The sequence below is a fragment of the Dermacentor variabilis genome, chromosome 4, assembly GCF_050947875.1.
Source record: "Dermacentor variabilis isolate Ectoservices chromosome 4, ASM5094787v1, whole genome shotgun sequence".
Taxonomy (NCBI): domain Eukaryota; kingdom Metazoa; phylum Arthropoda; class Arachnida; order Ixodida; family Ixodidae; genus Dermacentor; species Dermacentor variabilis.
This window is the reverse complement of record NC_134571.1, coordinates 80,348,133-80,492,311: the sequence shown is the minus strand read 5'-3', so window position 1 is coordinate 80,492,311 and position 144,179 is coordinate 80,348,133. Positions and strand designations below refer to the sequence as shown.

The 144,179-nt window shown below is 45.9% G+C and overlaps 1 protein-coding gene and 1 pseudogene across 1 annotated transcript; one reads left to right on the top strand and one right to left on the bottom strand.

The window, feature by feature from the left end:
• Nucleotides 1–55,959: 55,959 nt before the first annotated feature.
• On the bottom strand, nucleotides 55,960–115,234 carry LOC142577840 (guanylate cyclase soluble subunit beta-1-like). The gene is made up of 12 exons (XM_075687282.1): nucleotides 115,117–115,234; nucleotides 113,626–113,729; nucleotides 112,684–112,923; nucleotides 109,881–110,046; nucleotides 105,950–106,214; nucleotides 99,626–100,015; nucleotides 71,101–71,289; nucleotides 69,810–69,956; nucleotides 67,375–67,529; nucleotides 60,158–60,377; nucleotides 57,163–58,206; nucleotides 55,960–56,312 (listed from the first exon to the last, which is right to left on the bottom strand). The coding sequence occupies exons 1-11, from the start codon at nucleotides 115,122–115,124 to the stop codon at nucleotides 57,475–57,477; spliced, it is 2,616 nt and encodes an 871-aa protein (XP_075543397.1). The 5' UTR covers nucleotides 115,125–115,234; the 3' UTR covers nucleotides 55,960–56,312; nucleotides 57,163–57,474.
• On the top strand, nucleotides 75,840–77,840 carry LOC142577839 (uncharacterized; annotated as a pseudogene).
• Nucleotides 115,235–144,179: the final 28,945 nt, after the last annotated feature.

Here is a 144,179-nt window from a genome sequence, read left to right as displayed (position 1 = left end):
CATTAAACCAGGCGTATAGGCATCGCCATTTAATGTGACACGTATTGCTTTGCCGTGCGTGATCTATTTTTCTGGGCAACAGTTTGGGTGTGACTGCGTTGCGAAGAGCACTGTATTTAGCTTTTCTCCATGTATATAAATGTTAAGAGCAAGAATGTTGAGTATTGAACTTATCACCTTGAATGCAACAACGAAATTTTATACTACTGTAAGGACGCTCATAAGATACGAACCTCAATGTTTCAATGAGCCACATTAATCCACAAAATGCAAAAAATAAAAGGAAAGAAAGAAAGAAACTAGTCGTAGGTGTGTCGTGCTAAACCAGGAAATGCTCATTTAGTCTAGCGCACCACCTGCTACGGACGCGTCCTGCCTCAGTCGCACTAAAAGTTGTGTACCTGGGCTATGGAGCCGTTCGGTTAGATTACTGGATAATTCTAATAAGGACTGCTGTTCACCGGAAAGCCGTCTACGACACGTTGCCGTCATGCGTGCTAAGGAGTAAAGCAATACACTTTATCTGGGCAATCCACCGAAGCACCACAGGAATGACATTTATTTATTTTTTATCAACACTTGCTTTCCTTTCTCTCTTCTGTTTGAAAACAAAGACAATAGGCTCCAACGAATACAAACGTATCACTCGAGTGTATTAGCAGAGGAGAACTCGGCGCGCAAAATTCTGAAAAAGAAAAAGAATGTATATAATGTTTTCTAATGTGCGCTTCAAATAAGTGTTTTCCTTTAACCCTATACTGCTCCGCACGAAGTTGTCTGCGAGTAGAGCATCCTCATCACCAACGGCCCGATGCGTGCGTGCGGTGCATTACAGGTAAGCACGCGTCGCCCCGGCGCACACCGACAAGACCTCGTGGCGAACAAACAGGCGAGAAACAAAAGGACCGCCGCGTTCGTGCCTTCACAACGGGCGGGAAGCTTATTTAATTAAACCTGGCGAGAGTGAAGTATGTTGTGCTCTGGAGAGGTTAGGTGCTTGCACGTTTCCACCGCCGTCTCCTCAACTTCTCTCGGAGCGAGTTTCTTTCTTCGCTTTGATTTTGTTTTCTTTAAGCAAGCGCAGTTCACGACGGGGGCAACAAGCTCTGAAAATTTCCGCGCTTCAACGCCGTCGGGGTGAAGAAGGCTTCCCTGCGCAGCGCCGGCGCTCGTGACGATATTAGTTGCGCACGGGGAACGCCGACAGATTCGAGCTGAGTAAACTTTTCTGAAGACCGGGGTTCTTTGTGCACAGTACGCGTTTCGTGTTTCTTTTTTTTAACCCTCGCTGCAGAGTTCCTGATTTTGTTTCCTATTTCTACGTTTATTCACTGTGTGAATCAAAAAGCTTTTAATTACAACGAGGAATGCAAATTACCCTATCAAGCAATCTCTGGCACTGATAAAAGTTCTAATGAGCAAGGGATTTAATTCTTGCACAATTTCAATGGGTCCCATCCTGCATACAAACTGAGGGAAATGAAAAAGCTGACACTCTTGCACGCCTGGCATCGACATGTGTTCCAGAAGTAAGAGCGCCAAAGATTTTTCAGAAGCCTAAGAATAGAATCCGCATTCACTTTAGGGCGATCGACCAGACTCCACGTCCAGCCTGTGTGACCCATGGATATACTCGCGCAGAAGCAACGCTGATCTGCCGTATCCGAACCGACTCCGCGTACTTGGATAACCAATGGCTTGATTATTAAAGACTGGACGATGCGCTTCCCCGTTCTGTGCCTTCTGTGCTCATATTGCCGACATCGAACGTTCCATTTGGATATTCCCGCAGTTCGACACAGAAAGTAAAGCGATGGTCGACGGCATGCAAAGAATGGTCTTTCACACAGGACCTTTGAAGACGTCGTTTTCCCCGGAGGGTCTGCGGCAATCAGAAAGAGGGCAAAACGACTGCTGCTTGCCTTCATGTGAGGCACAGGGCTCTTCGACATCTGATGAGGCACACAGTAACACTCATAAAAGGGTCAGGCGGAAGAATTGCCGTCTATGTATGCCAGGCTAACCCCACCTGCTGCAACACCATAACCACCACCATCACCAAAACAGAAGTTCACCGCTTTATTCGGACGGTTGGTTGGTGATTACCGAAACATGGTTGCAAGATCATTGTGTTTTCATATAATGCTGGTGATATGAATTTTTTTTCTTTTTTTTCAGTGATCTCGACCCTTTTATATAGTACAATCTGTTCTTGCAAAAAATGCATTTGCTAACATTAAGTACGTAATAATATGGAATCCCTCGCAGATATGTGCAACAAAAGATAAGAGTTTTAAAGACCTGTATTAACTCAGACGTTTTCAAACCGTAGTCCAATGAAACTTTCATGCAAACGTTACTGCGTTTTATTCGAGTAAACTAACGGAGAGGAAGTGTGTATGAACGTTGTCTTTTTTTTTATTGCTCCTTTGTCAAACTGGGCCACTGTCTCATCCTTATATTTAATCAATCAATCAATGAATCAATCGATCAATCATTATCAAACACAGGCATCAGTTGCCTTTACATAAATTTTATTTCCGTTTCAGATGCCGTGAAGTGTGTTGTCGATGTTGATGACGAGCAGTCGAGCTAGGACTACAGAGGTACCCGCTGAACTCCAAAAGACCGAACCTTCCGTCTAAATGGGGATTCGGCTAGCGTGTACCCGCGGGAACCCAGCTTATATCTGTTCGCGCCACTTTGGAATATATTGGAGAATAACCAACTTGCAAATGAATGATGTTGTGCGATTCTAGGGCAGCCCTTCAAAGCGTGCGAGGTTCATGCCATGAAAATTACCATCAATTTGCATTCGAAACTAATTATGTTTAGGATTATCCTGCTGACAGAGGACACAACATAATCTTTCAGTGGTTGCAGGGACACTGTGGCAACGTTGGTAACCACCTCGCCAGTGACGCTGCCCTATGTACCCATGCTGGTGCCCCGGCCCTCCTTATACCATTATCAAGAGTGGACGCTGAAAAAGAGCTTTGCAGTATAGCGCATAATGTCGCATTGACTCATCGGAATACTCTGCAAAACTCCAACCATTGCTTATACAGCTGACGTTTGCGATTACAACCACAGTTACCACCAAATATTTATGACGCAACACTACTGTGGCGACTGCGGGCCGGAGTATTCTCCACTATTACATATAGCTATCACATTGGGATTTCTGGCGCTCCCATGCGTGCTCATTGGCGTTGTGTGAAGAAGCTCTCAATCGTCTCCTCTACCACTGTTTGTGCCTCGAGAAATGATGTCGCGCTCGCCAGTGGGCTTTGAGTAGACTGGGCGATCGGCCTTTTAACCAGAGCAAAGGTCCTGGGAGCCTGACCTCACCGCTCGTTAGCCCAGAAAGCCACACGAGCTCTTCTTACACTACCTGAACGCTACGCATTCAGTGAGTGCCGGAGTGTAGACACGCTGTGCCCCGTCTAGTAGGTGTGATTGATCTAAACTCACTTCTTCTCTAGATTTTTCAACTCCCTCATCCCTTCGCCGCATGTAAAGTAGTGAACTGGCCAAAGTGTAGTTAACTCTTCAACATCTCCTTCCTTTCCTCTCTTTATCTTCTTTCTCTGTTTATTGCAGTGATAGAAAGAGTAGCACGTGCACCTGTTAGGAATAGTGGGAACGCTCCTCGCGGGCAGTAGAGAACATTGGTGGTTGCCGTTAGCATCTGCTTCAATGAAGCCACACCCGAAAGCTTAGTTGTTGTTGTTGTTTTCGTACATCGTTCGCATCATACTACTCTTCCTTACTCGCAGCGCCATGCATCCTTCTGAAACTTTTTAATAACATGAGTGTTTCTTTTTTTGGCCCTCTCACTGCAAATTTTCTGATCATAAATTTCAGCTGCAAACTTAGTACTAAAGGTAATAAGACTTTCACAGCCACGTGCCCGCAAGACGGAAACGGCCGGAATCGCAGATAAACGGTGTCACAATTTCACACGAAGGTAAAGACGAGAGTATTTCTAGTCGCAACAAACTACTTAGCCACTCACCTGCTTTTCTATTAAGGACGTCGGGACATAAAAGAATTGGGGTTAAACGCTCGCTTCAACATCGTCTTGGATGCCTATAATCCAAAGTAAAGCATAAAAGAGCTCGTGTAAACACGTGTATATTGATAAGTGCTCCATCTTCAACCTATTTGAGCGTGCTAATAATCACGAATCCCAACACTATGGTACCCACAAACATAATTATGCATGCACGCTCGTGTAAGCACCGTCAACTCCTCTTCAAACGAATTTGCGTGAATTTAACAGTTGGTGAGTTCATTTCTAAGCTGCTCGCTTTGATAAAGTAAAGCTTCGACAAATATTGTAGTAACAGTTCATGGAAACGGTGGGGCCTCGTGAATGCGGCCAAGTATTTCTAGCTTAGTTTTTTTTTTTTTTTTAGTTGAGAGATAACCGTTGCTTACTTTTCACGAGCCTGCTCTCTACTCACGAGGAAATACTCCAGGTGACTGCAGAAATTCTCGTGCTGTGACCTTGCATGCTCGATCTCTTTTGCTCTGTCAAGTTATTGCGAATGTACCTTTCTACTGAGCTATAGAGCTTCGGACTGCTCCTGGCACAGCACATTTGGCAGATCTAGAGGATTTCCAAACTTCGTAGTACCACGTGACAACACGGGGCCAGCCATGACGGCTCGGACGAAGAGCCCTTTCTAAAATAATTTTGACATGCTATCCCTTTTCCTGCAGCGCTAAAGCCTCACTTATGCAAAGAACACATACGTGCTTTAATGGAGCACGATATGCTACACTTGTATCCCAGCAAGCAGGCGCCATTGCAGCATATCGTGCTCCTGAGTTTATCTGTTATTGTACTGTTTAACCTTGTGTTACGACATGTTCTAAAATATGTACTCTCCCACAAAGCGCTAACTGCAAGTATTGTCTCTATTCATGATTGCTGCGAGATGTAACTTTTCCTGTTATGATTCTAAGCACCCTTGTATGCAAGCATTTACCTATAGTACAATGTATAGACGCCTCTTGTATAGACACCTCCTGTGCGTTTTATTTTTCTTTTTGAATCTACAAAAGAGCAGCTCTTATTGCAGTACCATCTATATTTCTTTTGCCAAAATGAGACGCATTGCAACAAAAACTTGTTGTGCTTACTATTTCGGGCTCGACGTCACAAACCACAAGTAAATATATGACTATATCCTCACCTAATAAATCCTTTCATGTCAGCTACGTTCCGCATTTTCTTTGCTTGGAACATGACTCCGAAACAATGGTCCCGACGATTCTAAACGGTGCGTAGCACATTAAACTGTTCCTGTCCATGCCCCTTGCACCTCTTTTTCTTTTTCAAGGCAAGGTCTTGTTTGGCGACGTTACACCGGCTTGGCGCTCACAAGCTCTGAGTATCTATCCAGCCGCTTGGCCAAAAAACGGCCCTATCCCGCTTCTAGAGCACCCTAGGGAGTCCCTAAAGATCTGAAAATGTAAGACTCTACATTTCAAGAGGCGAGAATTAGTGGCAAAGTAGGTAAAATAATGGTACGGGCATAATTACCGCGAATATGTTTGAAAATTAACCACAATATGCCACAGACTGCACAAACTCCGAGATGGGCCCACCTGGTGTCTTGGTAAAAGAAAGGCGTGCTAACCAATGTCGACGCGAAAGCATACACCGTTTACATGCACGCGCGTACAAAATAAGATAAATGGAATGAAAAACAAAGTCGGCGTTAATAAAAAAAAAGGGCCTGAAATAAACTTTGAGGTACGTTCGCAACAGAACTAAGCAAATAGAGCCGATGTTGCAAATAGTTAAAGAATATTATGGAGTTATGCAACATTGCGTCATCTTTATTGCCCCCCAATTTTACTTCATATATAAGTACACATACTATGTTATTTAGTGTCGACTTTTTCTTTAGACGCCTTCCTTATCTCTTTCTTTACGCAATTGTAGCGGTATGTCGTCGCCTTTATGTGATGCCGGCTACTTTTTTTCAAGAAAATTAGTAAGCGCGAAAAGAAAGTACATGCAGGAATACAATGTACTCGCTGTAGTCGAAATGGTACATGTATGAACAAAGTTTGTGTATGGTTATCCTTCCTTCAGACACGGTGTAACCGGGAGCGTACTGAACTTGTTTTTGGCCTTTCCGCCCAGTGGTGGCAAGACTAAAAACACTGACATTGTCCTGAAGATAAATTTACCTCGCTGCGTACAAAAAGCGGTTCTGCTTCACTTGAGTGTTTTGAGTATTGCTACACACTAGAGCTTTCCTGGCACCAAAAAAAAAAGATATCTGGTTTTACTTGCCAAAACCAGGATTTGATTATGAGGTACGCTGTATTGGGAACTCCGGAATAATTTGTACCACTTGGGGTTCTTTAGCGTGCACCGAAATCTTGGTATACGGGTGTTTTGGCATTTCTACCCCACCGAAATGCAGTCGCTGTGGCGGGAATTCAATCCCGCGACTTCGTGCTTAGCAGTCCAACATCATAGCCACTAAGCAACCACGGCGGGTGCTTTTCTTACACCAACCAATCATTCGACTGGATGGTTGACGAGACGCGCTCCGTCAGCAATGGTGAAAGAACGATGCTTGCAGCCAATTTTAAAAGCGAAGCTCTTCTTTGCGGGCCTCGCCGTGTGTTGGGACCGTGGCTGCGGCCTGGCTGTTTTCTGGCCGAATAGGTCAACCAATATATGTGGAGTACGCGCGCCGCAAGCGCCACTGGGTCCGTTGCACCACCACCAGATCGCACAACCCACCGTTCCGTTCTAAAGAGGACGCTCATAACGTCGATCCATTCATCCATCCATCGTCAAGATTCGCCACAAGCTGAGGCATGTGCATGCTGCAGCAAAAATCGGGAGACCATTCAGCATCATGCTAATAGAACGCGAAGGAATTCACCCAGTGAGACCCGTAGGTAACGTACACCTTACAGAAACACTTGGATTTAAAGTGAGCAGAAACGTCAACGGCTCAATAGCCGAGATAAGCAAGAGACGCTCAAAGTATTGGTGGAAAAAGGAAGAGATTGATACAACCGGATCTGTTACAGGCGTAGATAGCGGTACAAAGTAGATAGAGAAGTTTGGAAGAGGAAAACGAATAATAAGACGTATATAAAAAAGTTAGAATGAGAGAGATGTCATAAGGGAAAGGCAGGGCAGTTAATCAGGCTGAGCCCAGTAGGCTACCCTGCAATGGGGAATGGGAAAGGGGATTGAAAAAAGCGAAAGAAGAAAGAAGTTCCAAGGTTACACTGTTACGCACACAAGCGTTCATCACGGAGTCAGTCACAGGTGATCATACAGGCTGGCGCATTTCAAGAAACGCACCAGCGCCTTTATGGCCTTGCGCTGGAAAGAAAAATTTGTATAGCTTACCTGATAAAATCAAGTCGGCTAGGTGACTATGTGTCACCGCCACGTTCAAAGGGGATGCTAATAAATCATCATCGTCACCACCAGCGGCGGTGCCGGCCGGGTGGTAGAGAGCAAAAAAAAACGAACAAGCCACAGTTTCGCCCGAAAGGCGAAGCGTCTATTGCAATAGCGAATTAGTAGACTGTTAGTAGTCTTATCAGCCGTATAAGCTAATAATATTTCTCGGATTTAGACCCGGTCTATCAACTCAAGACACCATGATTTTAATCAAGCACCAAATCATTGATGACCCCATTAGAAACGCCAAGGCCATTCTCGGGTTGGATCTCGAGAAAGCATTCGATAACCTCTCTCACCAATACATTGTGGACACCATTTCCGACCTCAACCTCGGAGCTAGATTCCACGCGTACGTCAAGTCATTCTTGGATAACAGGACGGCTACGCTCCGATTTGCCGACCTCTTTACGGAGACACTCTCGCTGGGGAGCAGGGGCACCCCCCAAGGCTCGGTCATCTTCCCTATGCTTCTCAACCTTACCATGGCGGGACTTGCTCAGAAACTCGGACAGATACACGGGCTCGAGTACACCATATACGCATGTGATATCACCATGTGGGTCTCCAAAGGAACCCCGAGCATGGTGCAGGACATCTTGCAAGAAGCAGTGAATACCATAGAAGAATTTCTAATTCCTACAGGACTCAGATACCCGCCTACCAAGTCGGAGCTGCTCGTACGCAGACCCACGCAGAAGGGCCGCAGGCCACACTCATCAGACTTCGATTATAATCAAGAAATTACCGAACGAACCAATTCGGGACACGCCATACCGTGCGTCGACAAAATAAGAATCCTGGGTATGATCGTAGAGACTAAAGACGTCAATACCTCTACTGTTCAGAAGCTCATCACCAAGACCAACAACGCTATCGGGCTCATCAGAAGAATTGCAAGTAGACACAGGGACCTCAAGGAACATAATCCCATCAAACTCATACACGCGTTCGTCACCTGTCACTTCGCATACGTTGCGGCTATGCTCAGTTGGTCACGATCCGAAAGAGACAGACTTAATGCCCAAATCGGAAAGGTCACCAAGCAAGCCCTCGGCATTCCGACCAGCACCAGCAACGAGAAGCTGGAGCAGCTGGGCATGCACAACACCCTGGAAGAAATTGCCGAAGCCCAGCAGCGTGCCCAGCTTGCTACGTATTCGACGACGCCTCCGGGGCGCACGATCCTAGGAAAGCTAGGCTTTGCTCAAGGAAACATGGAAAAAGACTTTGCGGACCTCCCACGGGACATCCGTGCCAAGGTCACGGTACGACTTGTGCCCAGAAACGTACACCCCGAAAACAACAAGGGCCGACGACAAGCAAGAGCACAATTCCTCCTTAATCAAGCCTCGGCGAACCGCGAACGCTCAGCTTTTGTGGACGCGGCTGCATACGCGGGAAACAAAGCTTTCGCAGTGGCGGTTGTGGACGGCCGCGGATCCACAAGGCATGCAGCCACGGTAATCGCAAGGAAGCCTGAACAGGCCGAACAGGTTGCAATCGCTGTTGCGCTCACCGACGACAATCTTTGCCATATCTACAGCGACTCCATAGCCGCTATCAGAGCTTTCCAAAAGGGCACGGCCTTCGCACAGGCTCTCAATATTGTTACAAAGAAAGAGATTAAGAAACACGTCATATACTGGTTCCCGGCACACTTAGGTCCAAAGATCGGCGACGTCCCCAACCTTAACGAGGCGGCACACGAGGCAGCGCGCGCGCTTACAGACCGCGCTCCTTCACCCGACCACTCGGAGAACAAGGACGCCCCCACTACATACAATGAAATCACTAAACACTACTACCTACAACGTAGAGAGTATAGCACGCCACACCGCACGCTCACTCGAGCTCAAGCGGTTACACTCAGAATGCTACAAACAGACACATACCCCACGCAAAACAGACTACACCATTACATGCCTGAGCTGTACGACAAGTCTTATTGCACCAATTGCAATAGATCCCTTAACGTATATCATTTACTCTGGCCGTGCTCGAAAGCTCACATAAACTACGAACAGGACAAGCGCAAGTTTGAAGAAGCATTCCGGAGCGAAGAACTCGCTCCCCAACTCTGGGCCGTCCAGCAGGTCCACGACGCCGCCAGGAAACTCAACCTCCCGGTTCCGTCGTGGGAGACGCCCACTCCATGAGAGCCCAAAGCTCTCGTGGCCCGCAGAACCTCGAATGAAGTTGATTTCCTTCCTTCCTTCCTTCGCTCACTAACCAAATTAATAAGCATGACGTCATGCGCGCTTAAGCCATCGTGAACACATCTAATTCAATGACTGCGGACACTCGCCGTCAAAACGCTGGCATGAGGATGCGCGGCCGCGGCAGCGAGTGAATTGACCTTCATGCTGCTTCTCAGCTTCAACGTGAACTAAAAGGAAAAAACACAGCGCAAACGAAGCTATCAGCACTCGGCGAACACATTGCCCATCGCAGATTGCATTCAATATAGGGCTCGCACAGCCGTGTGTGACCGCCCCATACTCAGCACCCACCGAAGTAGAACGCCCTCCCCCCTTCCCTCCGCTCTCCTTGTTGCCTTTAGCGTGACGGAAGACTGCGCGCTTCCTCTCGCTTTCCTCCCTTACGCGCGCGAGATTTAGCCGCTGTTATCGGCTCACCCTCGCGCACTTTCACTTGCACATACTGCATACGGCGCGCGGCGACGCGGTTATCGCCCTTGTACTTCATGCGGAACATCACCGCGACGGCGATGGCGACGCTGACGTCAGTAATTCGTCTGGAGTGTCCATATAATTGCAATAAAACAGAACCAGGAAGCTCACCTTCGCGCATTCGCGGCTGCAGGATAAAGAGGAAGTAAAAGTTTCTTGCGAATAGAATGGATTCGAATTCGATACGTATGTATGCACATGTTGCCTGTGAAACCATGGTTCCTTCAAGGCGTCCGTCGTGCTCTCCAGTAGTCAACTGCGCTTAACTAAAGGGTCTGTAGAATTTGCGTGCGTGCGTGCGTGCGTGCGTGCGTGCGTGCGTGCGTGCGTGCGTGCGTGCGTGCGTGCGTGCGTGCGTGCGTGCGTGCGTGCGTGCGTGCGTGCGTGCGTGCGTGCGTGCGTGCGTGCGTATGCCGCGCGCGCTTGCGTTTGTTTCAACTCGTAACTCGCTATGCACTCTCACAAAGCTTCGCTGTATGGTATAAATTCCGCTCTGTTGGATCTGCTGCATGTTTTTTTTAACTTATGTGGCTTAAACGAGTAATTATGAAAAAAAAGAAAGAGGAGACGCGACTGGGCTAACTGCACAATAAATCCAATTCTAAGTGCTCTGTATTTATGAAGACTCACTAGATGATGCACAAAGCAGCATTCGTACACATTGATACTCTGTCCATGCAGCCTGCGGCACTGCATGCTCGAAAGAAGCTACAGATGGATAACGGCGAACATATCACGAGAACTTTCAAACTGTCCAAGGTTTGGAGAGGCGGGGCAACTACGAGCGCTGTCAAGGACCCCTGGCTTCATCGTCACAGACGCGGCCAGCTGCTGTCCGGAGCCTTACAGGAAGGACCGCCGTCTCTCCGTTGCGCTCCCTCCAACGCAGGCCAGCCTCAACTCCGGCCAGCTGGTGTCAGTGGCAGCGAATCGTGCCTGACCGCTGAAACTGCCTCCCGTAGTGTTCGAATCCAAATTCAACTGGCTAAAAAATGGTTTTGTGTCAAACGCCGTTACGTTGGAAAGTATGTGAAGTGCGTGGACGGATGTTCTTCTAGTCGAGAAGCTCTGTTTTGAGAGATGTGTTACCGGGCAACTAACACTCGATGCATGTCTCGTGCACCTGTGCTCATGCGGCTAGCGAAGTGTGCTTGATGACCGCGACCGTTTGCGACTGTCACCCACATTCCTCCCACTAGCATTTTCTACGAGATATTATGGAAAAGGCACGTATTGATAAGTCTCTTATGAATATGACTACGTTATTCAGAGTAGCTTTTCCTTTGCCCTTTCACTTAGATATACTTGTTTAAAGATTTTATTGAAGCTCAAAAAAGTGAGTGTGAGACCCACTTGTTGTCTAGGATGTGTAGATTTGTGTTCACCGTCGAGCACTGATTAGTCATGTCCGGTCAGGCCAGAATGCTCATCGTGTAACTATGAATAAAAATGTCTGTTATTTCTGTGAGACGTATAGCGTAGACACGAGGACGATGGAAGATACATTTGTTGAAGTTTTAAGCTAACAGTTCCTGCTCTCTTGTTGCGTAAGAACAGGACTTAATTTAAAAAACACTAGATAAAGTTTCCGCTCTGTACACTAACAAGAAAGGCTGGTGAATATGGCTGTGTCAATTGACTCGGTCATTGCTGCTCAATATTCTTTCATTCTTCACACAGCTATCCTGGCGAATATTAAACAAAGAAAAAGCCTTTTGTTACTCAACGTATATCAAACAACAATGATTTCAAACACGGAGGATGTCAGGTATAACGAAGATGAAAATACCGATAGAGGCACTGTAAGGACCTGCATGCATCACGTAGCTTTCAACCAAGTCTTTTTGGGTTACTTTCAAAAGAGTTGCTTCACCAACAAGAGAGATAGAAAAAGACGAGGGTGTTGCACAATGAAATTCAAATGGTACACAGGAGGCGCACACAGTAGCTGAATGCAAGTTCAGAGAGAGAAATGAAATGGCGAAGGCACGGAGGTTCTGGTTCGATACCCTGCACGAGAGAAGGAGTAAGAGGGAAAGGAAGATGGAAAGAAGAGCTTGATAGGAAATAAAATGCGGGAAAAAATTATCAGACGGAGATCTTGAAGCGTAGGTGAATGTCAGTCTTTCTAATCGGTTATCTGAAAGTAGGAACTTCAATAATGATTTGACCGGCTTATGCTGTGACAAGCGTAACGGACCGACCAATTAGCATAATATTCAAGTGCGCTTCTCTGCATTGCAACCATTTGCCCAACTAATGGTGCGATGGTTTATCGTTCAAAGGAAGATGAAGTACTAGCCGGAAATACTAGGGTTTCTCTTTTGCGAGTATAGTTTCAACATGAGATCTATGTTCACGCAATTTCTACGCCATGAGGCAAGCAAACTGCACTCCCTAATGGCAAAAAATGGCTGCACCACTATTAGTTTGGCAGATTCTCTCGCAGCGAAGCTGGATACACAGTCATAAAACGTGTCTTGCGCATAAAGTGGCTGGTCGTCGATAAAGGCCAGCACAGTTCTATATGTGCAAGCTGTAATGAGGGCAACTGCAAATAGCACGTTAGGTATGTACTTTCCTCGCTGCCACAGTCGTGAATTTAGATTTTCTTACTAGAGATACTATGATAGGGGTTTTATTTTAAATTATTTTTCGTCCTGGATCATTTTCACAGCTATGCTACCAACTCAACCATCGAGAAAACGCTCAGGTGAATACGGTCATCTCTCAGGCAACATGCGCGATGTTGACGCTATCTCATCTGGACAACAGGGAACTCAGAAAGATGACGTAGGTAAAGGCAAATCTTCTTGATTCCATTAAAGTGGAATATTTATTCTTAGCCGCCTTCTGTAATTTAAGCAGAGTATTTTCCCTCTGCTAGCACTTCAGTTATTGATACTCTTTATTTCTGCATCTTTCTTACTCTGCCGCATGCCAAAGTGTCTACGCTCCGTTAATCAGCTAGTTCCTCTTACAAGTAGCAGAATAAATCAAGTGCAGCATGTAATTCATCGATTGAGTGTATATTAAGAGGAAGCTTTAGCTCGGGGCCAACTCCGATGCGGCCTGCTCAAATACATGTAAAAAACAAAAATGTTTTTTCTGAGATACCCCTAGACCGATTTTGATGAAATTTGTTGCATTTGAGAGAGGAAGTTCAATTCTAGTCACTGTTGGAAGCGGAATTTCTTTTTACTGCCTGAACATTGTTAAACAAATTTTCAAAAATTCGAGAGTTTGAATAAAATGGAAGTATGAAGTTTACAGATTAATAACTCTGCATCAAGAACAGATATCGCGGTTCTTTAAACGGAACTCATTAGATCATTCAAAGCGGACAAATTCTATACGTCAATTTATGTCTTACGTGAATTTATTACGTTGTATACAGGGGTTCTAAAAAAGCTGTATTTCCATACTACCATTTTTTTTAGATTCATGTGTAACATATCAATTTTGGTCCGCTTTATATGTACTATTAGATGCAATTAACATAATTGTGATATAATTTTTCTTGCTGATTTACGGAGTTGCAAACGGGATGGTTTCGTTTTTTGAAAATTTGAGAATGTTTGCCAATTTTTGATGAAAAGTTGACAACGTAAATCGAAAATTCGAAACAAACAGTCACTGTATTTTAAGTTTTTCTTTTAAATGCAACAAATCTCGTCAAATTTGGCGCAGTGGTTGCTGAGCAAAACGAATTCTCCTTTTACTTGTATTTAGATAGGAGCACAGGAGCTAAAGCTTCCTCTTAACGCCCTTTCACCGGGGAACACATTCTTCTAAAATTGCCAGCTGTTCAGTGAAGTACCAAAACAGATGTGAGGTGCAACACATGAAGTTACACGAATATTCATGTTTAGCGCGAACAGCAAGGCATCTTCGGCGCGTAGTATTTGATCGCACAGACATATACTTCAGGGTGAACGTCAAGCATTAGGGAGAGATAGAAAGCAAGAAGGAGAAAGGTATGGAGGTTAACCAGACGAGCATATGGTTTGCTACGCTACACGTGAGGCAAGAAAACCGGTGAGTAGAAAGAGGAGCAGAGAGAGAGAGAGAGAGAGTGTGTCCTCCGCGGGAGAAATTAGTTGGCACTTGCAGTCAGATCAATGCGAAATCGGCATAAAAGGTAATAACCTAATTTATATGGCTACGCTGTGGTCCCGAATGCTTTAGTAGAGAACACTTACCGCACTTGTGTGATCCAGGAGTCCATTCATTCTCACCTTTTTCATGTGCGCAACTAGGGGCACTATAAGAATTGCTGGCAAGCCAGACCTTTCTCTTGCCCTGTTTGTTTCCTGATGCATTAGACTTAACTACAGAGCTAACAGAAAGTTAAAAGAAGAACGAAAATATGAGCCGGGATAACTGCACTGCAGCGTTAACAACAGCATGTAGAAAGTGATGGCAGCGTCATCTGTAGCAGGTGGCACCTAATAACCACGGCGCAAGAAATTACCTCAAAGCTCGTGTGCAAAATTATTTCTAGGAAAATGCTGCCTTTGAAGCTAGAATAGGCGAGGATCTCCCAAGTTTAATGGCAGTGCGCAGCTTGTGCAGCGGAGCCCAACCCCCGGCAGCCTTCGTTGCCTCACGGCTGCACTCTTGCAGCGACCTGTCTGGCGGCTGCTGGCAGTGACACCAGCTTCAGGCGCACAACCGCTGTTATGAGGCCTCTAGTGCCCCTTTCGCAGCCGCTGCTCCGAACAAATCTTCTTGAGCTAGGTTTAGCTAGATGCGTGCTAAACACGCCACAATGCAAGGTTCCACCGTCCGGAAACTTTTGTTGAACCCATCGACACATGTGATGCGTTCAGCAATGACTTCTTTTCGTTCAGCCCTCAGATGCAATCTGTTCAACCTTCATCAACAATTACCTCGGGCAGAGAAAATTTGGACATCTTAGAAAACAAGTTACGCAGATTCAACGAACATTTTGGTATCTAGTACGTGAAGCGAAGCTTTCGTGAAGCTGGTAATGAAATGCTATAAATTGGTCCATTTCATTGCCGCGTCTCGAGCGTAAAAAAAACTAGCGCACGAGCATGTGCTCGTGCCCAATGGTGTCACGCAATGAGACAAAGTTAGCTTGCATTTGTTAATTTCTTCCTACTTATTTTAAATGTACCACCCGCTTCTTACGTAAATCCCTATTCTGAGTATGCGTCACGGTAGGTAAGTTATCATCATCATCATCACCGCCCGATGGTCACCTCAAAGAGGTAATTGACGTCAGCACGGTACAAGTATACGTGCGATCGTGGCCTAATGGTCAGGAAAGTGTGCACATGAACGTCAGAAAGTGTTGCCTTATAAAAGTTATAAGTTAATTGTGCTCTTGAAGACGTATACTTGCTGCATCGAGAATACTTACAAATAATTTGTTTTATCACTGATTAATTATATAGAAAACTATGCCAGTAGCCTCGGTACCTCTGGTAAATGTGGTATTACTCTCCTACGTGCGAGCTATTTGGCAAGACAGCACCAGCCCCAACCGGCAGCCACGGCCAAGAAAGTCCGAGAGGATTCACAAGGAAAGCGTCGCTTTAAAAAATTCGAGGACGCCTAAGCACTTCTTATGAGTTGTGAACGTGAAAGCATTAATCTCCATTAATGTCCGTTGAGTTATGAACTCTTCGCGGGCGACCGAGCGCGTTGAGACGCCTGGCCAGGTCAAGAGGAAGCTTTAGCTCGGGCCCAACTCCGATGCCGCCTATTCAAATACATGTAAAATGCAGAAACGCTTTTGCAATTTAAGCGTTGGCCCGATTTTATTGTAATGTGTTAAATTCTAGCGTGTCTTGGGAGGGGAATTTCGTTTTAGGGCCTGGACATTTTAAAAAGAGTTTTCGAAAATTGGTAAGTCTGGAAAAATGGCAGCACGAAGTTTACAAATTCGTGGCTCTGCCCCTAAAACAGATATCGCAATTCTGTAAACTGTACCATTAGAGCATCCAAAGCGGACAAATTTGGTATGTCACTTTATGTTTAAGGTAAATTTGTTACATTGTCTACAAGGGTTCTGCGAAAGTCCTACTCGTATGTTAGTGATAAACTTAACATAGCCATGCGTAACATATCACTTTTGTCCCCTTTAGGTGTACTATTAGATGAAATTAACAGAATTTTTATATCGCTTTTCATTTCTCAGCTAAGGAGTGGTAAACTTCATAGTTTAGTTTTCTAAAAGTATGCGATTTCTAACAATTTTTAATAAAACATTGACCGCCTAAATTGAAAATTTGCTAAAAACAAAGTCACTAGACTAACTTTTCCTATTAAATGCAACAAATCTCATCAAATTTGGTGCAGTGGTAACCGAGAAAGATCATTTCTCCTTTATCATTTATTTAGAAGCCTCCCAGCTAAAGCTCCCTCTCAACCACTGCATCAAATTTTATGATAATGAAATATAGTACAAGCATGTCATCACAGTTCCATTTGTGTGTATTTGCGCAAAGACAGATCCAGAACGCTAAATAAAATGCCCTCAATGGACAGGTAAAACACAAAAACCTATTGTGGGCCTCGCAGGACCTGTAAGCGAGATTGCCTTTCATTCCTTTGGTCATTCGTGAGCAACATGTGACGGCGGCTTTTGCGCAAGATTGCCCATGAGGCACTCAGGGATTGGCAGCAGTGATCGCATGTTGGCAAGGATCTAATAAGTATACTTAAACCCTGAGACTAATCAGAACACATTCTGGAGGATCCCTCTACTGAGAAGTGAATTCATTTGTGATCGAAGCTGTGGTGAATATTGAAGATACAGGTAGAAGGATGTTGCAGCTTAGGAGAGGGGCTGGAACAGAGTCCACAAGTCAAGCATCGTAGAGAGAGAGACAGACAGAAGAAAGGGGAAAGGCAAGGAGGTTAACCAGAGGGGAAGATCCGGTTTGCTACCCTACACTGGGGAGAGAGAGGATGGGGAGGTAAAGTGATAAGAAAGTAGAGATAAAGAAAGAAAGGAGCATAGACATACAATCACAGTCGGTCACTGCTGCCGCATACTGTCACCGCACAGCACAGTAGCAGCTGCAGCACTATAAACATCTGTTCAGGCTACAGCCGCTTGTCCAATTCTGTTGCATTTAACAACTGCAACAGTGCCCTCGTCGCCCTCCGCTGCGTTGGCTTGTGATGGCGGCATGTTAAAATAAGTTCCTCTGTTAGAGGTCTTCGGTCAAAGCGCGCTATCGCGATTGCGAGCGATCGCCTTTGTAAATTGTAGCGAGGGCAGTCACAGGGAAGGTGTTGAAGAGTCTCCTCGTTACCACAGTCATCACACGAGGCGTCGCCGGCCCATCCGATTCGGAAAGCAAAATACTTGGTGAAGGCCACCCCTAGCCATATTCGACAAAGCAGGGTAGGTTCGCGACGGCAGAGTCCAGCGTTAATCTTTTGGGATAAAAATTACTTGAAGACGATATATAAACGCCTGCAAATGTAAACATGAGTTTGCCCTTTTTAATTGTTAGGCAAACATATTGATTCTCATCATGAGGCGGAATCGGCTGGCACACATAGGTCAGTTCTCGATGAATAAAAACGATGACTTTGCTGCACGCATCAGTTGTTGCGCATATAACAGCTTTCTATCCCAATAATCTTACTGGTTTTGACACGGTAGGCTGACATATAACAATGATTGGGAACAAATTAGTATGTAAATATAGATTTGTATATAAATATATATATATATATATATATATATATATATATATATACAATGCCATAAGTCTGAAAGGCGTGACTTTAGTCCTCTTGCGTTCCCCTCGATGACTTACACTGCCTTGACTTCTTCTCGAAAGGTTGGGCGATGGTTGTCCATGTCTCTATTCGAGAGACTCAAACACTCGGCTTAAGGCGTCCAGTGCTTTCAGTGCACTTCGAGCAGACGTGCTTCCAAGCTTTGACAGAATAACTCGAATGGCATCTACGAGGGGACGCAGCACTGAAATGACGATCTGCTTTGGGCGTGTCATCAACGGCAGGTGTAGGCTCCCGAGCAGGCCTGACAATCTGTGGTTCTGTGGGAAGTTGCTGTCTTGGAAGCGCCGGCCCTTCTACCTCAGAAAGATTCCTTTCAGCAGACTTTCTTGTGCTGTTCAGCCCCTTTTTGTCCTGGTTGGAGAATGTGGGTGCTGCAATGGAAGGACCCCTCTCCTTTCCTGTCTTTGCCTTTTTTGAGGAGGTTCGGTGACGCCGACGCCGACGCCGTATCATTTCAGCAGCCTTCGTGTGCTTCGAGTTGTCCCGAGCCATTTGCTTGAGAACATCGACCTCTTTCTTGATGCGAGGGCAGTCCCTAGACGAGGCAGCATGGCAACCATTACAGTTGCCGCACATGAGGACAGTAGCCCGGCAAGTGTCCTCCGCGTGAGGTTCAGCAAACCGGGAACACAGTAACGACTTTGGACAGACCCCCTTGACATGTCCAAGCTTAAGGCACTGATGGCATTGAAGAGGCTTTTTTTACGAAGGGTTTGATAGGGTGTTTGAAGTGAACGACTTGGACATGAGATGGTACGCAATCGCTTTTGAATATCAATTCGACGCAGCGCGAAGGTGGCCCACACGCGTGATGACAACACCCTCACTTGCTGGTTTGACGAGGATAGGCAAGTGCGCGTTGGGAATGGCGACATCATTGTCATAAACTACACCTACTGTGGATGCATCGTCCGTCGGGATACAGGAACGCACTTTGATGCGTCCTAGCTCCGAGATTTGCTTCAGTTTTTCGAGCCCACTCCCATTGGAAACATCGATCACGAGGACACTTTTGCGTGTATTTATACGAATGTCCTTAATTTCATTCGGCACGACCCCTTCCAAGAAAACAGATAGTTCTTGCCTGTTCAGCAATCGGAGGTTGCTTGAGGGTTCCTCAGGTAGGAACACGATGGCGTGAGGCCAACGTTCAGGCCTTGACTTCAGAGTCGCCGTGCTCGCTTGCGTTGATGTATTCGCGTTGACAGTCTTCTTTTCGGCCCTCTTTCTGCGGACAGAGATGAAGCTATCATCCGATGAGTCTTCACCCGACACGGAATATAGCTGAGTGTTCTTGTTGTCACTGAGCACGCTTCCTCTCTTCCTCGTGAAGGACTGCCTTGATGACCTCTGACCAGGAGGGCCTCTGGAAGGCTCCGCGTCCATGGCCACAAGACCGGAAGCCGAGGCATCAGGAAATTCCAAAGATTTCTCCAGAACCCAAAGAAAACAGATAAAAGCGTTCTACCAAGAAGACACTTCGTCGTCATCCTCCGTAAGCGTCGTGCATAGTTCTAGTAATATAGAGCTCAAAAGCGTGGAACGGAACATCAGTGATACAGATTTCTGCAGAGATAAATGAGCAGGAACAAACAGTTGAGCACCACAGCGTTTAGTTGCGCCTAGTTTGTTGTGCCGCTATTGCATATATTCCCTCCAAACTGCAATCCAAGCATCACTCTCGTGGTTTGCAGCTTGCTGATTCATATGGCACTTCGCTGTACCACTGCTGTTTTTGTTCTACTTAAACTCGTAACCAAACACAGCCCGGAGTTGAGAGGCCGCTTTTTCTCCTGGTGCTGTCGCGCATCACATGCTTTTGAAATCCCGTAGTGCTTCCCCTGCAGTGTTGGAAAGTAGCGAAGCTCTTCCAGGTGTTCTTTGAGGGCGTGTTACCTCGGCCACTACCTAAGGTACATGGTTATGTACTTTTGCGAAACCAACTAAAATTCAAAAGCAAATCAAGTTTATCAAGAATCTTCTGCCGATAAATCGAACTGTGCGGCCTCCTACAAAATATTTTCCCTTCCCCATTTTTTTTTTGCTTCCATAGCGAAGCTTACCTCGGATATCCTGAAAATCTGCACTTATACGCGGACAAGTAAAGAACAGCAAAAAGAACTTTGACGCCTCCAACTGGAATGAAGGTTCACTGATTTGCGTAAACATTGTGCTTCTCGCTCGTCGTGCATCAGCAAGACCACTTTTTCTATCAATTTCTTCACCTATACAGCGCGAGGCGCTCGTGTTGCCCAATTTACCTCCAGACTCCTCCATTGCTTCCCATTTCTTTTTGCGGACATTTTTGGGTGTGATGCAACATTTCTGCACTTTCGTAGCGCCTGTCACATGTCACCACTGTATATACAGTGAGCAGAGACTCCCACTATGCACCGTTGCTGAGCCTTGACAAGAGCCTGGAACATGAAGATATATTATGTTGGGCCGTTGTCGTAAACGACGTGAGCGAGGAAAGTTTCGGAGGCAGCACACTTTTTGTATACGTCCGCTTTTCTGGTATGGGGATGGCATTGACAGCTGCACGCGGGTAGATCCTCGTGATCAAGGCCAGCATTCCTGGTGCCTTGCTTGTTCTTGCAGTTTCACTAATGCACGTCACGAAAAGCTCAAGAAAGCGGTGTGAGGATTACAAGAAGTAGCTCGCTGCGGCACTTGCTTGAGGACAGTGATGCATGCTTCCCGAGACGGGAGGTGTTTGAAACAGGCATGCGCATCGCATTTCTTGCAAATCTCACACCTGCTCTAAGCTTATCAAGTTGGACGTATCTTCCAATTTCACGTGAAGTACATGATGCATAAATGTTGCATCACAATTTCCTCTGGCTATTCCATTTTACTTTTGCTTCGGGTACCTCTCTGTTTGATGTGCTAAAACACTTCTGAAAATTATAGCTCTACTTACCAGTTTAGCCGCCTCCTAAACAGTTAGCGCAAACCATAACCATGCGACATCAGTCTCCCCTCATTTCTGAGAACCGGGGCAAACCGATAATCAGGAACGGACAGGGCGTCATCGACTCATAGGGTGCCAAAGACCACGACCGCTTAGGGTGTGCGAGCCAGGGTCGCCTGTCGACCGAGATTGTGTCGATATTGGCTTCCGGAGTGCCGCCCTCTCTCTAGCTGACTGGCCGCTGTCTTCAGGGACTACTTCGGCCTGGCGCCAGGGAATCTTCAATCGATGCTGGCGGAAAAAGCGAGCGTAAGTAATTTATAGAAGGCCGCGTCAACGGAGGCTATCACTCGTCCGCTCCTACACTCTTGAAAGCACTTTATGGCACTCTCCAGTGTTTGCGTTTACTTGTTTAACGAGAGTAAATTTTACATAAGAGCGTTAGGCGCATCGCTCTTTATTGAGAAACGCTGCTCTCTTTATGTGTCGGTCAGCAGCTCTTCGCCGGTGGTCGGACTTCTACTGCCAAACCAAAGGCGCCGATAAAAGGGCGCGCGCTCCTGCGCATACCAGTTGCGGGTCGCTGTCGCCGCCGAACGCCAGCCATTATAGCTCCCTGAAATATACGTGCCGCCGTCTTGGGCCCTCTGAAGGTTTGGAAGCTGTGGTGGAGCGCGCTCGGGAAGGATAGCGCTTGTTTGCCACCTCCTTCCTTTATTCCCGTGGTGACTACAGGAGAGGGATCGCGCGGTTAGAGAGGAGGATGGTAGCCGCCGCCTTCCACGCCTGCGCTCGAGCCGCTATAGAGACAACACACATATGATCGATCGGTTTATATGCGTGTTCACCAATACCATCACGAGATATGTGGTGGTTAACGGCTTTGTTCTCTGCGGAATCACGCAATAAAACAACAAACGCTGGCCAAATAGTCTTTCTGTAACATGTGTGTGCCTTCAACCGCAATATTCTTGTCAATTGCTAGTGTCTCTGTGTAACTTTTCATGTCAATGTAAGCGAATAGCTAGCCGAAAAGCTGCTCGGTTGCCTGACAATCATCGTCAATGGTTTCTATAGGCTTGTTGTTGTTGTTGTCGTCGTCGTCGTTGTCGTTGTTGTTGTTGTTGCTGCTGTTGTTGTTGTTGTTGTTTTTGTTTTTGTTGTTGTTGTTGTTGTTGTTGTTGTTGTTGTTGTTGTTGTTGTTGTTGTTGTTGTTGTTGTTGTTGTTGTTGTTGTTGTTGTTGTTGTTGTTGTTGTTGTTGTTGTTGTTGTTGTTGTTGTTGTTGTTGTTGTTGTTGTTGTTGTTGTTGTTGTTGTTGTTGTTGTTGTTGTTGTTGTTGTTGTTGTAAATATGGCCAAACAGATATACCGGGTTTATCGCGTAACTTGAACCAAACATGAAAGATTTTGTGGTGTACATCTTACAAATAGGACCAACGGCGTTTTTTTCGTACTAGCTCTGAGTTGGAAATTTTCTGAAGGGCCATATTATTATGCAAATCTTCAAGTATTCTTGTAACGGTATTAGCCCTACTTGAAAAGTTGTAGAGCAGACTCAAAACCATATCATGTTGCTTCCACGACGTTATTTTTTTACGTGGTTGTTTTTGCAGGCTCTGAAGAAGCCCGCGAAATATTTAAAATAAAACATCTTAAGATTGTTTTAAGAGTATTGACGATGAGGACAAGCGAGCAGACACGCACAAGCGCTTGGGTGTGCCCACACAGTCTCAAGTATATCTTGCGACGAAGCTGTACGACAACGCTTGTCAAAAATATGTCGTCACAGCGCGCTCACGCGTCTGGATTGCAGCTATCTCAACCATGTTTCAGAAGAACGAAGCCCGCATGCGCATCGCCAAAGAAAAAAAAATGCAATCCGCCACGGCGTCCGGCCTACTACGTCCGCACATTCGTTATGAAGATCGAAGTCAGCCATCATCTTGCATTATAAGCACGGAGTAAGATAGATTATAAGAGATAGGTTGGTGCTGAACACGGATACAGACACGCTCGTCGGCTTGTGATGGACATGCCTGCTTCGTTTTTTAGGAACACGATAGAGAGCGCTGCAATCCACCCTTGTAGACAAGCTCTCGCGACGGGTCGATATATATATATATATATATATATATATATATATATATATATATATATATATATATATATATATATATATATATATATATATATATTACGGGCTTCTCGAGAGCTCGGAAAAAATGAACCACGTAAAAGATAACGTCACGAAAACAAATTGATTAGATGTTTGTTACAACCTTCTACATTGTTTAAAATAAAAGACATAATTGAAATGTTGAATAATTAGACATAGCGTAGGCTAACTAGTCCTACTTCTAAAATAGCCTGAGTAACACAAAACGCCCAAAAAATATTATGTCGTCGGCCTTATATCTGTGGAACGAGTACCGCGCACTCTACTGGTTCAGGTTACGTGAAACACCTGGTACGTTCCGCTGTGACATTTTCATATTTCGTCATCTTTTTCTTAAGCTCCATGAATTCTGTTTCTGTCTGTCAGGGAGCTGTAATTGAATGCTAGTATTTTATTTTTACTGGGACACGAGTCGTTAACCCTGTCATGCACAACGTATACCATATATGCTACGCTGCCATTCATCCCTCAAAAGGCTTATTTAAGTAGAGGAAACGCAAAGCCAGTAGTTACGTTTTTAATACACTGGAGTGAAGTTTCAGCTACAGGTAGTCCAACAAATCAGTTACTTGGTATGTAGCTGATATACTAATGAAGTTAAAGACGTTTTTCTTTTTTTACAAACGCATTCTATATCGCCATAAATAAAGGTGAACAATTTGTTCCAATTTTCCTTGATAGAACTGCGTTTTGGCCTTAAAGAGTTAACTAAATATAATTTACAAATGTCGCCGCTATCTCATTTAGTTAGGCGCATATTCGCAATAAGCGAGCGTACTAGGATAGCCGCTTGCAAAGATATCTGCCAATGAACAGTCATGCGTATATCATCCTCTACCTAGTATAACCGAAAAAAGAAATGATACCCCACAAAACTCGTTACGGCCCCATTCGTTGCTTCACCGTACCCTGCGTTAGCATTCTAAGTTGCGCGTGGTGTGATTGGATAATCTTGCAGATTGTTACGTTACCACAACCAGTCCAGAGTGTGATCACTAGATAAGTTTTTGAAACAACCAGAACAATACATCCAGAGAATTCCGTAGGCCCAAAACTGACCTAACAGGAAGTGCTGCGCCTTCAAAATCGAAACGCACTGTTTGGATCTTATTACACGGACGCTTGCACGCTCCCTCGAGAGCGAGTGAGTGATCGCAGTGCAAATGACAGTGAAGGATGAGCCCCCAGGCGTGCAACAATGTTGCACAGACTTTGAGCCGGGGAGAGTTGCCGGTTCTTTTAGTTTTAGAAAGCACTGCGATATTTCCGGTTTGCTGTCGTGCACGGACTGAGTTAGAAGCGAGCAACATAAGGAAAAGATTGAAATCTAATCGAGGAGCGTAGCGCGCAGGAGGGGGCTAAATGGTGAAGTATTTTGAACATTTCGACAATTCGAAAATTTGAACGTAGCCCCTTCGGTATCGGTAGTTCTGGTGTTTTAGTTCATGCGAAACCTTTTCCCAAGAGATCCACGTCTGAGCATTGGGACGAGTGGCCGACAGGGTTGTTTTACTTATCTTCTAAACCACCGGGTGTCCGGCGGTGGGGGATCGAAGCACGCATCTTTCGCAGCTAGCCGAGCGCTGTTTACCTACTAAGCTGTGGGTACGTGTATTATTCCGTTTCAGGCTACGGAAAATTGGCGTCAAAAATTCATTTCTTTCGCGTCTAATCCAAATAGTTTCTCGCTGTGTCCCAGCAAATCCAAAACTGTGCAATCTTCGGACGTGACATCGTCAGTATGACTCTCCCTTAACAAACATTGTATTAACCAAGATATGGCTATAGAGGTAGGGATGGCAGTGTTGATTCCATTATTCTGCAGGCAAAATTGTGAGAAGCTCGCTTCCTCTTATAAAACAAATTAACGACTTGTTCCTATAATAGTTATTTTTTATTTATTGCACCGCACCACAAATAATGTAGGGCATCTAGTAGCATGTCCCAATCTTTTGTGTTGTTAATGGGTGCACATTACGCAGCCATGCGCAAAATTTTGGAGGAAATTTTAATAGAGTTGTCCCTCCTATAAATTATAAACGACAAAGACCTCGAAAAGATCCCTGCAGGCCTTCAGAATTTACGTCGACCTCGACCAGATACAAGCGCACACGGCGGTCTTAGAAATAACTATTCATTTAGCATTCCAATAACAAGAATAATTACATAAAAGTATAAAAATCAATGACAAATTAACGATGCAGCGAATAATCTGGCTTTTAAAGCCATTCTCATCGCCAACGCATGAGGAACATTAATGTTATGACGCCATCTGCTATGTGCGAGTCAAAATACTTTCCCGGCTCGATGCCGTCTCCCTAGGCCTAGCAACGTCAACCCGAACAGCTGGTCTGAATAACAGTGATAAATACTGCTATAGTTCTTTGTGCACAGCGAGCGATGGAAATAAGCTATGGCAGCTTTTACCAGTTATTTTTGCTGTTGTGGCGGACAGCAAGTAACAAGAAACAATTCGGATCGAAGTGGGTGGTATGGGTGGAACTGGGCGCTGTCATGTTGTTGCGCAATCACTGCAACCAGTGTGACAGCAGCATAAAACGCGCATTCACAGTGAGCCCAACCTATAGCGTATCATGGAAACGTGTCACGTATCACGCAAAGCTAAGTCTCTCCATTGCTATAAACACAAGTGTTCACATATTTTGCAGACCACATAGTTAAAGAAACTGGCGTTATGATAATAAGCGCTATCTTGGAGCAAGTGCCCTTCCCTTCTCATTGATTCTCTCTTGCTGCAAGGAAACGTAAGCTCCATAATACTGAGTTACGAAAAAGAAAATAATCGGAAATGCCGCCAAAAATACCGTCCAATTTTATTGTGCTTATTTCTGGTGACGATAAGGACTATGAATAGCGTATAGTTACACCGTTATACCGAGCACCATGAAGTACCCGGTAGCATACCCGGCAGGTGAGTTTGCGAACTTAGCGAAATGATGTGTGATTGTTTTGTTAGTTTACGACAACATAATTAAACTGTCACTCCGTGCTGTTTGAAGCATATAAACGTTTTAAGTAACTAAATATCACACTTGTTAATATCATTCGTATCAAAGAGCTAATCTTCAAACATGTTAGAAATATAATATTTTGTTCAGTAATTGAGTGTCTCAGCTATGACATTGGAAAAGTTCACTGTATATGTTTATTCTATGTGCGAGAGAGCTTCTTCCTTGCTCCATTTTCACGTCCCTTACTCGGAGTAACACATCCAACACACATATGCCAACACACATGCCAAAATCTCTGGCTTCTCAATACAGTCTGCATCTCAATCTTGATTGTTGTTTTGCTTGAGTTAGATTTTGTGCTCCCCGCCCTTTTCATTGGTCAGGCATAATACTTCCAATACAAAAGAAGAAAAGGGGTTTAACCCGTTCAGTCACACTCCCGGGATATCTGTTGGTTGGTTGGTAACAACGTTATTTATAGTCCTGCCGAGCTTTCCCCGACGGAGCCTTAGGTCTCGACATCATTTTTTCCCCTCTGAACGCGTCAAACGATTATTTCTAATGACGTAAAGTGTTAATGGATGCAAAGAAAAATAATTCTCACTCGCCACATGAAGTTTCACGGGCGCCACTGTGAATGGCACTTCACAAGGTTGCATTATAGCGTCAGAACCTTTTCTTCCTTAAATGAAAGTCCTGTCCATCTCCCAGTGACGCTCATTGTTTGGGTGCCAGCGGTGAACTCTCTAAAGCTTCGTACAACTGTGTCTGTTGGTGCTCCTTTGTAAATTTCTCAGACGTAGCGGTATAACTTGGAGAACGCCATGGTATCCTGCACCATGGAGCCTCTTGCTCTTTGGGGCTTTCATGAACACAGAAACTTTAAACAGCAGCATTGCAGGACACTTCGTTTTCTTTTATGTTTAGATTTAATTTCTCTAAGGAGTACGCGAGAATATAAGGTTATGACGCAAATTCGTTTTTTTTTTCACTCTATCTTCATTACACGCTGCATTTTTTTTCTCACTTTCTAACTACAAGCGTAAATTACAACGTATTGAAACCACGCGCGGAAAGCCTGGATACTTCTGACGTCATTATTTAGTTAGTAACACATATTTCGCTTTTATGGTAGGGGAATTACTGCATCAACGCGAGTGGAAACAGAGCTCCACACAAGATGACATACATAAATACTGACGCACAGGCTGTGTCGTTTTGTGGCTGTTGTTCCGTTCTTCACATTTGTGCAGCGATTTTTTACCGTAATTATTCATTAACTAATGCCTCACAATGTTCTTCTCAAGTTTATTTCGCTCTTTCTTTCGAGTGCACCACTTTAACAACGTTGTAATCACGAAGCCACTACATTAATTTCTTGCTGGTTCGGTCACATATTTAATTTTATACCGAGTGCGATTTTACCAGCGCTTCTTTCTTGGCCTTCTGCTACCTCTTGAAGCGCTAATTATTTTCGCATAAAAGAAAGTGAACAAAGAAACAATAGGTCATTTAAATAATTACACACGCTATTCTGGCGAAGCTTTCTAGACACCCGTGCCAGATGCGTTGTTTCTGCTCGTTCCTGATTTATTCATATGTTCTTTATTCTTGTGCACTGAGAATGTCTGCGTTCACGATCTTGAAATTTGCTTAAACGCTATGACTTATCTTCGCGGATGAAAGATATCTGTCGGGGGACATCCTGAATTTATTATAACAAGAGCAGAAAGCCCAACCGCGCTATAATGTAATGCAGTATAGTCTGCTATTTTGCACAGGGGATGGAGGCAAATGCCCAACGCTTTCAATGTAGGTGAAAAGGGCCAAATCAGCGGTGAGACGAGCGGGAAAGGCGAGGTCTTCTACAAGTGTACGAACATACATAAATTGCTTTCAAATAACCTTCAAATGTCAGGACTTCATACCATATCCAGGCCATAGGGCCATTCCTTTTCCAAATAGATGTTTTATTTTTTCTATATTGCATGAAATCTTCACATCGCCGTGGAATGATTACCCGTAGCTCTTCCTATTTGTGTCTCTCCAATTGCTTTCAGTTCACACGTGAATACGCCCCCACTGATCGTAAACGCTTACCCAGAGATGTACACATTTTGTCCTCTATCCAGAACAGGTAGAGCGGTGTACAGATAGCTTCCCTTACCGAATAATTCTTCCCAAATGGCAAGCTTTCCGAAGCCCGCCACTGATGATTAGCATCAGCGTGATTGAAAGAATATGAAGGCGAGCACGAGACCACCACTGCGGGCACGGCGAAACATGCATTGCAGTTTACGTAAGAGAACTTCTGTGAGCATGGAGTCAGATAATTAGCATGACGAATTTGACAAGTACGTCTCGACATATGATCTCTTCTACAGCGTCACTATAAGACAGGGGCTTAAAGGCATGAACGCGCTACCACGTGTACATCAGGTAAGTATCGCGTAGATATGCGAGTTGGGCGCTGTTGCGTACTCCAGGGTAGCGTATCGTACTGCTGCCGAGTTGTAGCGGCGCCTGCCTAATCGAAGCTCGATCGACGTTACTTATTGGGTAGCGTGGCGTGTTGGCGGGCTGCAGGCATCCGGTAGACCATGGCGACCAAGCAAGGGCGAGACGATTTCTAGTGCGAAACTTGCACGGTTTATTCAAAAGTTGTAAGAGAAAGAGTGATGAAATGATCAAAAGTACATTTCGGAGCCCCTTGAATAGGCTCTCTACAATCGTGGGAGGGATCTTGCTTCCGTCGACGTCACGTGACCGGCACAGAAAGCCTGCTGCAAGGAGGAGGGCTCTTGCTTCCGTCAACGTCACGTGATCGGCACAGAAAGCCTGCTGCAAGGAGGAGGCCGTCCCGCCTCCTGGAATTGTAGACGCTTGTCTGTCTCTTTTGCGCGTTGCCGGTTCGTGGAAATTCTCCTGTAGACTTTGGCCATTCGAGGAAAGGGTCCCTCTAAAGTCGCACACACACACAAAAGAGGCCTGTAAACACTGCGGGGCTTCCGCCAGACCGGCAGACACTCGAAATGGTCATGGCGAATTGGGAAGTCACGCTTCATTTCGACGAGGCAACGTGTGTGAAGGTCGGGTGAGAGAAATTTCTTTCCGCAAGTGGTGCGGGATGCCAACCATAGCAGGAGCAGTCACGCCTCATTTCCACGAGGCATGGTGAGAGAAGTCGGGTGAAATCTGTTTCTGCACGTGGTGCCAGACGCCAACCCTAAGAGCGCCCGGGGCCTCTTTTCGCACAGCGCGGGTGAAGCAATCGCCGGTCAAGACAGTCGCTTTAACCTCGCCTGCCGCAAAAACATTACCCAACCAACCAGCTTAAAAAACATGCACGAGGTACGGGGTGTCTACTTCCTTATTACAAGTCCTTGTGTGAGCACGTGCTATTGTGAATGCCCGTAAATTTTACTATCGTTCATTGAGAGGCGATAATATGTGTACCCTTTGGGAGCAGGTTCATAGCAAACGCTTGTTCAGAAAGTCGCGACAGCACGGCGGCGAGCTATGTGAAGCTGAGACCTGTCGGTCCCAACAGCTCGTAACTCATCTTAGCAAAGACCTGTTTCATCAGTTCCTCGGAGAGTGTGGAACAGGGGATAAAGACCAGGGTCTAATCCTGGAAGTTACCCGCGCGCGCCGCAGTCACCGAGATGCGGAGAAAAAAATGTGTGATCAACATCTCTTCGTAAATGCAGTTTGAATGATCGACTTGAGTGCTTCAAACTGTGCCACGCTCAGCCGGCTGTGCTGTTACCTGGAGCTTTAACACGGCCGCGTCTCCGCAGCCTTAGACGTGCCAGATATATACTGCAAATACGTATATGGCGTTTTAGAAAGATTTTTCGTCGTACGGCAGGATGCGTTTATTCCCTAATAGAATACGGGACCTCTATAATGCTCTAATATATGGTTATAGGCTTCGCCTGTGCTTATCGATGGATTTCACGTAAAAGCTTCATATACGGTTCCTGTGATAAAACGGGCGTTCGTGGGCTCCGGGCTCAACACACAGCGAGAAAGGAATGGCGAACTGACATTGTCTATATCCTTTCTACGCCAGGGTGCGCGGAGCATTTACATACACACAAAACGCAAGAATACATACAACACTTAAACAAGTCCAGAGCAGGCTTCGCGGTTCTATTTTAGTCGTCCGTGTCTACGCGGCAAAGTTCGCCGTCGTGAAGTGTGCGCTCTCACCCGACGGGCGACTAACTCAAGCGTAGAACCACGGCGGTGTCCTCACGGTATTCCGAATGCCCGCAGCCATGTCGTCTAGTGCAGCTGCCACGCCCCGGCGCCGGGAAAGAGGGCGAAGAAGACGCTCACTGCTCGGGGCTCGAGGAGCGTGACAGGCAGGTTGGCGGCTAGCTCTGCGTGTTCCTGCCTGCAGCGTAACAGGGCCGGAAGCACTGCTGGCGGCCACGCGAACTGCAGCGCTGCTCGGTTCCGGCGGCGGCTCTCAGGCAGGACTGCAGGCACGGCCACCAATGCGGACCGTTAACCGCTCGTGCTTGGGCTGCCCGGCTACGTGATCGTGCCGCCCGCCGGGCACCCCCATGCACTCTTCCTTTTCTTCCTCGTCCACTTGTCCCGCACAAACGCCCCACTCGTCACATTTCCCTAGCTAACGTTAGCCAGCCCGTTCAAAGAAAAAAAAATGATTCCTGAACAACCTTGTAAAATTATTTTACGACCTACAGCGTTCAATTCTTTGGCCTCTGACAACCGAGCATCGTAGGTCTTATAATCGTATCTTGCACCGTGATTCTTAAGCGGCTTTCTTTTTCTTTGAGCCGTTTGCCTAAGGTTAACCAGTACACACGGTATGACTGGCTACGTACTGACCAGCTGTCTGGTCAATAAGCTGTTAACGCCTAGAAAGAGTCACTCCATCCCAAAGAAGTTCTCTTCGCCTATGGATAATCAGATAACGAGATAAAGTTTACTGGTATCATGGCATCGGCTGGCCTTTCAGAAGAATTCGTAGGCACTCGTCCTTTCAGCATGTCGTTTCTGTTGATACAATATTGCTGGCAGCGCGGTTACCCTGAAACAGTGGTTGTCAGATATGGTCCTTGTACCGCTGAGAGGACTTCAGTGACTAGTGTTCTCACCTATTTCAAGCGCATTGTGTTGTGTAACGCCTCACTATAATTCCAGTTGCTTTCAAGTTTCGAGAGCTTACATACACGTGTTATTGGCTTTCGTTGTGGTCCTATCTATGCTTCATCACGCTCTCCAAATAACGTGTGTGAACTGAACGTCCTGTATGAACTGAACTGTGTGAAGATATGCCATCAGTATCACTCTAGTTCGATTGGCTTCCATATATAGTTGCACATTAAGAGGAAGCTTTAATAATAATAATAATATTTGGGGTTTTACGTGCCAAAACCACTTTCTGATTATGAGGCACGCCGTAGCGGAGGACTCCGGAAATTTTGACCACCTGGGGTTCTTTAACGTGCACCTAAATCTAAGCACACGGGTGTTTTCGCATTTAGCCCCCATCGAAATGCGGCCGCCGTGGCCGGGATTCGATCCCGCGACCTCGTGCTCAGCAGCCCAACACCATAGCCACTGAGCAACCACGGCGGGTAGGAAGCTTTAGCTCGGGTGCTCCTATCAAAATACATTTAAAAGGAGAATTCGTTTTTCTCGGCAACCACTGCACCAAATTTGACGAGGCTTGTTGCGTTTAAAAGGAAAACGTAAAATATAGTGACTGTTATTTCGGAATTTCGATTTGGGCCGTTAATTTTTTAATAAGAATTTGCAAAAATCGAAAATTTTGAGAAAACGAAACTATAAAGTTTGCAACACCCTAAGTCAGCAGCGAAAGTTGATAATGCGATTCCTTCAATTGCATCTCATAGCACATCTAAAGCGGACAAAATCTGTATGTTACACATGAATATAAAGAAATTTTGTAATATGGAAATAGAGCTTTTGCAGAACCACTGTAAACAACGTAACAAATTCACGTAAGACGTAAAATGACATATGGAATTTGTCCGCTTTGAAGGATCTAATGAATGCCGTTTACAGAACCGCGATATCTGTTTTTGGTCCAGAGCATATATGAATTTTTAAACTTCGTGCTTCCATTTTTTTCAAATGCTCAAATATTTGAAAATCTTTTAAACAAAATTCAGGATCTAAATCGAAATTCCGCTTCCGACAGTCACTAAAATTTAACTTTAGAATTTAACTTTCTCTCTCAAATACAACAGATTTCATTAAAATCGGTGCAGGGGTTATCTCAGAAAAACGTATTTGCGTTTTACACGTATTTTAATAGACCGCGTCGGAGTTGAGCCCGAGCTACAGCTTCCTCTTAAGCATGAGTGCATCAGCTTCAACTTCGCGTTCGGCTTCAGAAGGCGGCTTCAGAAGGCTTCGTAAACAAGACCTGGAGGTGACGCTGGAAAAGTGTACAGTGTAAAGTGTTCATTTATCCAGGAGCCAATGTCTGCATACGTCATATGACGAGTCCGGGACTCCTCACGTGAATGACGTGAAAAAGCGACTGATTTCTATTTGTCATTTGTCCAGGCTCCTTGCAGGCAAGAGGGGAGGGGGGCTGTCCACACAATCTATGTTGCAGCTGTACAGGGTGTTGTTTGCTGGGTTGCTCCGGTACAGCCTACCTGTTAATCCAGCATCTGCAAAACCAATTTGCGTACAGTTCAGAGCATTCAAGCCCCAGCTCTGAGGATATGCCTTGAATTACCCCGCAGTGCGTCAACGGCTGTCACTATTTCCATTGCTCTAAATTATTCGATCACGACTCGCATCGCCATCGAGACAATGCGTGCACATGTCAGGCACACTGCCTGGACCCCTTGCCACCACCTCGCCGCACTCCCCGTAAAAAGACGCCGCACATCATTTAGCACAACTGTCAGTATATATCGTGCCTCGCTTACATCGGGGTACGCACCTGCGGCCCTTTTGGTGTCTCCTCCATGATGTCCGTGTCGTCGTGAAGTACACCTCGGAATTCCAGGAATTCAGAAAAAGTCAGATCTACCACCGCCTGCACTAAAGCAATTGAACTTACTCCTGCTGTACGAGAGATGCAGTAGCCACTGTTATGATAGGCCTGCAGGCGTACTGAACTGCAAACCTTTCACCGCCCGCTGCAGTTGTTTCGATCGACCTGAGGGAGTAGTGATCTTCGGAGAAGTGGCATTCGAACCCTTCACGGCCCGCTGCGACGACTCGCTTTCTAAAGACAAGAATGCGCCTCCTCGACAGCCCAACGGCGCCAGTATGTCTAGCCACGCTCGGTGGACCGAGTATTCTTAGTTGATTCGCTGTTGCCTTCATGGTTTGCTTGGAACAAGACAACTCCTGGAAAAGCGTGTTTTGCGGTGCTTTCTGACGGGCCCCAGAAGTCGTCACAGTCAATGGACAGACGCGGCGGTTAGCAGCGGCGTCAGCTCTGGGATCAAGAAGCGCCTGCTTGGGTCAAGCATATAACCCCTGTCTACAAGAACCCTCTCACCTCGGTGTGTTCAGAGAAACCAAAGTGCGGAAGTGAGTGTGTGAGCCCTCCCCCTCAAAGGCGGGTCTACTAGGATGACTTTGGACGCTACCATTGGACAAAGGTTGAACGGCAGTTTTACCTTACCTAAGGATCTAGGGAGGACAGGGGGTTTTTAAGCAGTCGTTTCCGACTGTTCGGTGTGCTTTCTCTTTCAGTCATGCTATACTGATGAAATCTAACGTTCTCCACCCTTCATGTAGATACTGTAAGTAAATTTCATATTCCTCGTTCTCGATGAGGACAAGTCCCTCCCTTCAACAAAGTTCTCAGTGTGGATGAGTCGGACGACGGCATGGGCCAGCTACCACTTATTTCATGGCCAACCCCAACTCTTACACCACGTACACATGTATACTAACAATTCGACTACGACGACCAGTTCTGGCGGTGATGTGTTTATACCAGCAAGAGGAGGAAAAGCGCGATTCAAGACATCACATGTCACGACGTCCACGGCTGTAGAACTCACAGCTCTGCGCAGTGCGCTTCACTTTATTGACACAGAGAGTCTTGGTACATGGGCCGTGTTTTCCCACTCGAGACAGGCTTTACACAGCATGCTGTCAATTCTCAGACGTGGAGCTCACGAACAGCTAACATGCGCAGTTGTCAAACTTCATCACGAAGATAAACAGAAAGGCTACGAAATTATTTTCCAGAGGCTACCTGGCCATTGCGGGATCTGTGGAAATGACCAAGCAAACAAAGCTGCCCGAGGGTCACATCAAGAACAACACAGCGTTCCCATTCCTTTTTCCAGGACAGTTGCTGCAAGTCAACTTCGTCACATGGCATGCAAGCTCTCTATAACAAAGGGGGACACGCCAAATATAAGGCACACCAGATTGTACGAACTGAACCGTTCGCTCCAACTCCGACCTCAAGCCAGGTTTCACCGACGTGAGGCATCGCTTTTATACCGGCTGTGGTTGGGAGGGGCTTTCACAAAGGCGTACACTACTTTGATGGGAATGACCGACAGTGCTGCATACGACGCCTGCAGCGTGGGAGACAACATCGAATATTTATTGTGCCATTGTCATCGATTTCAGTCGGAAATAGAAGCATTATCTATCGCATTGCGATGACCGGACGATCGGCCGTTGTCTGTGCAGTGGGTACTTGACGACTGTCCACATCGCTCGTCAGCCCGCAAAGCTAGGAAGGCACTTTTGCCTTTCTTGAGGGCGACTGGCCTATGTGAGCGCCTTCGACTCACTCATGCCCTCCACGTGCGTGCACGAACTGACCGCGATTTTCTTCCCCCCTTCCCTCCCTCTCTCTATCTCATCTTTCTAGTCCCTCTTTCCTGTCTCCCAGAGTAGGGTAGCCAACCAGACGCATTTCTGGTTAACATCCCGGCCTTCTCTCTTTATTTACTCTTCCTCCTCCGTCACGAGTGCATCGACGGGGCAAGCAGAGTGAAATCCTTTGCGGCCTTTAAGTTTCAGGCTGAGAATTGGACTTTGAGTAGAGCAGCGCAAACAGAACGACAATGACTAATGAGAGAGATTCCAAGCCCGGCCTATCAACAGGATTTCATCGTGATTCTGTACAAATATATACAAACTAGTGCGGCGTGCGCACATGTGGCGATCCAGCTGGCCCAGAAATCACGACAGACAATAATAAAATAAATTATATCTAACCATGCACAAGGATACAAAAAAACACGCGCTAACGGGATTTTTATGGATTGCCGCCGTGACGAATATATTTCATCACATTAAAAAACAAAGAAAACTGAGCTCCTACGTGGACAGCGCAGTCGAACGTGCGCGAACACAAGTCTTACTCATCCTCAGAATTTCTGTCGCTTCTATAATCTCTCTTTATTCCACTCAAAGCACGGATTGGCAACACGCACATTCGTACATTCTGTTGTAGGTACTTTGAGTATAATCCGTCCGAAATTAATGTGTGCCTTGTTGCGAAATATCATTTACCGTAGAAACACAGCCACTATGAGTAAAGCGACGAAGTTATGCGTGTATGCCAGCATTTAGTACTCATTTTTGTAGACAGCCCGTGCTTTCCATATATTAAAGGACTGGAAGGGTGTGGCCAAATTCTTTTTAGCGGATATTGCTCGCTCGACGAGGCAAGTGAATTGGAGCGAGCTACCGGAAAAGAAGTGAACCAACGTTCCCGTCGCGGCACCCTTATGCAGAGGGATTGCCATTAGTAGCACAGAAAAAAAACGAATAGTGATTTGGCCTGAATAAATTTCGCCTGTTCATTGTGCCGAATACGCGTCTGTTAACATAACATTAAACGGAGATTACCGACGAGCATTCTGGCTAATATAACGCTACAAAAGTTCTTTCCAGACGATTTCTTTCTACTTTGCGCCTAAATACTTAAGTAACCTACAATATGCAGCGTAGAACGCCGCGATTTAATTACCTTTAAGAATACGTCTTTCTTTCGTGTTCTCTGCCTTTCTCTCGCTCTCTCTCTCTGCCTTTTCAGGGGTTGAAGCGAAAAGTAGTGGCCTACCACATGCGAGCTTTTAATCCGTTTAACGGCAAATCCCTAGATTGGATAATGATGCTGCAACTAATTTTATTAGCCGGCTCATTTAGATTCCAAGGACCACCATTGTACTAAGTCGCCATCGCTGAAAGAGGCCATCACTGAAGGTTGGCTTGAGGCACTAATCTGCATCACTGGCAGGCGGGTTGACATTGTGTAGTAACCAAAAACATGTTAAAGCTTTGCTATCTTCCCGCTCCCGCGCATCGAGCTTTCCAAGCTGTGCTCTTCTTCTGCAGCTGCGGTGATGACGACCAATGAGTTCTCTTTCTTTCCTCCTTTCTTGCTCAACATTTCGTGGGATATCTCTCGAACAAACTTATTTGAAGAAAGGTGTTTCCAGTAAAGTGGATTGTTGAACACCGTCTTCAGAGCAAACATATATCACGGACGAACTGCGGGAAAATGTCATATACCAAATGACAATTTTACTGCATCGCGTGCCTCAAAGAGGCTGCTATGGAAAAAGACTACAAGAACACGTTTTATTACATACCGGGTGTCCCAGCTAACTTGAACCAAGGGTTTAAAAATGAAATATTGGAGTCAGGAGAGTGAAACTAACTGCATATTGGTGATAGGCATTTGGCGCACCACGGGAAATTTTTTGTATCGCAATTACTTAACTAGTAATTAAGATAATTTTTTTAATTTTTTTAATATTGACTTTAGACACTAAATGTGATTCGCAAAGTTGGAGAGCACTTTCAGAAACCCGCATTCCATTATTCGCCATAAAGAAAACCTTACGTGTACCTCTTTTTCCGAGCTCGAAAGAAAGCCCGCGAAATAAAAAAAAAATCACGTGACGAGCACATTTGCGCGTCGCGATCGTGCTGCTCTCAACCGTGCTTTCAGTGAACGAAATCAGCTCCGGCCTTTATTCGACGGCCCCGTTGCAGCGGCAGGCCGATATCTTGGCGGGGGTTTTTCGTCCGCGTCAGCTAGTTGGCACCCGGCGACGACGACTTAGTCCCAATCTGATAAGATACTGAGATGGCGAGTCTGCTTTGTCACTCAGAAGCAAAAGAGAAATACAGGGAATAATGTTTCGCCGCGAGGTGTTGGCGGCTGTGTGTTGCAGTTTCCTAATGAGGATTTTGAAAGCTGGAAGCAGCGGTGAAGCACAGTTTGTCGTGTGCTCTTCTTATGCCACTCTCATGCGAGACTGAATCTTTGGTGTAGTGATTACTAGCACTGCAGACATGCCGTTTACAAATGAAGAGAAAGCAGACATGGTTCTGGCTCTAGGTGCATGTCATGGGAACAGAAGGCGCGCTGCAGACCTTATGCAACAATGGCACCCAGGCAGGCGGCCAAGTTCAGTAACGATCCTGCGTGCCTTCGAGACGCTGCGACGGATGGGCAGTTTTACGTCCACACGACACAGAGCACCTGTTTTTGACGAGGACTTCGAGACGCATATTTTATCGCTGTTCGCTCTGGAACCCCAAGCAAGCGTGCGCAGCGTGAGCGAGGATACCGGAGTCTCCAGGTCATCAGTTTGGCGAATACTGCGCAAACACCGCCTGCATCCGTACCACGTACAGCTTCATCAAAATCTGTTGCCACGGGACTTCCAAAACAGGACCGATTTTGCTAATTGGATTCTGATAAAGATGCAGGACGACCCGGATTTTTTGAACAAAGTGATATGGAGTGACGAAGCTAGTTTTTCGCGCAATTCACAGGTGAACCTGCACAATGCTCATTACTGGAGCGATTCAAATCCCTACTGGGTTTTACAGACGCAGCACCAGTACCAGTGGTCATTTAGTGTTTGGTGTGGACTTTTCGACGGTAGTTTGATCGGGCCTGTGTTTTTCGACCAGACGCTGACAGCAGATCGCTACACCAATGATATCCTCAGAGGACCCGTTGACGACTTCCTTTCGGATCTACCGCTCGCCAGGGCCACAAATGTGTGGTTTCAACACGATGGCGCCCCCGCGCACAGCAGCGCCAAGGCTCGGACCTGGCTCGACGCAGCGTTCCCGCAGAAATGGATAGGACGACTAGGTCCCGTGAACTGGCCAGCCAGGTCTCCTGATATGACACCTCTGGACTACTTTTTGTGGGGTCATATCAAGGACAAGGTGTACAGCACACCAACTTCCACACCGCAAGACCTTAAAGACAAAATAACGGAAGTCTGTTTAAACATGCCTGAGGCTGTCATACGAAATGCAACGGCTGATTTGGTTACAAGATGCCATAGCTGTATCGTCGCACAAGGTGACCTATTCGAGCACTTTTTATAATTGGTAAGAAACCGAAATGAAATGGAGTCAGGACAACCGCATGCCACGGCTGTCATCGCCGCACAGCCAAGCCATAAACCGCCACTTTTATTTTCTTTGCAACTGGCAAATAAAACTCCTCTCATTTGAAAACTTCGAGCTTGGCAGTCTTTATCGCGACTGCAAAGCGCAGCGCACTCGCTGCAATTTACACCGTCACGCGCGAACTGGCTGACACGGCCGAAGAAACCACCACCAAGATATCGGCCTGCCTCTGAAACGGGGCCGCCGAATGAATACCGGAGCTGATTTCGTTCACTGAAAGCACGGTTGAGAGCAGCACGATCGCGGCGCGCGAATGCGCTCGTCACGTGGTTTTTTTTGTATTTCGCGGGCTTTCTTTCGAGCTCGAAAAAAGAGGTACACGTAAGGTTTTCTTTATGGCGAATAATGGAATGGGGGTTTCTGAAAGTGCTCTCCAACTTTGCGAATCACACTTAGTGTCTAAAGTCAATATTAAAAATTTTAAAAAAATTATTTTAATTACTAGTTAAGTAATTGCAATACAAAAAATTTCCTGTGGTGCGCCAAATGCCTGTCACCAATATGCAGGTAGTTTCACTCTCCTGACCCCAATATTTCATTTTTAAACCCTTGGTTCAAGTTAGCTGGGACACCCGGTATAAGTTACATATAAGCCTCAAGGTTCTAGAACTTAGTACCCGATTTCCGTAAAGTACTTTTTTTATTTCGGAACGTTAGTTTCCCACTCATCATTCTTGCCTGTTCTTATAGAACATGTTTTCCTAAGCGTATCACTCACATTATATTGCGAGTTAATGCCAGGAATAGGCTGAAAACAATTCTCGCAATTAGGTTTCTGCTTAAAGCGCAAGTCCCAAGCATGTGTTGTCCCGTGCGTTCTATACCGGAACGCGTGCAACCATGAGATAGCGACAGACAGACAGACAGACAGACAGACAGACAGACAGACAGACAGACAGACTGACAGACAGACAGACAGACACATAGATAGATAGATAGATAGATAGATAGATAGATAGATAGATAGATAGATAGATAGATAGATAGATGGATAGATAGATAGATAGATAGATAGATAGATAGATAGATAGATAGATAGATAGATAGATAGATAGATAGATAGATAGACAGACAGACAGACAGACAGACAGACACATAGATAGATAGATAGATAGATAGATAGATAGATAGATAGATAGATAGATAGATAGATAGATAGATAGATAGATAGATAGATAGACAGACAGACAGACAGACAGACAGACAGACAGACAGACATAGATAGATAGATAGATAGATAGATAGATAGATAGATAGATAGATAGATAGATAGATAGATAGATAGATAGATAGATAGATAGATAGATAGATAGACAGACAGACAGACAGACAGACAGACACATAGATAGATAGATAGATAGATAGATAGATAGATAGATAGATAGATAGATAGATAGATAGATAGATAGATAGATAGATAGATAGATAGACAGACAGACAGACAGACAGACAGACAGACAGACAGACAGACAGACAGACATAGATAGATAGATAGATAGATAGATAGATAGATAGATAGATAGATAGATAGATAGATAGATAGATAGATAGATAGATAGATAGATAGATAGATAGATAGATAGATAGATGGATAGATGTGCGTCCTTGGAGGCAGGTTTTGCAGAGCCTTTCATCGTGAGCCGACATAGTCAGATTCCGCCCAACAAGCGGCAGCAACGCAGTATCCTGAAGGAGTCGAAAGCTTTTCCGTGTCACTTGCTTTCACTCCGCTCGTGCGCCACCTTAGAAACACCTCGTCCAATGTGAGCGCCGCATGCCGGCAGCCCTTCGTCTGCAGGGAGATCTACAAGAATAAAAAACGGAGTCACGTACGGGACGTGCTAAGTCTTTTGCCGATTGCACAAACCGATCGCGTTGCCTTCGATTTTGTCGTCGGCCCTCCGCATTCACTCGCATGTCGCATTTCTGTTGCTTGACGCACCTTTTGCGTTGAAGCGGTAGACGCCTCACGATGGCGCCTGTGGTCGCTCTGTCTGCTTTCGTAAATTGCCTATATTTTCTCTATCCTCCTTGAAGCGCCCATCACTACAAACAACAACTGAAATTCAGCCAAATTCACTTTCTTTTTTAACGTTGCTAACTCTGTAAGATTATATGCAAGCTAAAATCATTACAGCGGAAACACTAACGTTCGTGTGTCGGTAGAGCGAGCCGAAGGGAAGTCCGGAATTAGGAAAGACAGCAACAGAAGGAAGGGGAAATGCAGGAAGAGTAATCAGAGGGGAATGTCCGGTTTGGTGCCCTACGCTGGGCGAGGTGGAGGTAAAATGATAGGAAGGAATTAGGCAAGAGTAAGCAAAGGCCACTGAAACTCAATGGCCAAAATTTTGGGCGAGGTGTACGTTGCCGATATTGTTTCCAATAAGTGTCATACTTCCAATTGAAGCAAGGCCCTGTAGCGGGTTTTCCCACTCTATCTGAACGAGGTCGAATTAAAGCACAACCTAACTAATGTGCAGATCGTGAGAACCCGGCGAATGCACGCTGTAATCTAGCACGATCTGTAGCAAATTCTCGCCTACTTACGTCCCAGATAAATGAAAGAAACAAGGCCACAGTAGAAGAAGGGCGCATGTCCGTTTTCGGAGTCATTCCGGCCACGGCGGCCACATTTCGATGGGGCGAAATGCGAAAACGCCCGTGTGCATACATTTAGGTGCACGTTAAAGAACCCCAGGTGGTCGAAATTTCCGGAGTCCTCCACTTCGGCGTACCTCATCATCAGAAAGTGGTTCTGGCACGTAAAACCCCATAATTTATTTATCTTTTTTTTTCTTCAGAGTCTGTGACTACGTCAGATAATCTGACGAAGGCCGTGCCACGGCCTGAACATTAGCTCGCAAAAGTTGCTGTTATTTACCTGTGATCACTTCTTCCCCTGAATATGGTCTGTTAAACTTTCCTTTAAAACATAAGGAAGGCAGGCAAGGTGCCTCGAGCAGCCGGTCGCGCAGCAATTTTGCGTGCGTTTGCGGGCTACTTTCGCGCTTGTAAAAACACTTTTACGTAGCACGTATTGAGCAACAGACATCTGTATCGCAAATTGTTCGTACTGCTCTACAGTTTTCTCACTGACACTTTTCAGCTAGTTCCAGTAATAGAGAAGTTAATAAAGTAACTAATAATTGTGAATAAGTACCTAAGCAATGTATAATTAATTTATTAATTATCAATTATTTATTATATAACTAATTAATCCGTTTATTGCTTTCTGGTTTGATTATTTAGGTGATTGATACTGATTATATTATTAAGCGAAATACACGAAAAAATAATCTGAGCAACTCCAAGCAACGGAAAACTACAGCATCTTGGTTCTGTCCAGCTACATAGCATTTGCATATTTTTTAGACTTTCGCTCATGTTAAGTGAAACACGCTGCATAGCGTCACCTTTCGCGGCTCTGGCAGTCGGCGCAGTGGTCGGTGCGATGCCTCAATATATTGCGAAATAAAAACACCGTATATAGCTGCCCTCAAATTTCGCATTAGGGAGTATGGTAAGCCTCGGTGATTTTTTTTTTTTCTACGTGCGTCCTCAATCTACAAGTGCATGTTCAACCATCGAACTCAAACTTCAGCCCATGCTGCTTGGTGTGTGTTTGTGAGCGTAAAATATATTTTAAAAAAGAGAATACTGGTGAAAAATTACAGACAGACTAGCGAAAAATGGTCTGCAAACATTCACGCATACACGAACTGGCCGGCGTTGCGCCTTGATCGATACCTATACCATTCTATCTAGGAAACGATAAGAGCAAAGAATATTTCTTTTTAATCGTTAGTGTAGCAACAGCCTTCATCCTAAAAAGCTTTTTCGCGAGTCACCGGAGCCTGTCTTTAATAAACCGTGTACGACATGTTCTCTCTCTCTTTTTTTTTTTTTTTGCTTCTTGCCCAACGCATACTTCCAATTATCGTATCCGGTTCTCACCTTGCAAGGTAATCTCGTCCGCTTATAATGTACAACCGCCTTTGGTAGCCTGCCCCGCCGTGAACAAGTCCCCTGGGGAAAGCATTGGCACGTTTTCTCAAGAAAAAAAAAGAACGTGTCAGCATATTTCAGCGGCTCCTTCAGCATCGAATTCACATACTGCGACAACAGCACTTCCTCTCGGCAGGCACCACGATCTTCTCAAGAAAAACTCAACTGCGGTTTACACAACGTCGTCTTCGTTCGATACAATCCGCCGCGATGGCTTAGCGGCTATGGCGTTTTGCTGCTAAGCGGGAGGACGCGGGATTAAATGTCAGCCGCGGCGGCCCCATCTCGATGGGGGAGAAGCGCAAAAAACGCCCGTGTTACGTGCATTGTGGGCGAGTTAAACATCCCCTGGAGGTCAAAATTAATCCGGAGTTCCCCGCTGTGGCATGCCTCGTAATAAAAGTGTGGTTTTTGCATGCAAAACCCACAGAATGCATTCATTCGTTCGATACAGTATTGCCTGGCCTGACGTCCTAAGTACAGACAGAGATGCCGCCACTCTCACAAACCCCACAATTTTTTTTTTACCAAACCCAGTGACTAGCGCGTATCGCTCCAACCTGCATTTTGATTCCATGTCAGCCCACCAAAGGGACAATAGCCACACATATAGGCACATGTGCTGGTTTGTTCTTTTCTGTTTGCTGCACGGACACGTAGAATCCAAATGGATTACTAACGGGCCCAAAGTGCCACTTCGTTGATTCAAACTGCACATCACTTGTTGCACAATTGGGGTGAATTGGGCATCTAGTTGCAGCGTTGGTGGGCAAAAGTTTCGCCTTTCTTCACCGTGTGGTAAGGCGTCGTATATAGGTGGTGGCGTCGTCGGGATAAACAGACGCTAATCTCGGAGGCTACGCTTTTGCTAGTTGAAGCGGGCGGAAGTGATTGCGGGAGCCGGAAGTATGTCGGAGACGTCGGGTTTTGGACATTACCTATTGTGAGCTGAGGAAGGCGAGGTGGCGAGGAAGGCGAGGCGCCGCTACGATGACCGCGCGCGTGGCGGAAATGGTGAACAGAAGCACCGGCACATCAGTACATTTCTTAGCTTTTTAATATTTTGCGGCGCCCCTAATATCTCATATCAGCGCAGTACCTGAGTCATAATGCGCTGGAATAGACGGCACAAAAATTTAATTACTCTTTCTCTCTCTCTCTCTCTCATTTGCTTCAGAGTGAGTGTTGCAATATGGGTGCCACACAATGGCAGAGAAAATCTATTATTCGACATTCAACAACTGCGACTCCACGAACCTTATTATAGCGTAAGCACACATTTATGAAATGACAAGGTGGAACCAAGACAGAGCGCCTCACAGAGCATTAGGTCGGCCTTTTGACATGCCGAACTCGTTTTGTCCCAGCGGCCTTGTTATGCTCTTCGCGTACACTCAGCCTCGATTCATGAAGTATAAATTATGTATAAATAAGCTGGGGAGCACTTCGGATACTGGCAGTAGCACAAAGTATTAAACAAGGAACATTCCTTCGCTCGGAGTTTGGGCGTCCCGGAGTACGCAGTAGTATCGGCCCAGGACTTCAATGGTCAAGCACGCCGCGCAGCGCGAGCTTCGTCAACTCTTAGTCAGTAGAGACAAAGAGAAACCTCCGCTAACTGCCTGGAAGATACACGAACGACTAACTTATTTTTCAGCGTACAGTTCATTAGAAGTTAATTTAAGTGGCTGACGGTGGTTTGCGCGCAATATAGCGCCAAGTGATTCATTCGTCAACTTCCGCTGGAAAAAGACTTCGTGTTATATGAACTAAAAACTATATATCAGCCTGAAAGCTAGGTGAAGTTTCAAAAAGATTTCTTTTTGAAATGATCCTCTTTCCGGCTTCCTAAAACAAAAACAAAAAATAAGAAGAGGCTTTGGAACAAGGGGAAACGCTCATCCTATATCGAGGCATTGTCGCCGCTACCATTACGTGAATGTGGCTCAACTAAATCAGCTGTGACTGCTTCAGCAAGTGGAAGGACGAGGGTAGTAAAAGGCCAGGAATTAAGAAATTAAGAAAGTTATCATTTATTCCACTTACTGTGTTTCGCTCCCAATCAGGGAGAGATGATTGCAGTAAAAAAGTTATTACCCAGGTGTTACATATATATATATATATATATATATATATATATATATATATATATATATATATATATATATATATATATATATATATATATATATATATATATATATATATATATATATATATATATATACATATATATATATATATATATATATATATATATATATATATATATATCCAGAGAGAGACGAGGCTCTTAAAGAAGCACATGTGTCACGTTACGTGTAGCTACCTGCCTCGCCCGCCTCTGCTATGTTGACTCATAGCTTTTCGAAGGGCAGGAATCCAGTGTAGCTGTTATATACACGAACAATGTTCCTCAATGCGGCGCGCACTGCATTGGCGTTACTTTGGAGCGATCGCCAGCAACTTTTGCCAGGCTTTGTGCACCTGCAACAAGCAACAAGTCACCCCCTCCAAGCACCATTTTGATGACGGAGAGACGCGAAAAAGTTAATGCACTCTACTTTGGCAGCACGTTAAAGAAAAAAAGAAACAGGTGTTCAAAAATTTTTAACTGGAGCCCTCCATTACTGTGTACCCTCGTAACCCGTATCTATCCTGATGCAATTGCTCGTCAATGAAATCAAATCATCAGCCTCTGCTTCGCATCGCCTGACTTTGATTTTTCTTACTTATACACCTGGAACTTCAGCCACGTGAGTACATTATTGATGATCCTGGGAGAGCTGGCTTTTCGGCAAACTATTTCTTCTGCCTCACGTCGTTTACTAAACAACGAGGACAACCCCAAGCACATTTTCTGTTTCTCGTGATTTCTGAGTTGCTTATTTCATTTTATTTTTTGTCTGCCTATCCTTTTCTCTTTTTCTATGATGTTCACCATATTCTTGCTCAGGCCTCGCTCACTATGCCGCCCGCACTCCAGCGACAGCCTGGGATTTTTTGCCGTAGCTGCTGGAAGCCAATTGAGTTACTCGCGTCGCACTTTGCGTGCCTCAGCTATTGCTCTCCCCTCAACCTCCCTATGCGTCCTAGCTCCTTTGGGGGAAAAAAACAAGGCATACGACGATTTTCCTAATGTGACGCTGTTGAAAAATTTATGACCGAGAAGACCGCGAGTGCGATCGAAATTTTCTCGATGATCTATCCGTACTGGCCAACGGTGTTTGTGAACGGTAATCGTCTACATTTGCTTCAGAGTGTATAATCGTTGCTCTGTACCACATTGGCTGTATTTTACGATGGTCTGAAGCGGAGTCGAAAGCTCGATCAATACTTCTTCGGAGTAACTCACCCGGTATATAGTCTCGCATTGTTTAATTCGCACTAGCACACTCAACAACAACGTCATTTAATAAAGAAGAACGTTTAGAAGAAGATCAAATGCCCTTGTCTATTAACTCTCACAATTTGCAATGCTGGAATATGGCTCTGAAAGCATCCGCATCCAAATTCCACCCCATTCTACACTACTGGCGTAAAGCTACATAATGTAATGCTGAATATTTTCACACAAAGACTGTAATTAGAAGATACTAATATCTATTTTGTGCGTTCCTTATATAAATAACTCGAAATTACGAATATCTTGCAAGATTTACTTTTTACGCCACTAGCCAGATTTTTTATTTATTTATTTATTTATTTATTTATTTATTTATTTATTTATTTATTTATTTATTTACATATACTGCAGCCAAATATAGGGCTATAGCAGGAGTGGGAGCATTACACATTACTATACATTACACAATAAAAACACACGCATGCAAAAAATGGTGGATGATGAAACACAAGCGCTTTACATGTTAAGGAAGTGTTTATCAGTCGTAGCTATCAGATCTTTTAGTTATACTGAACGAATGTTACCGGGTAGAGAATTACAAAGCTCTATTGTACGCGAAAAAGAAATGTGCCTGAATGTGATAGCACGAGCATAAATAGTTGTTATGTTCAAGGCGTGGGAGTTACGGGTACAACTTGTGTTAGTAAATGTGATATAGTTACAATCAGAAAAACCAGAGTAGGAGTTATTAATTACAAATAATAGTTTTTAAGAATTCAATGTGATAACATGAAAGTAATGGCTAAATGTTCTAAGATTGCTGAGCCGGCGCTGGTGAGAAACTGCGGCTGTAATTTTGGCAAATGAAGCGGGTAGATTTTCGTTAAACATTGTTGAGCGAGCTTATTTCGCATTGTTTGTAGGGGAACCTAAGGACAGATCATATTCTATAGCAGGGCAAGCCAATGTTTTATATAATAGTAGTTTATTATCGTGGGGGGCCTTAGCGAAAATGCGGCATAAATAACCTCATTTGTTGAGGGCTTTCCTGTTTATATATTTGATGTGTTTAGACCAAGAAAGATGTTCTGTTAGAATGGCACCTATATATATATATATATATATATATTGAGACCCTCTTTTAAGTTCCATGCCATCCACAGAATAATTGAACGAGAGAGGGCCCTGTCGATTAAACAATGACATCGCGACTGTTTTACTACAGTTGATGTTCATTTGCCATGTTTTGAACCAAGTACAGAAATGCATGAGGGATTGGGCAACACGGTGATGGTCATCAATGGAGTTAATATATTCGTATAATACACAGTCATCTGCATAAAGTTTGATCTTTGTTGAGGTGCTGCGAGGTAAATAATATTATACATCATAAATAATAAAGGGCCTAATACGGATCCCTGAGCAACGCCTGACGTAAGGTCGCTAGGAGTTGATTCCACTGAGGGAAAAGAAACAAATTGTGAGCGACAATTAAGAGAGTTTGCTGTCCAAGAAACAACAGTGATTATTGAATATGGCGTTTAGTTTTACCAGTAGTTTAGAATAAATAACAAAGTCAAAAACTTTAGAGAAGTCAATAAAAATAGCATCCACTTGATTACCTATGTCTAGGTTAGAAGCGATATGATGAAAAAAAATCGACTATTTGCGTTACGGTGCTATAAACACGACGGAAACCATGCTGGGCGGATGTTAGAACGTCATTAGAGTTAAGAAATTAGATTATATGTTTGTGAATAATGTGCTTTAACATCTTGCATGACTGAGGTGTACAAGATATTGACCTGCAGTCACAAGTTGTTTATCACCTGATTTATACAAAGGCAGGACTTTGTCGGTTTTCTATTTAGTTGGTACTTCACCAGAGTCTAAGGATTTCTGGAAGATTACAGTAAGGTACTGAGTCGTCCATAGGGAGTACCTCCCAAGGAAAGAATTCGGCATACCATCTGAACCGCTGCACTTTGTAGTGTCGAGATTCAAGATTAGGTTTAAACACCATTGGAACGTATTACGATATCGATTAGTTTATTAGTTTGTGCATCATAACTAAACTTTGCAACTACATGGTTATCAAGAATGAAAACAGGCTGGAAGTGCGAGGTAAAAGCATTCGAAACTACGATGGGGTCTTTACTAATAGCGTTGTTAATCTTGAAAGAGGAAATGCATGTTGCACTAGGTAAAATTGATGTCCAGGACCTACCAGGATTTGATTCAAGTAATATATCGGGGGTTGCACTGAAAAATAGAAATCTTTAACATTTTTAATAAGAGTACGGAGCTCCTCCTTAGATTTTTCAAAAGGAACGCGTATCCCAGGATTAGAATGCTTTGATTTAAGTAGTCTGCATACACAGCGTGACAGGTGCAAGATACAACCGTGGGCTGGATGATGCCGAACGTAAGTGAAGGCATGAACAACAATCCCATATTTTTCGAGAACATTCAAACCTGGATCACGTATCCAAATACATCGGTAGTCATACTCTGCATGAAGTGGACCATGCAATTTAGGATTGTGTTGTTGTATTTCTAATATCTTTTTATTGCCGTGATATGTCTTAAGTAATCGGCAAAAGCCTCAGCTTTCGCATCATGACTTCCGACATTTTCTCGACAGGCTCAAAGATTGCTAAATAATCGCTGTTTTCCCTCCTCCCCCCCCCCCCGCCTCCCTCCCTTTATTTCACGAAATTCCGGATGGTTAGGAAGATCACAGCTCACGTGTGCCTTTCCATGTTCATAACCTCGCCTTGCCTGGTAATTCCTAATCACTCGAACGGGAGGTCAAAGTATTAGAAATAATTAAAAGTATACATTAAAAAATGTTACTATTATCGACAATCTTCAGCGATACCTTCGGGTCCGAACCCATTAGTGCCAGGGCAACATGCTTTTCCGGTGGATTACGCCATCTTTCTCAGGAACAAGTTCTTGTCGTCGATACACACAACGTCACCTACGTCCACTGTTCAGTTTTTCGCGCCTGTGGTTTCTTAAATGCATGCGTAGACGTGACCCCTCTGAGCCCGACCGGCGCACAAAGCTCCGCCCAAAATGCGAAGCTTCGAAGTGTAATGCAAGAGTCGCGTTGATGGAAACCTAGTAACAACGTTTTTACGGCTGTCGCGATAATATGAGGGAACAGCGTGTGTTACCTACGGAAAGGGAAGGAAATGCACGTTTGCGGCCATGATCGAACAATCCGTAATTTTCGTGAAGTTCGGTCTAAAGACGTTTATTACTGCGAACATTAACTTAATCCGCGTTGCATAAGTCGTATACGTAATTATTCATCTTCGATCTCGCGCTCTCCCTCTCCTCGTTCTCGCTCTATTTGTCTTCGATAATTGTTGTTCCATCGTTGCCGTCAGCTGTAAGATACGTTCTGGTATTTCGCGTTCCGAAACCACGATATCATTACGAGAGACGCCCTAGTGGGGGTAGAATGGGGAGGGCGTGGGAGTTGCCATGCGAAAGCCACTGTGTCACCACGGCGGGTGACTTCAGCTGTAGCAAAGTAGACAGTTGGTTGAGTTGGTTAATGTTCATATGTTAAACAGCCCCCACAAACAGAACGAAAACACGAACACAAGTACACTGAATGGCCACTCACTGACAAGTGACATTTTCATACGAAAGACAGACAGACAGACAGACAGACAGACAGACAGACAGACAGACAGACAGACAGACAGACAGACAGACAGACAGACAGACAGACAGACAGACAGACAGACAAAGAACTTTAATGACAAGGTCCTGAGAAGCTTTGCCCTAGGGCAGAGCTGCGGGCCGCTCCCACGTGGGGACTGGTAGGCCGAGCCCAACCGCCGCATCGTGGGCTCTCTGGACAGCCCAAGTTTGACGCGCATATTCTGAGCTCCGGATAGCAGAGCTCCATTCTTGTTCTATGATGCGATTGGGTCCCTGTAACGAGGGGCATCGCCAGAGTATGTGTTCGAGATTCCTAACAGCGCCACAGTCGAGGCAAGTAGAGCTGAAAGCCTCTGGAGTGATCGTGTGGAAAAGGGCCAGGTTTGGATAGCACTTCGTCTGAAGCATGCGTAAAGTGGACGCCAGAGGTCTAGCCAGGTTGCTGTGAGGGGGAGGATAAGTCCTCCTACCCAGGCGATAGTGCGTAGTAATTACGCTGGAGTAGTGAGAGTGTGCCGAAACTCGAGAACCCCGGAGTCTGACCTCGATCCTGCTCCCCGCGCGATGGGTTAGTGCGCGCGCTTGGGAGTGGGCGATGTCATTGAGATTGGGAAAGGAGTCAAGCTGGTGGTCGAGGTGAGCCGGAAACCACGTGATGGTGTGCGGAGAGATTATTTTGTTCTTGAGAATCTTGTGAGCCTCCTCAGCGATGGATCCTGATGCGAAAGCCCTGACCGCCGATCTCGAATCGGTGAAGATTTGTGATCTGCTGTTGTCTAGGAGTGCTATAGCAACTGCGACCTGCTCCGCTCTAGTTGGTGCTGAGCACTTCAGGGAAGCCGCATTCACTATCTGTCCGTTGTGATCAACGATGGCAATGGCGAAGTTAGACGACTGTCCATATTGGGCTGCGTCGACAAAACATGCTAAGTAGAGATCGTCCTTGGTACGCTTGAGGAGGGCGAGGGCTCTTGCCCTGCGTCCACCTACGTTGTGTTGAGGATGAAAATTACGGAGAAACGGTGCAACCCGTATGATTTTCCTTTGATTTTCTGAAATTTCATATTTCTTCTCTTCCATGAGGATAGGGTTGATCCCAAGAAATGCCAGGATCTTCTTTCCAGCCGGGGTACAGGATAGACGGGCCAGTTGGGCTGACTCCTAGGCCTGGATTATGTCGTCCAATGTGTTGTGCACTCCTAGTTGCATAAGGAGGTCCGTGCTCGCCCGTAACGGAATGCCTAGTGCTTTCTTTATACTTTTTCTGATGAGCGTGTTTAATCGTTTCTTCTCGGAGTTATACCAGTTGTGCATGGCTGCCACATAAACTATATGACTTATGAGGAAGGCGTGGAACAACCTGAGGAGGTTGTCTTCCTTTAAGCCTCCACGCCTATTCGAGACACTGTTGATGAGTCTCATCATGTTCTCAGTCTTGGCTGTGAGCTTGTTGAGCGTCGTATTGTTACTGCCATTGGATTCGATCAACATGCCAAGGACCCGAATGGTGTCTACTCTGTGGATGGTGCAGCCGCTTTTAGTGTGGAGTTTGATGTTTATTTCAGACAACGGTTTCCAGCCTTTAGGTTTGGGACCTCTCCTGACTGGCCTGTAGAGGAGGAGCTCAGACTTCCTCGGGGAGCATCTAAGCCCCGTACTTTCCAGGTACATCTCTGTTTGATCTACAGCCTCCTGTAAGCCTAATTCAACAGCTCCTTCGCTTCCTCCGGTGCACCAGATTGTGATGTCATCAGCGTAGAGCGTATGATTGATCCCTTCTATGTTGGAGAGCCTTTGCGATAATTTCTTCATGGTGATGTTAAAAAGCAGTGGTGAGACTACCGCTCCTTGTGGCCTGCCTCTGGGGCCCAAATTATAATTGTCGGACTTGAGGTCACCGATTTTGAGAGTGGCCTTGCGATCCCGTAGGAACGAGCTTATGTATCTGTGGAAGGCGTCTCCCAAATTGAGCTCTGAGATGTAGTTCAGAATGTGAGCATGGGATACATTGTCAAAGTCTTTCTCCAGGTCTAAGCCTAGGACGCCTCTTATATCTCTTGGGCTGTTGTCAATGATTTGACATTTGATGAGTTTCATTACGTCTTGCGTTGACAGGGCCGGACGAAAGCCGATCATGTTGTACGGAAACAATCCTTGTTTCTCGATGTGCTTAGAAATTCGATTGTGTATGACATGTTCCGCTACTTTCCCCACGCAGGACGTGAGGGAAATGGGTCTGAGGTTTGAGAGACTCGGGGGCCTTCCAGGCTTTGGAATGAGGATGACCGAGGCCATTTTCCAGGAATCCGGGACAACCCCTCGTTCCCATATTCCATTAATCTCCTCTGTCAACCATTCTATAGAGCAGTCGTCCATGTTTCTGAGGGCGCGGTTGGTGATGCCATCAGGACCAGGGGCAGACCTGCCATTTAGATTCTGGAGAGCTTCCCTTACTTCGCATGCCTTGAAGGGGTTATCTAGCTCGGGGCAAGATGAGCCTTAGTAGGGGGGATAGTCTTCGTCACTCGAGTCGCCCAGTGGCAGTGGCAGTGACTTGCGAGCGAGTCTGTCTAGTACGGTCTGCCATGTCTCTGATTGTGATGCCTGGTGTAGAAATATGAAAAAAATACATAATAACGCAAATAAACAAATAAATACAATAACAACCTACCTGCGTGCGCCTGCACTAATACAATTAATGGCTCCTTCGAGCAACTCTGGTTCGCTATTGAACAAGGAAGCAAAAGGAACCGATACGCGATTACAAGAGATATGTCTCTAATTTGGGACGCTTCCACGATTTCTCATGTCCATATGTCAGCTGTCAGTCAGTGCAGTTCCTGTGTACGCCTTTCAGTGCTTTGGTCCTGTCAGCGCCGTTTCAAATATAAATCTTAAGCAATGTTCAGGGCTTCTTGAATCTCCCAAAAAAGAACGTGTTGTCACTTTAATTAGTTCCTCCGATATAGATGCGGTTTTGATTGGCAAGGCCTGGAACTACTGAGGCTACTGTGACAGCAGGCACGTACCCAAGGGGGGGGCGAAATTAAGCGCCATACCCTCCCCCTCCCCGCCCAAACCGCCACTCCTCACACACATTCCTAAAGCGCCGACAAATTAATCTATTGGGCGGTCAACATTCTACTGCCTTTTACAGCGAAAGCTGTATATGACTAACCTTCTGTAGTTTTTTCGGCGCAGTTTCGGCCCGGCATTGCACTACCTTCGAGCCGACCCGCGGCGGAGGTGAAGAACTTTGCTTTTGGTTTGAGAGCTTTGACTGTAGTCAGCTCTCGCTGCCATTCCGTCTTTAAGGAGTGAAATGGTCGTCAACTTGTTCACTCTTTTTGGATGGCGGTAGTTATCGGCACCTCCTTGGGTGTGAAGGCCAGTTTTCTCATCGCTTCGGTGCCCGCGCAATTAATTTGCGATCAGTTCAGTTGTCACCATCTATTCAACGATCACGCGCATCGCTGTTCCTTCTTTAGTTCAACCTTCCTTGTTTAGACTGATCCAGGGACCAGGAAAGGGATTCGGTTCATAGTCAGCTGGTCTGTATGCTCGTGCAACTAGTCGCGGCCGGAGAAAATGCCATTGGCGTTAAACTTTTCTTTTTGCGTCGAGCGACGGTTCGCCGCGACGCTGGCATATCACATATCCACATATCCCCCGCATATGTATCACGTATATAACATATAACATAACACATAACATATAACCACATATCCTCCGTGTGTACTCTTATATACTGTAGTTAATATACGATGTAATAATAGTAAGCTGATTTGGTTTTATTTGATTTGGTTGGAAATAAAACAATGCGAAACGGAGTCCATCATCAAACCCTGCAATAACCGTTAAACCCATCAGGAATATGACTGTCACCCGTTAGCTCGTCTGGCTTTTCCCTAATGTACAGCACTTTTCGTTCAAAATGTGAAGCTGGAAATAAGAGTCGCAAGGAGTTGAGAAATTAAGCGATCTACTAAGAGAGAGAGCCAAGTCAACAGCCAAACAGGAAACCAAAGCGAAAATTAACAAATTTAGCCGTTGTTTGTGAAGATATTTATGGATCAACATCTCTTTCTTTAAAAAGGAAGTAGAGAAAACGCGGCCGGAAATGGAGAATGATGCCGTGTGTTTTGAACCACGCTTCTACATTAATCAGTCGGGCCGCCTGACGTAGCGACTTCTCTGCTGTGCTAATGCGGGCGTTTTTCTAACCTTGCGGTTCTTGAAGATCCGGCATTATTGTAGACTATTTTCCCCCTTACCTGCAGTTACTCAACAACAACGAAAAATGCGGCGTGCGACTTTGCACAGAATGGGTGTTCATGTCTGATCCAATTTTAGTTAGAGTGTCATATAATAAGAGAGGGAGCAAATGATAAATGAAGGGTAGGGAGGTTAACCAGGACTAAGGCCGGTTGACTACCCTACACTGGAGAAAGGGAAAAGGGGACGGAAAGATTAAAAGAAGCATTACACTACTGACTTAGGGCGTCATTAACTAGCGCGAAAAAGACATCGGGCGACAGCGAGAAGCTCACAGGACAAAACGCTAGACTTCCACTGAATGTTTTACTACGAAGGAGCCTGGGATTCATGGGATGCGCAGGACCGATGTCTTTTCCTGGCTAGCTAATGACATCCCGAGCCTGTAATAAGCACAGACTAGCCCAACTGTCTCCTCTAATTACAGTACTCATGTTTTGCTAATGTGGTACCTGCATAAGAACTGCTGCTCCACTTTTAAAGAAAGCGATAATTTATTCCACTTACCATTTTCGCTCCGAAGCACAAAGGTTGCGGCGAAAGAACTATTACCCGAGTGTTTCCTTTCGTATATGCGCAGAGGGCAGGCTCTTCAAGAAGCACGAGTGCCCCGTTAGAGTGGCTGCACGCCTCGGCTGTCCCTGCCATTCTGGCTCTTCGCTTCTTCTGAATTATGCCGTTTTATTACATAGTTATTATTATGTAATATATTATGTATTATCTTAAGGATTTTATTACATATTACTTGCACACTGTCCTGTTGCGGCCCGAGAAGGCAAAAAATCCTGAAGACGCAAAGTCTACATTATATTGTGGGTAAAGAAAAGCTGTCAAATGAAATTTTTTTTCTTCCCTCCTGGTTTAGACTTCCGTTAAGGCAAACACATTGTCGTGCCGTATCGAAATTCCCAGTGCCTTACGATTTATATTTATTTTGTCAGAAACAATGGTGAACCAACCAACATCGTTACATGTGCAGCGCAATTTAGTGCCTGGTGCCACACGTTTCCGCCCGTTCAGTGCAGTTTTCTTCTCATCCGCTACAAATTCGGCGGCCGTGCGTCGGTTGTTACGAATGTTAAGTAGGAAACCACATTTCAGTGGCAATCGGTTGTTACGAATGTTAAGTAGAAAACCACATTTCAGTGGCAATCGGAGTAGTATCATGAGTTCAATGACGATGAAGAAATATACACGCTCAGGTTGGCGGCGTTGCGCGCCGGGAATTACAGTATTCATTTTAACGCCATAGCGTTAAAGATCCCGTGTCACAGAAAACCTGGCGTCAGCGGCCGCGCCCGCAAAAAGAATTGAAACCGCGCAAACCTAACCACGCAGGCGCTCCATGTGGCGCAAGGAAATTACTGAACTTAATTTCTCAAGCCAAAATACATAGAAAAATTGTAAAGTACGCCTTACACACAACCTACTGGCTTGATTTATAGCGTCGAATTGTAATTTGAATATAGGAGAAAACATAATTCTGTTACGCGAAAAGTCAAAGGCCATAAAGCGTCGCTCCCGGTTCCTTGCAACATCTCCAGATGGCGCCGGCCTCCGCCGCATCACCGCCCATGCAAGAGACCGTGTCTCTAGAAAGCTCGCCTTCGTGCATAGCGTACACCGCCAGCGTTTCGCTGTAGACATTACGGTTACATAAGCCGCAGTTACCGGGAAGCGTGAGAAGCACTCAAGGATGTTTGAATGATATCGCGTTCCACACTTAAAAGCGAAACTTACCCCCCGTGGTTGCTCAGTGGCTATGGTGTTGGGCTGCTGAGCACAAGGTCGCGGGATCGAATCCCGGCCATGGCGGCCGCATTTCGATGGGGGCGAAATGCGAAAACACCCGTGTATTTAGATTTAGGTGCACGTTAAAGATCCCCAGGTGGTCGAAATTTCCGGAGTCCTCCACTACGGCGTCCCTCATAATCAGATAGTGGTATTGGCACGTTAAACCCCATAATTTTAAAAAGGGAAGCTTAAGCGTCCTCAAAGTTTTTTTTGTTTCAAAATGAGAAATAAAGGAAAGTTGTCACTCGAATGAATCCTTGGGGGCAACTCATAATAGTGTTAGCTGCTTGACCATCGCAACTGCGACAAGCAGGCACTTGCTGTAGTTGTTACGGCATCGTTGTCATAACTACATGGTGACACATTTTTCACATGGTATATCTTGAAGAAGCATTGACAACGGAAACATGTCTTTATCGACACCAGTACAGAAATGTAGGGCGTTACTTTTAGGGTAAAGCTCGTAAAACATCCACCAGGCTGCTGAAAAGTCGTCAGTGAGGCTCCCTGCTTCAGCGTCCCTTCCGTGTAGTGCTCCAGTTAGGTGGATAGGTCAGTTCCGGACGATTTGTAGAGTCATTTATTAGTAAAAAGCTTTGAGTGGTCCTTGTCATTGGGGAGAGGCACAACACGAGCTGGCACTTCACCGCTAAAGCGGATCCTGTATCGACAAGCCGACCGCTACACTCGCAGACAGGGTGAAGCGCTGTAGCATTCCCCGGTCCACCGCATTGTCGCCATGAAATATTGGGCCAGCATCTGTGGAGCAAAGCAAGAAGCGTCAGTTCTTAAGATTCAGCTAACTCTTGTAGCTCTAACAAGAAATGGAGTGAATATCATCAATGTTCTCTCATTGTTTGCGCGACTGAATATATCACGTATATCCTCATGGCATGTATATTAAATGATAAAGTGAGTTGTTAATCTGCGTGTGCCCAGAATTACATTAACATCGTGACTGAGGTTAATATCTTGGTGCAGTAAATCTAATAATACAAATTTAGTGGCGCGCAGCTTATTGCACATCACTGCACAGAGTCAGAGTTTAGCGGTCTCTCTCTTTAGCGGTTTAGCAGAAAATCAATTGCGCTATATTTCTATGGCTTTAGACCACATAACGCTTCTGACTTGAAACGATTAATGAAACCACACCTTAGTAAAAGTCATCCAAAAGACACTTGGAGGAAACTAACCGTGAGTATTAAAGAAAATATAACGCACACCGTAGGACGTTATCGGACTCCTGTAAATGTGCAGCAGGTTTCTCGGGGTATTTCTTTTTTTCTTTGAAGGAGATGCCGTTGTAATACACGCTTGTGAACAAATACAAAAATAGCGCGCGGCTCAGGAAAAATAACTCTGTCGAACGTCTGTTCTTCCTCTCTGGGCAACTATCTACACGTTTACCTTCTTGTTTGCCTAGCGCACGTTCTTTCCCATTTCATCCCTTCTGTAAGCCCCTTTTGTCAGCCTTACGAATAGTTAGCTAAGGGAGGAAATTAAAAAATAATGCTTGACGCTTGAGGTCGCACAGAAATTGCACCAAAATATGAAAAAAAATCATAACCCGGAATCATTTTCGTTGTTATACTAGTGGATGAACTATCACCTGCGTGTGGTTGACGGATGCGTCCAGCGCTTCCACTGCGAGTTTTCGCTGCCCGTGGCTGCCGGCAAGGGAAAAGCAGCGAGCCCTTCTCGAAGCACCTGGTCACTGAACACCGGCACCATAGAGTGAATGTCATCAAGGCGTTTGAGATGGGGAGAACACAGGAGGTACAGGTGGTCGCTGCTCCGCTGGACATGTTGCGCACGCGTACGGGAAACGGTTCTGCAACGCCTACACAGTTCCGGCCTCGCAGCTCTTTTCTTATCCGGGGGAAGACGAAGAACACTACGCGGTGATGATCGGCTATTGGCCTCAGGAAGGAAAGATTACCCGCGACCAGAACTTCTCTTTCCTACGGACGTCGGTTTCTCGGTGTGAGGTGGAAGGGCTGTTGGGTGTCCTATCTAGCTGCCCACCGCTGACCCTTCCTTCCGTACCGGCGGTCGGCTCCACCTCGGCCCCAGCCGTCTGAGAACACCTGCCACTGTCTGCCAGTTCCTCCTGACGTCCGACACCCTTTGAGCGGAATCGGAAAAAGGGACAGTGCTGCCGCCCGGCGTCGGCGCCGACGCTTTCTGTGGCGTGAGCTTTGCCGGCACAATCGCCGCGGTCCTCTCGGATGGCCTGCGGCGACGCCGACCGAGAGGAGTGGATGTCGACTTTCTTCTGCTTGTTGCCTTGCGGCAGGCTCCACGAGAACCCGAAAAACGAGGATTTGCTGCCGGCTTCCGGCTTACTCGCGTCCCTTTCGATTCCGAGTGTGTAGGAGCCCCTGCGCTCCGTGCTGCTAACCGCGCTGTGACGAGCCGTGGCATCTTCAGTGAGCCCCGTTGTCGAAGAAGCCGATGGCATCGGTGGAGTTTGGAGGTTTTCTGCAATCGTGACGTTACCGCTGTCAGCGGTGTCTGGATTAGCTTGACTGTAGGTGGCTTCGTGAAGTGCCGCTAGCAAAGATTCGTCGTCATTCTTTTTCAGCTGCTGAGTGCCTGTCGCGTCGACATCGGAGTCGGTGCAGTTTAACCGGCTCTTGATGAAAAGGCCAATCTGCAATGAAATGAAGTAAAGGAACAGTGAGGTTTTTAGCAATGCCTAAAGGACAGTAAATGACATGTATATTTATTCCGCCTCGGAAGCCACATATTTATTTATTTGCTTTTTATTTATTTCGACTAATTTGGAACATCACCCAAAATTCTGGGAGACGCTTAAATGAAAAAAATGTGCAGCAACAACGGTGTGATTCGGTGCCATTTGCACTCGCTTTGTTCTTTCCTGCTGTCTCCTACGAGGAGGAGGAGGAAGTAAACTTTATTACTCTAGAAAGAGCAATTCAGCGGTCGGGCCGGATGTCTTAATCTTCTATTGGTTAATGAAGATCTCCGGCCTGCATGGTTTGCGCCCCTATTCCAGGGCACCACTGAGCATGGCTGCTCGTCGGGCATGATCCACCAGCTTCGGTTGGAGGCTAGGGTCGCCGCTTGAGAGCACGCTCTCCCACTGCTCCGCACTCGGATTTTCTATTTTGTGGAATTCCTCATTCGTATTGCACTCCCATGTGATGTGATAAAGTGTGGGTATTGCACCACACCATGGGCATGTGTCCCTGTATTGACTTGGGAACATTTTGCATAGTATATGTAAATTTGGGAAAGTTCCTGTCTGCAGCTTTCGCCAGTAAACTGCCTGTTGTTGAGTGAGTGTATCGTGGGGCGGGGGATATCTGATCCTCGTCCCTCTATGGTAATTTAGTATGTCAGAGTACGTTGGGATCACTGTCATGAAATCCTCAGGATCTCTGTTTAGGTGCGCTCGGTTTAGGTCCGCTCCTATCAACCCTTTGGTTGCCCTCAATCTCAGTGTGCCTAGGTACCCAAAAGATGGTGTGTCTAATGCGTTTATTCTGTTGGCCAGCGCGGAGGAAGATTTGGAGCGCTTTTTGACCGATTCTGCCGTTAATGTAGTTTCGGCATGCTTCCTTGGAGTCTGTTAGAAATATAAGGGATCTATTTGTGCGGTAGCCCTCTATGCTGCTAGAGCAACAGCTATTTCCTCTCCCTCGGTTACCATACAATCCCGTGCCGACGCGCAAGCGATTTCCCTATAGTCCGAGTCTATTACTGCCGCGACAACTCTTTGTTCTATTTCCATTCGTTCTCCAGGATATATCGCGGCGTCCGTGTATACCGTGTTCGCTTTTGTTGCTAGGTATTTTTCTACATATTTTGCCCTAGCGTTCCGCCTGGCTGTGTGTAAATTCAGGTCCATGTTTCTTGGTAGGGACCCTACCTTGATGGTGCTGCGATACTCATCGGGTAGGTGCACGTTAAAGAACCCCAGGTGGTCCAAATTTCCGGAGTCCTCCACTACGACGTGCCTCATAATCAGAAAGTGGTTTTGTCACGTAAGACCCCATACTCTCTAAGTCTGTGTTTCGATGTCGCGCTAATATGTAGCCCCTAGACATCAAAAGCAAACCGGAGACTAATATCTGGTTAATCTCCCTGCCATTCCTCTTCATCTCTCTCTTGAGTCTTTCCCTCCTATTCCCAAAAGTTATGGAATTCTTCAGTTACCCAACAGGTAACGAGAAAGTTACCCAACGAGAACCACAGCTTCTTGCCATGCGGTAACTGTTTCACACTTACCGATATCTTTATATTGAGTCAATTTTTTTATACGTTTACAGTGGACGACATTTGTAACGGATCATAATATGATACTGCAAGCAGTGATACTCACTTACAAGGCCTGCGATGTGGGCTTATTGGTACATTAGGTGATTGAATGCAAGGAAACACGAGGTCGAAAGAAGGCACATAGGCAAAAAAGAAAGCAAACCGCCTGTGGATCCAATGTGCTTTCTTTCGTTGTCGTGTTTCTGTGCTCTCAACCACCTTTTATCAGTTACAGCTAAGGGAATATGGACTGGAGAAAAGTGAAGCAGAGACTGTTTGCCGCTTCATAGTACATTACTTCGTGCGTGTCGTTCCCCTACCTCGTCGACGTCGAAAGATGGCGACGTGACGGCTGAGGAGCGGCGGATGGGCGACGAGGATGGAGACAGCAGCATGCTGTCATCAGCCGGCTGTTCTCCCGCTGCAGTCGGCTGGGCTTCTGCGTTCGGCCGGGACGCCATGACGACCAGGTAGCAGCGAAGAGGAAAGTCGCCCACGTCGAGGTTGTCCTCAAAAACGTAATCTTTCTTCGTTAGGTGGCTGCGGGCAAAGGGAACGACCAAATTTCAGCGACGAAACAGTGTGGCAGTGCGCAATTAATGAAGTAACTTTGCGTGTTTCCTGTGTAATCCATGCGTATAGCATAGTTATTATCTAGCACATGGAGCGACGCGCCAGGCGATTAGCGAGGCTTCCATCTCCGGCTTCTCGATGAATGCTGTATTTATCTTCATTTTACAAATCGTACGAACCATTTACGCACGCTGATGGGATATTTTTTTCTCACGATGAAAACAAGGTACCGATCTTAATCGTTCAACATTAAAGCATATTCTAGCACAACAATACTGCATGCGCGCAAAATTACAGCTTTCTTTTCTGATAGACTTGGCTGAGGATCGCGCAACAGATTCAAATTAGATTTAAATCAGATTCAATAAAAGAATCTTGTCGCGAGTTTTAATGCCGGAACACACGCCTAATTGTTGCATAAAATCAAAATGAAGACGAATGTACGCAATACATTTATTTGTATGCTGTTTATTTCACCGCTTCACGATTGTCTCGCTTCGGTTACGTTCCATCATACGAGTTAGATCTGCACAACTTGTGTTTTTGGGGTGTGCCATCGGGTTAGATATATGATTGGTTCAAAGTGAGTAGGGATGTCCCGGTAGAAACGTCATGCCCGTCGCCATCACTGCAAGCCGCTACTTTCTTTTTGATGTCTTATAACACAATTCTTGTATATCCTAGAGAGTATTATTCGCATTTGTTACAGTGCAAAAGGCTATAATTACACACAGAAAATGAAGAATAACTGCTCCGCAGATATAAGAGTAAAAATTCGCTGGATGTATTCCATGTCCTTGTATATGCATCACATATCCAAGAGCCAAGCTGTAGCCGGCACTGTATTAGCGCCCCAATATATCCTTACATCAGGTCAATAAGAAACATTAACTTTGCTTCGTCGTCCCGCTGCCTCGTCTCAGAAGAAAGAGGCGCACAGTAAATCCTCTATGCAAAAGTACCAAAACGGGCAAAGACCATTCAATATGCAATGGATAGCCGGATCTTTAAGCCGCCTGAAGCAAGCTAAATGTGCAATTCGATTTAATATGTAGCCCGACTAATTCTTGAATAAAGAAAGAAAAAAAAAGAGAGAAAGAGAGCCGAAAGACCCAATAAGTTGAGCATGGCAGCTAGACTGCTTCCTTTGCTGCAAATAGGTTTCCACGTAAGGCTCAGAAAGGAATAGCAATGTACAAGAACGCAAATTTTGAGCTGTGGCACACACACTCAAGGAAATGATTGTTTTGAGTTGCCCTTGCACATCACCTTTCTAGTTGTCTCACTGTTCCATACAGACGCCTGCGAGGGTGTTATTGAGGAGCATGGATGGCTTCAGTCCGCTGCCTTTTCGGCAAACAAGCTAAGGACGCAGTTTCCTGCCATCTCAGTATTAGTTTCAATGGAAGGCTCAGGTATCTGAATGCACACAATCAGAAAAAGAGAAGCGTAAAGCACCCACCTTATCTAAGCAAACGAAGAAGTTTCAGGAGCACTGAATGAAAGTATTGTAACAAGTCGATCTCCAAGATGAGCGGTATAGTTCCCTGCAGTTGTCGTCTGCTTTCTGCTTCATGCGTTTCGTGCTCTGAGCGGCACGCAAACGTTCTATCAACATTAAGCACTTAAGTGAAGTTAGAAGCAAAGAAACATGCGTCGTGTTTGGGCGCCCTTGCACACGGAGCTTGAAAAAATAAAGGCTGTAATGCCTCGCGAGTAAGACCGCATCGATAGGGAGAGCTTGTCACGCGCTTTCCGAGAGCAAAGCAGCGCCTTTTAGAGCTGTCCGTACAGATGCCAAGCTGTCCGCCAGATTCCAAACAAGCCAAGCCTTCTTTTCCTACAGCTGGAAGTTGCCCCGTCAGCTTAACGCAATAAAAATCGCTTCTTCTGCTCTGCACTTAAGGCAGGCAAGTCGGGAGCCACTCTTTCGCGAAGGCAGCTTTACATGTATCTTCCCCTTATCAAGTCACCCGTCGCCAACTTGATTTACTCTTCCAGCCCGATGGCGACATTGACCGAACTGGAGCGGTCGCATCACCCCTTAGAACTTTCAACGCACTCGGCATAAAGGCCAGTCGGAGATTACTTCATTCATACATTTATTTAATTACATTTTCCTTCGTCAAAAAGGTGTGGGCTGGACTTAAAGTGGAAACAGCGACTTCACACAGGTCCCGACCCCCCATTACATGGCAGTAGAGCTACCGCGCAGAATGAACACCGTTCACTAATACTTAGAACACTTATCGCAGTCAACATGCTTACAAGAACGTGGCTTTACATTGCATAGACAAATGGAAAACAAGAAAGGAAATTTTCACGCGAATAATACAGTATGAGAGCACTTCTATTCTAGGACAGTTTGTCCCGACAAAAAATTCTTAATGGCTTCAGTAGCATCGCGCAGCAGATCAAAATCCTCCTTGAATTATTTAGTCATCAGTAAAAGCATTGTTTAACGTTATTATTGTGTATAACCGAATACTCTGGGGGGTCGTCAGCAAGCTCTTACTTTAACCCACCAGACACCGTAAAGAAAGAGAGAAGTGTGTTTGTTTAGAGTTGGTTATCTCGGGCTCAGGGTTGATTCTCTGTTCACCCGCTGATGTGGCTCCGTGGATACGCAACTTCGCCGCTTAGCATCAGGTCGCGGGTTCGATGCCCAGTTGCAGCGGCCGCATTCCCATGCGGGCGGAACGCAATAATGCATGTCTACCGCACTCTCAGTGCACAGTAAAGAACCGAAGATCGTCAAAATTATTCCGGAGCATTCCAATATATGCATCCCCCATAAACCGCTGCATCAGCTTCTGAACGCTGAACCCCACTATTTTGTTACGGCTTGTCTTTTTATTTCCACGCCGTACTTTGCTTTCACGTTGTACTGGAATTGGAATAACCGGATCCCCTCGTAAGCACTTTATTGCGATAGCAATTGTATGGACACTGCAGACGCATGGTTGCCGTCGGCGTCGCCGTTGCCGTGATGTTCGGCATAAAGTCCAAGTGCGATGACACCGTCGCCACGCGTCGCGTGCTCTATGTGCGAGTGAAATCACGCGAGGGAAGCCTATGATCGCCGCTCAATGTGGCGCGCGCGAAGAAAGCAGAGAGCAAACGCGCAGCTTTCCGTCGCGCGAAAGGCTGTGGGGGGTTGGGAGGGAGGGGAGGGGAGATCGGCGCTGTGTTTCGGCAACAACTGCGCATTTCGCCACCGGGCGCAAGAGGAACTGATGATCGCGGCTCAATCTCGCGCAAGCGGAGAGGCAGCGCGGGAGAGAGTGGGGCGGCTTCGACTCCGCCAACAAGTGAGTACCTTGCACGGCCGCGCGTGGTTGCGCACGCCGTATCTTGAGAGTCATCTGCAGACGGCGCATGCCTTTGTGCGGGCTGTCTTTTCGCTGCTCTTGCGCTGAAGCGATAGACTGCACGGTCACTTCGCTCGCTGCTGCTGCGGCGCGTTTGCTAACACCAGCGTTTTGACAGCGAGCATCGGCGCTCATCGAGTGTGATGTGTTCTTGTTTGCTCATGCGCGCTGACACCATGCTTGTTAACTCTAATCAGTAAGCGAATGTTTCTAAGTTTATACGGCCGATAAAACTTCTCTCCCTACTTCGTATAGCTGTGCAATAATTTGCTACAACAATCGATGCTTCGCCTTGCGGGCGAAAATATCGTTTTCTTTAGTGCATAATATTTAGGAGATGTTCGCTTCTTTCAGCGGCAACAGCTACGCCTTTCGGCATAAAACAACTATATACTCGATCTTCGACTCCGTTAAGAAATAGTCCCTCATGATCTCGCCCCCAAGACAATAAAACAAAAGCTGAATCTGGGGCACCAATCATTAGAACGCTCGCAAATTCTGTGAGTAGCCATAAAGTGTGAGAGAGGAAGACAACGGCAGAGAATCAATGACGACGACAACTGCTTGCTTTGTTGATGAATTTAATTTAGCAAGCTAGTACTACTGCTACCATTTCTACCGAAAGGACTGGTACAAATTTTGGAAGGTGAAGAGCAAACCACCAGTAGAGAAGAGGAAAGAATACTCCAACTTGTCTTAACGAGGTGCACATTGCATTAACAAAATTGAGCAGCATGTTCATAAAGTAATAAAGTCTGGATAAATAATAATATTAATGAATAATAATAAATAATAATAGATAATGTTCATAAAGTCTGGAAAGACAATAAATAACATATTGTAGAATATGAACTTTTCATTACTTTGTTCTATTCTTTTTAATAATCTTGAATTACTAGAATTATTATTGCATTAAACAGAAGGCACGGACATCTTGCCATAACATAGCCTTTACGTTTTTCTTCTTCCTAAATAAAAAAAATTTGTTGCCTGGAGTGTATTTCTTGCACAATAAGCTGCATTCGTTTCATTTTACTACAAAAGGAAATGATCCTGCATCCGGTTGAATGCACAAACTTGCATACTGCATCAGTGGTTACATCTCTGGCAGTGTTTAATTTTTTTTAAATTTAAGTAAACCGTTTTACCACACCAGAATTTGCCATCCGCTGCTGTGGCACGCATGCACCAGGGGTGACTTGTATTTGCCTTAAGGCAACTGCCCATCCGCAGATGCTACTTCGCCGACACGAGTCATGGCCTTCTAAAACATTCTCTTTTTTTTTTTTGTACCTGAGGGGCTCAATACAATCGGACGGCTTGCAAATCTCCTAAAAGTATAAAACCACGCGAAACAAGACTCAGTACGTCTTCTCAAGCATGAATTCAGGTCTGTTCTCGTCTCAATGACTTTTCTTTTTAGCTTAGCGTCTGTAAGGACATTTTCAATACCGTCTCTGAACCCGGCGAGCTACCTTTGCAGCTTTCCAGGCTTAAAGACACCAATACACGCGATTTTATAGAAGGCAACCTAAAAACAAAAATTTAAATAAATAATGTAGATGCGCGAGGTAATTTCACGCGGCGCTGCAGACGATTCGTGCTTCTGCTGTATATGGTAATTCTCAACCTGAACTGAATGTCGAGAGCTGTAGTAGTCGGCTATTTCGTTACTCTGTTCCTGTGTTATTGCTTCCATGTGGTCTGTTCTTACATGGTCAGCCCTTACGTGTTCCCACGTACGTTCTTTTGTTCTCCTTTTCTTACTGTCTGTCGTTCTTTCTGACATAGAAATTTTATTGTATTAGCCAGACTTTCAACAATTTAGCACAAAGCTTTGCATGCAAGCCAATGAATATAAATGCAGGCCATACGAATGGAACTTCCACAGTAATATACCTCCAGGTAATGTCTTCCTTTTTAAGAAAAATGATCTAATGGTTGATAAAGTATATACCCCGAAGCAAATTTTTCAAGAACTGCATATGTCCCCAGTAAACAAAAACCACGCACTAGAAATAGAGCGCTGAAAAACCAGTTGGCTCAAACTACGCTTATCTTCAGCAATAATTAGTAGCTACCAGCACGTGTAACAATGCCTTTTTCTCGGCAGCTCAATTGCTTGATTATAAGTAGTTATTGCTATTCACATTCTTTTGTAAAATCCGCTGGCCGTCCCTGCGTCAGTATGGAAGTCTGAGCGTCCAGGTTATTTCAAGGGTGTGTCGTAGACTCGACAATGTTAAGAAAGGTTTCCTCGCCGAGCAAATGCAATTACCTTCTTGTAAGCCACACAAAGTCAGAGTTTAATCGACTCAAAGAAGAAAAGTTATTGTGGCGAGGCCTCTTTAATTGCACGGCTTCGTTCCTGTGGCACCGCAAGATCGCGCTGAGGGTCATCAGTACTAAGAACTCGCATGTCCCATAAACCGATATGACGTATTATAGGGGCTTCCATCATTCAGATCACAGATGTAACTTCATTCAAAACAGCAGTCTACCACGCTATCGCTTAACGTTGCCTGCATACCATTGTCTGCATATTACATTGCTTTGTATGTACCACTCCTTTCTGTAGTGCCTTAGGGCCTTGAAAGTATGTATAATAAATAAATAAATAAATAAATTATAACGCCAAACAAAATGTCAGGTTTAAGTTAATCAGACAACTTATTTGAAAGACCCCCGTAATGATTTGATTGTATATCAACGCAAGCTCGCACGGATTGACAAAGACAAGCCACTTTTACTGTTTGATCCCCTATAACATACGTCTAAAATTTAGCGCCCACTTCACCTAAATCGCCATCTTGTTGAACTTCTGTCTCTTACCAGTTCTGTAGCTACAGTCTGCGAGACAAGCCAGCGGTCGGACAACACGGATGTATAAGCGTCCTTATCAAGGCGTCATGTGCACTTCCTCAACTAACTTTATATATATCTACAAAATATATACCTATCGAAATCGCTGCCCATCGGCCTTTAAGAATCCTAATTCTTCCAACTGCTCCATATTTCTGTTATAGATCCATCGTGCCGGCTGAGGTGATTTTTCTTGCCTAGTGGAGCATATGTTTTGTCTCCCTCTTTTCATCATAAAGGGAAGGGGATGGGGGCGGGCAGTACCATTATCTCTATGCTAAAACAATTACACGCGCTATCCAAACGAGGAAATAAGCGTTGGAAGTACTAGTGTAAAGGCGATGCCATCGCTGAAGCTGGGTGACACCGCACTGTGACGCTTGCAAGTCGGTGAACGCCGGATACATTCGCAAGGTAGATGACCATTTCTCTCGTGAACTGGCAGAGTTGAATCACTGCTCATCGCCGCTCGCCTGCGTCATCGCTTTTTCCAAATATTTCACGATAAAATGAAGATGCGGGGTTGACAGGCCACATGGCACTACCGGACTCTATCTAATCACGGTCCCGGACATCGGTCATCATATTTTTCCCACTACAACAACAAACTAGGTCAAATGGCGATACTACTCAGTTAAGCGTTAGAATGCTTTGATGCGAGCGTCGGTCAGCTTCGAAGTATCCGAGGACTCAAACGCGAGCATGAAAGGGGCAATCGTGCATGCTCGTACCTTCTGGCCACCTCAGTGACGTTGACCCTTGACGGCTTCGACAAGCTTTCAGTCTTGTTCGCCAGAGTGACAGTGTTGCCGAAAAGGCAGTACCGTGGCATCGTCTTGCCGACCACTCCGGCCGTGGCGTAGCCCGTGTGCACACCAATGCGCATCTAAAAAAGAAAGAAACAAATAAAGGTGTACCGCAGGGTACCTTATTAAATAAGTTCGTTACCAGCCTGCGATAAGTGCGTAGTTCTCTCAATTATTTCACAGTAGAATTCAACTTGTTGCAGTTGATTGCCCTCTCATTTGTGTTCGTTCAATGTTTTCTGGTCGCTCTCCCGACTCATTTAGTTTACTTTTTGGTTATGAATATTGTCTTTCCACGAAGAAAACGTCTGTCAGGTAGCACATGGCGATTCAGAATTAGGTCGCGCTACTCACGTGATTATCATGTTTAAGGAGAGTGGTGGAAAATTCTTTATGCACTTTTCTTATGTTGCGTTGCACAAACTTGTGTAACCATAGCACTTAATGCATGGAATGAAGGCGATAGCTATCATAGCATCATTTAGCTATACGGACGATTTTCACCGTAGAGCTCATTTGTTAAGGGTGTCGAATAAAAATTCACCTTCTCCTGTTTTGTAATGGCTAGCACTTTCTTTAGAGTACGAAATTTGAAACCCAGAGCGGTTATACGAGGACGAATCAGAAAGTTTTTGCCCCTATTTTTTATTAGCCAAAATAAGGTACATACAACTAGTTACAAATACACGCACTATTCTATAGCTTACACTATTTTTTCACATAGTCCCCACACCAGTTAAGACATTTGACCCACCGCAGCACTAAATTTGAGATGCCGCTGGGGTAGAACAACCCCCTGGCGTAGAACCACTGTCGGAGTGCTGTCTTGGCTTCATTGCTGCCCGTGAATCGCTGTACCGCTATGAACTTCAGCGGGCCGAAAATGTGGAAAAATCCCTAAGGTCGAGGTCCGGACTGTATGATGCTCCAGACTCTCCCAATCAAATGACCGTAGCTTGTCGGTAGTTCTGAATGCTACATGTGGCCTCGCATTCTCGTAGAAGATAACCGCGTTGTCCACATCAAGAATCCCTAGGCGTTTTCCCCTGATGGCAGCCAGCAGACCTGACAGTGTGGAACAATAACTGTCGGCATTGATGGTTGCACTTTGTGGCATGAAATCCAGCAGTAGTGATCCTTGGCGATCCCAGAAGACCAGTCACATCACTTTCCCAACAGATAGCACTCAACGGAATTATTTTTTTTTCAAAGGCGAAGCTACATGTTACCACACCATCATGCTCTGCTGCTCCGATTACGGCGTGAAATGCACTATCGACGTTTCATCGCGAGTAACAATGCAGTCCAGGAAACTTTCCCCCTTCTCTGCATACCGTTGCAGATGATTCAGTGAAGCAAGCATTTGCTTGCCTTTCTTCCTGTCATGCAACTGCTTAGGCACCCACCGACACGAAACGTTGCGGTACCCTAAGGACCCGTGAACGATGTCGTAAACACTCCCGTACGAAATGCCAAGCTCCCGGGAAATATCCTTGAGGTGCACACGCCTGTCCCCTTTCACCGTTGCATCCACGCGGGAAATGTCAGTCAGCGACGCACTCGGCCTCCTCGACCGCTCATTGTCATGCGAGTCTTCACGGCATTTTGCGAACTCACAACACCACACCTTTCCCTTTACGTGGGCTGCATCTGGCGGTGGATTTCGATGGGCATTCGTCCCTTGCTCCATAGAAAACGAATCACACTTCGTTGCTTGTACGCTCTGCACGTGTGAAGCACAACCGCCATCATCAACAACTGACAGCAGTGCCGTGTCGGGAAGCTACCGGCAGATAAGGCCAGGCCGCTCCAAGAAAAGTCCACCGCTGGGAATTTATACGTTGAATTCGTATTTACAGCCGTAAGTTGGCTAACGAAAATGGGGGCAATTACTTTCTGATTGGTCCCCGTATACACTTGCACGACAAAAAAATTGGAGAGAGAAATTGTAGAAATCTTGGAGAGAGGAGGCAATGAAAGATGCTACAAGGTTAACAATTATTCAAAATTTATTGACCCGATTTTGAACCTGCTTCCATAACTTGCCCGCGCCTTAGCTGATCTTTGGTTATCTTGGTGTTCCTACGCACGCATGTTAGCCATGTGAAACGCTTTTGCGTTGAAATATATTGGCACTAGCACACGCCCCTTGTAGTATTTACCCAGCCCTGGACATGGTCGTCAATCTAGCATTCTCAACAAACTTAAAGGACAAGATCAGCTCGGTTATGGATTTGCTAGCTAGAGAGAGAAAAGAACGTCTACTATGGAGTTGAACATAATGCTTCTTCTCTGCGTAAAATCAAAATAATACTCCTTTTAAGACGCGTCAAGAGAAGCATTCAATCAAGCTGCGTTACCTGAATTGGCTCTCCGCTGACGGGGTTGAGCACACTCTTCGTGGCAGTGATCATGTCGATTCCCATCGCGACCAGCCGATCTGCGTGGTCCTCCACGAAGTCTGGCACACCGGCCACAACCACGTACGCGTCCCCGATGGTCTCCACCTAAATTAACGGAAAGAACATTTGAATACAAAGCTACCACTTACAAGGCGTGATGACTCATTGTGGGACAGAATACTCTTTTGCTGCATCCACATTCATAAAACCACATTCAAAATGCCTTCAAACTATCAATAAATTTGAGAAGTTTCGAAATATATGAGGTACAAGTAACAGCGAACCAGTGAGACCATCTTTTTTTCGGCGACTCCAGTAATCTTCAGACCCAACGAAAGACTTCAACTGTTACAAGCATCAGCCCTACTCATGAAAAAAGATATAAAGGATGCATAGAAAGGCAAAGAGATTAACCAGAGGTAGTTCCGGTTGGCTATCTTGCACGGGGGGGAAGGAGTAGTGGGACAAAAAAAAGAAAGAGAGCGGCAGGGAAAGAGACAGAAATAGAGACGAGCACAAACAAACCGCGTATACTATAGAACGGAAGGGGGTGGCGTTCCTAAAGTCTCTCAGGAAGGTCCGTAGACCACAGGAATCTCAGAAACGCGAATAAGGCCTCCTGCGCGTATGTTCTTTGAAAGCACTGGCCTAGAGCTTTTAGTTCTGATAGTGGATGATTGTCCGATTGGTCCACCACTCTGCACATCACTTGCCTATCAGCACCATAGCGCGCGCAGACAAATATAACGTGAAATGTAAGTGCTATAGGGTAGGCTGGCCACTAAAAGAATATTTCCTTTAATGACAGTCTGGCACCCAGTAGTTTTGATGTTCAAACAGAACATCGAGTTTGGCTTTTAATGAAGAAATGTTGTGATGAGAAATGAATAAGGAATTATGTGGTTGCAACTTCACAAGGCGTCCTTCACGTCCTTCAGTGGAAGCGAATGCCTGGCGACCTGTGAGGTCGGCAACCATTCACTAGGCGGCGTGCTTTTTTCATTCCGGCCTTGCTGCCATGTAAGTGACGCTGTGACAAGCCAACCTCCTCGTGATCCGGAAGTCAGCTACTGTGCGCACTATAAAACTATGCGGAGAAAAGTAGAAGTAGAAGGTAACCAAAACGAGCTTAGCGATGTCGAACAATGCCCTAATGAAAGGTGTAATGGACATGGGCTTGAAGCTGGAAGACCGTTTGCAATTTGGTGATGGGAACTGCTTGCACGCTTTGAGTGACGGGCATATTCACCTTATAGACTCCATGCACATTGGAGAGGTTGTCGAACTGCAGGTACAGCTTGTTGAGCAGACGCACGATGTCCATGGGCGCGCAGCTTCCGCACATGTTGGTGAAGCCCACGATGTCAGAGAACAAGCACGAGACAGTCTCGAACTTCTCCGCTTCTACGGGAAGGTTCTGGCAGAGACGCATGGCAACCTGAAGAATGGCAAAATAGGCGGCGTCTGGCGGGAGGAACTTACAATAAGCAGCGCTGCGCATCAGGCCGGACATTCCAAAGTCAGGATGTATACTCAGAGTAGAAAGCGACCAGCGTCCAAGTTAGCGGAACAGAAAACCGAGCATGCAAGCTTGTAGTACATCAATCGAGGTCCACAGCAGCAAAGCGTCAAATGCGCAAAGTTAGCCGTTTGTTTCACACTCCGTCAAAGGAAGACGCGTTTCCAAAAGTGCAGCTTATTAACATTAAATCGCAAATTACTTGGCGTCCAGAGGCGTGCCCGCACCATGTGCAGCAAATACTAAGAAAATATTTATAAATTGCAGATATTAGTGCACAATACGCGCTTTAAACGAAGCAAGTACACCGAAACAGGTAATTACACGTCAAGTTAACTAAGGCGACACTTTCTTCATACCCGACTCTTCCGACCAACTCCTTTATGTATTTGAAATACTGATATTCGTTCTGAGTGTGTTGAGCTTCTTCTAAATATTGGTTAGTCATTCTTGTCTACTTTATCGAAATCAGTATTTACGTTCAATACTGTGCAATCACCACAGTACTTTGTAAAGTGTGCCGCTCTTTGATATCCTTTATACTATGCCTTTGCTCTACAGTCCTTTGTATTTCTATGCTAATGACGATATGTTTTCGCTATACTGCCTCGTCACAGTTGTTATCCCTGGTATCCAGCACCACTCTCTGCTTCGGAATAACTATAACTGATTGATTGATTGATTGATTGATTGATTGATTGATTGATTGATTGATTGATTGATTGATTGATTGATTGATTGATTGATTGATTGATTGATTGATTGATTGATTGATTGATTGATTGACTTTCTATGGAGCGAGGCTAACTTAAAGATTAGATCCCCGTATAACGCACGAGTAGATGTAGCAACTGTGAAAGCACACTGAAACCGTTTTTGTATGCTTAAGATGACGTTTGCACAAAGGCGCGCGCTTAATATCCGAGCGCAATATACGACCATTTTTGTCACCGTCGGAGCAATTCTCATCACAGCAGGAAGCTGCCAACATTAGTAAATAAATTCACCAAACGAAATTTCTTTCCACGATGCAACCATCCCAACAGCCATGTGGTTAGAGTGCTTGTTCATGCATTATAAGCGCAGAAAAATTACCTTGCGAAAAGCACTTTAATCAGCATAAAACATGTCAGATTCCGGGAAACATGCTACCGGAAATATTCTAATTTAAACAAAGACACCGTAAGGCAACAGTTGCGGAAGTGCATTAGCTGAGAGAACAACTAATAAGTCTTAACCGCGCGCTCGGTGCTAATTATCAACGAAGAATGCGTTGTCACGGACATTCGAAAGTAAGCTGAGTACTGGAAAGCGCTTTTTGTTTTTGGCTTCTTTTTTTATTTCATTTTTCTTCGGCTATCACACTGCTTTGGATTAGGCTGCATAAGGAAATTCCATTCAGCAGCACGGACCCAGACGCAAAATAATATTACACAGGTGCAGTGATGGGATTCTGCCAACTCTTCTTTGTTGTCTGCTGCCTCATCGGCGCAAACGACGCTCTAGCATACGCATATCACAGGCGTATTACGGTGCTTCGGAAACTCTGTCATCAAGAACATAAATGCAAACCACCGTGGTTGCTTAGTGGCTATGGTGTTGGGCTGCTAAGCACGAGGTCGCGGGATCGAATCGCGGGCACGGCGGCCGCACTTCAATGGGGGTTAAATGCGAAAACACCCGTGCACTTAGATTTAGGTGCACGTTAAAGAACCCCAGATGGTCGAAATTTCCGGAGTCCCGCACTACGGCGTGCCTCATAATCAGAAAGTGGTTTTGGCATGTAAAACCCCATAATTAATTAAATTAAGAGCATAAATGCTAAGCGGTAAGGTCTGAAGTATGTTCTACGAATTTCCGACTCAAAAATACTGTGGTGTGGGCCACATCTGTCACTTGCGCGAAAGGACTACGCGCACTGGTGCAGTACTTGAACCGCGCCGGCTAGTAATGACTTTTGTAAAGTCGTCCTGTGCATCCTCTCACGTGACCACATTGCTCACTCGATCCCTATATTTATCTTTCTATTGCCTCTTTTCCTCACTCCCAGTGAAGGGTAGCAAACCGGACGCTCGTCTGGTTGGCATCCTTGCCTTGACTCTCCTTGCTTTCACTCTCTATCTCTCGAGTCCAACAAATATGGTGGCTACATACGGTGATTTTAACAAAGGATGTGATATCTCGGAGCTACTTCTTGTCATAGTGATGTAGCACTAAAGAAATGCTTTACAGCAAAGCGTTGCGTAAGTAAATTTGCGGATTCTAAGCAGGTGTAAGTGTTTAAATTGGCTCCAACTAGATAGGTTGAAAACAGCAAGCGTTCAGGTACACTATATTATGTGGAAAATATGAATTTAGTCTCTTTTCTTATTCTTTCTCATTGTTTGCTGTTCTTGTTGCTCTTGCAACTACAGAGGCAGTTACCAAGCGCAGTAAGGAGCTTCAATCCATCACATCTCTTTAACAGAGCTAGTGCTTAAGAGAAGCGGAAATGGCAGTGGCTTAAACGCAACAGGAAAGTAAATCTGTTCCAATGCCTCTACCTCTACAGCCATCCCCCGATAAAGATGACGACAATCATTACGTTCATAATAATAAACGACAGGTACAGTCTTCGTTAGGAGTTGCAAAGTTCATTTCTGTGCGAGCATCGTCGACACCCGAGTGTATGTTAGGTGTGCATGAGGATAATGAAATTTTATAAACAAAGATATGGTGCATCACGCGGTTTTAACGAAGCGCCAGCTATTCCTCACCCATAAGTGTATTTCAGCAACTCGCATGAAGTTGTACACGAACAAAGTTAACAAAGTGCGTTAACTCCACATTACGTATAGTCCCCGTATTGATGTTGCCCTCGCAAGCAAAGGAAGTCTGCTTCTATGCCGTCGAAAATTCAGCGTGTTTAATCCATCAGGCATAAGTTTCCGCGTCGCTGTAATATTTAGTCGGCTGTCGCTCCGAGATAACACACTTGAGTCCAAGCATCAAAGTTTGGCGTCCTTCCCACCGAAGCCACGAGTACTTTCTGCAGGTGTTCTTCAGTTACATTTCCCGCATTTCGTATTAACGCTGGTTCTCGGTGCTTCCTTAATAATGCGTTCAAACTCGTTTTCATAGGCTCGTCCTTATCTATCCACAGAAATCGGTGAGTGTAACAGGTTTGCTTCGGCTAGCTTCGATGTGCTTGAGTATAGTCTATTCAAAAACCGTGAAGATATAGAGCGAAGTATAGTGGAGATTTGTCAACGCATACGTACACTCGGGGTGTGCTGTTCGTTATGAACGGCTGAAAAAGTTGCGCTTAGTAGAAGTCGCGCGTTGGTCATTAACGAAAGCGGCGACTACATTTTTATAATCTGTGCTAGACGTTCGCCAAGGGAACAATGCCAACAATGCCTCAGAAGGCTCTTTTCACGGCGATTCAAGACTAATGAATTGAAAAGCGTTTTTCAGCTTTCAGAAACTGAAGTGTTGCCCGGCGGACTACGTCTGTGTTGTGCACGCGAAAATGGCGTGACTGGAAGGACTGCTTATATAGCTGAACGCAAAGAGAAAATGTGTGTAGACGCGTGCAGAAAACACTACAAGCACCACAAACCAGCATATTTCGGTTTAGCTCGTACGCATAGACTTGGTAGCATACAATTTGCATGCAGTGTTTCCTATCACAAATGATAAGCAGCACTGCAAGTTTTTGCAGAATAGTGACTGAGGACTGCAAAACGGAACACGCATTGCTGCTCCTAGCGCCATACCTTTTCTTTTCAGCTTGGAAAAGAAAGCCGACTCCAGCGATTAATTTGGCTCATGAACTCATTTACTCTCCGACAGGTACTCGTTGTTGCATAGCGAGCCCCTGTCGATGAGTAAATGAGTTCATGAACCAAATTAATCGCTGGAGTCGGTTTTCTTTTCCAAGTTGAAAAGTGAAGGAAAAGGGACAGACTCGCCAGGCTCATACATCGGGCGGTCTCAGTACACGGTGCCAACGAAGTCACCAGGCGCATTAACGACAAATACCTGCCGACTACACCCACCGAACAAGACGCGCCGTACAGCGGCCTACCTAACGCGAAGCTCGATCGTAACATCGACGTCGAGGAGGTACGCGCGGCCCTGCACGACCTCAGCAGCCGGTCGGCAGCCGGCGCGGACCTCGTCACGAACAAGGCGCTCAAGAACGTCGACGACGGCTCGATTGAAAACCTCGCCAAATACTTCAACAAGTGCTGGAGAGCAGGCGCGCTGCCAAAGCTGTGGAATACAGCCAAGACCATCCTGATCCCCAAGCCGGGGATCAGGATGGTCAGGACACGAATAACCTCCAGCCCATTTCGCTCACGTCCTACGTGGGCAAGGTGCTGGAGCACGACCTGCTCAACTGGTGGCAAGACTACCTGGAACGAGAAGGGCTGTACCCGGCCACTTTGATAGGCTTCAGACAGCACCTCAGCACGCAGGACGCGATGCTGCAGCTCAAATACCAAATCATCGACGATGGCGGCAGCGCCCGCGACAACAAAGCTATCCTAGGGCTCGACCCGCAGAGCGCCTTCGATAAGGTGAAACACTCGGCGATTCTGTCCCAAGTATCCACGCTCAATATGGGCGAAAGATCCTACAACTACATCAACGACTTCCTCACGGACAGGACCGCCGAGCTACGAGCATGCGACCTACACACGCAAGAAAAAATGCTCGGGAGGACCGGCACACCGCAGGGATCGGTCATTTCGCCGATGCTGTTCAACCTGGTAATGATCGGAGTGGCCGAAAAGCTCGCGGACATTGAAGACGTCAGGCACACCATCTACGAGGACGGTATCACGCTGTGGGTGACCGGGGGCAGTGACGCCCACATTGAGGGCGCGCTGCAAGCCGCCGTCGACGCAATAGAAGATCAGCTGGAAGGCACCGGACTGAGATGTTCGCCGAGCAAATCGGAGCTTCTCATACTCCCACCTACCAAAAACAGCAGAGGCAAGACCAGACAACGCGAAAACGAAAAAAAAATCAGAATCGTGACCAAATCCGGCAACTTGATCGCCGAGGTCGGCAAAATTAGGATCCTAGGCATGGTCATGGAAAAGCACGGAAGAAACGGCGAAACCATCGCCTGTCTCACGGCAAAAGTAGCCAACGCGATTCGACTCCTTAAACGAGTTACTTCCCTGAAGACTGGAATGAGAGAAGAGAGCCTTATTAGGCTCGTCCAATACTTCGTCATCAGCCACGTCGCGTACGTTGCAGCCTACCACAGATGGCTGCAACACGAACGTAACAAAATGAACGTGCTCATCAGAAGAGCGTACAAGACGGCGCTGGGCCTGTTCGAGTCCACGAGCACGACCCGCTTGTTACAACTCGGGATACACAATACGCTTGAAGAAATAGCCGAAGCGCAACGCACCTCTCAACTGGAGCGGCTGTCCTCGATCAAAGCCGGGAGGACGATAGTGGACGATCTGGAAATAGGATGCTCGAACGAGGTGGAAATGAAGCTCCCCGTCCCGGAAGAGGTCCGACGCCAGACCAGAATCGACCCCATACCGAAGAACGTGAATCCCCAGTTCAACAAGGGAAGAAGAGCGGCGAGGGCCAAGGCTGTCATCGACCAGCATGCCAACGACGAACACGCACGGTACGTGGACGCAGCCGAATACCAACGGAACGCCTTCGCAGCGGTTGTCATAGAGGCCTCAACCGGCGCCACGAGGACGGCAGCGAGCGTGAGAAGCGCCGGAGCGGAACAAGCGGAGGAGGTAGCCATCGCCCTGGCCATCGCCGACGCAGACTGCCACACGGTGCTGAGTGACTCGAGACAGGCGGTGCGAAACTTCGCCAAAGGCCAAATCTGCAGGGAGGCTGAGCGCGTACGGCGAGCGGTCAAACTACAAGACAGAAAAGTAAGACTCAAGTGGTTCCCGGCGCACGCGAGCGACACGTCGTAACGCAGTGAGAACCACATTGAGACGGTACACGCAGCGGCGCGAGAGCTAACCGACCGCGCCCCGGCTACAGACCGTCCGACGTGGTTCGGAACCAAGGGCCGCATGACGGATTACAGTGAAATCACGAAGGCCTACCGCCTGGCTCGCAGGACTCTCCCACCCCTGCACCTGAGGCTGAGTCAAGCGGAGGCGGTACTACTGAGACAGCTCCAGACCGGATCACTACCGAGCCCGAGACTGATTCATCTCATGTACCCCGAGACATATCCGACTGATAAGTGCAGAGTCTGCCGCAGGGAGACGCCAAATTACAAACACATCTTTTGGGATTGCGTTAAAAATCCTGATGAGGCAAAATCAAGAACGTTCCCATCGCGGCTCGAGGCAGCCGCGAAGAGCTACGACCGAGACGAACAGCTCTGGGCCGTCCAGCAGGTTCTCGGGGCGCTCGAAAAGCAGGGACCCAGCGAGCCGGCAACGGCGAGCGGAGACCCGCGCCGAGTAACGGCGACCTAGTAGATAACGTAGACCCTCGTATATATATATATATATATATATATATATATATATATATATATATATCGTGTGTGTAAGCTACGCACTGCGCATTCATAGCAAGTCCCAGGCACATCCGAGTAATTGGCGCCCCTGGTCATATATGTCCCCTTCCCGCCAGTGCAGCCTACATAATTTGACAATTGTTCTGGTCTTCCTTTGCTTACCTATCCTATTTCTCTCCTCTCGTTTGCACCACTTTTATCGAGCGGTTATCACCCAGTAGCGAAGCGAAAACAATAGCTGCAGTGTTTGAGGAACACCGACCTCAGCAATCGACGGTATACACCTGCGGTGCACCTCGGCAAAGTTCATTTTCTCCTTGTTTTCCTCTCTTTGTCCCCCCTTTCCCTCAACTTCTGTGTACGGGGTAGCAAACCGGAAGCTCGTCTGATGGGCCTTCTTGCCTTTGCTCTCGTTGCTTTTTTTTCAATCCCTCTCTCTCTACGTCGGTAGCTCGTATCTAACTTCACGGCTATGGTGTAATCGTTTTGTCTGGCATCCATCGAACACATCATGATCGCATTTTTTGCAGCTGAAGAAGTTCAAACCTACCGAACTCCTGAAAGCAATTTAGATTATGTTCATGTGATCAACTTATTTTTAAGAATTTGCAGAATATTGCGAAATTAAAAATGGAGCACCAATTTTATTACTATACAACTCGGAAATAAAATGTACATTGCAATTCTGTTCACTATAGCTATGGGAAAATCCAAAGCGCATAATATTGATGTATTATACCGCTCTGAATATGCTACTAATTTGTGAGCACGATCATTTCGGACCTTGTGCAGACGGTTTAGTATTTTGGCATCAGCTGCAAACTACTGTAGCATATTATTGTACCTTAACCAATCTGAGAGATCTGTACCTCTTGCTAATCTAAGAGCTGTACCTCTTGCAGTTACATCTATTTTTGGTGCATAGTTACAGAGCTGTAAACACTGTGCATCAATTTCTATGTTATACTACCTAGTTTAGCGTTTCCTCTTGAATGTACGCCCAGTGGTCATAAAAACTCAGAAGAGGAAGCTAAGAAAGTAATGCGGACAAAAGCCCATCGCAACAAATAAATCTTTCTTTGTGTCTCTCTTCAAATTAAGAAATATTGTTCGAATTAATGAAGCTTTCGTCTGATTAAAAAAATTCTCCGCTGCAGGACCGTACGAGGTTCGCATTTCTTCCGAGCATCGCCCCCTCCTCTTCTGTTATTAACGTAAGCAATAAATTCGGGACAAAAAGGTAAAATCGATCGATCCAACTAGCAAATTTTTATTCATGGCTTTCCCAAAATTTTCGCCGCAGTAGCAACTAGAGCCGACCCTACAGGCTTTGTTTACTGTATCGGATCCTGGCGAAAGGGCGCTTGTGTTTTCGAGGAATCTCCTCATGTTGCTCCTCCATTTTATTGACTGGACAATGTTACATGCTTCTGATCCTGATAGAGACTTGCAAGCTTCGCCTTCTAATTACCGTTCATTAACACACAGCAGGCGGTGACCTAGATGGCGATTTCGATTCACGGACCCACGTGCTATTTCCGGCATTGTCGAGGGCTGTCCCCCTTCATTAGCGCAGCCGGCAACGTGCTGGAGTGTTTTTCACCCGCAAACTGGGATACTCGAGAGGCAAAAAATAAAAGTGCAGACACAACAAAGTTCATTAGTACACATGGTACAATGTAGAAATGAAGGCTTCACCATTTCAGTTTGCGATCACCGACACTGTAAGCGGCGACCCGTAAAGATTTTTTCTGATTTCGTTTACCTCATCTAGGTGGAGCATAAAACGTACGATTATAAATGCACGCTTAACGAGAGAAGCTCCCCAAATCTGAGTTCTAGCTTAGTAATGCTTGGTATGACCAGCTTATTATCTAAAGGTGTCTGCACGCGCCGTAAGATGCGTCGGGGTGTTCGTAATAGCTTCCGAGATATGCGCCTTTTTTTCAGCGCCTGAAACAAGGGATTCGTAAACACGAACCAAAAGGAAAAAAATAAATAACATCGCAATGTTATCCGGGATCTGTGTTTTTATTCTGCAATTGACAAAATCGGTTTCTAAGCGCAAGTCTAGAAAAGAATGAAAAGATAAGGTCGGTATCGAATGTAAAGAAGAGGCACCTCATGCCAGGATAGAGCTTATAAGGTGTTGCTAATTTACGCTGTGGACGTGCTTCGGTAAAGGAAATGTCCAAGTAAAATTGCATGGTGGGGTTCAACGTTTCCTAGCAACACATAGAGACGTCGCAGTGAGAGGCTATTTCCGATGTCCTGGCATCCTTTAAAGGCCCCGCACCGGATTTGGGCATTGCAAACATACAAGCGTGGCACACAGGTTGCGTGGTGGCAGTTTTTAAAAAAAATCTAGTGTTTTACGTGCCAGAACCACGATATGATTTCAGGCATGCCGAGACACTCCGAAATAATTTTGGCCAACTGGGATTCCTTAACGTGCACCGATTACATGGTGCACGGGAGTTCTCTTTCCCTTGCTTTTCTTTTTTTTTTTGCATCACGCCCTCATCGAAATGCGGCCACCAAGCTGGATACTTGATCCCGTGCCCTCGAGCTCAGTACCTCAACGCCAAAGCCACTACACCACCACGGCGTGTGCGGCGGCAAACATGTCTGCAAAGTGCCAAACGGTTGCCACGGAGCGAAAACGATTTAACCTTCAAACAGAAGCCCGGCCGTCCTTTGTCACGAGCGAGCCCCACTTCCACTCATTTATTCAAGGTCACACACACAAATGCATCTACGTAATTAAGATGAACTACCTGCAAGGTAACCGATTTTGGCACTTGAGTGCGGCAAATCATCCAATGCAGATGGCGCAATACCGCCAATGAGACTGCGGCACGCAGCAAGAAAATAAGGAAAAAGAATGAAGGAAGGAAGAGCGGAGACAGATCCACTGAAGGAAGGAAAGGAAGGGACGTTAACCAGTTTAGCTCAACCGGTTTGCTACCCTACACATGGGAGCGGGATGGGGGGGGGGATGAAAGATGGGGACAGAAAGATGGATCCACTGAAACGTACACGCAACTAATGGGGAAGAGATTTATGCATCGTTAGGCGTTAATTTCGACAAAAGAGAAGAAAAACTTTATTCGGTACTTACCTGTTAGTCCAAGGTAATTTCAACATTAAAGCAATTAAAGCGGTTTGCTTAACCAGTCCGAAATGTTCAGATCATTGGGCGAGCTCGATTTACCTATTTAACAGGGAGAGGCGGGCTAGTTGGTGTTCCATATTGGAATGCATCATGTAACAGCGCAAACGACAACGGACGAAGCAGGAAACACACAGGACAAGCACGGAACTTCAAGAACTTGAAGTTCCGCGCTTGCCCTGTGTGTTTCCTTCTTCGCCCGTTGTCGTTTGCGCGGTCACACAGTGCATTCCAATGTCGGTATACATATAGCCTGTGCTGCAGCTAACGCGATAGCATTCTTCTTATAGACTTGTAACCCTACTGTGATATTTATTTTTAGAGCGAAGCAGTGGAGGGCTACACTTCCCCCAGGATCGTGTCCGTCTGTCCGACACAACTCTCGCCCCTTCTCCTCCGGCGTCCGCGTAGGGCGCCACCTTTTTTGCGAAGTTTCTTGCGAATGCGCTGTCGCTCTCAATCTAATCTAGGTATCTCGGAAAAAAAATATAATGAAATTGGCCACTAAGATGATTCTAACTATCGCCGAGTTTCATTTACTTGTCACGATTAGTTAGTTCACTGTTGCGTTGTAAACATTACATAATTCCCGTCTGCTGTCAATGCATGGCCGTCTACGGAGAGGGTATGGTTACAGAAAACGGCTGTAACTCTTCTTTTATCGAAAGTATCCCGAAACAAATTATGCCATAATTAGCCGTTAAGACGTCTCTAACATTACGCCAAGTGTCATCTACTTTCATAATTACGTACATCACACTAAAGTTCTAAATATTGTGGAATTCCCGTATGCCATGCGGCGGTACTTGCACATGTCACTACATCACGAAAGAATAAGAATAAATCACTCCACAGTCAAAAGATGTATTCGTTGTCTGTGCCGTTCAATAATAATAATAATAATAATAATAATAATAATAATAATAATAATAATAATAATAATAATAATAATAATAATAATAATAATAATAATCTACCTGCTGAAGCGGTGCACCACTGCATTCATTCATCGTTCAAGACATTCATTGAAGATATGATCTAAATATGCCCACCCCTTATGTAAAACCCCAAATGTGGTATTTGAGGTACAAATAAATGAACAAATAAATAAATAATGGTGGTGGTGACGACGACGACGACGATTATTATTATTATTATTATTATTATTATTATTATTATTATTATTATTATTATTATTATTATTATTATTATTATTATTATTATTATTATTATTATTATTATTATTATTATTATTATAGTAATACCTATATATACGTAGATGCGGCGATTGAGGTATAACACCACAGCTTCGCTGCTCGTCTTAGCGGAAGGGCTGAATATTTTTGTTGTTCTTTTAGTTCAAACAGATTCTTTAAAGTTCACATCGAGCATTTAGCTCGATTCGTCCTGTTCAGGTGCATTACCTGGAGATTCGAAGATTAATGCACGAGAAATCCCAACTTCCTGATTTCGAAAGGTTGAGTTATTAACTATTTACTTCTATTTATGACACTTCTTGGGATTTCGAAATCAATACCGAACACCAGTCGCGTACGCATAGCAGAAGCCTGAGGATCAGCACAACTGTCGAGGTCTAACGCGCTACTTAAGTGCATCAGCGTTCCAGTTAGCTTTCTCAAAAACCTCCAGTGTAGCATTTGGGGAGATCTTAACTGCAGCGCGTATATAGAGTTTTCCGCAGATATCGGAAATAGATATCTTGGAAATTGAGAAGCCCTGCTTAAGTTTCCCAATATTAGCCTGTGTGCTAAAGCGAATAGCTAGAACTTGAGTATTAAATACATTGATTTATTTACCCGTATTTTCGTCTCTTCAACAAATTCACCATATACTGGAGAGCAGTGCTGTGTTTGAAAAGTGCTCCATATTAGAAAAAAGATAACCTACAGAAAGAAGAAACGAATTAGGTGGTATTATGTTTCGCTACTTTCCTTATTATTCCTATCGTAATTATTTTAACATACTGCCATTTTAAATTTGCAGTTCTAACTTCCTTATTCTTAAAATTGCATATACATTTGAATTTATATCGTCTCACAGCTCAATTACGCAAAACTCTTTTGTTCGCAGGCGTATCTTTTTAATAACTGCTTATCATTATATTTTAGCTGAACATGCAGCTATACTCGATTATTGGCCCATTCCCCATTATGGGTACTCACCATGTTTTGAACACCGTTTATAGAAGCTTTATAAACGGTGGTTTTGAGTGCACAACAATAACAACATGCTCGGCTAATATTGTCAGCATCTATAGTGTCCCAGCTAACGTTGGCAGAGATGTTCATCAACAACAACAAAAATTTAAAACAGAAGGTGCAAGACACAATTATAAAACCTGCGCTGCTCGGTCGTCAGCCCTACCGGAGCTCTTATAATTGTATCTTGCAGGAGGCCCGGAGTGTGGCCTTGGTTCCCTTGGGACTAATAAATGTTATTTCTCTCTCTCTCTCAATATCTCTTGCACCTTGTGCTTTTCGCAGCTTGGCTAACGTTGACTGGGGCACGCGGTGTTACATAGCGTCTCTCGCTTACGCTGCTGTTCCACATCGCCGGAGTTCTTCGCCGGAGCAGACGGTGAGTCCAGCAATGCTACACAACTCGAAAGTGAGCAGGGAGCAAAGTGGGAGGGCATTTTTGTCTCCTTCTGATGCCCGGATGCCGGTCGCGATTGATCCTAGATGAGAAATACGTGCTAGCCGGATCGAAACATTCCTTTGGGGGCAGTTTGCAGCTGGCTTTACGCGGGCCACAGTTCTCGGTAGGCACGTCTGCAACCCACGCGTCTTCTCGCAGTCTTCGCTGCCGGATAAATTACCCGAAGAAAACGCCACGAAAAGTACGCGGCTCTTAACCGTAGACGCAGTGCGTATGCTTCGGCTGCTTGGGAGTAGCATCACTGGCCGTGCAAAAGCCACGCAATGCGCACCCCGTCTTTTTCTATCTGTGTTCCACATGCGCAAAGCAGATTGCCTCACATTACCACTGCCCACGAGGCCCTCGGCCCGGATTCTCTGCGCTAAGCTCGAGTGCCCAGAGCTTCGTCCATTATACGGACTTGTCGTTGTCGTCTCTGCGGCGTTCAACTTACGTTTATTCTTCCTCACCTTCAAGTTTTATTCTCACCTTCAAGTGTGTGTGTGTGTGTGTGTGTGTGTGTGTGTGTGTGTGTGTGTGTGTGTGTGTGTGTGTGTGTGTGTGTGTGTGTGTGTGTGTGTGTGTGTGTGTGTGTGTGTGTGTGTGTGTGTGCGTGCGTGCGTGCGTGCGTGCGTGCGTGCGTGTGTGTGTGTGTGTGTGTGTGTGTGTGTGTGTGCGCGTGTGTGTGTGTGTGTGTGTGTGTGTGTGTGTGTGTGTGTGTGTGTGTGTGTGTGTGTGTGTGTGTGTGTGTGTGTGTGTGTGTGTGTGTGTGTGTGTGTGTGTGTGTGTGTGTGTGTGTGTGTGTGTGTGTGTGTGTGTGTGTGTGTGTGTGTGTGTGTGTGTGTGTGTGTGTGTGTGTGTGTGTGTGTGTGTGTGTGTGTGTGTGTGTGTGTGTGTGTGTGTGTGTGTGTGTGTGTGTGTGTGTGTGTGTGTGTGTGTGTGTGTGTGTGTGTGTGTGTGTGTGTGTGTGTGTGTGTGTGTGTGTGTGTGTGTGTGTGTGTGTGTGTGTGTGTGTGTGTGTGTGTGTGTGTGTGTGTGTGTGTGTGTGTGTGTGTGTGTGTGTGTGTGTGTGTGTGTGTGTGTGTGTGTGTGTGTGTGTGTGTGTGTGTGTGTGTGTGTGTGTGTGTGTGTGTGTGTGTGTGTGTGTGTGTGTGTGTGTGTGTGTGTGTGTGTGTGTGTGTGTGTGTGTGTGTGTGTGTGTGTGTGTGTGTGTGTGTGTGTGTGTGTGTGTGTGTGTGTGTGTGTGTGTGTGTGTGTGTGTGTGTGTGTGTGTGTGTGTGTGTGTGTGTGTGTGTGTGTGTGTGTGTGTGTGTGTGTGTGTGTGTGTGTGTGTGTGTGTGTGTGTGTGTGTGTGTGTGTGTGTGTGTGTGTGTGTGTGTGTGTGTGTGTGTGTGTGTGTGTGTGTGTGTGTGTGTGTGTGTGTGTGTGTGTGTGTGTGTGTGTGTGTGTGTGTGTGTGTGTGTGTGTGTGTGTGTGTGTGTGTGTGTGTGTGTGTGTGTGTGTGTGTGTGTGTGTGTGTGTGTGTGTGTGTGTGTGTGTGTGTGTGTGTGTGTGTGTGTGTGTGTGCGCGCGCGTGCGTGTGCGCGTGCGTGCATGCGTGCGTGCGTGCGTGCGTGTGGTGCCTACATTATATATAAACAGTTCTCATAAATTGACAAAGACACCTCTCCCAGGAAAAAAACATAATGTAGAAAAATAGGAAAGGGCTTTGTTGTCCAATACTCATTGCAAGAAAACTTCTCTTTACTGTCTATAGGACGCCTTGGCCATTTATTAAATTTTAGGCTCACGGGCTCATCGCCTTCGAGGGACTATGAATCGCCCGGGCACAAGCCTAATTATTTAAAAATCCTATTTCATTCCTTCCGCAAAAGAAGCGCTGAAAGCCCGCTTTCTCTTTCTGTGATTCTATCTCGTTTCTTTTTTACTTCTCAATCCCCTCGAAAGAGCAAATCTAAATGTTCTCACTGTGCCGTCATGTTTAAAAGCATCCGCATTTAAAAGCACCAAGGAAATGAGGGACAAGAAAATGAGCCTGAGAGAACTGCGCAAATCCGACTCGGAGCTCTTTAAATCATTCAAAAAATTCTGAGCAGACTGGATGGCCGCCACTCCACGATTCATAGAGGCCGCGAATAATTGGAATGTCCCGCGGACATCGGCCGTGAATTCTTCCAATTTGGTTCCCGCTGACGCCGGACACGTCGCCGTGTGGAGCGCGATATTTCTTGAGCGGTCGGCCATCGTCGTCGGGCGAGCTCAGCATATGGCGATGACTTGGCCACTCGCTTTTGTTAATGCATTATGCATTCGACGCCAACTCACGAATATACGGCCAACCATCCGCCTGCGTTCCTGTCGTTATCTCGCGTCCCTTTCCTTTCTTCACTGTCATCTGTGCGCGTTAGGGGAAAAGTATCAGAAAAACCCATTTCTGGGAGGTGTATATTAATTATGAAAAAAGCCCGCCAGAGTAGTTACGTGGCTACGGCGTCCTGCTGTTAAATAACGAGGTCAAGGCTACGATGCCCAGTAGCGGCGGTCGCATTCTTACTTGATGAAACGGAAAAGAAGGCTCGTGTATTTGTGTGGTGGCGTAGCAACAGGGCGGGGTTAGCCTGCGTGCTTGGCTGTCGCTTATTCTATCCGAGAATTCCTTACACTGTTATACTTACACTATTCCTTGCACTATTAGCCATCGGTGTTTCACCAAACGTTCATCAAATCGAGGTCTTGGAGTAAGGCGATCAACATGCGTCGAACTCATTTCCTTAATACTACAGTTACATCAAGAAACACTATGCGTTCAAATCCCATGTTCGTAAAAACCATCTTTTCTTTTCTTTTTTTCTTGTTTTGTAGACCATGAAGGAAAGGTTTTATCTCCTCTTAAAATGGTGGACACAACCAGACGTAGTGTTCCCGATCATCAATTGCACCACATTTGTTCGCGTAGTGGGGAAGCAGATGTTTCAGCCTTATACAACCTTGTATGTGTGTAGGCGGAGGCGGTTATAACTAGATACAGGAATGCAGGTTCTTAGCGAGTAAGTTCTTTCACAACACGAGTTTGGTGTAAAGGTTTGTAGAACGTCCGAAATTTTTTACGGTTTGCGTCCTTCATACGCTGTAGGTTCTTCCGAACTCTTCACCTTTCGGACATAATTCAGGACTTTGCGCGAGACCATAAGCTTTCCTATTACCTCCAATTGCAACGTTAAATGGAACCCATTGAAATTTCACATTGATACACTTCTTTCTGAGATTTTTATTCAGCGCCAGAGATTGCTTTGCAAGTATGTCACCAGGCAGGCTATATGACATAGTCGTTGTAGGGCTGACTTGGGGTTTGTGAGTGATACGTCATCTTGCGGAAAATAGGACCTTTAGGTTTTAGCAGAGCAGTGGTGATTGTTGCTCTTTCAGCAGCTGCAGACGAACCTGAATAATTCAGTAGTTCAGATCATGCAAACCAAGAGAAGCCATGCACAATGCAGCCGCGCAGCTGTCAACATCTACGTACGCTGACCTGTCTCTGTAAATTTGCTCATAGTTCTAATGTACGCTGTCGAAAAAAATGCAATTCTGAAGTCGTACGTGCCAAAATCACGATATGATTGTGATACACGACGTACTGGAGAGCTTCATATTAATTTTGACCACTTTGGGTGCCTTGAACGTGCACCCAAACCACGGTAGGGAGCGTTCGTGCATTCCACCCTCGTCGGCACACGATACAATTAACTGAAGCCTTACTGCGGAAACATTTCATATACTTTTCACTGAAGTTTCGGCTATCACAGGTATGACCACTCGTTCTCGCCTCCGTTTTCAGCACACATATAGGAGTTAGCCTATGAAAATGTTCATCACCTTCCCCAAGTGTCGGCGTCATTGTTCAGCGCACAATCGGCATCTGCGTAAAAGAAGCACATCACCTAACGTCATCACGGAAAGGAAAGGAAATAGACGGCGAGTGTAGCGAAAGCATATGCTATATACAAAAGAAGGTCTTCGCAACGTTAGTCGGGGCAGCACCATCAGTTTTGCGACGCCTGAGAAATAGGGGCAGCAGCCAAAGGCGGGAGTGCAGAAAGCCGCTTTGCGTTTTCCCGCTTGATTCATCCGCTCCTGAGTCAAGAGAATGTTCGGAGTGAACCCACACCTTCTCCTAACGCATACGAAATTTCGCACCGAATCCGGAGCCGTCATTAAAAATTGAGACACCCATCTCCGTGTTCATTTTTTATCCTTCTTCTCAGACTGTCGTGGCATAAAAACTAGATCGAAACTAGGAAAATAAAATGGAGCTGAAAAGACACGGTCGCGCGAGCATGCATGCTCGATTCGCTTTAAACGCGGCACTCGCAACTTTTTTTCTCCCATGGAACCAGAAGCGGTGAGGCGCCAGTGGCCGTATCACGTTCAGGAATCAGGTTACTTGGAGCTTCTCTTTTAATGACGGTGTGTTTGTGTGTTTCTTTCTTTTTTTCTCCCCGCTTCCGCGCGTTGGTCTCGTTTAAGCTAGCTTTCAATTCCGCAAAAAAAAAAAGGACGTGGCGGGAGTGTCACAGAGAGTCGTCGGAACGCAAAATTGAAATCTGGAAATGCCCGGATTGAGGACGCAAATAATTGAACGAGGCGCACTACACGTTACTCTTTTTTTTTCTTTCGCCATTTGTTTTTTTTTTCTGCAAAGACGGCATTCAGATTTACCAAAGCGAGGGAAGAGATCCCGCTTTGCAGAATGTCATTGTGATTCAGCAAAGCGGTCTCGGGTGAGGCAGAAATGGAGTTCAGGCGTTTTCGGGCCACGCTTGCATTTACAATGGCATTCTTGAACATATGACGCTTCAAGGATTCAACCTTTACTTCCCAGATAAAATTAGCTCAATGCGGATGTTTTCGTAACGCGAAAACAGAGGTAAGGACGGGCTTGATAGAATGGCCGTTCTCTACATTGTCACGGCAAATGAGCTTATGCGAAATAACAAACTCGTGAGAGAAATACGACAGTTGCGTGAAAAGCAAGTCGGAAAATACGATGTGAAAATAGTAAGTATGCTGTAAAAATGCGTGTAAAATATCGCAATCCCTTCACAAGACTAAAACACCGAAGTTCCCAAGAACAGTGCGACAACATTCGCTGAAAGTGAGAAAATAAGTACGAGCAGAAACTGTAGGTTATTGTGCGTTGCGAAGTGTTTAACGTTACCACGCACGAATTTCAAGAAACTAAGCAGAAGGCAAATAATCCTCAGAGCGCATTGTCTGCCGATGTTTTATGGTAGTGAGAAAACATATTCCAACGGGAGCATTTTGCAGCGTAGACTGTTATGGGCTAATTGCAATAGCCATTTCAGTTTGCGGTGGTGTCCGCCGCCGCCGATGTCCGTTGTAGCTATCGCGGGGTATTATAAAAAAAAAAGAATACCCAGTTCCCGGCGGGACGTGGGAGTCAGCTACTCTACCACTGAGCCACGCCAGCTTTTTTTTTTTTCTTTATTTCCAGCTTGGCTACAAGCCTCAAAGACGTACTTAAAAGGATTAAAAATACGTGGATATACCGGAAAACGTTAAAAAATTTTTCTTCAAGCTTCACACGGGAGCTTTGCTTGTTAAAACGTGGTTAGAGGAAAGAGGGATTTATGTGCCATGGGGAAGCAGATGCTTTCCGTGCAACAAAACTGAAACGATCGAACATTTTTTCATTGATTGTAATAATGCCATATTCTTTTGGGATATATTACAGAAACTTTTAAGATAGACCTACCCCTCAATCCACATGGCATTCGTTATTTACCACCTGGACGCGATTTTGAACAGATGGATGTTATCTTTTTACTTGGGTTGCACGCAGTCTGGCGTAGCCCGTCGGCATATAGGCATTGTGATGTTAAAGGCCGACCTGGGTATGAATATTTTGTGAAAATGGTTGTGAAGGTACGTGACGTGCACAAGACGAATGTCCGTGAAGCAGCTGTGGTGTCAGTGCTTAATACTTGAACCCATATAAAACGAGTGTGATCTATGATCACTGAGCCACGCCAGCGCTTGCTAGCGTACCACAGAAATATGCCCCATAAAGGCGTAATAGCGCGTGGGGGGACATGCAATGTCACATGCGCGCCGTGTAGCGTCAATGCGTGCACATCGTGCTTTGCAGTTGCATATTATTACACCTGATAGAATTCCATGTAGCTGATACACAGGTAGCGGTACAAAGCAGTTAAGGAAACTTAGGGAAGAAAAAAGAAGTGTAAAGGGATAAGGAATAAAAATCCAGGAATATTGAGAAAGCACCGCAATTGTATTCCTAAGACACGATTGCTCTTGCATATGGTCATTATTCGGGTAATTTTTGAGCGGATGGCTTTATTTTTGACGATGTGTGAGCGGCCGCCAGGTCACACGCAACGCACTCCCGACAACAAGCCGGCGTATCTGACGTCACATCTACCTTCAAGCAGCGACGGGGCGAACTGACCGGTTGCGCGCTGTTTTGTTTTCCCCGCGTTGCGCCGTGCGCAATGCCAAGTTCTAGTGAGTGTGATGGCACAGAGCGGAGGTTATGAGTTTGATGAGCGGCCTACTAAATGACCACACACGATAACGGCATATGCGTACGATCGGTCCACGCCATCTAGCGACAATGACGACGACCCGCCGCAGCAGAGCCCCTCCGCGGTGCCGAGGGAGCCTTCACCAGCAACGTGGTAAGTGTTTACGCATGTGCATTGCATGGACGCGCGTACACCTTGAGAGATCAGGGGAGGCATCGTACGTGGAAACCAGATGTAAGTGCGGTTTGTTTGGAATCGGACTGCTGGTACGATCTGTTGGGAACTCGGCGCTGACGCCCGTGGTTGTACCTGGGTCGCAAGCCCCAAGGGTAGCGTTGGCCTGGCGGCCTGGGGTACAACTGGAAGCATCCGAAGGTCCCGGCAAAGCATGAGTCGACTGGTAACAACGAAACAACTTGTTTATTTTAACATCGCAAAGAGTTGGTGGTCAGGTTTGACCGAAGTAGAGAGACGGGAGAGCACTTCACTCAACAGAAGAAATCGGAGCCCTCCTTTTGGCGTCCGGGGGCAGCTGTTTTTATACTCTCGCAGTTGAGGGCAAGAAGGAACCCCTCAAAAGACGAGCACGTGAATGTACAATGGGCTAATGGTGACGCACACTGTCGTAGCGATGCCGTAGCACCATGTCGAGCACGATCTCGTAGCACCCTGTCGTGGCGCTGCCGGTCGGACACAATGACTGTAATGAGAGGATGGTCCCTGCTTTGGCATCGCCTGTTTCGGGCATAATGACTGGAACGAGATCCCTGCTTTGGCATCGCCTGTTTCGGGCACAATGACTGGAATGAGATCCCTGCTTTGGCATCGCCTGTTTCGGGCACAATGACTGGAATGCGAGGATGATCCCTAGGCGGTCGCATCGCCGCAGTCGCGCCTGGAAACACCTGGCGATGAGTGTTGCGGCGACGACGATCGGGCCAAAATGTCTGCCGCCCCGCCGCAGTCGCGCCGGCAAAACCACGTGTCGCAGGCGAAACGCAACAGACCGCCCCGCCGGGGGAAGGAGATCCCGATGGACAGGGGACTGCATCCGCTGTCCGGAGGGATGTCGCTCGATGATGCTCATAACCGAAGTCGGGCGTCCCTCGACGTTTCTTGAGCGCAGCGCACAGAGAAGGCCTCGTTCTCTCGTTCAGGTTCGCACAGGACACTGCAAAGTGACTTCGGGAGAGTTCACATTTTTGTTCTCGTTCCCGGCAAGCGTTAGAACTACGCTGAAACTCAACCGCTCAGTCAGCAAGCACGGCACAACCCTCACTAAGCCCTGCCAGGCTCTTTCCCCTTTTTATACCACTGCCTAGTTCCTTACAGTAGTCTAGCATCACTCAGAACGCGTCCACAAATTGGAAAATTGCACTAGAAAGCATATCATCACTTTGAAACACTAAACAAAAGCAATATGTTAAAAAAAAATCCTGCCTCAGGAAGAAAACATCAGTAACAAACAATTTTGAGGCTGATTCCTACGTTAGGGGCTTCGACTTAAGCCATCGGCGTTACCGTTGAGACTCCCCTTTTTGTAACGTACCTCAAAGGAATATTGTTGTAAAGCGAGGCTCCAGCGCAGGAGGCGGCCATTTTTGGGAGAGATGGTCTGCAGCCATTGGAGAGGGCAGTGATCCGTCTCAATGATAAACCTCGAGCCGGCTAGATAGCATGACAATTTCTGAACGGCCCACACGAGACACGCACACTCTTTCTCGGTGGCGCTATACGCCTGCTCACGACTGGTCAGCTTACGACTAGCATACAGGACGGGGTGTTCTACTTCTCCATTTTCCCGTTGGCACAGTACAACGCCCATGCCTCGCTCACTAGCATCGCACTGAACAATGAACCCTTTTGTATAGTCTGGCGATCGTAGCACAGGCTGGCTTGTTAGGGCACTCTTTAGGGCGCTAAAAGCTCTTTCCTTGGTCTCGTCCCAGACGACTGTTTGAGGCTCTGTCTTTCTTAGAGCATCCGTCAGGGGAGCCGCGATATCAGAGTACCTAGGGATGTACCTCTGATAGTAGCCGGCGACACCCAAGAACGACCGAATATCGGTCTTGGTGCGCGGTTGCGGAAAGTCTCGCACAGCGGCCACTTTTATTTCAGAGGGGCGGCGACGACCCTGACCAATCACGTGACCGAGGTAGACAACCTCGGCCTGTGCTAACTGGCACTTAGGAGCCTTGACTGTCAAGCCCGCTTCGCGCAGGCGGGTTAGCACTGCCCGCAAGTGTGTCATATGCTCAGACCAGGATGCGGAGAATATCGCTACGTCGTCTAGATACGGTAAAGCGAATTCTTGCTGTCCCCGCAACACTTTATCCATGAGACTTGAAAAACAGTATGGCGCGTTCTTCAAACCAAAACTCAACACTTTAGGACGGAATGTTCCCATTGGTGAAATGAACGCCGCATACCTACTAGCCTCTTCTGTAAGTGGAACCTGCCAATAACCCCTGACAAGATCTAGGGTGGAAATAAACTGAGCGCTACTAACTTTCTCAAGGCGCTCCTCGATGTTAGGGATCGGATAAATTTGATCCTTAGTGATGGAATTAAGCCTGCGGTAGTCGACGCAAGGACGAGGTTCCTTGCCCGGTACCTCAACTAAAATCAAAGGGGAGGTATAATCACTCTCACCTGCCTCAATAACACCGAGCTGTAGCATTTTCTTTACCTCAGCCTCCATAATATCGCTCTGGCGGGGTGACACCCGATACGCCTTGGATCGTACTGGCTCTGTGGAGGTAAGTTCTATATCATGAGTAAGTACAGAAGTCCTACCAGGCCTCTCAGAGAACAGACCTTGAAACTCTTGTAATAGCTGGTGTAGTTCGGTTTTCTGCTCGGGCGACAGCGGTGCTTTACTGATAAGGTCACTAATGACTTGACCGGTGTCTTCCCTGTTCGTCACTGAGCCTAGTCCTGGAAGCTCGACCGGAAGCTCTTCAGGAACGTTTACCATCATGCACACCACTGCTTCCCTTTGTCTATAAGGTTTGAGCAGATTACAGTGGTAAACTTGCTGTGCTTTCCGCTTTCCTGGCAGACTTACCACGTAGTTAACGTCCGACAGTTTCTGAACAATTCGTGCTGGGCCCTCCCACTGCACGTCTAGTTTGTTGTTTAGCGATGTGCGCAATATCATGACCTCATCGCCAACCTCAAAACGACGGGCCCTGGCTGTCCGATCATAATAAACCTTGGCCCTCTGCTGGGCCTTTGTCATTGCTTCACCTGACAACTCCTGTGCCCTTCTTAAGCGTTCGAGGAGCTTAAGCACGTACTCCACCACGACTGGGTCGTCGCCCCTACCTTCCCATGATTCTCGAAGCATGCGAAGCGGAGATCGAAGCGAGCGACCGTACACCAGTTCAGCTGGCGAAAACCCCGTAGCCGCATGCGGCGCGGTTCTTAAAGCAAACATCACCCCAGGCAGACACAGCTCCCAGTCAGTTCGATGTTCAAAACACAACGCTCTCAACACGCGCTTCATGACGGAGTGGAGCTTCTCAACGGAATTCGACTGTGGGTGGTACACTGAGCTGTGTAACAGCTTTACCCCACACCTTTCGAGAAAAGTTGTCGTCAAAGCGCTAGTAAACACTGTGCCCTGATCTGATTGAATTTCTGCGGGAAAACCAACTCGCGCAAATATGGACAGTAGTGCATTGACTATCTCCACTGAGCTGAGTTCTTTAAGCGGCACTGCTTCAGGGAACTTTGTCGCTGGGCAGATCACAGTCAAAATGTGTCTGTACCCTGTGGCTGTTACCGGCAGAGGTCCCACAGTATCAATAACGAGCCGTCTAAAAGGCTCCGTAATGATAGGTACCAATTTCAACGGCGCCCTCGATTTGTCCCCTGGTTTGCCCACCCGCTGACAAGTGTCACATGTCCTCACGAAATGGTCTGCGTCCCGAAAACACCCTGGCCAATAGTACTCTTGCAAGAGACGGTCCTTAGTTTTCTTAACTCCTAGGTGTCCGGACCACGAACCCCCGTGTGACAAGCGCAACAGATCCTGACGATAGCATTGAGGCACGACCAGCTGATCGAACTCCACTCCTCTGCGGTCTAGATACTTCCGGTACAGGACTCCACCCCTTTCCACAAAACGCGCAGTTTTCCTGGCGATACCTTCTTTGACATTGCAGCGCACGTTTTCCAGGCTGCCATCCTTTTTTTGCTCGGCTATCAAAGCCGTCCGGCTGACTTTTAGCAACCTATCAAGTCCGTCTGACGTAGGCGCGATGAGCAAATCAGTAGATAGCTCTTCTAACTTTCCCGTGTCGGGCGTTTCCTCTCCAGTATCTGGCGCCTTTAACGTTACAGACTCAAGTTTATTCAGTTCGGGCGTGCTCGGCATATCAGCTTGCTGCGCCTCTGACCCTTTTTCGTTGTTTGATAACGTCGGCCCCGCAACTACCGCCTTTGCAGCGAGCTCCCGAACCTTCGACCTGGTTAAGGCCTGAACACTAGCTTCACCAAACAAAAGCCCCTTCTCGCGCAGGAGGTGATCGGACCTGTTTGAAAATAGGTACGGGTACTGGGGTGGCAGCATAGATGACACTGCCGCCTCCGTCTCAAGCGCTCCGAAAGGTCCTTCAATAAGCACCTTTGCTACTGGCAGACACACGCTATGAGCTTCCACGGCTTGCTTGATCCACGCGCACTCGCCCGTGAACATATGGGGTTCTACGTAAGATGGGTGAACTACATCCATAGTAGCTGCGGAATCGCGAAGCACTCGGCACTCTTTCCCGTTCACGAGGAGGTCTCGCATATAAGGCTCGAGAAGCTTCATGTTCTCGTCAGTGCTGCCTATTGAAAAAAACACAACTTTTGGTGTTGTTTCCGGACACTGCGCTGAAAAGTGACCCGGCTTCTGGCACGTATAACACAAGCGCGCTCGCCTCATCTCGAACCGCTTTCTGCGTTTGGCTGCCGCCGTCTCTTTACGTTTGGTCGGACTGCTTTCGCTCGCATCCGCACTACGCGTGTCCCCCTTTGCTCTCATGGGTGTGAACTTCGGCCTCTCGAACTTCGAGCCAAATTCACCCTTTTGACCATCCTTAGCTCCGCGAGCCCGACGCGTCACAAACTCCTCGGCTAGCTCAGCGGCTTTAGCCACCGTACTCACGTCTGGCCTATCCAAGACCCAGTATCGCACGTTCTCCGGTAACCGACTATAAAACTGTTCTAGCCCGAAACACTGCAGAACTTTATCGTGGTCACCAAACGCTTTCTCTTCTTTGAGCCACTCCTGCATGTTCGACATAAGCCTATACGCAAACTCTGTATATGACTCACTTCTGCCTTTCTCATTTTCCCGAAACTTCCGACGGAACGCCTCCGCAGACAGCCGGTACTTTTTTAGCAGACTCGATTTCACTTTGTCGAAATCCTCTGCCTCCTCTCTTTCCAAGCGAGCGACTACGTCGGCCGCCTCGCCGGGTAACAAAGTGAGCAAGCGCTGTGGCCACGTTTCCCGAGAGAACCCCTGCTTCTCGCACGTTCGCTCAAAGTTAACCAGGAACAAACCAATGTCCTCTCCAAGCTTAAACGGCCGCATCAGGTCAGTCATTTTGAACAATACGCGTTCTCCTGCACCGTGTGCCTGACTTCCATTACGAGCGCGTTCCATCTCTACCTCGAGACGCTTCATTTCCAAAGCGTGTTCGCGCTCTTCTTTTTTCTCTTGTTGCTCTCGCTCTTTCTGTTCTTTAAGTTCACGCTCTTCTTTTTCTTTTTGCTCTTTAAGTTCGCGCTCCTGTCTTTTTGACCTCTCCTCGATAGTCTCAAGGCATTCCGACAGCTCGTCATCCTCAGCCTCTAACTCAAGAATAGCCTTTAGCAGTTCTGGTTTTCTGAGTTTGTCCGAGACATCCAGACCCAACTCTCTTGCAAGCTCCAACAATTTCGGTTTGCGCAACGACTTCAAATCCATGGCTGCTCTGAATGCTGCTTTCTCTACTGCTTACTATTGTCTTGCCGCAAACTAACCCGGCAGCAACGACAACCACAATTACCAGCTCTGTTTCTGACACTAACAAAAGCCTGGCAAAGCTCAGAAGAAGAAAGTCCCGCACTCACCAAACCTCGCAGGCAGGAATTCCGCGCAGTCGTTCCGCTGCAGGCAACCAGTCGTCACACAGGGCTCGTTGCACTGCTCCCGGATCGTCGTTGAGCTGCTCAGCATACAGTCAACTGCATCTCTTCGCTGCTGGCCTCCGTTGTCGCGATCTCACCGCTGGCAGACAGTTGTTTGAAGTCGGAGGCGATCCCACCGCTGCCACCAGATGTTTGGAATCGGACTGCTGGTACGATCTGTTGGGAACTCGGCGCTGACGCCCGTGGTTGTACCTGGGTCGCAAGCCCCAAGGGTAGCGTTGGCCTGGCGGCCTGGGGTACAACTGGAAGCATCCGAAGGTCCCGGCAAAGCATGAGTCGACTGGTAACAACGAAACAACTTGTTTATTTTAACATCGCAAAGAGTTGGTGGTCAGGTTTGACCGAAGTAGAGAGACGGGAGAGCACTTCACTCAACAGAAGAAATCGGAGCCCTCCTTTTGGCGTCCGGGGGCAGCTGTTTTTATACTCTCGCAGTTGAGGGCAAGAAGGAACCCCTCAAAAGACGAGCACGTGAATGTACAATGGGCTAATGGTGACGCACACTGTCGTAGCGATGCCGTAGCACCATGTCGAGCACGATCTCGTAGCACCCTGTCGTGGCGCTGCCGGTCGGACACAATGACTGTAATGAGAGGATGGTCCCTGCTTTGGCATCGCCTGTTTCGGGCATAATGACTGGAACGAGATCCCTGCTTTGGCATCGCCTGTTTCGGGCACAATGACTGGAATGAGATCCCTGCTTTGGCATCGCCTGTTTCGGGCACAATGACTGGAATGCGAGGATGATCCCTAGGCGGTCGCATCGCCGCAGTCGCGCCTGGAAACACCTGGCGATGAGTGTTGCGGCGACGACGATCGGGCCAAAATGTCTGCCGCCCCGCCGCAGTCGCGCCGGCAAAACCACGTGTCGCAGGCGAAACGCAACAGGTTCCTGCGGCTCGGGTCGCAACCTTGCGCCTGTCACGAACGACAAAGCGAAACGGGAGGCGCACGCCTCATTGGCAGTGTTGCATCCGTGGCAGTGCGCCCAGCGTGATCAAGTCACGCACCATTTTGTCATGTTTGGTTTCAGCAGAGCGAGGACGCTTGTGCCTCGGACTATGCACTCTCGGACAACGTGGGGAAATTACTCTGCGTTCTGCTCAAAGCTGCTTCCTCCGCCCACTGGGCTGTATATGTTATGGCACCGATGCTAGCGCGTAAAACACTGAGGAACGAAGTTTTATGCACGGCCTCCAGGACTGGCACACAAGGAACAAGGAACACAAGTGGTGAGCAGGTACCTTAGCTCAGCACATTCCTTCTGCGCTAGCTAACACGCCCGCTCCCCCGTTGTTTCATCGCAGCAGGTGCTCCTTCCCTAGGCGGGATCGAGATGACACCACCAGTATCATGCAGGCGATGTCTTTTTTTGTTTGTTTGTTTCGTTCGTCGTCGCTGCAGAGAAAGAGAATTTCGATTCACTCGGGCAGAATTGGTCAAATATCTGGCTCATAACGTCCTATCAACGAGAAATTACTGCCAAACGGCACCTCTGCACAAAACTCCAGCGTGAACCAGCGATGCAGTAGTTGACGGGAGAAGCATTTCGGCACCCTTGCGCGCAGTAGACCCACGGCATTCTGCGGCGTTGATACGAAAAAACCGCTAGGTGAAAAACGAGATTCTTGAACAGTTCACACGAGGAAGCGATACGAATTGGACGGTCTAACAACGAAGCAAACGCGTCGCAACAAACATCAAACTCGCCCTTTCGCGCTCTCAGTGTGGGCGATCGCTAGCAATGGGCCGGAAGCGGTGATGCAGGGAAGTGTGACGCGATATCCGGTTTTGCTGGAGCCTTCAGTGGAGGCCGCGAGGTGCGGCGATTTCAGAAATATTCACTAAAATAATTAATTTGCGCTCATTTCTGTTTAGAAACAATGTTTTGGTCACTCTCGGTGCGATAGCTATCATTGGAGCCAGCAATTTCGGCGACAAATGTTTTTTTTATTCTGTATCCCTTTAATGAACTGCATACAAGAATGCTAGGAAATATATTGCGTACCTGATTAAATCAAGCTGGCTAGGAGGCTATGTCACCGCCGGCTTTCAAATGGGATGCCAATGAATTATCATCTTCATTATCATCGCATCGTGCCACGTGCGATGTGAGGCACGCCGCGTAGCGTCTGTATGTGCGCGCTTTGCATTGCAGTTGCGTATTATTACACCAGGAGGAACTTCATGTAATAGTCGCATAGACAGCGGTACAAGGTAGGTAGGCACGTGTTGAGGAAGAAAAAGAAAATTATGGAGATGTATAAATATTGATGTAATAAAGACATGTATGGCATTCCTGATTGATTCAACCCGGCTAGATGACGTTTTCATCATCCAATTTCAAAGGGAATGCCATTGAATCATCGTCGACATTAGCATCGATTCGTGCCATTCGTGGAGAAAGGAAAAACTGACATGCGATGTGACATGCGATGTGACATGCGCGCCGCGGAGCGCCGATACGTGCAAACGTTTCATTGCAGTTCCGTTATGTTTCACCAGGTGTCCCGATATGTAGCAGTCGCGTATAGCGGTTGAATGCTGCATGTATCTGGGTCTGGTTGACTCAGTAGGCTAGATGACTGTTTCTCACCACCCCGTTTCGAAGGGGATGCCAATAAACCATCATTATCACCGTCATCATCAACAGCAACGTGCTATGCCGCGGGTCAAACATGAGCGGCCCGTAGTCTGCATGCCTGCGTTTACTCTTCGGTACACGTTATGGCGCCTCCTCGCAAGGTGCGAACCGCTGCTGAAGAAGCGAATCGTAGGGCTACGCGCGCGGCTGCGACCATGCAAAATCGGGCTCAACACACCGCTGTGCGTAAAGCAGGACAAGCCGCAGTGTAAGCAGCCGCTTGCCGTCGACGCCTGGCGGACAGTTCAGACACTTCTCATGAAAACGACGCGAAAAGGTTTCGCCGCGAAGACCCTCTAGTGCGTGGTGCCGGAAATGGAGCTCCTACGGAGCCGCTCCTCCAGCTTACACTGCGTGACTGCGCTGTGTGTACCGCGAAGGCCTATGGCTTTTTCTCATGAAGTTTTAACAAAGCCCGCATCTCTTAACCCTGTCATGTAATCTTTATCGACTAAGTGCGCCGCGCACAACTTCTCCAAGCAAAAAAAAGAAGATAACTAAATAAATAAACCACTCACCTTAGAAGGTAGTATGGAGTGGAGCAGCTCCTCCGTTCGCTTCTTGTCTTCGTCCAGCTTGGACTGGAGCATGCGCAGTCGGTTGGTGGCCTCGTCCAGCTTCTCGATGAGCTCCCGCTCTCCGCGGTGGTGGTGCGAGCGCAGGAACAGCTCCCTGGCCGGGTCGTGTATGGCCAGGTCGCTGAAGAACAGCCCGATGCGCCGCATGTCGTCGATGTCCTTGACGCGCGGCGAACACAGAAACAGGATGCTGTGCGTCTCTTCGACCGACACCATCTGGCCCTTGAGTCGGAGAACCGGAGGGTTGGTCGAGCTGTCACCGCCGTCCACCTCCGAGTTGTTGGACCCACGAGGCATAAGCACGCCTTCTTTGGTCTGCACAACGAACACCTGAGATGGGGAAGGTTGAAAACGTGAGAGAAAGAAAAGGAGTGTCGGGTTGCAATTACTTTATTTCGCCAATAAAAACAAAATTGTGAAAGGAATGACGAGATACATGAGTACGTCCGCATTGCAAAGCTCTTGTCTTCCCACGCATGGGTAACACTCCGTGAAAACTATTTGTTAGTTTTCTCGCGTTTCTGGCTACCTTGTATATAGTGCCTTTCTCGCAGAATCCGTCAGCACCCATGTCTACGCCATCAACAGTCAACGACAGCTAGCAATAATATGGCTGCGACACTGGATAGTGTACATGGTGCAGAAATTTTTAAACGGTGACTCAATTTGTTTTGTGTGTGTGCGTATTTCTTTTCTCCCGGGCGCGCAATAAACCACCTGCTATTCAATGCGTTATATCCGTGCCCCTTTCCTATTCATCCTGCGTGTGTATATCTAGCGCTGTCGTCTTCCAGATGTGGTAGTCATGCAATCATTTCGTGGCGTATAAATTTGAGCCCTCTTTCGAATCGTATGGTCTTAGCAAGAGTGTATTAGTTGACATAGAAATAATATTAATAAAATAAATAAATGAATAAATTATGGTACTCTGCATTTTGGAGCACCTGCCTTTGGTTCAAATAATTTATGAAGAAGTTGTCGAAAAAATGAGGACGCTGGAATGGTATGAACATCTCGGGAAGACGAGCTGATTCGGAGGGTAGCTTTGCAAAAGGCAATGCGGTTGCTGTGTACGTTACGTGTGTTTTTCTTACGCTCAGTTTAGAATCAGTTTATTCATGTGAGTAATAAATAAGGTAACGATTACAAGATGCGTATATACAGAAGTAAATGCCGTGGTTAGAAAGTGAATTAGGATGCTGCACATTTAGTCATGGGTGATGCCTTCACTGACACCAGAAGCGGAAGAACGGAAAGCTGTGAAAGCTCTTTTCGTCTAAATTTGTAAGAACTTATCAAAATGCAAGAGCACTGCCGGCCTCCCGCTAAAGCAAAGGCATAGCTTCAAAAAAGCAAGTAAGGCGTACGGTGCCATGTAATTATGTATGTTTGTTTGACAAAAAAAGAAGTTACGTTGAAATGTCCTCGCTGCGCCAGTCGATGTAGATAGGCTGATAACGGCAAACATAACCCCGAGCCAGCATTACACATAACAGTCGAATGAAGAGGTGAACTTCCCTTCGGAACGCAAAACACATTGAAAATACTCGCATGCCGAAGTTCTCTTGCAAGAAATAAAGACTAATTTTGAAACATCTACGTACATTCTACATATCAAACTACATTTAACCACCATGCTCGCTTATGCTGTCCAGTAGTACGAGCCCACTCTCTCACACCATAATTTCGTCCATAAGTGCTTAAGACAAACGCCTTTTCTTGGTGCGGTGAAAATGGCAAAGATTCTCTGGCGCCTTTCGACGCCCGAGGCCGTTTTATTCCCAAGGAAAGTTCGCCGATCTGCCTCTACACTACTTTTCGCTCGACTCCGCCATATAGTAGCAAAACCGAGGGTCAAAAATCGATCACTGGAAGGAAGCTCGAAACACCGGGTGAAAGAAGAAAAAAAAAGTACGTCAATATGTGCGCACCCAAGCCGATTCGTTCGCAACGCACGGGAAGAGATCGCTTCCGTGCAGACGTGTATCTGCCGTCGCGACGGTAACTGCACGACGCCGAAGGCTTCGGCCAACGTTTGTGCCTCCGTGGCCATTGAGTGTTTGGAAGGCACAGCGGCGAGACAGCGAGCGAGAAACCAGCAGGCAAAGAACAAGAAAAGCAAAAAGCGGTGGAAGAAGAAGCGGTATGGCCTGACCAAGGCAACGCAAGACAGTGAGAGAGAAAGGCTTGGGTTCATGGCGGAGGGAGTGGGGAAAGGGGAAAGGCGCGACGATCTTCGGACACGCTTACGCTTTTGTTTCCTGTTTCCCTATTCTTTGGCTTTCGAAATGCCATTGGGGACGGAGACAGGCAAGAAGAGAACAAGAAGCTGGCCACAATAAAAAAAAGAGAGAAAAAGAAAGCCGGGCAACGCTATCTTGCGCTATGAACAAGGGAGGTGACACGGAAACGAGAACGAAGAGATAGTCCATTGGCGTCGGCCGACGGTTCGAGGACGACCGCCATTACTGCTAAAATAACAAAGAGTGCAGACAAGGCGGCGGGAAAGGCGACCGCACCGCATAAGCACGGAGCGGAGGAGGAGCGGAGGTGGAGCGGTAGTGCTAGTGATAGGGGCGGACGAGAAGAGTCCGAGGAATGAGACACGGGGCTGGCAGGGCGGAACCGAAGGGCATAATAGCCGAGCGCTAACACGCCGTGACGGAAGCGTGTGCGATGGCGTGCCGACGAAGTCGAGCTGGTGGAAGCGACGAAAGCTGTGAAACAACCTTCGCAGCAGTGCAACTGCAATGCCGGGAAACTCCATGCGGCAACTTTTTCCTGCACCGAAGGTTGCGAAGAGGGAAAAAGAAATGTGTACCGTCTTTTCTTTTTTGAGGATTCAATTATAGCAGTAAGTTCTTTTTTTGATGTGCTCAAATGTAAAAACAACATGGGCCGAGCTTCGACCGGATCTGTGTACCGTTTACCGTGTATTTTGGCAATAATTTTCTTTTTATTAAGTTGTGCTTGAAGAGCGAGGCTAGTAACAACAGGAGGAGTATACGCTGGGCCAAAAGTCCCCTTTTTTTCCCCTCGGATACACAGAAATAGAGTCTTTGTCGAAAATAGATTAAAGCGCCAGCACATTAGTGAAATGTAATTTTAATACTAGCCTTCCATTCAGTTATGAATAAACATAAACAATTATCTTTTAGCGCATTACGCTTAACGCGCTGCTTCTTGTGCTACGTTGTTCTGAGCGTTTTATATTCCCCAAGGCGCTGTAGATATCAGATACTGTTCGTATTTCTCAGACGAACACTTCGCCTTAGCAAGAAAAGCTCGACATCAAAGTTTCGCGTTGTGTACAGTGTGCAGCACTTTCGACACGTAATCTGCATTCTTCCACTGATGTGGAGGTAAATCGCTAAATAAATCCCAGCGGAGAAATACGAACGCGGACGTTCTGATGTTCAGGACCTATTAATTTTATTACGCCACATTTCGTAGCACCGGCTTTGTTCGAAGAAGCATTTTGTTTTGTTTCTGAATTACACCCGTCAACTCCTTTTAAAATTTTGCCCGATATTGTGCACTTGAGGCGTCACAATCGATTTTAACAATGAACAGCGACACGCAAATTTACTATCGATGAAACCGCAGTCGGTCCGACAAGAGATGTTCAGTGACCTTCGTAAGGCACTTCTACTGAGGACGTACGGAGCGGTCCGGAGGTTTCTCTCCCGCAGGAACACAATCGCCTATATTTGCCGCAGATATCTTGTGGTTAGCAGCTCCGAATCCTTTCGACACGCCTGTGCAGCGTTTGAGACCAGAGAATGTCTCTATCACGCCCTCGCAAAGGCCATGACACCCTCTTTGAATGGCTGACGCTGCGAGGGGTCTTCATGTACTGACGCACACCAAGGCTGAAGCTTCGTGGAAACAGCCCGATTGTCTCGACCTGTCGTCTCCAGCGGCTTGATCCTACATTGGAGCAGCATGTCGCATCCCACTTCCTCCGCCGTGATGGAACTTCACTGTGCCGCCTCTGGTTAGTGGTGGCTTTTACGAAAGCCTACTCATTTCTTATTGCAATGTCAGACCCATCTATCCGTAACGCATGCAACTGTAAAGATACGATCGAACACGTGTTGTCTTTTTGTGATCGTTATAACATCGAACGCGAACTTCTTCGCAGTGTGTTACATCGATTAGGTAGCAGACCATTTTCAGAGACAAAGATTCTTGGAACATGGCACCATGCGCCGCAGGCTTACAAATCAACGCAGGCGTTGCTACGGTTCATGAAACGGGTGGCTCCAGTGACCTATTGTAGGCGTGATGTGATGGACTACCACACGTGTTCGCATTGGTAGTATCTTCCTTCCTCCCTCTCCTTTCTTTTCATCCCTGAACCCCGTTCCCCGTAGAGCAGCAAACCAGACGTGCCTCTGGTTGAGCTCTTACCTTTCCTTCCATATTGTCCTCCTCCACCTCATGTGCAGTGCTCTAACATTGCTTCAGCAGCAACTTGCAGCTAGGCGCAAGCGAAGTGAGAGCCACACAATTAAGTGTTCCCTTTAACAATGAACCACGCTGTGCATGAACGGAAACTCGAAATTCAGAAGATCGACGTTATGGCTTGATACTTTGTCATTGACATGGTAAAAACATTATGTGAAAATTTCTCGTTTTCTAGATGTTGGATATGAGTATCACTTAGTCTTTTATATAGCTGCAGTCCTGAAGAAAACATGTTTGTCTCTTCTTTCTATTTTTTTTTTCGCTCTCCGATCCTCCTCTCTATGTGGTCGACAATTTCAGTTACCCCCCTCTCCTACTCCGACTGCCTCTCGTTTAACTTCAAAGAAAACCTGCAGGAATGTTTCGCACAGACGATTCAAAACTATATTTGTCCTTCAGCCATGTAAATTCCTTGGCCAAGGTAAGCGTGCATTAGAAGAAGGCTTCATAAATATCTTGTCTATTTCTTAAAGCAAAATCCACAGAGTGGCGTGTAGCAATCGTCGACGAAGGCACCTGAAAGCAGTCTGCTTCAGTGCGATAGCGCGTTCAATGGGAAAAAAGACTGCAAACACGAAGATTTCATTCAGCTCCAATTTCGTGTAGAAATCGGTGTTTTTTTGTTGTGGTTGTTTCCTAAGCACACCGTACGCATCTTTCTGCTTGTGCTCTTTCTGCTAGTCGACGTATAAAAGTGACTTCCATTTAAGATTTTTTTGTCGAAGCACGCGTCAGAGACACACGAGCTTTTCGAGTCGTAGAAATCTGCATGGCACGAACGACTTCGTCCGCCATTTCAATCTACGCCTCTGATGTGGGCTGCATGCGCTCTCAGCATTTTGACTGCACCACGCCAGCCGTTGCGTGGCGACCACGTATCTTCGGCTGCCAAGCGTTTGTTGTTGCAGAACATTCGCGGTCTGTTGCCGTCGAAACAGTGTTTGCCTGTTCTATAATTCCACACGCCTAAACATTCACTGCGGCTCATTTCACGCTCGGTTTTCCACCTCACGCGATATTCAAACAGCTGAGGCAGTAAAAGGAAAGCCAACACGCCAATATTGTGCTCATATTTTCATAGTAAACACATTACCATGAAGAAGTAGAGGTGCCTAAGGCAGGAATCCGGTAGTGAAAAATTCCGTTCGTCTCGTGATTAAACATCAATGTTCGTGCACACGTAGGGAAAAAGACTATTTGCTGGCGCAATGGCTGACAGCAAAACGTAGCGAAAAGAAAGTCACTAATGATTTACGAACGTCATAGCGCTAGCACCAAGAAAGGGCCGCCCTTTCTGAGACACCTTATCCATGTTTACAAACTTTATACCACGTAGCGCTAGCGTGTCACCTTGGCAAGTTCTTTTTTTCTTTTTTTTTGCCATGCCTACGTGCGAGACATGTACGAGTACAGCGACTCTTCTGACACACTTTGATTCGGTGCAAGTTATTACCCTGCGATCATGACAGCTATAGGTCTGGGACGACAAGCAGAACCAATGAACAGTCAGTCAGTCAGTCAGTCAGTCAGTCAGTCAGTCAGTCAGTCAGTCAGTCAGTCAGTCAGTCAGTCAGTCAGTCAGTCAGTCAGTCAGTCAGTCAGTCAGTCAGTCAGTCAGTCAGTCAGTCAGTCAGTCAGTCAGTCAGTCAGTCAGTCAGTCAGTCAATAAATAAATAAATAAATAAATAAATAAATAAATAAATGTTAGGACGTTAGGTAAAAAAAATATCTTCCGCTTTTAGGTGCTCATAGCTTTTTGCGACAATTTCCTAACAAGAGAAATATAAGACTGACCTGATTGCAGTAGCTGCGTATGGACTCGAAGGTGCAATCAATGACGGGCCGCGTGATTTCAAAAATGTCGTCGAACTTGAGACGCTGTCCTCCCTGAGCCCGGCTTTCCTTCCAACGGTGACCAGCTAGCCGTAGCAAGCCGTTGCCAGCTTGCATGATGCCGAAGTCACGGCCGAACAGCACGTGGAACGGGAATGCCACGCACATCGTCCGCACGCCCATGGGCAGGTCTTCGGGACAGTTGCTCAGCGTCTCAGATGCGTTGCTGCAGTGAAAAACGCCAAGGAAAGGTTTCAAGAAAGGTGCTGGATTAAGGCGCAGGGGCAAGGTGGGGGCGAGCGGGGCGTGCGAGAGGCATGCCTGGTCCAGCTATGACAAAGTGAAAGTGCACGGGTTAACACATAAGGTGAAACCTGCAGTAGCGCGCTTAAGACGGGACTGTGGAAAAAGGCAGAACTGTACTAAATGTAAAAGCGCTGCTTGTACTGTTTGTCACTTTTGTTACTGTTCCTGCTTAAGCGCGCTGTAACAGCTTTAAGTAAAAATGAACTGCGTGCCGAAGTTCTACACGCTCTTGTACTCAATGAATTTTCAGAAATCCGAATGCGCAAAAGTAAGACCTGTCTGATCGCGCATCCTGACGTTTGCTGAGAAGAAAGCCCTAGGAACGGTTTTCTTTCAGCATGACCTCCAAATGTATCGAACCCAACTCAGACAAAGTTACGCACGCAAAACACATCGAAAACCAGCACGCGCTTAAGGGGCCGAATTCACAAAGTTTGGGTTCGTAAGTGTTGTTTTCATTGGCTTGCTGTATTCGATAATAATATGTCCATCATTCCGATTGGCTGGTATGGGCACCTACGAAACAATTCTAGAGTAAGAACGTTTTTGGGACTACAGACCCAGATGTGCAGGCTACACCCCCCTACCACCCCCACCCCTGCCAATACAGAAACCTCCAAGGGGGTAAGTGCCATGGAATGAGGAGCAAGCAAACGTTTTTCAGCCCTGGTGTTAGCAATGTGGCAGGCATCCCTTGAAAAAATTCGAGAAATAACAAAGTGGCCCTGCCTTTCCTATTGTTATACCTTTGCACATCTTGTTTTTTCTAACGAACGTATCTTTACTAAATGCAGTAAAAGATCTCTTTGCGATCCTGTATTAAAGATCTATTTTCTGGCTCGAAACAATTCAAATGCTAAACTTAAGCGCTGGACTTACAAGTCTGAGTTTAGCCGTAAATTGCAAGTTGAGTTGCAAGTTTGGCGCTTGTCTTCACTTCTACTCTTGTGTATGCGTCTATATGGCTAGTTTCCTGTTCGTCCCCAAGTATGTACCTACTCACCCGGCAAGAAATTCTGCTGAACGTCGTTTGCATATGAAAGCTAAGGAGGGTTTTAATAACGCGCAAACAAAACGGATATACTCGTGGCGATGCCCTGTCAAACAAAGTCATAGGATATGGAGGGCAAATTACCTGCAGTAAATCTTGTCTATCCTATTTATGCATTCGACATGCCGTTCAACTTGTTTAAACATTCGTTCTATCGCTAAACCTATACTAGCCTGCGTGTCCGCAGGGTATGTGTCACCAGCTACCGCTCACGTGTAATATTTTTTTGGTTCTGCGCTCAGGGACAGCCCCAGTACCAAGCCGTTACCTGCTCTAGATCGACATGGCTGACGCTGATACCATAGCAACGGGCCCTCGATTAATAAAACGAAACACATCGCGACGTCCGCGCCCAGGCACGCGACGCTTGGCTCGCCTTATTTTGCCGCGCCAGACTCAGACAGTCAGGCAATCGATGCGACATCTTCAATTTAAAATAACGATTTGCTATAATTACGGGCCGTCTCGCTGCGGCAGGACGTAATAACAAACGTAGGCCATGGCTCAGGATTCGGGTACAGCAGCTGTCGGCTTATAATTGTACAATATCACTAGTTCGTTGCGGACCACGCTGCTCGTTTTTTTACGCTCCTGACGAATGTCTGCGAAACATTTGCACGCCACTGTTTATGCTGGAAAAGTGAACTTGCCAAGAGCAGCTATGCCTCGAATACCAGCACCCTCATTGTCGTCTTCCGCGATATGTCCAGACTTGTACGTAACGAATTGCGTGTAATTAAATACTTGTAATCAGACACAATTCTTGTTTATTTTGTAATTTATCGATTTCTTTGTTTATTCACTAACGCTCACTGTAATTCAGTTACTTTCTTACAGTAACCAAATGCATGTAACCAGATAGCTTATTGACGATACAAGCTATGGCAAGCGACGCAGCTTTGAGAACCTGAATTTGGCGAGAACTGCATCAGGATGCCCGAGATCGTGCCACGCAGCTGCCTCACGAATGCGCATGCTCAGACAGGCTGACTAGAGACTCAGTATTTGTCTTCTCATCTTAATGCTCTACTGCATGCTGGCCGATGAATTGCATAGGTAATGTCTCGATAGTGAAGGCCACTTATAAGACGTGAATGCCAGGAAATCACATACGGGCGATATTTTTTTCAGTTTTCATTGGCGCAGGCGGGAGTGCCTTCTTCACGTATAAGCAGCAATGAAGGGCTGCGCTTCATAGAAGATCCAGGTGTTGAGTAACCGCAATGTTGCGCGCAAGATCCCTATGAGTTACAACACCGGCCTACCCCTCTAGCGCGCTCATCGAACCAACTGGCTAACCTCCCGCTCTTTTGCCTACTCGAGCAAGGTTTCATTGTCACTGCCGGTGCCTTCACAAGCAGAATGATAGAGGTTGACCAACGGACTTTATTAAATAGCAGTTGTTAGTGGCTGTAAACAATGAAAGAAGGGCGGCAAAGGATGCGCTAAAAGGACAGGCCAGCTCATTCTGTTTGCTTAGCCTTAGTAAAGGTTCAGAGGCCAGTAACATGGAAAGTAGTCGATTACTGCTGAATAATTCCTACATTACTTTCGCGGGGCTGTAATAGGTAACTCATCAATTGTGATTTTCAACGAAGTAATTGTAACTGTAATCAGTCATATTTTTTGTAATGTGTACAAGTCTGGATATGTCGGGAACCGTCGAGATTAAATGTCAAATAATAAATGACCAAACTCTGATTATCCTCGACGTTACACTACTACTCGTGGCCCACTAAGGTCGGTTACGTAATTACTAAGGCAACCGATATGCGTATGGTAAAAAAAAACAATATCAGCAGATACAACACACCTTGTTTAAAGCTACTTACACGAAGCTTTGCTTAAATGTATAAGGTGTGCTGATTGGGCTAGTTTCTGTGATATTGTAATGTCAGCGCAAAGTCATACCGAAGGCCTTTCGCCGAACATCACTACTCACCTGACAAGTTGTCCAAAAGCCGCCCCATCTGCATCTGCTCGGGTGCGCGCTCATGTGCTCTCGCTTACCCGTGCTACGGAATGTGACACGCGGCAATCATCTCTGTAAGCTAGTTGGCGCTGGCACGCTCGAAAGGTACGTGCGATTGTAGCCGAACGGTTAGAGCATCGGACCGCTATGCTGGAGGACCGAGGTTCGACCTCACCATCGGGCACATGGTTCATTTTTCTTTCCAGTATGAGCTATTCGACGAAGTAGCAGAAGCACCCAGCAGCCACGCTCAGGGAAGTCCGGCAGGGCTCGCAAAGGAAGCTTCTCTTCGAAGGTGTGGGACTTGAAAAACCCGAAACTGCTCAATGGGTGATGAGGTACGCGACGCGCTGTGACTGTGCTCCGTGTGCCGAGCAGGCCTGCGGCTTTCTCTTGCTTATCCGCCCCCTGTCGGAATGCGGAGTCCGCGGTCGAGAATCGATCCCGCAACCTTGTGTTCAGCAATGCAGCGCCATAGTGACTGATCTGGGGCTGCGGGCAGGCGTACGAGTTAGGTGCGCGCATTCATTTTTGGGAAGTACTGGCAAAGCGCGCCCCCATACCTTGGAAGCAAGCAGCTCTTTCCTTCTTTGTTCTGCTCGGTCACCTCCATAGTCACGTGGGCTCTGTCGCCGAACTCGGACACGACGGAGATGTTGGCGCGGACCTCAGTATTGAAGAACTCCCTTCCCACCACTTTGACGATGCCAAGCACAATGGGATGTAGACCTGCATGTAGAAGTGGGTATAAAAAACAGGACGCTATCGATTTTCTTACAGATGTAGAGCTTGGCTATTTTGAATACGACATACTCTATCGACTGCTCCTCCTTTGTCACTAATTTGCTAGCTGCTTTTCACAGTGAACGCTTGCGACAAAAAAATAATTCTACAGATCCAGCATATATTTTGGAAATCTATGTGAAGCGAAGCTTTCGTGACGCAAGTTTTGCAACATCTGCTTGATAAATTAGTGAGACGAGAGAGCCCTCGCCATGCAACCAACTTCATCTGCTTGACCACAGATTACATTGTCTGCGGGATGAGCCCACTTTCCCTCAAGTCATTTAGGGGATGAGCCCAGCTTACCGTGACACCTTCTTCAGGGTCAGGTCACGTTACTCGGCAAGAAGACGGGCAAGCCGATGCACCAAAGGCCGGAAAAAAGGCATGTATAGAAATCCTTGCCTTAGTAGAGGAATTTAGTGGTTGAAGGCGCATATTTATTACAGGGGTATTATTTAGGTACCGTTTGTTGTTGCATTGTGTAATACGGTGGAGAACAGATCCGGGCCCCGCCCCGCGTCTTTAGGGTCAGCACAGATGGGGCTACATATAATCCTATTTGCTATACGAGCGCTCTCCTATGTGTGAGAAGTTTGGAAAGACAGCAGTCGAAAACAGCCACCACCCGGAAAATTTCGCTTTATTATTTATACAGAGCCTTACAGCTCGTAACCGCCAGGTGGCATCCTGACAGAACGACCAAGACTTTAATGAGAGCTAGTAATGCTAGCCTTGCAACAGACGTCTATGCAGGTTTTTTTTTTTCAGGGAAAAGACGCGTAAACTCGCAAAGGAGATACGAAATAAGGTGTATCTCACAGGGATACGCCTGTGAGATACACCCCTCTCTTGCTTAACAAGCATGGAACTACATCAGATGGACTCGCGCAGGAAAGAAGCGCTGAAAGAACACTGCCAAGAACAAGTAAGTAAGCGAAAGTGTGAAATAAGGACTTTAAGTAGTGTCTTCTTTAAGTTAGCTCTTGAAGAATTATAGAGATATACATATTTGCGGAACAATCACAGTTTATTTGGATCCCTCGATTAATGCTCTGTATACCAAGTGAAGTGTCAAAACTGACTCGTATTGTTATTTGAGAAGTTGCGTAACGATGCGTGGCCGCCAGTCCCGTACAACCGCGTAGAGCGCAGGATGGTGCGGTTCTAGACGTACTGCGCCAACCGCGGCAGATTAGAAAAACACCTACATAAGCACAGCAGAGAAGTGGCTACGTCAGGCGATTAGACTGATAATAGTAGAACCGTCATTCAAAACACACGGCATCCTTCTCCACTTCCGGCAGCGTTTTCTCTACTTCTTTTTTTAAATAAAAAGATGTTGATTCATATATACTTTCACAAACAACGGTTATATTTGTTCATTTTTGCATTTCCTTCCCGTTTGGATGTTGCCTCGGCTCTCTCCTTTAGTAGATTGCTTAATTTATTAACTCCTTGTGACTTGATTCCAGTTTCCAGTTTGCGTGTAAAGTGTTGTACAATTAGGGAAGAACCAGACGGGGTAACGGGTGACATTCATATTGCTTATGGGTTTAACGGTTATTGCAGGGTTTGATGGACGCTCTTTCGCATGATTTTATTTTACACCTTATGTAAGCTATATCATGGGTATATGGTTCCGAGGATCTGCCAGCGTTGCGGCGACCCGTCACTCGAGGAAATAATGAAGCAAAAGGATAAGCTAAACGCAACGGGTCTTGTTACCGATCGCAATTCGTTCCACGAGCATGCAGACCAGTTGAATGCAAACTGAATCGCTTTCCTGGTCCCTGGATCAGTCTAAACTAAGAAGGTCGAACTAACAAAGCGACAGCGATGCGCGTGACCGTTGCAATAGATGGTGACAGCTGTACGCATCTCGGGTTAAGCGCGCGGGCACCGAATTGATGAGAAAACTGGCCTTCACACCCTAGGAGATGCCGATAACCGCCCCCATCCGAAAGGCGTGAAAAACGCAACAAAATTTTGACCGCCGAATAGCTGTCAAGTCTGAAGATTGATTTGGCTTCGCTTTATGAATGTGTGTGAGGAGTAGTGGCGTGGGTGTGTGTGTGGGGGGGGGGTAATTTCGGAAGGGGGGGCCGCCCCCCCTCCTACGTACATGCCTGTCTTGCAATATACCTGACATGCTACTCCAGGTGTGGCATGCTGAAAGGCTGTTTAGCGCTGTATAGGTAAGTGGTTCGAAATATAATGCTTGTTATACCGATATTTTTGTTACTACGCTTTCGAATATTAGGGTGACGCACATAATCTCATTTTGCATGGCAAGTCGGCAGTGTGAGATCACTAACACGTCGGCTGAAGTGCCAGAGCTTTTGCAAACGTATTACTTGGCTTATGAGTTTTTTTTTCGCATTGTGTTTCAGTCATTGATGCAGCTTCTGCGTCTATTAATTGAATCCATGGCCATCCTCTTCTGTGAAACAAGGACAATGCCAGCACGAAGAGAGAGAATAATATCGGGTCTCGGGAAAACAGCGGTGCGTGAATAGTAAAAATATTATCTTTACTTTACGCCACGCAGCATTCGAAACTCAAGCACTGAGGAACGGGCACCTTTTCGGTCACTGTAGTAGTGTAGCAATATTTGACCGCTGGGGCCGGGCGTTACGCGGAAAGAGGGTGCCCGCATGCCCGGGTAGGTGGATGCCAGGTGATCGTGCAAGTTGTCCAGGTTCGTCAGGAAGTCTGCCATGTTGGAGCCTAGGACACGCAGGATGTGGTCATAGCCGTGCTGCTGGCAAAAGTAAAGGAAGTGCTCTCCGAATGCTTCCAGGCACGTGTCAAGGTCCAGACCTGCGGGTTACAAAAGTTTACTGTTTGTTTCCAAGGACGCGTCTTTCTAAATTATCTCACGCATAATTAAAGCATTGAACACCGCCATTACCGGCATATCCAGGTCAACTGTAATAAACTAAATATATTGAAGCACCTGACAAAGCGTCGACCCTATACGTTCAGTGAACAGGTTATCTAAACTGACGCGATTGTATGCAGCACAGTCTCTAGAAAATAACAGTGAATTAAAGCCACAACTACACATTGAGGTAACAGTAATTTGCCTAAAGATATAGCACTTCCCAACTGCGTGCTCATTCCTGGTTGTCATAAAGGAGCACCAACCCGCCACATCCCCTGCCTACTTGACGTCGCCAAGCATGTCCCCCTGTTTTACACGCCTGTCGCTTGAGATGATTTGGTGAAAGAACAACTACAATTTTTCTCAGCGAGCGGGTTTATTCGTTATTGAGCTCCGTAATATTCACTACCACACTCAACTTGGCCCCCTTAAAGTCGTCTCCTTTTCCTAGCACATGTCCATCTTCACCCCGGGCCTCCTTCGTCAACGCGGGAACACATGCGCGCCTGCTGCTGGCCCACACCACCGTAGGTACGCGCCCGAAAAAAAAAAATTTCCATTAATATAAAGGCCACGCTTTGAAAGTGGAACTGTCCTCGAGATTGTAGTCACCACTAAGGCAAGCAATCACTACTCACCGAGCACCTCGCAGGCTGCTGCCACCAGTTTCAGCGTCATTTCGTCCGTGTACACCTTGTGCATCAGAAATGACGCGCCGTGCATCGCGATTCCTGACTTCTTCCTGCGTGGGACATGGAGAGAGATAGAGAGAGAGACCTAGTAAATGAATCCAGGGGAAGTTTCTATGGCGGAACAGTAAACAAGCTACTCCAGATAGATGTGATGAAAAATGCAACGATGCTCACAGTGCCCGCCACAGATACACAAGATACACAAAACATACCACAACACTCAACAACCTAAGGTATCTCATTTACGACTAGTCTCTTCACATAAGTTTAAGAGCGCCTTCGTTGACGTACACGCATTGTAAGTCCACCGGCCAAGTGCGTCTCCTTGCTCAAAGCGTAAAAGTCTGGGATGAATATTCAGTGCCGGTATACGAGCCGTTCTTTCTTATGTGAAATAGCCTCCAAGTGCAGCCTCTAATTGAGCGACCATGTCCTCCCGTACGTTGCATGCAGAGTTGCCTGCATGATAGTCAACCCTCGAAGGTAATAAACCGTGCATACTGCTTTGGAGGTCACACTAGTGAGTTTGCCTAGAATTGTAGCCAAAGAAAGAGTACCGCAGAGGCACACGCTACAAAATTGGCAAACAGCGTGAAACGCGTTTCCGGGGTGTCTCACGATGGCGTCGAGCGCTATAGCTTTAAGCCGTCAAATGCACACACTGTAATAAGGGACTGAAACCAGCAGCCCGTGTAATGTTAATGCAATAGCGCGAAAAAGACAAGGACACGAAAACACGTGAAATGTGCACAACAAGCGCTTTAGGTTAAAGACAGCGTGGAACGCTATCCTGTTGCGACAAGAACGTGAGCATGGTGCAATATGCACAAAACTAAAGTAGCTAAAGACCAAAAACATGCCCCAAACACGTTCTGCGTGGCAACTGCTACAGAGTTCTCCATTTCATGGAACACAGAATCAATATACTTCCTCGAAAAGCGCGACTGCGCCATAATGTGGATTGAACATGCAAATGGGTTTAAATCTACCTCATTTAGGGAACATGTTATCTAGTCACTTCATAAATTCTTTATACCTCCCGTGGAAGTGGAGGTGCAAAAATAATCGTGCTTCGAGCTGTAAACAAGCGGTGCGAGCCTAAATGCGAATCATTTTAAAAACAAGCACATTCAGATGCTTATCATCACTTTCTTATTGCTGCAGTTGATTAGGAGGTGCAAAAATACTGACTTAATACAAATAGCATCTCTCTCCCTTTCTTCATTCTTTAACTGAAAGGAAAGAGCCGAACCCAAAAGGTAGGCCGATGTTGTATTAGTCACACAAGCCAAGATGCCAGCGATACGAATATGGGCATCATAGAAATTTTTTTTTTTGTATAATATGTAAGCAGTAGCAAAACCAACAGATTTGTTAACTCCTCCAAAGAAGACGTTGGTGGTACACGCGTACAGCATTGTTGCAAAAGAAACTCACAGAAGCATTTTCCACGTCTCCGCTCCAAACTTCTTGGTCACGAGATCCTCCAAGGCGCAGTGGATGAATCCGTACTGCAGAAACACGCAATCACATATTCCTTGTAATTGATTCCATTTTCGCAGGTCCCAGCAGTGATCAAAACACACAAAATAAGTTAGCTTTTTATAAAACTTCCAAGGGGCCGCTCAAACTCCATAAAGCACTCTCTCAAACAAGAAAATTGGGAAATGCTAGTTTTTCCTTCCATGAAGGAAGAAGGGTTATTCTCACATGGGAGGTCATTGCTCAATGGATACCTTCACACGTAGGAATCGTCGGAAATGAAGAGCCTGATCGACTGGCTTCAACTTGCACCCATAACAACTGTGACTGGCCAAAAATATTGTGCTAGCTTGATATGATGCTCGTCTGCTGACTCGTCGCCACCTACTCAAGCAGCATCCAGACCAGCGCGTCTGCAATGGAACGTTCCCGCCCCGTGTTCGCGGTCGAGGCTTGCCTCGCCGCGCTAGAGCGCAACTGCTCAAGCTGAGGGTTCGCTGCGTGAACGTGCACGAACGTTTGTACAGACAAGGACGTGTGGCCAGTCCATCGTGCACGCCTTGTGGCCGCTGCGAGACACTTCAGCACCTTATATTTGAGTGTCCCGCTTTTAGTGCGCCGCGCACGTCGCTAGTGAGAGACTGTCATCCCCTTGGCTTGCGGTGTACGACACTCGACGAATGTTTGTACCCCAGTGGTTGCGTGTCTAAACGTGATCAGGCTCATCGCGCTCTTACTTTTTTAGCGTTAACCAACTTAGGTTCACGTTTGTAGCATCGAAAGTATTCAGAATTCTTAGTAGCGTGACCTTCAGTGACCGGCCCTACCGGGCGTGATCTGTACTGTGTGTTCTACTTTATACTTCAGATTTCTCCTGTTGCTTTTTCTTTCCTCTTTCCTCCCCTCCTTCCTATATTCCATTTCTGTGTTGGTGTCACCTCCCTTCTGAAGAATAGGCAGGCGTTGCGCCCCTTCCGGTAGCAGTTGCCAGCCTGCTCCTCGCTTTCCCTTTCCTCTTAATTGTATATATCTGTTGAAAACAAATAATAATAATAATAATAATAATAATAATAATATTAATAATAATAATAATAATAATAATAATAATAATAATAATAATAATAATAATAATAATAATAATAATAATAATAATAATAATAATAATTGGTTAATACGAAGAACAGGCAGGAAAAGTCGGGCGAAAATGAACAAGTCACAGGTAATGGCGCTATTCAATAAGTACTTCAATATGACCAGCAGAAAAAAAAATATGTGTTTGTTAGAATGGCGCCACATTGTCATGCATAACTAGCCAATACGGCGATCATCGCATTTGCAGTACCACCCACCCGTCGCCATGCGACGAAGCGGGCTTCGACAAATTTCAGTTTACATCTACGAGCAGAGAAATCAAGGTACGCGAATGTTCTCGTATTTCCCGCGACCCCGAGCCGGCTGCTGAAGACACAATTGCATATAATGAGCTGAATAACAGTGCTTACATCATCACATCAAGAACTATAGCAAAACTGCCTTGCTGTCCAGCCGGCGCAAAGCGGCACGCAATCTCTGTTTTTCACTCTTAAAAGAGGCGCAGCCTATAAGGATTCCTTGTATGGCCTCGACGCAATCACAAACCCTGCACAAGGAACTGTCCACAATTCCGATGTAGACACAGTAGGCTCTAAAGTAAACAGTGACTCAGTAAAGTTGGGTTCAAGGAAGAAAAAAAAAATGGGATCATGGGCTCAACCGCCATGCACACCGAGGGTTGGGAGGAGACTGCTGCACTTTTTGGGGACGTGTGCGCGGTATGATCGTCTTTTACTACGCGGTCAACGCAGTTCTGTGTGTGCTCGCATCACTTGTTATTTATTTCATTCTCTCTTTCCTTTTTCTTCCCGCTTTCCCCTTCGCAGTGTAGGGTAGCAAATCCACGCAACCTGACTAACCACCGTGCGTTTCCATTTTCTTTCTCTCTCACTATCTAACCGTAGTGGCGTCAAAACATTACGTATTAGCGTTTCATTTTTTCCTTGGTTTATTTATTTCGCCTGTCTGTCCATCCGTCTCTCAGTCTGAGCGCAATGATCGCACTGGAGTCCTCAAACCCGGCAATCAAACCCAAGATCTTGCAGTCAGCGACTAACGAACGCGACCGCTAAGCCACTGGCACTTAAGAGGAAGGTTTAGGTCGGGCCCAACTCCGATTCCGGCAATTCAAATACATGTAAAAAGCAGAAATGCTTTTCTGAGATAATCACAGACCCATTTTAATGAATTTTGTTGCATTTGACAAAAAAAAGTTAAATCCTAGAGACTGTCAGAAGGTTAATTTCGATTTAGAGCCCAAATGTTTTTAAAAGAAGTTTTCACAATTTGTTTCAGTTTGGAAAAAAAAGTAGAAGCATGAATTTAACAAATTCATGGCTTTGCAACAAGAACAGGTATCCAAATTTTGTATAGTGCATCCGTTAAAGCATCCAAGGCGGACAAATTTCGCATGTCAATTTACGTCTCACGTGAATTTGTTAGATTGTTTTGCAAATGTTCTACTCACATATTAGGGGTTTATTTGAGAGCGGTGAATTGTTATATACCATTTTTGTTCGCTTTAGGTGTACTGTTAGGTGCAATTTACAGAATTGTTATATTGTTGAGTTGCACAATTGTGAACTTGATAGCTTCGTTTTCTGAAAATTTGCATCTTTTGCCAATTTGTATTAAGCAATTGACGACCTAAATAAAAAATTCGCAAACAACACTCGGTAGACTTTCTTTGTTTAAATGCAACAAACCTCATCAAATTTATCACAGTGTTTGCCGAGAAAGGCGCTTTCTCCTTTCCCATGTATTTAAATTAAAGCTGCCTCTTTAATTCCCGTAAAATATGCAATTCTTCATTATAGGTAAAGGAACATAGCAATGCGGACAACAAACACTTGCGGACTTCGCCACGTCGACGAAGCCTCTCGGACGATCTATATCATTTTAAAATATACGAGCGACTTCGTTGCCATCAGTGCAACAGGAAGAAAGAGAAAGTTCAATATCATTGCGGTTGGCGTAGAATCGCAGAACTACATGAAAATTCTTTCTATTATTACCGTTCTCCAGCAGCTGCTTCAGTCATCGTTCATAATGGCCGTATGTGCGTGCTAATGTACATGCTAAGGTACGTATACGTACCACGAAGAGCATCCTAATGATTTATGTCTTGGACATTTCGGCGCAATCCATGAAATCCCACGTTTAAGTCGTAAAATTTAAGTTCAGTAACGACGTCAATGAAACTAACAGCCATTTCTGTTTGTTTGTTTGTTTGTTTGTTTGTTTGTTTGTTTGTTTGTTTGTTTGTTTGTTTGTTTGTTTGTTTGTTTGTTTGTTTGTTTGTTTAGATGCCGTACCGCGGTCACAACGAAAAAAACTTAAAAGAAATGTGACAGTTCTTTTTTTATTTTGTACAGCCACTGGCGGGTGACCCCTTTAGCTTTTTACGTAAACTAATGATACTACACTTACATCATTTACGTTGTTTACGTTACGTGCTTTCCCTCGTAATTGCTATGTATCCCTTTCATGCATCGACCTCCTTACTGTATGTACCACTTGGGCTTTTTAAGGTATGGTTAAATAAATAAATAAATAAATAACTATGAAATATATAAATGAATATATAAATATATCGGAGGGCCATCGGCAGTGCTAGTAGTGGATGCATATCCCAGAAATGAGAGCAAAATCCTGCGCCGTTTAATGACTGGTGCTGCTTTTTCCAACGAGCATTACAGCCGGGTGGAGAGAGGCCGCCTGAAGCAGAACATCTATTTCTACGCCGCCCCCCCCCCCCACTCCAAGGAAAAAAGAGAGAAAGGGAGAAAATAAAGGAAACCCCAACTGTCAAGTGGCGTTCGGCGCTTGCATAACCCCGATATTCAGAAATGTACCTTAACTTGAAGCCCATGCTTGACTTGATACAACTGACGGCTCACGTGAACGTGCCCAAGACGCTCATTGCGTTTCCTTTTGGGGCGTTCACGATAGGCGTCATTAAAATCAAGTCAAGCATGAGCTTCAAGTTAAGATGCATTTCTGAGTACGGGGGTAACTGTCCAGATTCAAGCGCACGGAAGCAACCCAGGGGTATAAGAACTAGCGACAGCGTTCGATACCAAACGCACTGCCAGTCGTTTCTGAGGGCAATTTCGTATTAGTAGTACCAGCAGGTTCCGTATGTGCGCGCTATATGGGTGCGACGAAGCTTTTTGGTATACGAAGCGGCTGTTCCTCTCGAAGCGTCACGCACAGTCGAGGTTTCATCTCGTCTCGCCTCGTCTTCAGCCGGTGCGGCTCGCTGATAGGGTCTCTGATGGATAAAGATGGATGGCTGAGTGGTCTTCCGACGCCGCCGGTGCAGATAGGGAGGTTATGCCAAGCGACAGGTACATTTTGATCGCACTTAGATCAGTGACATGTCGGAATATTTTCCTGGAGTAAGGGTGCGTTCGCAGCGCCTTGTTTCCCTGTAAATGGAACGCGTAAAGGAACGCGCTCGCTTCTCCTTGCGATTTATTACAGCGAAGCTGTGAGTCTCTCGTTGGTCGGCACTTTTTGTATTCATGTCCGTGGGCAAAAATGTGGGCCGATAGCGGAGGTAGTGCTATACCGGGCCGACCCGCCACGGAGGTGAAGCAGGCTTCAAGTGCTCAGCAAAGTGAAGCAAAAACGTGCGCACATACTTTAAAATCACGAATATAAAATACAGAACAACATTTCTTTCAATAAAGAACAAGCAGAAAACAAGCATCCGAACCACAGAATTGATGATAAGGCGCTCATGATAGCAATGTGAAGCACGTAGTGCTTCCCGCATATGTTTCCCGGTAAAGATTACTGTTGTGCAAGCTGCCGCTGTGACGGCAGCTTGCGACGTGGAGAGTTACGTCACTGGCCGTTCGTATATAATATAACGACCCTGGCAACTGACTGAATTGTTCTTGCAGCCCCGCTATGAGTGGGCAACGCACAGTTAGGGCTCCCGACGAGCGGCGTGAATACGAGGAGTGGCAAAATGAAAAATAAACGGCAATACGACCAGCGGTGGCGTGCTGTCAACATTGCCCTTACTCCCCATTATTACCGCTGCTCTAAATTACCATTACTAACACTACTCTAAAGTAATAAAGCATAGAAAGAGAGAGAAATCATCACAGTGTATCGCAGCGAAGACCTTGTCAGCATACACGGCACTTCCAATAATGAGAGAAAACTGTTTGGTCACTCGACGTGAAGCTCTATGCCCTCAGACACCACAAGATGGTGGTGCCTTTGGTGCATCACGAAATGTGATGTGGCAGAGGGTAAAAAAAGCCATGTAACAAGCATTTATGAACTAACGGCACATGAGAACAAAAAAAAACATGACTGGTAGTTGTTTTCTTATGGACAGGTTATAGCAGAGTTTAAAATAAAGAATTTATTACCACAGCCAGAAGTGATATCATTAAGGAGAGAAAATTGAGCCTCGGGTAATTTTAGTGGATGAATGCGTATACGGAGTATCTAGACGAATGGTATTGTATCTGTGCAAGGAACAGAACCTTGCACTACTTGGTTAACAAAACGAGAAGAAAGGGTGTCAATCGAGGGGCCGGATTTTTGTTAATCATATCATGAGAAGCCAAAGAACAAAGACGCCAAGGACAACATAGGGGAAATTACTTGTACTTATTAATTAAAGAAATTATAAAGTAATGGCAATGAAAGGGTATGAAAAAACAACTTGCCGCAGGTGGGGGAACAATCCCACGTCGTCGCTTTACGCGTGCGATGCACAAAAAATAGATGTCATGGACAGGTAACGTGGCAATACCGAAATGCGCAGCTATGTATTGACTTCGCCTTAGTCTAAGAAACTGTGTACGAGGGACTAGACCAGATGTCGATAGTTAAGGGAAATAAGATATCCTGGGTAGTAATCACAAAGGTAAAACCTTAAACTTTAAGAGAAATACCAACGAAAGATAGAAAGCAACAGCAGCAGAATACTTCAAAATGAATAAAAAGTAAACAGCAAAGGTCGCAAAATGGGGATCTTAAAGTACAAGCTTTTCCTGCAGTAGTCTAGGATTACAAGGAACTGGTAAACGACATGCAGCAGGCGCTAAAACAAGTACGGCTAAATGTTGTTGAAGTGAAAAGAAAAAAAAACTATTGAGTGGTGGAACATAGAAATAAAGCAAGCTGTACAAAAGCGTAAGCAGGAGTTTAGGGATTACAACGCTCTCACGTGAGAGGAACACACACACACACACACACACACACACACACACACACACACACACACACACACACACACACACACACACACACACACACACACACACACACACACACACACACACACACACACACACACACGCACACAGACACAGACACAGACACACACACAAACACACACACACACACACACACAAACACACACAAACACACACGCACACACACACACACACACACACGCACACATCCTCATTTGAGTTTGTACCCCGCCATACACCGTGCGCTGTATTATAAATACCCAACCGCGATGAATGCGCCAGGCTCTACCAAGCGGTAAGGGCATACGCAAGCACACGACAGCTAACAACCATAATCCGTCCGACCACACGGTGATGTGACGAAGCACTCGGCTTGATGGTCTTCTCAAACTGGTCGACTGAGCGTGAGGGGCAGGTAAAGACGCTGTACCCCTGTACAGAGCGGACCACCCACGACAAAGCCCAGAAGCTACCAACGCTCGCGTGCTGTTCTGGATAAAGTTGACTCTCCCTATATAGCTAGAGATCTTGGAGATGGAACAAGTACCAGGAAGAGAAAAGGATGGCGAGTGAACTAGCGCATGAAAAAAGTTAAATGTACAATTGAAAGTTGGTGGCAAGACATTCGGAAAAATTGTAAAGGTGAACCAAAAAGATTTTCAAATTACTGCTAACTCTTTCGTGCTTCTTTTATTTTTCGTTTTGCATAAGAGGTAAGAGAGGAATTTGGAGGCCACGGATTTTCAATTCGATAAGCATTTCCAAACACACAGTGAAGCTTTAGCAGCTCTCGAATAAAGGAATGTTCCACTGAAAACCAGAATTGGCAAAAGAAAGACGTGCATTACAATCACAGCTTCACAGAAAATTGATGCATTAAGGTTGAAATTCTGCGACACTTCTTTTTGACATGCCGCCGGTTCATTATTCATCATTATTCAAAGGAAAAGATTTCTAGAAGAACCCTTGCAAAACCTTGGCTTGAATTTGACTCTTCCAGTAATTCTTTCCTTTGTGTCTGCCGTACTGGGTTACAGTCACAGGTACATTTGTGAAGCCCTCTGCATCTTCCTGCGTGAAACAAAAAGAACTGCATGCTAAAATTCTTCATTATACTTATTATTCTCGGAAAACGTTCTTATTTAACATTTAGATATTTGATCATTCTTATATGTAACAGTAGATACTTTAAATAACGTTTACAAAATACTTATTTTATCTTACCTCACTTTCTGAGTGAATGCACTTTATTTCGGAGACCAAGCTGCTGATGCCCGAAGGTGGGCGGACCTTACTTTACTTTTTAAAAAATGATAACAGATCTTTTCATCTTCCGATTCATGACCGATCCACCGAGAGCGGGTTGGGCCATTTCACTAGCGAAAAAGAATAAGAACAATCACGGAGGGCAGTGCGCTTCAGACAGCTGGCCTGTACGAAATGTCTGCAAAACTTCAGTGTATCTTCAATTACGCGCGCGAGTCTTGCTTTCCGTATTTTACGTTTTACTTTCGCATTTATTCTTCATCAGTGCGAGGAAGCAAGCCAGATATTTCAGCACGATTAAGTTCTCAGCTTATCACTTCGTTTACCTCGAGTCCTCTCTGTGTTTACCTTTCATGGGACACTAAAGTAAGAGGTCGCGGGCTACCGTTTCATTTGAAGACGAAAATTAGCCCAAATTCCCTACATGGGCAGTGGGGACCAAAACCAGCTGTGGTAAGCCGAGAGGACCTCACTCATGAGTTCCTACAGGTGAACTATATTTAGACACTGTTGTAGAGAGCTCTACAGCAAATTTTCAGTAAGGATGGAAAGTAGCGCCTATAGTCTAACGAGTACAAAAATCATCAAGTCCTGCGATTTGCATTATTTGAAAAGACAGTGCTGCGGCTCTACCTCACCGCTACCATCTCAGAAGGTAATTTCAATTCCTGTGTGTTTGTAAATGTTGCTGATTATTGATGCCAACTTCTCTTCTTTATTTCCTGGCGCTAATGAGACCCTTCGTTAAAACTTCGGCCTCATTTACTCAAAGAAGCCTCTGGTGAAACGATGTGTTCGCTTAGTGCTTTGCTCACCCAGCTTATCTTGTTTTGCGTTTTGTACTTCCTGAAGGAAGCGAGCAGGAAAGGCGATTGGCCAAAGCGCCGCGAGATTCGACCGGCAGGGCAACGATATCTTCAGCACAGTGCAAGTAGGAGCTGTTTTGTAAACAAAACGAAAATGAAGTACTTCGCAAGGCTCTATCTCAAAGGCTTGCGGTGTTTTAGGTAGCCGAAAATGAACTGAGCACGTCTAAATAAGTAGCCAAACATTTGTATTGGCAAAGATGATGATGTCACAAAAATTATCACCAATATACTTCTGCGCGCACACAGTCCAAGAATGGAATATGCAATATCAACACCAAAGCCCGAAAAAGTTGGCCAATTCATTTGCGAATAGAACACATATCCATGGAGTCGAGTTTATGCCTAAAGGCTTTTTTCAGCTCGCATACTGTCCCAAGTAGTTTTTTAACGCGTGCTTATGCCTAAGTTTCCTGTCATTAAATATGTTTAAAACGGGCAGGTGGTAGTTTATTGCTAAATGTTTTCTCATTTTTTGCGCGTATCGTTTGTCGTATACGTGGCAGAAAATAAGGAACGGAATACGTGGCAGCATGGAATAACAGCGCGGAAAGCAAAATTAGCAGTAACAAGTACGATATGACGTTCGGCGATTGGACCTTTAATGCACGCCAAGTAACCAAAAACATTTCTTTTTCAATCGGTCACAGCCTGAACCGCTCATACCGACAATACGGAAAAAATAGTATTACGTGTACGAAAGACTAAAGCTAGTATTGTGTTTATATATGTCAGCACTAATAATAATGTGCGGGGGGGGGGGGGTGCAAATGGGGGTAAGGTTTACAATAAAAACTACAAACCATGCATCCTTAGAAGTACACATTCCTGACCAAAGTGCTGTGAATTCATGGTATAGTATAGATATACAAATGGGGACGCAAGCGGAGTAAACATAAATGGCACACATTTCAAGCAATCAGATATTCATAATATTCAAAAAATTTTCACGAATACATAGAGCAAAGCAAAGCTGGTATCTCTAAACATGATAAACTGCAAGCACGAACTGTTTAAATCAGGAACAGTTTCAGACTAACGTGATCCAACTAACCCCTTTCAACTTCTTTGAGCAGATAAGAAGTGACTTAAAAATGGAACGAATATCCAATGGCCGTAAACCACCATGTTAGAATATACGTTCAACGAAGGAATATAACAAAAAAAATACAATTAGAAAGCATTCGTACGGCATGAAGACTCTTGGAAAATGCGATGTAATGATTGAGAATATTAGAGCACAATGAAACTGTATTTAACGTCGTGTGTGCGCATATATGGTGACGCGTACCTGATAGTCAGTGTTCCAATTAATATGTATAGACGATCGTGCTTCATGTCTCTAGGTTGCGATGCTTCATGTCTACCCATGTGCTCCATAATTTGAAGAAATTGAAGCCTAGCGGAAAATGACTGAAGATTGTGGAAAACCGTGGAGCATCCGCATCTCTCCAGACAAGCCGATGAGCCCTTATAGACTCCACTATAGCCGGAATAAAGTGAACTAAGACTGAAAGAAAAAAGCTTCCTTTCCAATGCGATGTACACTTGTGAACGAAAAAAAAAGGATTCTTTGCATTACACAATCAACCATTTCATGCGCAGGTAATACTTCTGCTTACAAGCGACGATGACAACAGCAAGTGACCGCACTCTGGCTTGGTTAAGTACGAAGAGTGTTTTATACGGCTGCTGAAATCATGAAGTTCATGCGTTTAAGTGCACATAGTTGCAAGTCCACTTAGTTGTAATATCTAATCCGTCTTAACTGACTTTCCTGGATGTTCTTTTTCTTCGGAACCATGCCGATGAACCTTAAAGTCAAAAACATCTTGCTCTACTCTCAGCTTTTTCTACCATCCCAGCATTTGCGATTTTCGTCTTTACCTTTCGCAACCCACGACATCATCCATTGTTTTGACTACCCCGCAGGCCCTCTCAGACTGTCACGTAGTTGTAGAATTTACTACCGGATCCAATGACGTTGACCAGAGCAAGCTTTTAGGGAAAGCCTCGCGTATACTACAGTCGTCAGAGTACGCGTCACAGCTCAGGGTTTAACGAAAGTTTATTAGGATGACCTTTCGCACTCATTCATATCTCCATGAGCATTCACAATCGTTATCGGTGCCGAAGGAGAAGGGAAGTTATACGAGGCGGGCAGAAGAGTGGAAGTTCATTCGATCAATGTTTTCCAAGAGGGACGATTACAGCTGAATCGAGAACAGCACGCGTTCTCGCAGACGTTTGTCCCCGATCATTTTCGGGCCCCAGCGGGAGCAGCAGGCCTCGCTTTCTGACGTCGGCGCATAGTAAGACAAACGGCGGCCAGAAAAGCGTTCGCGATATAGCGTAGAGATGAGGACGATGAAGTGAAAAACGAAAAAGAAAGAGGAAAATGGGAAGGAGGTGCGTGAGATGGTGGTGCGCTATTGAGCAGCACCGCTCTGCCGCCATATATCAACGTCCGTTCCTTCACCTTGCCTGCACCGTCTTCGCAGACACCTCTTTCGCCTTCCTGTAGCACTCCGCACTCCGAACGCGCGCACACACACGCACTCACGCACGTACACACGCGCTGATTCAGCGCGTGGATGCCGACTAGCCGTCAGCAAAACTTGGCGACGGATATAAGAAACCATTGTTTTCTCGTTAAGACATTCCTTCGCGCTCTTGCTCTTTGTCCGGGAAACCGGCACACTTGGTGCGCGGAGCGCTTCAGCGGTAGCGCGCGCACAAACTTCCTCTCCGTCGTCCAAGGGTGTTATCTGTGACGCGCAGTGGGCGCTTCCGCATTCTGCTGCTTGGCTGGTGTCACTGTCACTGAGGTTCTATTTTATTTTGCCCGACACTTGTACTCCGAGGTTAAGATGATGGTGGGTAAATGTCACCTCGAGCAGTGAACAAGAGGCATTGAGGTTCTTCAGGGAGCTTCACTGTCGGAAAGCAGCCACCGAATTGGCTCTCAGGTGACAATGGCATGATAAAAGAGTTCGTTTAGCGCTTCAACAAATAAAAGCTCATCGTCCTTGTCTTTGAAAGATCGCTATGTTAAAGCAGCTGTTGTGCGGGATATACAATCTCAAGACGAGCTAAGTTCCTCTCAGTCAAAATCCCTAGCTACGGCGCCTATAGTTTCAAAGTTGTTTAAATGTAGTCACAGCGTGATGGGTTCAACATGCTCCGCCAGTGTAAGCAACTTCGCGGCCGCTGCGAACATACTTGTGTAGCGATCTTAGACAATATCATAGCAAAAATCGTGTGTTGACGCTAACAGCTTCATAACACTAATATGTGTTCATGTTTGTTTTCTTCATTTTTGGTCATATTTATATGTTTAGTCTTGAAATGGTGACTTAAACGAGTGATTGTGTAAAGAATACCGACCGGATACGTGTGACGTCTTTGTTCCCTGATTCATTGTTAATTTCAAGCTCCTTTTCTAGAATTAATCAATGATCACTTGCCCCCAGTTCCCCATTATTCCTAAATTATTCCATTTTTTCTTCTATTATTAATAAGGCTACAAAAAACGGCTTCCCTTTCGAAGTGCTGCACTGTTCTGATTTTATTGCGGAATACATCGCGCCCGAGCCCTCATGCCTTTCCCCTGTAGAGCGTGCAGCACTGCACAAAAGCAAGTCTTGCCAGTGAGCCTCCTTTACACCCTACACCGGTGGACTAATTCTTGGTGGGCTTTGTTTATGAAGTTCCGTGATATTTCCCACCGTAAAAAAAGGAATTCACGTTTACCTCTATTTCAAAAATATCTATAGTTTTCAGACATGGTGTTTCGAATTTTCTTCCTACGCATCTTTATTTTTCGGAAAGCGTTCCTTCCTGCAGAAATCGCCTCTAACAGTAGACAGTGATGCAATATTACAAACTCAGCACCTGTTTTCGATTTCTGAGTGCTTTCTTACCTTAAAACTCTCAGCTAAAATTTTTTCCTCATTTTCTTTCTTTCTTTCTTTCTTTCTCTCTCTCTTTCTTTCTTTCTTTTTCAAATTCGAAATACAGACCATGCTGTCAGCTGCGACGATGCGTGTTTTGGATGGACCAAGGCTCTTTCAAATAACCTTTACGCATGGCATTCCTGTGTGCCGCGTGCTGGCTTGGACATTGTTTTCTATTATGCACTTTTATTTGCAACAAGACATTCTCTCTCTCGTTTTCCTTCTTATTGTGTCATTGTAATTTCCCGCTGTCGGTGTTCCGCACGGACATCGCCCAGATCACACGCGTTTTTCCTTCGTTTCTTTCTTCGTAAGCGAAGAAACCGCGGCTTTTTGCCGCAAGCGCTGCGTGCGGCACAAGAAAAGCACTAAGGGTCCTCCACAGGCTCCTTGCTCTTATTGATCGCATCGTGCTTCTTACGGCGGGGGTCGATCGCTGCTAGTTCTTGCGATGTCGAGACCAGCGTTTCGTGGTCACGCTGCTTAGCGACAGCTAATATCATGCTTGCTACCGGGCAGTAACGTCCGGCGTCCTTTTACTGATAAGTCTGCGCTTCTTCTCTTGGCACGCTGCGGTGAATCGGTGTTCTTATCGCGGATTTTTTTTTTAACCCCACTTTTACCGTACTCATCTTTGTTGCGTTTCTCTCATTTTTTTAAGGAGCTAGGAAGCGAATGTTTTTATTATATTGCTTCATTGGCCCACACATTTGATTCCGAATAATACTGAACTTGAGGTGGGAATCCATGCCCGGCGAGTGTCTAGTACCTTCCTACCTTCCATAAACAGTGAATTTGTGGGTCTGCGGATAGCAAATTTCACCCTCGAATGACCAGCAAGCACACAAAGAGCCACTTCTTTGGAGGTCCACTTTTTCAAAAAATCCCGTTAACGTTTCATGCCAGTGATGTCACGAATGGTTAAATGTATCTCTTTCTTTTTTACCTTAATCGCTCATTTCTTCCCTATCGTAATTCTTATACAGCTGCAGGCTTCACAAGCATGGGCGCTGTTTCGCCCAATGGCGAGCGATGGCGAGGATGTTTTTTTTTTCTTACCGTGTTCTTATAGAACGACAGTGTCTATTTTCCTGTCTTGTGACAACACCATGTTGCAGCAGAAAACAACGCGCCTCCACGCAACCACTTCATATAGTCGAAGTAGATACTACGCTCTTAAATCCTAATACCCATATCTGAAGCCTAGACATACCGCCACTTGTTTATCGCTTCACCCACTGCAACTCTCCCCACCCGCACATACTTCTTTAGAAGCTAAAATCTTATTGGCTGACTTCACATGGGCATGGCGTATCTGGCATGTGGTTACCCCGCAACCACCTCCAGACAACAACGGTCGCTTCGCACATCCAGAGCACCGTAGGGAGTCGCAACACGTATGAAAACAGAGGGCTCAATGAGACGAGAAGCCACGATTAGTATGTAAGGTTAACGGTACGAGCGCAATTAGCGCCAATAGAGTAGAAAATAACCCTGTCGCAGTACACCCCAATAACAGCTGCACTGCAGTATATACAGACATCTTGAAACAAGGCCTCCGCGCGGCACACTTTTGGGCGATGAAACGAGTACGCTTGGACTAAGCAGTGCTCGCGCGAGGAAATCGTGTCTGGTAGGCAACTTCGACGGTGCCCACAACAAGCGCGAATTCGTCGCGCCAATAAAGTAGGAAATTCACCACGTTGCACCATAGGCTGTGCTATCTCCGGGAGCGGCCCCCCCAGCTGGCCTCTTGGTGAAAAATAAAAATAAAAGGTCAACCAAGTGACGACGCTCTTGAGAGTAAGGTCGACATAATTGCCAGGAAAATACGATATGAATAATGTACAATATGAGTGAATATTGAGCGTAAAGAAGAGAAAGAAAGGTACAGGATTGAGAGACATAATCAGAGTTTAATAATTGAGTCATCTGAACCGCCATATACGTCAACGTTGTCTTCTTTAGCGTCGACACTCGGTTGACCCTTTAATTTTTTTATGCGAATCATTAGATGGCTACTCACACCGTGGCCCGGTGGTGGCCGTTCAGTCAGCCTCAAAAGAACCACTTAGTTGTGCCCAGAGTTGCTAAAAAGGACCTAACATATTGAAAATATACGTCATGAAGAATGCAATAGGAAAATTTCACATTCCAAAGAGCACTCTTTAATTTTCTAGAACGAATTAAAACATTTGGCTACAGCGGAAAACGGGCTTTAGCTGAGTAGTATGCGCCCTGGGAGCCAGATACGAGCGCCAAAGCATGCCATAAGTGTTCCCAGTGTGGCAAAGCATATTTGGCGGATATTGGGGGTCGTGAGGTCACCTATAGACGGGCCTGTGCCATCTTATTGCCAAGGTCACACCGGCGCGACAGTCTCGAAGGCAGCAGGTGGTGGCACTACTCATGCGCAAGAGGTGTCACGTGATAGGCGCGGAACCGTGCTACGTGTAGAGGTAATTTGCGCAGCGAGAAAGAAGTGCGGCTGAGGAGGTAGAGCGTTGCGCTGAAGCCGCTCAGTAAACCGGCGAGCAAAAAAGCGGCATTACGCAAGTCTTAGCGACGAGCACAAGCTTCACCCAATTACGAAAATTTCCGTTAGGGTTTCTCAGCCCTGCCTTTTTTTATTTTATATTACTGCATGGACGTCTATTGTTTCATAGTGATTCCATTCCTTAAATATTCGTACACTCGCTCAGAGGTACGACTCCAAAACGGGGAGCAAAAGCTCGAAACAACTCTGACTCAGTTCAGGGCCTTCGGTGCGCGACGTGCTGGTCTGCATCACTACAAATGTTCCCCGAGGTTGCTTAAGGACATCCCTATGCTTTAACGTGTCTCATATGTGGCAACACTTCCCACGTAGTGGGGGTTACGTTATAACGGCAAGACGTGGGAGTGGTCGCTGCCCCTGAATCTGCCATATCGAGGGAGGAAACGTGTTTTTTACGAGCTGCGCCAAGATTTTATTGCGTTTGTTATCCGGCGACGAAGATGACCATACCTAAGACTCCACGAAAAGAAATGAGCCAGAACAAAATGAATTGCGATGAGGAGCACCTCGTCTGAAACTGACGGCTCCTGCGCTGGACTGTGAAAAAGCTGAGTAGCCCACCATCGCCGCGCTCTTTGTGAGGAAGTGATGGAGGATGCATGATCTCAGAAAAAAAAAGGTTAACTCCCACACACCTTCCGTCGAAGCCTTTGCAAGACATTTGTGCTCATTACTATAGAATGACTTTCGAAATTCTCCACTCAAGCACAGAAACTACAATATGCTTCAGTGTCTTTTTTGATGGCCCTCAGCTGGTACTCTTGTGCCACCGAGAATTCAGGAGCAACCAGTTCAAATCAAATGAAACGGCGCGGCTATGAGATATCATCAGTCTTCATAGTGGGAATGTTTATTTTTTACCCCGTAAAGAAACTTCTCAATGTTACATATATTTATTGACGATTATGGTCGGCAAAAACAAGGTGAGAGTCTGAAAAAGGTGAAGCAGAAAGCGCGAGCCATCAGTTCCATATCCCTTTCCTTCAATACTATGCCACTTCTCTGCATTTTTTTTTTATTTTACGCTATAGTATTAGACACTGCAATATTAAGCGTGCGCTCAATGCCGCACCCAAGCGAAGCGACGGCGTAACGAAATTCGGCCTTAGATTAAAAGCTGGGCTCGGCACTTGTCTCTGCATACAATAAATGGTCAAAGGCATTCTTCGAAATCTCTCCACCAACCACTAGCAAAGAATGCAAATTCACTGGGTCATCAGACATGACGGTTGAGCGAAACGAATATTTGCACCAAATGAACTCGGAGTAAAGTTTACCGCTTTTGGACTCCGAAGTGATGTCGAATATACATTAGATAAATTGTTTTGTGTTTCTGATTTTTGTTGTAGTTGTTGTTGACCATTGAGCAAACGCGACGTACAACAGGATGAAGTTGCTGAACAGGAATTACGAAATCAATTCCACTGTTGTTTATATTTTTGCCTACACGCTGTACAGGAGGTCCCTCCTCCTGTAAGATATTCCCTTGTACAGTATCTTCTCTATTAATAATAAAACCTCATTCAACATTCAACGCCTATGAAGTAATATTTGAGAGGTTCTTTTTTTAAAACAATGAATCGTTGACAAGAAACTAAATAATGGTCTCCGCTATCATCGGCCCCTCAAAGAAAGCGCCAGAACACTCCGGTGTAAGAAAAAAATTTGGAGCCGCTATGCTACAGGCGTAGCGTGTGGCGGCGATCCAAGTATCCTCGTTTGGCAGCGTTTGCTGATAAAGAGGTGAAACAGGCACTAAAGACTCCGGAAGCCTGTTAGAGACAGTACAAAACATTCACTCCGCATCTATGGCCCCCCACATATAGCATAAAGCACAGAAAGTGGGGCGGCAACGTCTTCTTTTGCTAGCTTTCTGGCGCCTCGCTTTCAGCGAGCTGCAACTCGATCTGATTTCAGCTCGGCGTTCAAGCGCGGTCTTGCGCTGCTGCAGCGGCAATTCTAGTTTTTCACTCTGCTTAGATCTACACAGTTTGAATTTTGCGTGGAAGAGCCATCGGCACGGTGTGCTTCAAGACCACCACACGTTTAATTTAGAGACACGAAGTCTTATTACGGGGAATGCAACGCGAACTCCTATCATTCTAATGAATATTCTGCCCTTCTCTTAATTCCTGAAGGGACATTCCTGGAAAACCCGCTATGAGGCGCCGGCAAGAAAACCCTCGGTTGTGCAAGATCAGACGTTGTTCCGTTGAAAGCCATAGAAGGGCTTGTATAAGACAACGTTCAGCTGCGCAAGACACCCTGCGTTGTCTTGCACCACGAAGCATGCAAGGAGCTTGCCAAAGCAATGCATTAGCACGTGCTGCCGATGCCGACATGAGCAGGAATGCGGTCGTCTCTGGAACGTCGATCAAGAGAATGACTCTTGGGCATACCAACCCCCCTTGGGAATTACGCGTTCCGTGGAAAGACGCCATCCTGTGGTTGGTGCCGAGATTAACACGGCGTTTGTGCGTGGCGTCAGCGTTGTCATCCCTCCACCGTGCTTCGTGAACCACGAAAATAACTTCTTCAATCACATATTGGAATGAGCTGTCAACCAATATGTCAAAGCTACATAATGTTATCTGAAGTTGTTGCGGACACCATTCAAAAAAAAAAAAAGCTATAAAGGTGGTGTGACAATCTTGTGTTGGTTTTCCAATTAGCGTTTATTACAGAGCAAGCAAATTTCAACTTGGTGTTCAATCATTTGTGCCACTGTTTTTCCATAGAAGTATTTGATTCGGTATCCCAAACCACACGCACAAGATAATTATTCAGTACAGGCGTTCCGAAGAAGTTATTCCTTCACCATTTCCGGTGCAATGCGCATGCCGGACATCCTTTCAAGCATGTTATTGCATTTTGTAAAGTAGCCATTTGGAGCAATTCTCTGCAGTCTGCAGAGATTTGAAGTCACAGTGGATAAGCAGAGGGTTCAATTGACCGGCAGCTTAATGTCGGTGTTCTTTTTTATTCTCACTAGTGGCCATAATTGTCAAAAGCAAGGCGTGCACATATGTTCGCACCGTGATTAAAGGGTATGACTTCACGCAACGCGAACCTACCCGCATTTATTCCTGCGATATTTTATCGCACTCGTCCGACGTCGCTGGGCCTTTAATTCAGTGAGGAGTTTCGATACATTCCAGTTTGCGGCTACAGCAGCAATGTTCGCATGTAAGCTCCGTGTTTCTTTGTATTTCTTTTTTTTATGCTTGATCCTTTCGTCTCAGCGCTCTCAATTTCCAATAGGACACACTGCCCTTAAATGTTCTTTCGGAATGAGAAACTTTTCTTAGGCTTAGTACGTCATTCCCCGAGCGTTTCTTGCTAAACCAAAAGTTTCTCGCAGAGTATTCGGCTGTTGAAGTCCAACATATCGCCATGTGCTTTCACCACTGCGGATAAGAAACGTAAACACGCTTCTCCAAGTTTCTGTAGCAAATTCGTTTGCTCAGTCGCGCATGCGAAGACAGTGTGCCCGCCTATAGCCGTAGCTGTTGCGTTTTTATGCATTGGTCCTACCCTTAAGGAAGTATTTCCAAGTTGTCTCGCGGGAATTCAACTTCGTCCAACTACGTATGTTTATCCGATGAAATACGACGACCGCGCGCACATATTCTTTTGCAATCTGCGCGCGTCGTGGGTGCAAAGTTCGGCAGGCTTGTGAAAACATTGTCGTGGTAGTACGACCAAGACTCGAACGCAGAGGTGCACCCAGAGGCGCCTCCACTAATGTTGAAGCCCCAGAGTCACAAGAAAGAAACATATGATTGCCATCGCGTTTATTGCTACGTGCGCTTCGACGGTAATAACGTTACATTGGTCTGCTGTTTATTTGGCGCACTGAAGAGGGAGACACCCGTAAATTATCTCCAGTAGCCTGAGTCCTACACCTAGTGAGCCTCTCGCACTGACGGAAATTTCTTAAACCTGATCATGCCGTCACATCATCCAGAGCACCATACTGCACCAGATGGCCACCACTGTGACAAACGAAAGTAACGTAACTGCTCAAGCTTCGGTTTTAGCTGCCGTATGTCTTTATCAGTCTCGAAGATATGATTTTCCGAGAGCAATCATTGCATCTTTCGCACCACCACTCTCGTCGCGATTGATTGATTGATTGATTGATTGAGTGATTGATTGATTGATTGATTGATTGATTGATTGATTGATTGATTGATTGATTGATTGATTGATTGATTGATTGATTGATTGATTGATTGATTGAAAGTATAATCGCCGGCAACTGCTTTGCGATGGGCTTGGCGCCAACAATGAATTGTTGAATGTTTAAAGAAAACTAAAGAAACTAAATTTTTTAGTTTCACGTGCCAAAACTACGATAGCATGATGGGGCACAAGACATGAAGTGAAATTTATGCAACTTACAGCTTAATAATTTTCTTTCTAGGCGGAAAACACACTTCACGGACGCGGTTACATATCCACGCCTACTAACACCAAACCAAAGGTGTTGTTCCTCCATGCAAAGTTACTCAGTGAGACGATTTTCAAAATATAGCGCACAACTTTGCAAACGTCAGCTGGCACACATCACAACTGCTGTTTATATACCTTTGCGCCGGGCTTCTTCGGTGTCACTAAAAACTAGCTAAGGCTAAACTAGTCATGTTACCCCACTGACTTTTTGCTACAGACCTACTTATTCCGAGAACAGCCAATAGCTATGAAACCGCGCTCTTCGAACGCAAGGCCAGCGCGAAATGCCTCCGCATAGTTCCTTATTTTACATTGCTCCACCATTTGTCATTGACAGTGGCTTGGCATTTTAATATCATTTGTTGTTTCTCGCGTCTCCTCAACTTTCTTATTTTTTTTTCCTTTCACATTCATTTACTTCTACGACGCACGCAAGCGCTCGGCATCGATCAAATGCGCCTGCGAGGTACGTAAATATGGAGATGAAATTCAACATTCAAAGGGCACTTATGTTCAAAAACTTTATTTTTCTTGTAGGACTTCGAGCAGCCACCTGAGGCCGCCACAGCAAGAACTGCCGGACTATTCTTCAATAATGTTTCTTCTTGTTGTTTCTTTCTCTCAACACCGATCCACTTGTGGTCAAACTCTCACGGCTTGACTTCGCCTTCGCGCCAATCTTTAGTTCTCACGTCGAATTCCTTCATTTTCGGTTCCTTGTGACTTCTTGCCTTTTCCGGCTATTTTCCACTATCTGCAGTTCCTGCCCACTGTTCAGCAAACCAAATGTACGCTGCAATCAGGTCGCGTCACCCATGAGCCTTGACGACGGCTTAAGTGCTGGGCTACTGGCCATAAACGTTCACATCAACCTCTTTTTATTTTTTTGCACCACAGATGAGTTGCACAGAAAGGTGAACGTAACTTCTGTCATTCCCCGTCTCCGTTGCCGCCGCCCCTTTCAGGTAGACCTCTTCTTTCCACTAAAGTTTTTCAGATCACTCGTGTTTGGCATGCCTCTATTTGCTGTGCTTCCAACCCCAAAGAACTCCTGACAGGTCTGCATGACGTAAATACGAGGGATCTATTTGCATACTTCAGTATTCATGCACACACGCACGTGTATGCAAATCACACGCAAGCTTACATACATACATACATACATACATACATACATACATACATACATACATACATACATACATACATACATACATACATACATACATACATACATACATACATACATACATACATACGTATATACATACATACATACATACATACATACATACATACATACATACATACATACATACATACATACATACATACATACATACATACATACATACATACATACATACATACATACATACATACATACATACATACATACATACATACATACATACATACATACATATGCGCATGTATATGTGTGTGCGCGCATATGCACTTATGGGCACGTGCATAGAAACTCCCTCACGAAGGGACCAGATGGGAAAAACGACTGCAAGCAAGGTCCAACTGAAGATAAGTGCGTTGCAGTGGAAGATAGACTCCGCACTGTGCTAGTCAGGGACCGGGATTCCTTAAATGTCATCACGTTTGATATGGGGTTATCAGTGAGGGAATCATTGCTTTGTCAGCGTCAGGCGTCACAACGAGCCAGTGAAAAAGCTGAGACCAGACACGAACTCTTCCTACGCAAGAACAGTTTTCCGAATCCAACCTTCCGCGAGCTAACCGCTCGGCCTTGAAAGCTTGTACAGCGCTGCAGCCTTTTCGTAGAGCACAGTGTGGCGTGCTGCACTTCCGTGCCGAAATGAGGGCTACCCGCCATGCGAAATAGCAATTGCTTTCCGGCACCGGAAGCATACTCTGACGTGCCTCGTGGCCAATAGCATTCGCTCATGTTTCGCCGCAGAGGAAGCGCACGCGCGACTCATTCCGATTCAGCTCCTTTGCTTTTTTTTTCTTTTTCTTCTGCTGCTTGGACGACTAGCACCGTTCAAGCACTAGGCGCGGAAAACACGTGATAGCAAAGGGGTGTTCTTTTATTCCCGCGATTTGAAGAAAAAGGGTTGTTGGCCGTGAGATATGCAGCCTCGTATTTATGGTCCCTGTATAAACCAAACCCGGCCGCTGTTTCGGGGGTGTTAGTAAGTTAGAGATGAAATGAACGAATGAAGAACAGCTTACGTCCTTTCGAACCACTTTTCGCACGAAAAGCTTGGCCCCGGTTATAGGCTTCGCCATGTTTTGTGGGCTTCCGACAAAGCCTTGCGACAACACTCGATATGAAGTCAACTGGCAATAGGGCTGGTTGCCGGAATTTGTAAAACGAAATGGTTTCAAGTAGGTTCTCAGAAAATACTCCAGTGGAAAGTCATGAATGCAGCATATTGTCACTAATTAGCCCTTATGTGGGACATTAGTTACAAAGGATTGGATATATGTTATTATCAAGATATTTGCCTGGAAGATTGATACCTTAGGAAGCTGTGTCTCCATAGTGTGGCGTGGAGCCAGTTCACATATCTCACTGATCCTTGGAACAGCCACTGGAAATGGCATCATCGTGTAGCAGACCCCGCCATTGCACCGGAACAACTTGGTGCGGAGGGTCTTCATCAGGCACGAATCAAGAAGACGGTATGAAGGGCCAGTTGCGAGAGACATATATATAAGCTGTTCATTGTCATAAAAGTTCCAGGATTCCGTCAGGATTGCCGCACCTACTCGGCTCGCCAAATGGCAGCAAGGAACGCAGTGGCAGCACCAGGACTCTCAAATGAAGGCGAAATGGCTCCGAGCCAGCCGTAGGGCAGCGTGCTTTCCAAAGGTGTCGATCTTTATTTCTACACATTGTTTTATTCGGTAGCCGTGTCCATGACAAATAATGTAGTCTGTGACAGTGTATATAATACGTGTGACAATCGTGTCCGTGTAGGTGTACGTGTAATACGTGTACAATCTTAGCCGTTGCGGAAATCTCGGGGGAAAAATATGTCTTAAGTCTATTTCTGGGATCGTTTTCGACTGATTTTTTTATTAAGGAGTTTTATTAATGCCGAGTACACATACATCGGTCACATTTAAGCGTTCATTACTAAACGGTTTCCGCTGTCAGAATTTCGGCAACTCCTTGCGTTTATCAAAGAGGCCAGAGAACTATAGTTGCCGAATGCGGATTCTTTTTCCCGCGTTTACGTCTTCGTGCAAATTAGGCTTTGTTGTTCTAAACAAAATGCTCTTCCATAAAAATCGCTTCATTGCCCAACAACTCTAACTGCGCACCAAGCCAAAACTCGTGAAAGTAGCGAAAGGCCAAGCATATACTCTGGTATTAACTGAAAGACATTTGGGGCAATGAGACAGAGCAGGCAGTTGTAAAACATAGGCACGTATATACCCGGGAAGTACTAATACCTACTGCTACTTCCTGCATTTCTTCCAGCGGAAGTAACGCATTTCCAGGATAGGACAAGCTACCCACGGCATAATTTCCGCAGTCGTTGGCAGTCATTCAGAGACAGAGCAGGCAGAAAATGTGGGAAAATCCAACAGCAACCCTTCCGCTCAAACAGACACACAGACATCACTGTACTGCGAAAGCACCATATCTGCCTCATTTTATTTCCCTTATACAGCAGCATAGCCTGTAATTGTTCATGACGTGACGTTCATAAACATGACGTGACGCTTATTTTCCGAGAGCGGCCGGAAATTTTCCCTCGCCGAACAAACCAGATAGACGCAACATTTCAAGAGCGCCTTCTCTTTACTAAATATTCAAAGGAAGAACTCAACTGGAATACCAGAGTTCTTTTTTTCTTCTAATGACTTCCGCCCAGCTATTTAGAACATCTGATCTTCCAGTTCACTGTACCCGCCCTCGTAGCTGTTGCTATTAAACTACGCTAGCTTCACCTTACGTTATGAAATTGTTAGGGGGCAGTTTTTATTCTCATTTGCATTGCTAGTGCTACAATTTCGCGCTATATAATAGTTTCGGACATTCGGCATCGCATATAGGGAGATGCAACCCAAACACGGCCGAGACCGAGCAGGCCGTAATGGCTCGTAAACTGCCACACATAAACCTGGCAAGCTACTGCTATACGGTTGTGGTGTACCGCGCAGAATATTATGGCTGGCCTAGTCGTGCACTGAATATTCTGAGCTATCCCGTGTCCGCAAGAGTAACATGAAGCACTTTATTGCTCCTTCGCCAGCGGTGCATGCACTACTTATATTATTTCGCGTATTGTATGGTTATCCCTTACTGCACAAGTAAAGTTCACGGCGTTAAAGCATGGTTTTGATTATTGGGGAGCCAAATCAAACCACAGCCAGACGACGAGCGCTGCAAAAGGGATGATGGAAAGCGAACGTTGGTGTCAAAGCAAGAGTTCTTTCGGCGTAGTCTGGAAAGAGGACACACTGCCGCAGGTGTATAGATCACTTCGATTTGGCCCTTTGGTTGTTGATGCATAGCACCGAAGCTTCAAAAAATGCCTATTAATTGTGTAAACATTTCTATGCCTACTTAGCGAGGAAACTTGTCCGTCACGTAAGACGAATTACTATAATGAAAGTTATGTATCAAACATTGTTTCTATGAAGGCTTTTTTGAAATATTCGGTGATGGTGGAATAAAAGTCATCTCAAGAACCACATGTGGAGCCGACTTGGTGCACTGTAAATATCAGGAAAATTCCGATTTCGCGAAAATTTAGTGCCAAACACGCCACATCCCCGTTGATGGTGGTGGGATGCACCTCCCGTTGGGGCGTTCCTTCACCGACCAAAATGCCACCAATCTATACGGGCTCATGCGCTTCACGTCGCGCAACACAGACAAATAAGCACTCAATGACTTGATAAGGATGATAAGGAGTGATGAGGGGTTAAATGAGTCTCATCACGGTTGATAGTGGTTCGACGCTGATAGATAAGGTGCTAAAGGGCGATAAGGGCTTATAATGGCCGGATTAATTTTGATAATTTTAACAAGCATTGATAACGGTTGATAAGGGTCGGATCGAGACCGATAAGGTTCATACCGACCGATGAGGGTTGATATGAGCCGGCTCGAGTCCGATAGCGTTGATAACAACCGATAATGGTTGATAAGGGTCGTATATAATTCGATAAAGTTGATAACGACTGATAAAGGTTGATAAGCTTTATACTGATCGGATCAAGTTTCATAACATTAATAATGACACTGAGCTGCATGGAGATGAACAAGTGGCACAATGCTTAGGTATACTTAGACAACTTCCAGATACGTTTCTGCGTGAATCACCACAAAAATTCCCCGGCATGGTCGATGAACGCCGTGAACTGTCGCCATATTTTCTTCTTGGTGCCAATGCCTGGGGATGCCCGCCGCACTAGGATGTGCTGGAACTCACGGTGAGAGCGCCGCGGCTTGCGTCCGTGCGTGCGTGCGTGCGTGTGGGCATGTGTGTGCGCGTGGGGAGGGGGGGGGGAGGGAGAGGAATCCTCACCATCGCAGGTAATAATGTGCACAACGTAATAGAAACCCAGTTACGCAGAAAGACATGACAAGCACTTATGAGAGACCGAAAAAGAAGAGTACAATCGTAAGAAACGAGCAACATCATTGCTGAAACTATCTCGGCAGGTGTACTAAACAGTTTCTTTAATAACCTATCACTGGTTTTGTTCGCCACTGAGGATGCCTTCAGGTTTTTTCAAACCTGAGGGCGGTATAGTGCGTTCGTGCTTACTTAAGTAAGCACCACGTTATGTTTAGACTTCTTCCGGTGGGTAGAAGCCCTATATGTGATGCGTGCGCGCATAAGGCACCGCGATATCGCGAAAGCGGGTACAACCAGGAAAACGCGTAGTCAGCGACGCAATCGCCTCCAGTTTGCTGGAAGCCGTTACGGAGAACAACGCCGCGAGACTGAAAAAGAGAAAAGAACAACAGCTGGAGGCCCACGCGCCATCGTTTCAGGCACGTCGTCAGGCCACGCGTTCCCGGCGCTGACTTCGAGGCAGCGATGTGTGGCCGAGCGCGAAGTCAGCCGCACGAAACGCTGCAGATGGGCGACACGCGGGCGACTGTAAATGGGCCGTGCCGGATTGCAGAGTCACTGGGACTCGAGGTAATGACGGCGCGCTCCTCTAACACTCCCGCTGCTCCCTAACGGCCGCTCGACTAGCCACTTCCAACGAGGGGCGACGGATGCCTGTGCTTACTTCGTTCAAGGTCCCCTCGTATGTTTTTTCGACTCGGGGCGCAAAAACTGCGCGCATCTAGGACTAGAACGAGCCGTCCCGCTAGGCTAGTTGACGCAGGGCTCTCTGCGGACCCCTGACATTTCGCGATGTCTGAAGGGGGCGCGTAAGCGGTAGACGGGACTGCGAGAGCCGCACGTCTTGCACCTTCCTTCTCTGAGCCCTACGACCCATAAGGCCGAATGTTTTTTTAAATAAAAGGAATAAACGGAAATTGCGACGGCGCAACGTGTCGGGTGCCAACGAACGGCACAAAAACTAAGGATGACAGCGTCATCAGCGGGATGGTCGCGTTGCTGGTCCCCTGTAGGGCGCGGTCATGGCAAGGTAAGTCGTTGTAATACCCTTCTCGGTGCTACAGTTACGACGGCTGCATGACGCATGCCGGAACTTTCTCAATAACGAAGTTGAATGTTGTCCTCCTCGCCACAGCTACGGTGATGGCGCCATTTCACGAATGCATGTGCTCGCGCCGTAGCATAGAACTTTCATGAAAACATGGTACCAGCGTGTTTTCTGTCCGTTGCAGTTAAAGCGTACTAGGCCTGTCCCTTTTGGTTCAAGACATCGGCAGGACAATGTTCGAACGTTAGGGTAGATATGACACCTGAAACCTTAATTAGAGGAGTTGTGGGGGATGTGCTTGGAAGCAGTCATTACAAGCGCTGGGAAGCACTGCAATTATGTCCCGCGCGGAATTTTTTTTAATAGTCAGGAAAGACAACGCGCTTGACATAACGGCCTGGTTCAACGAAGGCGAGCACAATGTCTTTATTTCTCACAAATGAGAGCACAATGATGAGGGAAGGGGTCATTTTTATGTGAGAGATGTCGCCATCCACATCACAGTCCGTGGCTGCACTGCATGCTGAGAACGGCAACTGCTTTCCATGAGGGGAGAGCACAAGCTGGCAAGAACACTCGCTGTTAGCGTGAGCTTTACTTTTTTCTGCCGGCCTCGGTTTTTTCTGCATGGGTCTTTTCGTGAACGCGCCAGCACAAGAATTTTCTCTTTGTGTGCCCCCGGTCATGGCAATGTGAAAACAAGGGCCCCAACTGACATCTCACACGAAGTATCGCGCGTGTTATGCTTCACGCATTGTCACTATATACGGCACCGATGGCTGTGCGTTCCTCCTACCTGCACCGCGACTGGGTCGAAGACAGGGGAGCACAAAGAACATGAATAGCACTGGCTTACAGCTGCGTTCCCCTGCCTTCGTCCCGGTGGCGCTCCGTTATTTCCCTTCAAATAGGAGCGACAGCGATCCACGGAATGGGCAAACGCCAAAAAATTTACTGGACCCAAGGCAACAGACAGATACTAGTGCCGTACAAATTCCGTTGTTTATTTATTTATTTATTTATTTATTTATTTATTTATTTATTTATTTATTTATTTATTTATTTATTTATTTATTTATTTATTTATATATACTGCAACCCTGAGTTAGGTTTTGCAAATTTTCTAACGACTAACAACAATAGAAATGTACGAAAAGGAAGTACATAGTTTGGCAATGTAAACACAAAGATATATCGGAACCAAGCACAAGAGGATATAAAAATCTTAGCGCGACATGCGAGACAAGTCACTGCTGTAGGTGTACAGCAAAAAGGTTTAAGGATGGTTGTGAAACGACTTCCTTAGTAAGCCTATTCCATTCAGTTATTGTCCTAGGAAAGAACGAATACTTAAAAGCGTTATTTCTAGTGGAAAAAAGAGTTATGGCCAAGGCGTGTCTCTGCCTTGTCGCATATCCTGCAGAAAATGAAAGTATCTGCGATATGTCTACCTTTAACTGACTGAAACAAATATTTCAATCTGAAAACAGGGTTTCCTTATGTTAGCGTTAGAAGGTTGGCTTTTGCTAATAATGATGTGACCGAAGTTCACCCAAAGCTGTTATAAATTAACCTCACTGCTTTCTTTTGCATTTTTTTCGATTTGGCTAACATGTTTCTGAGCGTACGGGTACCAAATTATGGATGCGTTATTCTAAACTTGGCTGAACAATTGCTTTAAACGCAACAAGGCAAACAGCGGGAGTAGAAAGTTTGAGAACTCGTCTGAGATAAAAGAGTTTCTAGTTAGACGAGCTAATAACAGCACTTACGTGTTTCGTCCAGCTAAGGTCATGTGCAATTCAAAGTCCAAGATACTTGCAGTGCTCCACTTCCGACAGAAAGGCGTTACAAGCTGAATATGTGTAATGAAGAGGACTACGTTTATGAGAAATTTTCACTAAAACGGTCTTTTCAAAATTAATACATATTTGCCATTTATCACACCAACGAACAACCCTTTGAAGTGTTTCTTTCAAATTGATTTGATATTGCTAGCTTTCAATTTCAGAGTAAGGAATACAGCCATCTGCATATAGCTTAACTTTTACATGTATGTCTTGTATTATATTATTTATATACAAAAGAAACAAAAGGGGCCCGAGCACAGAGCTCTGAGGGACACCAGAGTCGACTGGCACTGTGTGAGAACACTGATCATTAAAGGAAACATGCTGTTTTCGGTATGAGAGATAAGCATAAATCCAGTTTACAAGCTGAGAGTTTTTAAACATTATATCAAGTTTAAAAAGTAGTTTATTAGAGACTTTATCAAAAGCTTTAGCGAAATCCATAAAAATTGCACCAATCTGTTTTCCGGAATTTATAGCTTGAGCGAAATCATGTACGGTAGTTACTAATTGAGTGCAAGTAGAAACCCCTTTCCTGAATCCGTGTGGAGAACCTGACAAAATATTATACTTATCTAAATATTCCGAGAAGTGCTTATTTATTATATGTTCAAGAATTTTACATGAGGTGGAAATTAAAGCGATTGAGCGATAATTAGTAACATAATGTGTCCTTCTATTCTTATGAAGGGGCTTGACATTGGCAGTTACCCAGTCATATGGAATTCGGCTCTCAGTCAAAGATTAAAGAATAGAATTGTCAGATACCTTTAAATCCACTTTGCATAACGGTTTAATAACTCATTAGGTATTCCATCCGGCCAAGGAGATTTTTTTACATCAAGTTGGAAAAGTAATTTAAATATACCCTGCTAACTAACCGTAATGTCAGATGTAGGTGGACACGACAGATCAAAACGCTCAAGGACTCCGTTATCGTTAGTGAATCCTGATTTAAAATAAGCACTGAAAGTATTATAAATAGCAAAACAGTCGCTAGTTTCTAGATCGTTAATTTCAAAAACATCACTGGTCACAGTATTCGGGGAAATCAGACTCCAGAATCTCTCAGGAGACGACCATATGAAGTTGGGAAGCCGTTGCCCGAAATAGCGTTCTTTGTCAGC

Excerpts from the sequence above, each read along its gene's own strand:
- LOC142577840 (XM_075687282.1), bottom strand. Across the intron at positions 106,215-109,880 it reads AAGAGCTGCTTGCTTCCAAG|CAACGCATCTGAGACGCTGA; the intron begins GTATGGGGGCGC and ends TTTTCACTGCAG. Across the intron at positions 60,378-67,374 it reads GTCACTGAGGTGGCCAGAAG|CCACCTAACGAAGAAAGATT; the intron begins GTACGAGCATGC and ends CTTTGCCCGCAG.